General features: G+C 40.4%; 4 protein-coding genes across 16 annotated transcripts; all 4 read right to left on the bottom strand.

The window, feature by feature from the left end:
- Positions 1-18338: 18338 nt before the first annotated feature.
- LOC121862308 (transcription factor kayak-like) lies at positions 18339-39833 on the bottom strand. Of its 2 annotated transcripts, none has more exons than XM_042360462.1 (4): positions 39301-39833; positions 23709-23883; positions 22146-22381; positions 18339-20631 (listed from the first exon to the last, which is right to left on the bottom strand). In XM_042360462.1, the coding sequence occupies exons 1-4, from the start codon at positions 39622-39624 to the stop codon at positions 19945-19947; spliced, it is 1422 nt and encodes a 473-aa protein (XP_042216396.1). In that variant the 5' UTR covers positions 39625-39833; the 3' UTR covers positions 18339-19944. The 2 variants fall into 2 exon arrangements, with proteins under 2 accessions (XP_042216396.1, XP_042216398.1); XM_042360464.1 differs by lacking the exon at positions 39301-39833 and adding an exon at positions 30494-31989.
- An 8299-nt stretch (positions 39834-48132) lies between these two features.
- On the bottom strand, positions 48133-82926 carry LOC121862307 (probable serine racemase). 9 transcript variants are annotated; one of them, XM_042360459.1, is made up of 9 exons: positions 82903-82926; positions 78655-78870; positions 77909-77999; positions 70996-71113; positions 69229-69343; positions 61987-62083; positions 56794-56912; positions 54438-54548; positions 48133-49141 (listed from the first exon to the last, which is right to left on the bottom strand). In XM_042360459.1, exons 2-9 carry the CDS (start codon positions 78835-78837, stop codon positions 48986-48988), a joined length of 990 nt encoding a protein of 329 aa, XP_042216393.1. In that variant the 5' UTR covers positions 78838-78870; positions 82903-82926; the 3' UTR covers positions 48133-48985. The 9 variants fall into 9 exon arrangements, with proteins under 9 accessions (XP_042216393.1, XP_042216391.1, XP_042216388.1 ...); XM_042360457.1 differs by lacking the exon at positions 82903-82926 and adding an exon at positions 82661-82749; XM_042360454.1 differs by lacking the exon at positions 82903-82926 and adding an exon at positions 82633-82736.
- Positions 82927-89496: 6570 nt separating this feature from the next.
- Positions 89497-105474, bottom strand: LOC121862306 (osteoclast-stimulating factor 1-like). Of its 4 annotated transcripts, XM_042360449.1 has the most exons (8): positions 105320-105407; positions 103422-103502; positions 97988-98064; positions 97091-97137; positions 96552-96670; positions 93480-93681; positions 91375-91478; positions 89497-90142 (listed from the first exon to the last, which is right to left on the bottom strand). In XM_042360449.1, the coding sequence occupies exons 3-8, from the start codon at positions 98034-98036 to the stop codon at positions 89989-89991; spliced, it is 675 nt and encodes a 224-aa protein (XP_042216383.1). In that variant the 5' UTR covers positions 98037-98064; positions 103422-103502; positions 105320-105407; the 3' UTR covers positions 89497-89988. The 4 variants fall into 4 exon arrangements, with proteins under 4 accessions (XP_042216383.1, XP_042216385.1, XP_042216382.1 ...); XM_042360451.1 differs by lacking the exons at positions 103422-103502; positions 105320-105407 and adding an exon at positions 105430-105474 and having other exon boundaries at positions 97988-98070; XM_042360448.1 differs by lacking the exon at positions 103422-103502 and having other exon boundaries at positions 97988-98070; positions 105322-105421.
- Positions 105475-110341: 4867 nt separating this feature from the next.
- On the bottom strand, positions 110342-120257 carry LOC121862305 (60S ribosomal protein L28-like). Its single transcript, XM_042360447.1, has 5 exons — positions 120158-120257; positions 118625-118724; positions 117735-117863; positions 112820-112933; positions 110342-110473 (listed from the first exon to the last, which is right to left on the bottom strand). Exons 2-5 carry the CDS (start codon positions 118709-118711, stop codon positions 110369-110371), a joined length of 435 nt encoding a protein of 144 aa, XP_042216381.1. The 5' UTR covers positions 118712-118724; positions 120158-120257; the 3' UTR covers positions 110342-110368.
- Between the last annotated feature and the right edge of the window lie 7553 nt (positions 120258-127810).

The raw sequence follows: 127810 nt of genomic DNA, 5'->3' as shown, positions 1-127810 counted from the left end.
CCTGACACAGCTTGTACTGGATACATACATACTACTGCTTGTGTCTGCTAAGCAAGTTCACATCGCACACCTCACTGGATCAACACACAACATTAGACGCTCACAGAATAAGTCTTTTCTCCAGCTGTACACTTTGGCCACGGTAAAACCACAGTAGCCGAGGAGTAGAGGCGCGTGGCGGATGTGAAGATGGTGGTGAGGGGAGTGTGGCGAAGGGTGGATATGATGATAGTGAAGGTGGTGGTGAGGGGAGTGTGGCGAAGGGTGGATATGATGATAGTGAAGGTGGTGGTGAGGGGAGTGTGGCGAAGGGTGGATATGATGATAGTGAAGGTGGTGGTGAGGGGAGTGTGGCGAAGGGTGGATTGATGATGATGGTGAAGGTGGTGGTGGGGGTGGCAGAAGGGTGGATATGATGATAGTGAAGGTGGTGGTGGGGAGTGTGGCGAAGGGGTGGATAGATGGGAGGGTGGTGTGGCGAAGGTGGTGGATGTGAGGGTGGATATGATGAGTGAAGGTGGTGGTGAGGTGGTATGGCTGGGTGGATATGATGATAGTGAAGGTGGTGGTGAGGGGACTGTGAGGGTGGTGAGTGAAGGTGGTGGTGGGGGTGTGGCGATAGGGTGATATGAGTGATAGTGAAGTGTGGTGAGTGGGGTGTGGCGAAGGGTGGATATGATGATCGTGAAGGTGGTGGTGAGGAGTGTGGGCGAAGGGTGGATATGATGATAGTGAAGGTGGTGGTGGGGAGTGTGGCGAAGGGGTGGATATGATGATAGTGAAGGTGGTGAAGGTGTGGTGGATGTGATAGGTGAAGGTGGTGGTGGGGGAGGTGCGAAGGGTGGATATGATGATAGTGAAGTGGAAGGTGGTGAAGGTGGTGAGGGGAGGTGGCGAAGGGTGGATATGATGATAGTGAAGGTGGTGGTGAGGAGTGGCGAAGGGTATATGATGATAGTGAAGGTGGTGGTGAGGATGAAGGGTGGATATGATGATAGTGGTGGTGAGGGAGTGTGGCGAAGGGTGGATATGATGATCGTGAAGATGGTGGTGAGGGAGTGTGGCGAAGGGGTGGATATGATGATAGTGAAGGTGGTGGTGAGGAGAGTGTGGCGAAGGGTGGATATGATGATCGTGAAGATGGTGGTGAGGAGTGTGGCGAAGGGTGATGATGATGATAGTGAAGGTGGTGGTGAGGAGAGTGTGGGAAGGGTGGATATGATGATAGTGTGAAGGTGGTGGTGAGGGGAGGGGCGAAGGGTGGATATGATGATCGTGAAGGTGGTGGTGAGGGGAGTGTGGCGAAGGGTGGATATGATGATAGTGAAGGTGGTGGTGAGGGGAGTGTGGCGAAGGGTGGATATGATGATCGTGAAGATGGTGGTGAGGGGAGTGTGGCGAAGGGTGGATATGATGATAGTAATGGTGCGGGTCAGTGGGTAATTATAGGGGAGATTATGTTATTTAGATTATCAGCTTTTAAATAAAATATTAAAGATATCATAGAGTAAGACATAGATACGAATTTTACAACATAGTTTACTACTGTTTTGTTAGATGTAATGGTCTATATCTTTGTTAGTTGTTACTCTCTTGTGGCCAGGCGCCCCCCCTCCCTCCCTCCCTCCCTTCTCCTTCCTTCGCTGTAATGATCACTCACTCCCTCTTCCTCTTCACTATCTCCCTTTTTAGTCCCTTACTCAGTCTATCAACTCGTAAAAAATATCTTATTATTCCAAAGTGATAAGTAATGGTGGTGGTGGTAGTTTTTGTGGGTGATGGTGGTAAAGGGGGTTGATAGTGGTAGTGGTGGAGATGGTACATGGTGGTAGTGGTGGTGGTGGATGGGGTAAGTGGTGGTAGTGATGGTGGTGGTGACAGGGGGTGTGGTAGGTGATGATTGTGTTGGTTTTGATGGGTGGTGGTAGTAATGGTGGATGTGGTAGGTGGTGGTAGTGGGTGGGTGGGTGGTAGTGGGCGGTGGATGGGATAGATGACAGGGGTATTGGTGGTGATGGTGGATGGGGGAGGTGAGTGGGGTATGTGGTGGAGGTGGGAAGGTGTTAGTAGTGGTGGTGGTGGTGGGTGGTTGTAGTAGCCTCCTGAACAAGCAGTATAATGTTAGCACAATGATAGTGAGGCAGGGCTCCGGCACACACTCATCTGCTGTACACCGTCAAACGCCCGCCTGGATCACCCCATAATTCTTTCTCTTATCTCTCACACAAACTTACTGAAGAGTCTCCTTTGTGGCGTTGGACACGTGCCGTAGGCGAGCTTCCTGGCGCGCGCGCGCACACACACACACACACACTAGCGGTGATTGCAGTATTGTACATCTACAGTGACAGAGTCGCTAGTACGATCTTTACCCTGCCAAGGTGAAGGTGTGCACCTTTACGATGGTGTTTAATTACCAGATATAATGTGACCCAGAATGGTAAAACTCTTCACAAAGTTAAGTGAGCGGCTGACAAGCCTGACAGGCTTTATGTAAATAGTCTTGAAGTTGTATGGCGAGGTAATGAGTTATTCTATATTGAGGGGCATCGTGCACAGCTGCAGGTGCTTCACATAATAACAAGTCACTACTTCAGGCGCGAGCTGAGAGAGACATCAGCCCCAAGTCATTAGCAGAACTTAATTCCTCAACACAGATGGTGGCCATCTACTTAAAATCGATGATGAGGTCGAGACCATTAAGTCCAAGACTTTGACCTTTAGTTGTAGATAGCGACTACCGAGACCATTCGCCGCTTTAGCATTCATGGATCACCTGAAGATTATCTCCTCCAGGTAGTGTCGGGGCGTTAAATTTCAAATAGGCTAATCTTCAGGTGATCCACACACACACACACACACACACACACACACACATATATATATATATATATATATATATATATATATATATATATATATATATATATATATATATATATATATATATATATATATATATATATATATATATATATATATATATGGTTGATTACGATATTTATCATGTCAATTAAAAATAAATATTATAGTCTATGCTGCTAAGAATGATTTACCTTATACAGTATTTTCTCTTTTCGTGTTTTAGTACAGCATGTTTCCTGTCTTAGACCTGACTCCACCACCACCCACCCAACACACTCCACCACCACCCACCCAACACACTCCACCACCACCCACCCAACACACTCCACCACCACCATCCACCACACCCACAACACTCCACCACCACCCACCCAACGCACTCCACCACCCCACTACAACACACTCCACCACCATCCACCCAACACACTCCACCACCACCCACCCACACCACCCACCACCACCCATAACACTCACTACCATCCACCCAACACACTCCACCACCACCCACCCAACACACTCCACTACCATCCACCCAACACACTCCACTACCACCCACCCAACACACTCCACCACCATCCACCCAACACACTCCACTACCACCCACCCAACACACTCACTACCATCCACCCAACACACTCCACCACTATCCACCCACACTCCACCACCACCCACCCAACACACTCCACCACCACCCACCCAACACACTCCACTACCATCCACCCAACACACTCCACTACCACCCACCCAACAGACTCCACCATCATCCACCCAACACACTCCACTACCATCCACCCAACACACTCCACCACCACCCACCCAACACACTCCACTACCATCCACCCAACACACTCCACCACCATCCACCCAACACACCCACCACCACCCACCCAACACACTCCACCACCACCCACCCAACACACTCCACCACCATCCACCCAACACACTCCACTACCACCCACCCAACACACCCACACCATCCACCCAACACACCCACCACCACCCACCCAACACACTCCACCACCACCCACCCAACACACTCCACCACCACCCACCAACACACTCCACCACACCACCCAACACACCACCACCCACCCACCCAACACACCCACTACCATCCACCCAACACACTCCACTACCACCCACCCCACACACTCCACCACCATCCACCCAACACACCCACTACACCCACCCAACACACTCCACTACCATCCACCCAACACACTCCACCACCACCCACCCAACACACTCCACTACCATCCGTCCAACACTCCACCACCATCCACCCAACACACTCCACTACCACCCACCCAACACACTCCACTACCATCCACCCAACACACTCCACCACCACCCACCCAACACACTCCACCACCACCCACCCAACACACTCCACTACCACCCACCCAACACACTCCACCACCATCCACCCAACACACTCCACCCCCACCCACCCAACACACTCCACTACCACCCACCCAACACACTCCACCACCATCCACCCAACACACTCCACCACCATCCACCAACACACTCCACTACCACCCACCCAACACACTCCACCACCATCCACCCAACACACTCCACTACCACCCACCCAACACACTCCACCACCACCAACACACTCCACCACCATCCACCCAACACACTCCACCACCATCCACCCAACACACTCCACTACCACCCACCCAACACACTCCACCACCACCCACCCAACACACCACCATCCACCCAACACACTCCACTACCACCCACCCAACACACTCCACTACCACCCACCCAACACACTCCACCACCACCCACCCAACACCTCCCCACCCAACACACTCCACCACCACCCACCCAACACACTCCACCACCATCCACCCAACACATTCCAATACCCCCCACATACCACACTCCACCACCCATCCACCCCATATTACCACCACCTACTTACAACAATCCACCACTACCCATCCACCGCTCTCCAACACCACCACTAAGGCGTGTGTAGCGTTAGAGAAACATGAACTATCTAACTGACAATATTCACATTATTTTGTTAGGATGAATCATTGTTACGTGAACATGTACAGTAGCCCTGGTGACCCCCTCTCTGGCCTTCATATCTTATTTTTCCTCCAGCTGCTGCACCTCTCTGTGTTGACGCTCTGATAGTGCTCCACCCACCCCACTTCCGCCAACCACCTGCTGCACCCACCCTAATCTCCAGTTGTCTAACCAGCTGTGTCAAGATGTACAGCTGGTTACCCCCAACCTCCAACTATCTCACCAGCTGTGTCATGACGTGCAGTTGGTGATCTCCAGCTTCAGCGGTTGTTATTTGTTTACAGAACCGATGGAGTCAGATTACAAAAGACCAACGTGTATGACGTATGGAATTGTAAAGAATTGTAAGAAGGAATAATTATATTTGTTCCCGAGAAAACATTTATATTGATTAGGCAAACTGTTTTATTAGGCTCAGACTTTGTGAACGACAGTCACCTGCTGATGTTGATAACTTATGTATATTAACTATTTATCTGTATGTAGTAGTAGTAGTACACTGAATGCTGCATAGATCTGCTGTATAACTAACTCCGCTAGGGTAGCTACCATTGTGTTAGGATATTTAATATTAAGGTAATAAAATGGTGGCGAAAGTGTGGCTGTTGGGGTAGGCTGGAGGCCACGTTGAATAAAAAAAACAGTAGTAGTAGAAGCAAGGTAATAACATGGTGATGATAAGGGAAGGTTAGAGGTAGTAGCAGCAGTACTATAGTAATATGGTTAATTAAATAACGTTATATTGCCACACGTCATCAAGAACAAACCCCAAGTGTGCAGGCCTCATTTGCAAAAGATGTTTGTTCCCTTGTAACCGTGATTCAGGTGCATGGTAATGCCTTTGAAGAAATGATTATGGACTTGCTTGTCCTTTATACTAAGGAGATTGCACACCCTTACAGCCGTTGAAACTGTTAAGAACATGCACCACATTGCCCAAAACCAATTCAAGGCTTTCACAAAAGTCTGTCTCATAGAAAGAACAAGGCTAATCTAAGATAATATTCGTCGTAACTAGCTCAAGCTGCCCAATGGCCCCACAAGGTAAGCAGCAACTGACCTCAGTGAAGAAAGAACTCTACTTGCGGCTGTACATTAGTTGTCAGACGAAAAGTGGAAACATGAGATCTCACTTGGATTACGAGGTTCAGTTCTGGTTACCATACTACATAATGAATATAGAATCCCTAGAAGGAGTTCAGAGGAGAATGAGAAGACTAATCCTGGGAATAAGGAACCTTGAGTACAGAAACAGGTTAAAGCAACTTAATTTGAACTCCCTCGACAAACGTAAAGTGAAGGGGCGATGTGATCGAGGTGTATAAACGGAAGTCATTTCTAAACAAATGTGATATAACGAGGGTACTCAAGCTATCTAACCAGGAGCGAACTCGTAGCAATGGTTTTAAATTAGACAAATTTAGATTTAGGTGTGAGATAGGTAAAATTTGTTTTGAAATAGAGTAGTGGATGAGTGGATCAAGTTACCAAAATCATCATTAACTCGAATACGCTGGATAGCTTCAAACATAGGTTGGATGGATATATGAGCGATAGGGGTTGGGTGTAAACGGGACTGCCCAGTATGGGCCAATAGGCTCGCTGTAGTTTCCTCCATTCTTATGTTCTTCTTTGATAAATTCTTTAGGCATGTGAATCACGCATGCCCACCAGCACTCTCTGACAGAGGAAAACTCCGTCTAGGTCCAAAGAATGACCTCCTAACATGCATGGAAGGCCTTTCTGCGGCCAGATATTACGCTATTTCTACAACCAGTGTCGTTATTGATGGGGCGGCCATCATCCAAATGCTGAAGCGTGTTACAGATAAGAATTTTGATGATTATGCCCACCAAGTCTCCATCCCATACTTGTCTTCACAGCTTAAAATATCATCACGCCTGGACCTATTGTGGGACAGGTGTACGTCACCGATTCTCTGAAAGGAACAGCAAGAGCAATAAGTCGGAAAGGGGTGAGCATACGTCTAGTGGCAACAGTAAGAATACAGTACTAGGAAATTGGCTGGAATTCCTTAGCGTGGAGAGTAAAAAGACCGAGTTGTCCAGTTGTCCCGAGTTTTCCTCCAGCCATTTGATCAAGAGGGCAACCAGCTGGTTATTATTGATGGATAGGTGGCTCTCAGCAAACCACCTCTACAGGAGGGGTGGCCTCACTTGCTCCATGCAGCCACGAAGAGGCTGTTGACATGAACGTTGTGGTGTTGGCTGTGTTTGTGGCACAGGGAATGCCACTAGATGATGAACTCTGGTTAGCATTTGAAACTGGCAAGAGTCTTCGGTACTTCGCAGCTCATGAGCTAGCTCGTGGGCTCTGGCCAGAGAAGGTACAGACCCTTTCAGTGTTCCATGCTCAAACTCTAACTGGTTGCTACACTTGAATAAAGACGAAAGCTAAGGTGCTCCATTGTTTCCCTTTTCCCTGTGTGATTTTATCAATACGGGTATATATATATATATATATATATATATATATATATATATATATATATATATATATATATATATATATATATATATATATATATATATATATATATATATATATATATATATATACAGAGAGGGAGAGAGAGTTGTTTGGGGGGTTGGGTGTTTTTGGAAAATTATTTGAGTGTGTTTCCTCGGGGAAGTTCTGGAGAGACGGTGTGTGGTATATGAGGCTGCACAAGTGACAGTGAACATCATAACTTGTTGCACTGGTTTATCAGGGTAGGGGAGGGAGGGGTGGAGCACCCATGTTCTGTAAAGATTTTTTTTAAGTTAATTACATGGGGATCACTGACAAGGTTCTAGCTTAATTACATGATAACTGGTTTAAAGGACTGTTTTGGTATAAACTATCCTATCTGAAACCTCATAATCCCTATTTTTTTCAGGGATTAGCCCACCCGGGCACAGGTCACTGACCCACATCAGGGCCTGGGGGGCGAAAATGTAATAATAGTAATAGTATTAATCTTAATAATAGTAATAATTCATAGTAAGTAAAATTTTTAATAAAAATAAAACAAAATAAAAATTTAATAAAATAATAATGATAATAATAACAATAACACAGTTATAATAATAGTAATAATAACAACAAAAATAATAATAATAATAAAGAACCATAAAGATATGAAAAATGAAAAAAAAATCAATGGTGAGAAACAATATATGTATGTTGTGTTGTCAAATTAAGAGAAACAATTGAGACCCTGCAATTGTGTGTAAATGAGGCAGAAAGTCAGATCAGCAACCTGGGACTTGGTCACAATTTTCGTGATGCCATATGGCAGCAGAGTCTACCATTAGACAATATCTTCCCAGGCAGTAGTACCTCCCTGTTTGACTGCCTACGACCTACTACCTATGGAGCCTTCACCACGGTAATTACATTGGTTAACGGAGGCACTACTGTGATATGTGTTAACAATATTGGTAATTTCTCTTCTGATCTGTTGTCATGCAAATGATTAAGATGGGACCAAATGGGAGATGGCTGGCTTGCGGTGAGCGGGAAGAGTGGTAGAGGAGGTAAGAAGGGGAGAGAAGGAAAGGAATAATAACTGAAGAGTGGCAAGAACACCCGAGACTCCATAAACCGAAAAGAAGGCACATTGGAATTCAAGGTTCTTAGTATTATTTTACCTTCAGAAATATATCATGTTTTACCCAAGACAAGCCACATGCTGCACCAAACATGCATACGTGAGAGGGTTATTAATACGATTTGGAGAAAAAATAAATCTTGCAAGGAAAAAGCTTCTTACTAAAACACGCACCTGCCTCGCAAAACTTTCCCAGTGCTGATACGGATGTTGTGAATATGAGGCAGGTGATAAATACCTCAATGCCACCTGTGGGATTTAGTTTGGTTTAGATTGGCTTAGAATAGATTAGCTTATGTTACCGGTTTGTTAAGTTAGGACATTTAACCATCATATGAAATAAACTGGGATGCCTAATGCTTACGTGACCCCATAATATCACTTAGGTCTTGCTACTACACTCTTGCCACCGCGAGCCTCGCTCTTGGCCATAGGAACACTCCAACCACATTAACATCTCACACATTGCCATAAGACTGACGTTCATACCCTTTTCATTTTGTCGTAACCGGTGTTTAATCCAATTACAGAGCTTCTCAATTGCGACTACAGTATTGGCCTACTCCATAACTGGATCATCGTGTTATGGGCGTGGTTAGTATATACGGTGGGCGTGATGTACAGTAGAGTTGGCTCTTGTTCACCAGGACAAGGTTCCCAGGGTCCGTTATTCTAGACTATTGAACTGTACACACGGAAATAGTTAACGACTGGTGATCAAGGGCTTTACCCTGGCCTGTGTGTACTGTACAGTGTAGTAGGTATGCGTGGAGGTGAATGTGCCATGTATTTTATGTATAATTGCGACACGACGATAGTATCTATACATTTATGATTATTTGTTTTTGAAAATCCACATTAAACATCACTATAACGTATCCATAGGAGCAGCAGTACATAATATAAGCTAAAAATCATATCCTCAGTCCCTAGCTCACTCACCTAACGAAAGTTGATGTAACCAACGTAACCTATCCTAATCTATCCCAGTCTAACTTCACCAAGCCTAACAACCCAACCTAATCAACTCAACCTTACTTAATCCAATTTAGGTAGTGTAGTTATATGAAGATAGAGATGAATGTTTTAAACTAATTTGCATGGCGGGAGTTACAATACTCATAAGCAAATATTATCACTACCGAATGTTTCTTAAGAGACTAAATAGCACGTAACGTTAAGGACAAGAGAACTGGATGGAGGAGGGGAAGAAACAGTGTGAAAGGACCTTGGACTCAACGGATAAGTGCAGGAGCCAGCCCAGCAGTAAGGCTGGGTAGCTGCTGTGAAGATAAGAAGCACCGGCACCCCAACACGGCTTTGACTCGCCTTTGAGGGAGCAGATAATATTGCTTGTGCGTTAGTGTGCACATATACGTGGTTATGTACAGTACACGTTGTGAATAAACATATGTTTTTGTGTAAGTTTCAATACAAAATAACGAAAGCGAAGTATATACACAAAGTGTGTGTGTGTGTGTGTGTGTGTGTGTGTGTGTGAGCGTGTGTGTGTACGGACTGTGGAACAATCTTTTTGCAGGTGAACGACGCACTGTGTTCAGTAGGATCTGCAGGACACTGGGAGTACGACCCAACACTACTGTAGTAAGAGTGTACGGTGATGTGTGTAATACATGTCTGTATAAAAAAATATATATTTAGTTATTAGCTCACAAAACCACAACTCTGATTTAAGGTGTAAATTACGTGTCCGTCGTGTATAGTATTGGCAAGTGTCTGAAAACCCTGGAAGTCAAAGTAAACTTTGTAAGTATATTGACATATATCCTTCATCCACTGAACTCTATTACTCCCGATGACGTCACCGAGTCTTTACGGAAGCTTACCTTACTCGTCATTATTGTCAACAGCATTGGGTTTAATATGTGGTGTTGTAGTGCACTATTCTTTTATACTTATTAAGTTAACAAGGGTTAAGTCATGTATAAAGTGTAATTTTCACTTGATCAGATAGATGCACTCGCTAGACCTGCCTGTGTGCATGGGACCAGCTGGCCTGCGTCATTAACAATTTCTAACTTAAAATTCAAAAGATATGAAATATATGTGGGGGGGGGGGGTTCAAGTGAAGTACTGTATAACTTCCAAGACTGCCTTCCTTCACATAGAATACACCTAAGTAACATAAGAAAATGACTCACGGCAACCCACTGAGTCATCACTGGTCGACCTTGAAACCTAAGTAGCTGCCGGGGTACGATGATGCCTCTCTGCTCCCTTGCTTCATGCCAGCTTTCACAAATTCATATAAGAAATATACTGTATCATCGGAGTGTTTAATGGTAATTTAAATAATGTAAAACAATTTAACATTTGTTTGGTTGGAGTGGAATAAGTGAAAGATGTGTCACAACTTATAAGAAGACTGTTGGTATAAGAAAAAAGACGGCGTAGCCTGAACAAGTGGCTACTAGTGATGCCAACGTTGTGTTATAGTTTCATCTGTACACGTCAGGGGTCGAAAAAAAAAAGAGCCAGAGAATGACTCATCGCCTTAACAAGTTATCATATGATGGGCTGGGAAGATGAGTGTTCTAGCAAGTAATTAACCAGGGCAAGCTCCCAGAATGACCGTACTCAGGCTTACCTAATAAAATGTGTATATTTTTTAGTATTATTGTGGTTTTTACATACATTAAGTATAATGTTTACACAGACAAATGCGAACTCGAGACAATGTTTATATAAACAAACAGCCAAGATACATTGTTTATAAAGACAAATGTGCACTTGAGACATTGTAGACACACCTAAGACATATTGTTTATATAGACAAATCAAGGCGCTACTATAGAGTGCGCTATTGTAAAAACCAAAATCAATATATTTTGTTTATATAGATAAACACACCCAGGTTACATAATTGATATAGACAAACATACATCTGAGATACATTGTCTATATAAACAAACAATATATTTTGTTAATATAGACAAACACGCATATCAAATATTGCTTATGTAAACAAATACACACCTAAGTTATATTGTTTATAGACAAACGAGCACATTGTTACTATTGACAAAGGTGCACCAAGATGTGTTACAGTATCTACAGTATGTAGACAAACGCGAATCTAGAGATATTATTTATACAGACAAATACACAATATATAGTTTTTAAATAGACAATCGCACCAAGATTGTTTACACAGATAAATGCGCAAATTAAGTTCTCGCGTTTACTTACATTTTTCGCCATACTGTACGATACCTCGGATGATAATGATGTGCGTACAAGCTGCTCAACACTCACCGCGACAATGACTCACCATTGTGTTTCAAGAATCTGACTATGACTAAACTCACTTATGGACTCAGTGTTGGGTGTCAACCATTATTTCCGGTGAATAGTGTAGTGTGTTCCTAGTACATTACTCACCGCTTGTTTACTCACCACCACCACCTCCCACTCTTACCACCCTCATCCCCACCACCACTATTACTACCACCACCACTCTCACCCCCACCACCACCACCACTCTAAACCCCATCACCACTATTACTACCACCACCACCACAATCACCCCCACCACCATCACACTCACCCCACAGCAACCATTATTACCCCTATGGCTACCACCCCCACCACTGCTACCATTACAGCCCCCACCCGAACCATCACTACCACTATCACCATTACCACCGCCACTACCCCAACCAGCGGTGTAGTCCTAGCAACAAAGACCACGAAGGGACCTACGAATTGCATAAGCGGAAGGAGCTTATATAATACAGTAGGTGCTACTATAGTATGCTGGCTACCGAGCTGAAGTTGGTTTACCGGGATATTTACACTACATCCAGGTTAGGTTAGGTTAAGTTTGGTCAATAGATGCTACAGTGTAAATATCCCGGTAGACCAACTTCAGCTCGGTAGCCAGCATACTATAGTCGTACCTTTATACAGTATATCTATAAGCTAAAACAAACAAACAAAAACAGGACTTACATAAAATATTTCATGAAGAATAGACCTTGTAGAAAATCCTTCCCTTTGCTCTGTTTAGTTGTTCCACATTACGGTTACATAAAGTTAATAGCCAAATTCTGTATTTCAGAAATACAAATATTACCTCTATTAATTATTTAGTTAAACATTTGCATACTATAATAAAAATCAATACTGCAATGAAACTTAAACTATAAACACTGATACTATTGATACCTACAGTGTAAATGAATTACAAATTACAAAATCTGTATATTGTTATATAGGTTACATAGCTAAGCTGCAAGTAAAAAAATACATGTGTATACATGCGGTACGTATGAACGTATAATAAAAAATGTTCAACGGTGTCAGATAATTCAGAGGCGAAGCCTTACTACAGTAAAAGAACATTATCGGAACGCCGTTCCCTCTAAGAAAACAGGTGCAGGAACACTGTTCCACCCTATTCTATCCTTACTACATCACTGCTCTTAACACTACCACCATTGCAACTACCACTAACCCCCAGAGGACTCGATCAGTACCAAGACCCAGCAGTATTCGAACAGAATGAGATTATAAGGATGAAGCGACTCACTTGGTTGGAATGCAGCTATTGTTGATTGGATTGGATCTGGGGACCCACCCAACACTATTACTCTCTCTGATTTGAATTGAATTGAAATAGTTTATTTAGCCAGAAAAACACAGATACGGAGTGGATAATAATAAAAATATAAACATGGAAGTTCACATCTACCAGCCTCCCAACCTTATGTTACAAATGTCAACTCTGGGGCCATGTGGCCCGTGTACTGTATGTCCTTCCATGAAACCGTGGTGTGACTTCTTATGACCACACACAACACTGATTTGCAGTGTCGTACAGCTCTGTCACACAGGCAGGTGTAAGGAAACTAGGGGAACCACCTAGGAACAACCCCTGGTTCACCCGCCCCAACACATCTCAACCAACACTACCAGTTGTTAACACCAGGCCCATATGGAACGCGCGCGCGCATACACACATATACACACAAAGATAAACTTTTGACAGAAAAGTAAACGATAAAAAAGTTTGCAAAATAATGAAGCTGAACATCAAAACTAAACAGCGATGTAAGAATTGAAATGAAAGAGATTACCTTGAAATGACAGGTGGAAACTTAACATTCATCAGGAACTCACGTCCAAACAGTAATACTTGGAGCAGTGTTAAAAAGGCTCCTGCATACATAGATAGTGAAGATGGACAATTATACACAGAATATGGTGATGAAGTAGATGCTGACATAAGTGGATTTATACCTTTCGAAGAAATATGGCAAATGTTGGTTAAAACACTCCCCGAAAATGTTTCTGGAAAACTGCGTCTGCTAGATTGCCAGTTTTAATATTTTATTTGACTAACGCCAGACAATTTTATTCAGCTCAGAGGGGACCCCGTACACAAGGGGTTAATGATCATTTTAAAGGGCAAACCAGAGGAAGGCAGAGACTGGGATGGATGAATTAGATTAAAAGCTGGGTTTCGAGAAAGATACAAAGTTTGGTAGAAGTGGTAGACAGCTCTAAATTGCTTGCTGAGGATAGTAGGGGATCGGCTGTACTGCTCTGAATCTCACTTACTACACTTCCCTAAGAAAATGACATAAATCAGAAATATTTACTCAACATATAGCTGGACACCCTGACTTTGTCTCGAAAATAATTCCCAGGTTCTGAAACTCGGTCTGGATATTCGTATATTTGTGTATAATAATGAACCTACATTATACACAATGTACACGATAACTATGATAGAAATTACAACCCTGTAGTGACACGGCGGCGTCACATGGGCAGGATGTTTGTGGCGAGAAATAAAACTGTGATGTTTGGTTACTTGACGACAGCACGTACTGTCTAATACGTCGACTTAACTAAGCAAATGACTCGCCGTTCCAAAAAAACAACAACAACAAAATAAAGAAAATTAAATACAATAAAATCGACATAAGTATCACTTTTACCACTCAACAATCACAAAATGTTCACAATCACACTCTTTAACTACCACGACACCACACTTTTACTACCACACTACCACCACGTCACTTATTACCACACTCCCACCACCACCATTACCCTTTTACTACTAGAATCCAAATCACTATCGCCACCCAATTACAATCACGCCTTTATTATCACACCCTTGCTACCACACAACCACCACCGCCACCCTTTTCCCATTACCTCATTTCCATTTTTTTCCAACTACCTTACACTACCACTACCACACCTTAATTAACTACATCACGACCATTACTCTTTTACTGTAACTTTACAACCACAACTGTCTTGCTACCACACCATCATCACCCCTTTACTCCTCCTACTACTACTACATCACCACCATCACCGTTATCTCTATTATTTTAGTACCACACCGCCGCCACTACCCCTCATTCTCTTGTTACCACACTTTCAGATATATCCACCTTTACAATTCTTTCGTTGCTCTGCCACTGCGCGTACCAATAGGCTACATAAGGTCTCTGGCATATTGCAACGCGCCAGTCCAGGTCCTTCGTGACAACAAAGGCATTGGCAAACTTGAAAACTGCAAAAACAAAGCCCTCAGCATTATGTTAAGCTATTCTCTGAACATTAACTATGCAACATGAGAAAAGAACTCGGAATACCCAGTGTCAAAAACAGAATAATTAAAGTTAACGTTCATGATAGCCCTGAAGCTCTTGTGTGGTGGTCCATATAACATTGTGTACATGGAATCGTTTGCGTATATGAGTCATAAAACTGGCAAATCTTAAGTAGATTCAAACTACCGTACGCCATATACAGTATATGATGTTTGGACGAGACGTGAGACACAATAGCAGTCAGTTCCTTCCACCTTGGCGCACTCTTCCTAAACTTCGACATCTCTACACACACAGTTACCATAAACAGCTGACTTTGTACAGACCTTGCCTTTAAGAGTGCCACAATATATAACCTTCCACCCTAAGAACATCACACACTTTTTGTACTGACGGTTCTCTCAACACTGTCTGTAGGAAGGCTGGAAATGCCGCTGCCAGTGTGAATCAGCCAAAGGGTAACAGACGAGGGAAGGAAATGAAAATCAATGTTTGGGCAGCCAATCTACTAACTAAACTACTTGCCACACTTACTGCTTTAAAATTGTAGAAATCACTACCACATACCACACCACAGACAACCTTATAATCACTGACTCCCTTCCTTCACTATTTCTTTCGACATATACAGTAGTTCACAAAGAGCGCGGCAGTTAATGTCATAACTAAACATACATCTAATAACAATACTGTTTAATGTGATCTTGGGTTGTCTAACAGGATAACAGAACTCTGGAAACCGCCATCAAAAGAGAACTAGCAGAGGAATTCAAAGCAATTATAGTGCAAACAGTCACAAGTTGATCCATTGTCCACCATGATGATATGTTAGGCAAAATTTGTGTATGGAGCAAGTAACCCTAAAACTTCATACCTTGGACTGAATACCAATGCCTTTTAGGGCCAATTCCTGCCTACAGTGTCACACCATTAATGATGGCAAGATACCTGATATCTTAATAGTGTATTCACATTTGCATCCAAACAGATATTTTGACCACTATGTAACGAATTTGACAAATTGTGAATTGAAAATACTCTGCACTATTCAGTGTCACAACATCTTGACCATTGAGGTTTAATGAAGCCTATTGTGACCTATAGGGGCCTTGTGTAGTTTAGACGTATGGCGCTCTTGAGCCTCACTCAGGTACTTTTTTATATTTATATAATTACACTTATAACTCACCTCCTTTACATGTAATGAAAAAAATTGAGGGGAGCGTGGGACGTGCGTCACGTGGCAGTCGGACTTCCAAACATATAAGTGCTTCCTTCTGTTGACTGATACTTTTGCTGACACTCCTTTCGAAATTATCGACAGCGTCACAAGGGTGGAGGTGGAGCACCGTAACCCTCGTGCACGGCGCCAGATTCGAATTTATTAGATTTTTTTTGCCGAATTTTCAAAAAACATTTTTTTTTTTATTCTGGGGACTGTTATAATTACCCTAAAACATAAAAAAGAGGCCTTATAAAAACATCAATTAGCCTAGACCTACAATACGATAAATTTATTTTTACCGTTAAACCTCTGAATAAACAACGGTGTACCCGAAGTCATACACAACCCCCCGCAAGGTTGCTAACTACATAAAATAGCGGAAAAGCTAACTAGCCAGTGACAACAAAAAATAAACCTAAAGAAGCTAACTTTTCATATTTTATTTTCAATATCTAAATCCGTTGTCGTGTGATAAACCTTCCGGGGTAAATGCTTAAGTAGGTTAAGATTTTGTAATGTTAGGTTAGGGCAGGTTAGGTCAGGAATCCTTGGGTTTGATTGGTTAATATTTTGTGTTCTTACCCCACAATTTCCATCGACTTCAAAGCACTGCCCACTTTGTGCTTTCATTGCCTTTGGTAGTTAGTATGTTTCATATCATCCTTATATTGTAGTCAGTTTGCCAAAGATATACGAATGGGAAATTCATTCAAAACCTTCCGTTACCGTATTTATTAATATTTTCAGCTCTCACAAATCAATCATACGTCTTAGATGTCGATAATGAACATCAGTAATTGCTGAGCCCGGAAGGTTTATCGCACCGGAAGATTTGTCGCATGACACTGGCACCGACTACCACACCACCACACATTCACTACCACACCACCACCGACATTCATAACTCCAAGTTGTTAAAACCACATCCACCGTGTAATATGAAGATGTGATTGTGAAATGTAAGGGTGAGTGTGTAGTGTTATGGTGAAGTGTAAGGGTGAGTGTAGTGTTATAGTGAAATGTAAGGGTGTGTATAGTGTTATGGCGAAGTGTAAGGGTGAGTGTGTAGTGTTATAGTGAAGTGTAAGGGTGAGTGTGTAGTGTTATAGTGAAGTGTAAGGGCGAGTGTAGTGTTATAGTGAAGTGTAAGGGTGTGTATAGTGTTATGGCGAAGTGTAAGGGTGAGTGTGTTATAGTGAAGTGTAAGGGTGAGTGTGTAGTGTTATAGTGAAGTGTAAGGGTGAGTGTGTAGTGTTATGGTGAAGTGTTGAGTGTGTGAAAGTGTAAGGGTGAGTGTAGTGTTAGTGTGTAGTGACGAGTGTGTAGTGTTATGGTGAAGTGTAAGGGTGAGTGTATAGTGTTATGGTGAAGTGTAAGAGTGCGTGTATAGTGTTATGGTGAGTGTGTAGTGTTATGGTGAAGTGTAAGAGTGCGTGTATAGTGTTATGGTGAGTGTGTAGTGTTATGGTGAAGTGAAAGGGTGTGTTGTGTCATAGTGAAGAGTAAGGGTGTGTGTGCGTAGACGTGGCGTAGGTCACCCTTTAGGGGCCAGTGTGTATGAAACCGGAAATAAGCATCTGATGGTTTTATTGAAAATCCATGATCGAATTGTCTTAATGTTTTCAATTTTTATATACCCATATTGTATGCCTACATAGTCATGTACAGTATACTGTATCATGTATATGAGGAGCTGTATACTGTACCTGTATTTGTATATGAGGAGCTGTATACTGTACCTGTATTATGTATATGAGGAGCTGTATACTGTACCTGTATTATGTATATGAGGAGCTGTATACTGTACCTGTATTATGTATATGAGGAGCTGTATACTGTACCTGTATTATGTATATGAGGAGCTTTATACTGTACCTGTATTGTCTCTATATACTGTAAACGTGTATGATAATTTTACTAAATAAATATCAATATATCATTCCATTACAGAACCTGTTGCTGGGGGTCACAATTCAAAGAAACACGACGATGCAAAATTTCTTCTTTATTTGTAAAATATTATCTAAATACTCTGGTATAAATAGATTTGACTGTAATCTTACCATATGAATGTATGAAAGCTAGACTAGGTATAATATAAATATTATTGTATTTCCACTGGTAAATTAATATGGCAAAAACCAGCCAGCGTTTTATCACACACTTCGCTGGACCGTTTACTGGTTATCTGAAAACATGGTCAATAATAACATTGGAATATTGTTTATTGGTAAGATCTTCCTCAGCTGGAGGTAAACCAAGGCAGATGAGCATAGTGCTGTATTGGCCTTCAACAACTACTAGCATTATTGGTCGTCAACAACTACTAGCATTACTGATCGTCAACAAGTACTAGTATTACTGGTCGTTAAAAACTACTATCATTATTGGCCATAAAAAACTACTATCATTATTGGAGGTCAGCAACTACTAACATTGTAGGCCGTCAACAACTACTAGTATTAATGACTGCTAATAACTAATAGCATTATTGGCTGCCAACAACTACTAGTATTATTGGTCAACAACTTCAATACCAGTGTTATTGGACGTCAACAACCACTAGCATTACTGGCTGCCAAATCTGCAAGTTACTCAAATACCTCTCTACAACTTTTAAATTTTGAGGAGTTAATTCACGTGTGAAGCTCTCTCAGGCTCTCTCTACTAGGGAAAATATCACAAAATTGATTCTAGACCCCCCAAATGAAATACATCAATATATTGTTTGTCTTTGGTGAAGCTTTGCTATCTATAATATAGAGGTATATCAATATTTCACAAAATTATTCTTCACATGAAGGCGAAGTAAGTGCTTAACCTTATTAACACTGTCGTAGTAACAGACTTAAATTACACACCATAAAGTTATATAAGTTGTATGGAACTGCTTTTGCATCAACTCATTGCATAGAACACAAATTTATCAAAGTATTGCCCATGTGTTAATTGCTCTTACACGTAGGGGCAGAAGCGCTAGCGTGTATACACATGAATTATCACAAAGATTTCTAAAGTATTTCATGCTCAGTGTTTTCGGTAATCATTCAGAATGTGTCAACACCTGCAGCCACATTTTACAGTGACCGACATGGGGATATAATTTTTCTAAGAGGCTCGTTCGTTACCTGTGTTAATTGTTGGAACAGGTAAAGCTAAACAAACACTGTCACTAGCTCTTTACCTTACTTTTCTCAAAGAGTCGAGTGGCCTCTCATTAACCTGTACGGTCGGCAGCTAAAACTGCTCAAATAGTGACGGCAGTTTGAAGGCATCATAAAGTTAAATCTAAGGCAAAGTTAGAACGTAAAGGCTATCTTATCTCAGTGTTATATTTCAACATTAATGACATTACGTTTCCAGGAATTGGTATTAGAGGTGTGAATTTCAAGGACAATAACTTGTCTGGTTGAGTGAGAAGTGCAAGTGATTTTGGGTTGTGGTGTAGCTTGCGTGAAGTGCGTGGGTTGTAAGTGTGGGCGCGGGCGTGCATGTTGGGGACTAGCATCCATCAAAGGTCAGCTGAGGGGCGGAGCCTCAATTATTCCACCTTGCCCGCCGCTGGTAACTACGTGGGCGCGCATGGGCGTTGTCATTCAGAGGGACACTAGTTTGGGCGGTACAGAGTCTGGCGAGGAGAGGTCAGAGGAGGAGGATCGCTGCTGTGTCCCACAATTGGAGGATGTGGCCGAGCCTGTAGGAGCTGACACAACAGGCGTGGTGAGTGGCGTGAGACCCGTGTGTAGTGGAGTGAGCCCAGTGCCGCTCGTTACTGGCGTCAGCCCTGTCCCGCCCTCCATCATGGACTCAAAGTTGAGGCCACGAAGGCCAGCCGACGGTGTCTCAATGGGGACCCCCAGGTCAGCGACGCTTGGGGTACGAAGAGCCACTGGTGCCACGTTGAGGCTAGTTGGTCGCCTCGGGCGAGGCACGCTCGAGTCGCACTTTTTCACGGGTACAAAGTCTTCCTCCATAGGTTCGTCCTTGACAACCTTTTTTAAGATGCGGAGATGCACGTTGGAGTTGGCGGTGGTGGTGGCAGGAGCGATGTGCTGGCGACGGCGGCAGACAGCCTTGTGCGTGGCCAGCAGGAACTCCAGTTCATCTCGCTGTTGCTGCAGAAGTTGGATCTCTTGCTGTAATTCCGACTTCTTATCTTCCAGATCGTCCGTCTCATCTTGCAACATGTTAGTCTGGTCAAGACGCCTCTTGCGGCATCGCGCGGCCGCCAATTTGTTCCTCTCACGACGCATTGAGCGACGCTCCTCCTCCTCATATGACAGCTGTACCAAAGATAAAAAATTAAGTTACTGTAACTCGTAAACATGGAAGAAAAAATAATATTTATTCTTATGAAATATTATAAGTAAGGGAAGTGGAAAGAACACTGTACAGTGACGTAATAACACCTTGTAAACATCACGACCCGTCACTGCTCTTTCATAACGTAATGGTGACTCAAATATACACACACCTGAGTGGAGCATCACCAGCAACAGAACCTGACACAAGGCATGAGTGTCCCTGCAGTGCAATTCACTAGAGCAGTGTTTACATTGTCAGTGCTAGCTGAATAATACTGATGACGTCGTACATCCAACACAGGTGACTCACCACTACCACAACCAGGTGACTCACCAAGGCGTGTCTCCACAACCGAGTGACTCACCTTGGTGTCTCCACAACCGAGTGACTCACCATGGCGTGACTCCACAACCGAGTGACTCACCATGGCGTGACTCCACAACCGAGTGACTCACCATGGCGTGTCTCCACAACCGAGTGACTCACCATGGCATGTCTCCACAACCGAGTGACTCACCATGGCGTGACTCCACAACCAGTGACTCACCATGGCATCTCCACAACCGAGTGACTCACCATGGCGTGTCTCCACAACCGAGTGACTCACCAAGGTGACTCCACAACCAGGTGACTCACCATGGTGTCTCCACAACCGAGTGACTCACCATGGCGTGTCTCCACAACCCGAGTGACTCACCATGGTGTGTCTCCACAACCGAGTGACTCACCATGGCGTGTCTCCACAACCGAATGACTCATCAAGACGTGTCTCCACAACCGAGTGACCCACCACGACGCGTCTCCACAACCGAGTGACTCACCAAGACGCGTCTCCACAACCGACTGACTCACCAAGACGCGTCTCCACAACCGACTGACTCACCAAGAGAAGTCACTACTACCACCAATAGGCGAGTCACACGAACAATAGCAAGTGATATACTGTATACGTATGATTATGGCAGCAAGTGTACAAGGACCAGCCTCGTCCACTGGTGTGAGGCCAACCTAATCCACCAGACTCCACCTCCACATGGCCCACCTACCTACCCCCTCTATGTCTACCAATAGCCCATGCGACCTCAGCAAAGAGCGAGTGTGATGGGCAAGTGTTGACAGCGTGAAGCGCGCACAGCTCGCTATCAGCAGCTGGAGGCCGTCCTAGAACACTAAAGAAAACATCCGGCCTAATTCCGGACAGCGACGTCCAGCCCTGAAAAAAGCTGACCTCAGATAACAATCAAATGCTTTAGTTAACTCTCTTACATACATACATACATACATACATACATACATATACACACACACACACACACACACATATATATATATATATATATATATATATATATATATATATATATATATATATATATATATATATATATATATATATATATATATATATATATATATATATATATATAAGGCTTCACTAAACGGGCACCACACACACACACGTCCAGGTAGATGGAGGGTGAAGTTAACTCACTTTCTCGTCTTTAATGGGTCGTCGACCGCCCATCCTGCGGGGTGGCTGCTGGACCTGGGAGGGCATGTTGAGGCTCACCCCGGATGACGTGCTGGTGTGGACCAGTGGTGCACGCACCTGAACTCCGCCACCAGACGACGACGTCGACGATGACGACGACGACGAAGACGTGTGGGGAATCTGTGTGAGGGTTCCGCCCCCCCAACACTTGCTGTCCACTGAGATAAACGTGTTGCCTGCAACAATACAAATACACCACCTGTCATGATATACTGTAGATATCCACCTTATTCACACAAGCTTCTTCACCCATAGAAAATAAGGAGACAAATTAACAACAATTTGTAAAAGTTCCCTTTTAGAGCAAACAAGACTCACTCAAAGATATACACATGAAGGCGTCAATAGTGTGTTCAACTACATATCTTTCGGACTCGTTATATGTTCAAGAGAAACATGCGTGCTGGTGAACACCGTACAAGAGTGTGGCGTCCACTGTGTGTATCGGTGTATTATATCAGTGTTTAGTCTGGGAAAGATAGAGTCCTGTACCGCTCTACAGCGAGGGATACACTGTGTTAGCGTGGTTATAAAGGGTATGGATCATGTGTACACAGTGATTGGGAATGTAGAGCATGATGTGTACAGAAAGTGTGCGTGTGTAGTGATATGTGCACACGGTTTAAGGGAGTTAATCTAAGAACAAGATGTATGATGTGTACGCGTGTAGTGAAGTGTGGGGGGCGGTGTAGTGAAGTGTGGGGGACGGTGTAATGAAGTGTAGGGGACGGTGAAGTGTGTGGGGGCGGTGTTGGGAAGTGTGTGGGGGCGGTGAAGTGTGTGGGGGGCGGTGAAGTGTGTGGGGGCGGTGAAGTGTGTGGGGGCGGTGGAGTGTGTGGGGGCGGTGAGTGTGTGAAGTGTGTGGGGGCGGTGAAGTGTGTGGGGGCGGTGAAGTGTGTGGGGGCGGTGAAGTGTGGGGGGCGGTGAAGTGTGGGGGGGAAGTGTGAGGGGCTATGTGTGAAGTGTGGGGGCGATGTAGGGAAGTGTGGGGGGCGGTGTAGGGAAGTGTGGGGGCGGTGTAGGGGAAGTGTGGGGAGGTGTAGGGAGTGTGAGGGGGTGTGGGGGAGGTGTGGGGAAGTGTGGGGGAGGTGTAGGGAAGTGTGGGGAGATGTAGTGATGTGGGGGCGATGTAGGGAAGTGGGGGCGGTGTGTGTGGGGGGGAGGTGTAGGGGAAGTGTGGGGGGAGGTGTGGTGTGGGGGAGGTGTGGGAAGTGTGGGGGAGGTGTGGGGAGGTGTGAGGGGGCGGTGAAGTGTGGGGGGCGGTGGGGGTGTGGGGGAGGCGGTGAGGTGTGGGGGGCCGGTGAAGTGCAGGGGTGAAGTGCGGGGGGGGGCCGGTGAAGTGTGGGGGGGGTGAAGTGTGAGGGGCGGTGAAGTGTTGGAGTGCGGGGGGGGCAGTGGAGTGCGGGGGCAGCGTGGAGTGGGGGGGGGGGCAGCATGTAGGTGTAGACGTACTGTACCTGTGGGGGGTTGTACTAGGGCCGGGTACAGTAGGTGTAGACGTACCTGCGGTGGGTTGAACGAGGGGAGGTACAAAGCCCGCCTGGTTGGTGTGGGTCTCCGGGGGTGGAACGCTCGACAATTCCAGAAAAGTTTGTTCGATGTTCCTGAGGGTTGTGGGCGTGAGAGTAGGTGTGGTGCGGGTGGGGACGCCGCTGTGTACGCCTTCTAGGGAGTTGAGCTGTGGGAGAAAACAGATAACAGTCAACAACATGGCTATAACATAGTAAATATTATCACCTTCACTTCCGGAAATATCTATTGCATGACTAACGCAAGACAAAGATAACACCTGTTTGGACCTTCATTATGTGGGCGTGTGACACACAGTGTGGGCGAGTGACACAGTGTGGGCGAGTGACACAGTGGGCGTGAGTGGCACAGTGTGGGCGAGTGACACTGTGGGCTTGAGTGACGCATAAAGTCACTCCTTCAACCCATAATTGGTTTCTCACTTTATCGCTTCTTTTAGTTTTATTGTATATTTTCTTTGTTTCACCAGCCGTAGTTACCAGCGGGACTATCATCAACACAAGCGGTAAGTAAATGACGTGACCAACGCTCACACCAACACCTTTATCAAGTACCAAAACCTAATCTCCTAATTACCTCGCCAACAATACACACTATCTACACCCGGGGAAGGGGGGTATTACTTCACTACCTGTCATACCTTAGTCAAATACCTGTTGCTTTACTAGAATAACATTAATAAAAGTGGAAAATTTTGTTCTACACAGTTATATTTTTATAAATTCTCAACAAGAGTACAGCACATCACACATTGACTAGATGTCGATAGAGATTTTGCAAGGGGTAACCAAGTTATATGTGTTTGCAAATCAATTATATTTCTACCCTGTTAATCATATGTTTCAAAATGCTCCGAATCCTTGGGTTAGTTTTCAGAGGACAGTGAGAGTCGCACTTATATGTTGTGGTGGTGATACAGTGTTGCAGGTTTCATTATATAATATACGATTTCATGAGAACTTAAGGTTTTGTTTATATGTAATTATGTCCTTTTTTTTTCTTTTTTGACAAATGTTTTTGAAACCCCCAAAGAGAAAGGGGGAGAAAGAGTCAAGAAAGTTATAAACAGATAAAGAGTAAAATTTTATACCGTACATAGAGTTAAGAGAGTTGTTTACAAGGTAGCTCAGAACAGTGTAATGACATGAAATGTTGGCACTGCCATGCGTCTCATGTAAACTTGTACTGTACAAATAATGCTCAGTAATATGAGAACACAGTTACCACTCTAACACTTAGGCAAGAGGTGTGTGTGTGTGTGTGTGTGTCCTACCCAGTCAGGTGGTGGGAGGTACAGAGGTGAGTGAGGATACAGGTGGTGGGAGGTACAGAGGTGAGTGAGGATACAGGTGGTGGGAGGTAAACAGGTGAGTGAAGGGTCAGAACTAGTGGCCTGGTACACGTATCTAGCACCATTATTATCAGCAGCTTATCACTGCATTATCTGGATGACTCCACCCACCCCGAAAACAATCTAACAAACATTGTTTAAATGCAAATTATCTTTACCTGGATGGGTATGTTAACAGCAGTATAATTAAGGATTTTATCTATATTATTTTTTTAAATTCTGCAATGAATTCGTGGCGGGTATGGCTGTATAATAGTGCACCATTAATACCAAGTCATAAAATACATTAATAAGGTGGTGATGTGTGATAGCACCGACTCATTCTTATCTTGGTGTTAACACCAAAGTTTCTAGAACTAATGATTCCACTCGTGACAACGTCACCGGCAGCCACTTTCCGCATGTTAAGGTTACCATTCTCTTCTCCTTAGCTCTTCCAGCAGAAATGTGTCGCAGATTTTCTCACACCTATGTAAAACACCTCGCCATTATTTCTTCACAGGAAGTATCCTACCTAAGCCATATACAGTAGGTACGGGTGCCGCAGCCGAGTGAGTACAATGTTAGCCTTCAGGGTCGCTGGTTCACGCCCAAGGCATTTCAGGTTCATCCAGCCTTAAATGTTTACCTAACTTTACAGTTGGGAAAATGAAAGCAGACAAGTGCAATGCTAGTCGCACTGCTTCACTGTGTAATGAGAAAAGGTGGTCTTCAGTGTGCTGTATCCACTCTGTCCCTAACCATTAGGCGTATATGGGAACCACTTTCAGGCCATATAAATTCTGTTTTGCTCACTGCAGACATTGGGAACTACCACCAGAATTATATATTTCACATGGAAATAGTTATAAATACTAATAATGTGGAATTGTATACAAACACCTCTCCCTTCTGTGGTAATATTTTTTTAAACAAATGTTATCCGCATATCATTATCCCAATAAACTTAGAACAGAAATTCTAACATGACTAGAGTGATACAGCAGCTAAAATACTGCAAGAGCAGTCCACAACAGTTTAAAGTAACCCAGAGTAAAGGAACAAGTACAGAAACACCTCACACCTAGTCCAGTAAGTCAACTGGGCCGTGCCCCTGGGACGCAATGGTATTTGTGCCCTTGTACACCTACCGGGACTGGGATGAATATAATTTACTTAACACTTAGATATGACCTGTAGAACGATTAAATATGGTATAAAACATCACCAGCGGCCAGAATAACAACTGGATGCCCAAAATGCAACTTAAATCTTGTCTTAGGAGTACATTTGGGGGCGCGCGTGCTGGCACCCGCGCCGTCATCGCAAGGTTTACTGAGTTATCCACCAAGTATAGTGCCTCATCCTAGGCCTTCTGTTGACTCTACCAGCAACCTTCTTTCACATACTGTACTGCACTCTGCCAGTACACCTACACTATCTCTCGGCCAGTACACCTACACTAGACATAATGTATGCGGCACACAGGTAGTGGTGGGCCAGGGTAGGAGTGGATAGGGACCACACAGGTAGTGGTGAGCCAGGATGGGAGGTGGATGGGTGGCACAGGTAGTGGTGGGCCAGGAGGGTGAGTGTGCCACTATTCTTGGCCGTCGTACCTCACAGCCCGGTCATGACATCACCAAGCAAATACCATTGTGACGTCATTAACAGGGATAAAAAAGGTCATGTGACGTCACTAATTCAAAAACAAAAGTTATTCGAATTGAACTGAATTGAAACAGTTTATTTAGCCAGAAAAACACAGATACAGAGTGGATAATAATAATATTAACATGGCTGAGCCAGTTGAGAACCTGAGCTCTCTTTTAGGCACCTGATATATACAATACATTTATCTCAAGGAAGTATTATGTAACATTTAGTATCATCTGGAATAGTACAATAGCATGGTGGTAAAAAGAACATCTCATAATGTTACCACAGTTATCATTACTACGAGGTAAAATCAAGTCCTGCTGACGTCAATACCTGGTAAAATCCAAATCAAGTGACAGTTACTTGTTATAATCCGCAAGTGATTGTCACTACTACCATAAAACAAGGTGGATGACGTCACTACTAGCAGAGTCCAGGTGCACAACGTCACTACTAGTAGAATCCTGGTGTATGATGTCACTACTAGTATAATACAGGTCACGTGACGTCGTTGTAAAGTAGAAACCAAGCATGTAACATCACTACCTCACACCTCTCTGACACGACCTACCTCACACCTCTCTAACACTGTACAACACGACCTACCTCACACCTCTCTAACACTGTACAACACGACCTACCTCACACCTGTCGAACACTGTACAACACGACCTACCTCACACCTCTCTAACACTGTACAACACGACCTACCTCACACCTCTCTAACACTGTACAACACGACCTACCTCACACCTCTCTAACACTGTACAACACGACCTACCTCACAACACTGTACAACACGACCTACCTCACACCTCTCGAACACTGTACAACACGACCTACTCACCTCTCTAACACTGTACAACACGACCTACCTCACACCTCTAACACTGTACAACACGACCTACCTCACACCTCTCTAACACTGTACAACACGACCTACCTCACACCTCTAACACTGTACAACACGACCTACCTCACACCTGTCGAACACTGTACATCACCTTGTACTTTACATTAGGTAGAGTAAAGAGTGCAGGGGTGAGGGAGGTAAGGCTTCCTTCCTGAACATGGCCAGTAAGAGGTACACCACCTTATCCTTCCTCCGCTAAACAATGCTATGCAACAAATTCGTTTCCGGTGAAGGAGAAGAGTGACATGAGAGAAGCACTTGTATACGATGTGTGTGTGTGTTACTTTAGACTCACTCATTTGCGTTGATGTTTCCCCCTTGCCTACACGAGTCTATCTTAACTTAATATTATTTAATAACCCGCCAGGGACTTTCCCCCACAGGAGGAAATAAAAATACCGGTAGTTTTTTTCCCTCAATGATGCAATAAGAAGTTCTGAGCAAACACCTCACAACTGGCGGGGACGATATACTCTACACCTGGTCGTATGACGAAAATGATTCTATTATTTTTGACTTTATGGTCAAACATATGATTAAGTCATTGTTGAGTCTCCAGCCATACACCACCCAGTATCAGCAATCCAAAAAGGCCGCCAATAGAATCTGGCATATTATAATCTGCAGCGGACAAAAACACACGTGTGTTTAGGGTGAATACTAGTGAGTGGTAGTAGATTTGGTGAACATGAGAGGGATGCCTTCCTCGACTCTTGCGGGAGACAATGTTTAGCGGTAATGGGGGAGGGGGTGGAACCAGCGTACAGTGATGTGTGGTGATAAAGTGTAGTGGTGTGTATGGACGTACGGGATACCGATAAGTAGTCTCTAGGGGGTCCAGGTGTTTGGACCAGACAAGAAGGATGTCGCTTGGAGCCTCAGATCAACATTTCCATAATCTACAATTATTGGGCTTGCATATTAGCGCCTGCAGGAATTTGTCTAAGGTATGGCTGAGCGAAACTAAAAGGGCCAAGCCATAAAAAAAATGATGGTGGTAGAAGCAGGGGAGTGTGGAGTGTGTGAAATGTAGTAGTTTCCTCTATTTTATTCTCTTACTGACACGATGCGATGGACCCGACACAAATGTGGTGGGAGAAAAGTGGTAATAAAACACACAGAGTATGTATGTATATTTTATATATATATATATATATATATATATATATATATATATATATATATATATATATATATATATATATATATATATATATATATATATATATATATATATATATATATATATATATATATATATATATATATATATATATATATATATATATATATACTTAGACAAGGAGGTAGCGTGGCCGGCACTGTACGAAACCGTCTTCCTTTCCTACCTTTAAAATTAAGTGCCTAATTACACCAAGGTGGACTGGGAGTGCCCCACTATAGTAAGACCAGCTACCCATAGAACAAGACGCGAGCGACAGGTGTATCCATAAGTCACCATGACACGCTACACATGGAAAGTTGGGAAACCGGCATAATTTATATATTTCTATATCCACGTGATCATAAAATAAGGAAAAAATCTATAACATTATCACTAACGAAACCTTACTTAAGCTGCCATATTCTACCTAACCTTAACTTACCTACTATAACATTATCGAACAAACCCATAACTTACCTAACCTACTTTAGGTAGCGTTTGGTTATGCCATGGTAGTAACCGATGATTTTGATGAGCACTGTTTGTGGTACGGGTAATGCTCATATCTCTCACTATGTCGGGTTGGAGTTCCTGCTTGGCCCAGACACACGTGGGAAGCGTGTTATCCACAGTGACCCTATACCAAACATAAAAAGTTTGCCTTGTCTCTGGTTGTTGGGTTTACACCAATATCTCGAGCATAGACCCAGTTGGGACACAAGTCCCAAATCTTTGAGAGTTGTTCCTCTGGTGTTATTGCATTACACCATTCCCAGGATGCGACCCACAACAGCCGTCTTACAACAGGTTCCTACTCACTGCTAGGTGAACAGAGGCAACGGGTGTAAAGAGACCTGCCTAATTTCTCACCCAGGTTTTATCCTGTACAGACCAACGCCACATCGGTGAATAAGCTGATGTAAAAAAAAAAAGGTCAACTGCGATCACGTTGACATATAATAAACATAAATGAATAGTTTTATACCTTACCTTACCTTACCTTACCTAACCTAACCTAACCTAACCTAACCTAACCTAACCTAACCGTCTCCATGTATATTTTTGTTATCTTGGTCAACGACAACTTAAATAAAATAGAGCGCAAAAGTTACAATACAAGGATTAATTTTCATTAAGTTGTATCAATAAAAAAAAAATGTCCCAATTAGGCAAAACCTTCTGTTACCTTTTAGTAGAAATTGTTTATTAACCCCTATGTGTATGGAGGCTCTCTGTAATGAATAAAATCGACTGGCGTTATCCATTTAAAATATTAAGTGGCGTCCCGTAGTGTAGGGGTTAAGCTTATTCAATGAATATCCCAATTTATCGTCACACACACACACACACATATATATATATACATATATATATATATATATATATAGTCCTTCATATAAATCAAGGAAACGTAGGACCCACAAGTCAAATATCATAACCTAATTTTTAACTTTACGTGGTTACACTAACTTATATTGTATAAAACGTTTGTAGCGAGCCATCATATTATGTACAGTTAATAGGAGTTGAAATACTGACACACCTAAAACAATTTTTGTTTTATATCACACAGCACCGAGTGGCACCACGGTTGTGCCGTGATTATACAGCTTCACTTACCGGAAATTTTGATGAACATCTTTATCCACACATTAGTAGACTATGGTCTGTAATAATCATTGTCACTATACCTGCTGGTGTTGCTGCTGCTGATAATTTTGAAGGTTGTGTATATTTTGCTGATAATGATAGGAATGTTGCTGGTGGAGGTAATGTTGTTGCTGGTAATGTCGCAGATCTTCAGATGAACTAAGGTAAGGTGTATGCCAAGAATTCATCTTAGGACATTATTGATGAATTAATAATCCGCGTATCATAATCAAGAACACGTTCGTCTTCTAATTACTTAAGACACGGCGAGTATTTCTTAAGTGTCCACAACAATGTTCACTGCACTATAACACTACCAAGTGTTGATGGTCAACAATATGTAGAAGTTAGGTGTAGTAGAGCTGCAAGCTACACGACTATCATGTGGTCGCCTCCTGACACACTGAGCTCCACTGCTACACTAACACTAACCTTCCCGCCACAACCAACACGCATGCGCTCACTTCCCGTTTTCTATGGTGCTATATTTTCTTAGAAGTGTTTCATAGAATTTCGGGCTTAAATCCTGTATGTTCCCAGAAGACTATTGAAGATGTCAAGAGACAGTGTCAAGAAGTGAGCGAGTCATTGTATGAGGTCATTCAGGTGATGACCACTACAGGTGATCACTAAAATAGGGCCTCATTTTTTGGCCAAATACGGTCAAGACTAAATCAAAATAGGTGGTGTTGTTGCCCACTACGTCATGCGTGTGGGTATATGGCACATGGTGTTCCACCCTTCATGGCAGCCACTACGTCATGCGTGTGGGTACATGACACATGGCGTTTCTCCCTACATGGCCGACAGAACTACCAACACCTAACACGTCCACGCATACCTGGTTCTGACCCTACCCACTCACTCACTCTCTCTCTCTCTCTCCTTGTTACCTCACTTATTCTACCCACTCATCTCTCACCTTATTCTACCCACTCTCCCCCTCATTACAACAGGGAGTTACGTAGGCACTGTTCTTTTACAAAGTTTGGGATCCAAGAGTATAGTCGATATCTTGATTTAATGGATAATCTTTATTGTTAAGTTTGCTGAACTTTTCTTTTATGTTACGTGATTTTTCTTCGTAGGTTATTTTTTTTTCGCGTCTTCATCAAATTTTGGTTGCTAACAATAAGTGAATAAATTGGAGCCAAACTTCAGTAATGAAGTTCAAATCATATAGGCCTACTCGAGCTGTGTTGTTTTTGCTTGACCATAATTATATCACTTGACATAATGGTCGAGGCTCTCATATGGTTATATCTCGTCTCGTTGTCTCGTGATGGCCGAGAACTGAATGATTCTAGAGAAGCCTAAACCAAACCTAACCTACCTCCCGGCGAAACAACGCTACCAACGCAATTTCTCGGTCATCGCGAAACAGTGACGAGATTTGTTGAGTTTGACAGCCGAGCAAGCGTCAAGCGTGACACCCGGACACCCACCTCTAGTGTGTATCCTGATGCTAGGGAAGACAGCCCAGGGACACCACACTACAAACCAATCCCTATCTACAATCAAGAAACATGATCCACTAATCGATTAACATACATGTCCCAAGTTAGCCTACAGCTGGATACAGTTAACACACGTCACGTACTCAACTCATATCATACTTAACACACAACACACACTTAACACCAGGCATGGGACAGTTAACTTTAAAATTTAACTAAAGTTAATTTTAATTTTTAATTTTTCCTATTAAGTTAATTAGTTTGTGATCAATTTGATTCGATGAATTTTCGTGTAGATTAAATTATATAATAACCTGTAAATGTGTTCACACGTCCAACGTACCAGGGTATCTCACCCAGACGACAACACAGGAAACACATGTAGGTGTGAAATACAACTATTGAAGTTTACATGTAGAGTTCTAGCAGTAGTACCTTGGCTATTTTGGATTTTCAGCTACCTTTAGGCATCTTAACTAAGGTGCTCTAATTACATTATATATTTTTTAAGAACTCAATCACAAGTGTTAAGGCATACACACACACCTTGTATAAATATACCGTCAACCTATGTTTTTTGTCAAATTGAAATTTACTTGTGTTAAACAGGCATGGGCCAATTAATCAACTCTTTAACTTTTAAAATACCTGTTAACTTATTTTCGAAATTTTATCATGATCAACTCCTTAACATAAGAACAACTATGTAATATAAAACACACCAAACCCTTGCGTCCATTCTGTCACTTTTGATGCTTCAAATTATTCAAACTATTCATTGACTATTTTTTGGAACACATTTACAGGTTATGGGATATTTTAATCTACACGAAAATTCATCGAATCAAATTGATCACAAACTAGTTAACTTAATAGGAAAAATTAAAAATTAAAATTAACTTTCGTTAAATTTTAAAGTTAACTGTCCCATGCCTGGTGTTAAGTGTGTGTTGTGTGTTAAGTATGATATGTGTTGAGTGCGTGACGTGTGTTAACTGTATGGCGCGTGTTAAATTTGTGACGTATGTTAAACGTGATGTGTGTTGAGTGTGTGACGTGTGTTGAGTGTGTGACGTGTATTAAGTGTGTGACGTGTGTTGAGTGTGTGACGTGTGTTAACTGTGTGACGTGTATTAAGTGTGTGACGTGTATTAAGTGTGTGTCGAGTGTGTGACAGCAGAGGTAGGGGGAACAGTAGAAGTACGGGGAGGAAGGGGGGCAGTAGAGGTAGGGAAGGAAGAAGGGGACAGCGGTAGGTAAACGCACCATGGTTGATACTTGTGTGAGTTACGTCATTTATAAGTTTAGCTCACAATGCCCACCACACTGGCTGCACATTTAAGGCACCTGGGATTCTGCCTGAGTTAAATATGGCGTTGTGTTCGTTTTTGTTGGTGGGTGGAGCGTAGCTGTGGCCGGGCAGGACAGTGTGTCTAATGTAGTATTAAGGCAACACATTATCTAACAGTTATCATCTATCTACTACAACCATGTGTACGCACTTTGATGTTAACAACTGAGACATTAAAGACTATAAATACAGGGACTAAGATTAATTTGAGTGCTGTGCTTGTTTTAAAGCCAAGTTGAAGGCCATCTGATTTGATCTACGCCAAGTTAAGGCATCTGTCTGTAAATTTGTCAACAAATTTATGAGACAAAAAATAGTGGCATTTGTTGGGAAGCTCAGAAAATATCTTGGACAAAAAATTAACATGGATTTTTTGTGCATTACTTTTTGGAGTATACAGTATAGTAAGACTGAGCGTCGCGCTTGTGTCACGATGAAATGCTGTTCCCAGTCCGATCATATACCCAAACGAAATTTAATTCCCCAAGTATATTAACGCTCCTACCAGTCCTTCTCTTACCTCCTCCTGTGTTCAGCTCCTAACTGCTGTTTTTCACAACTGTCATTGTTCTAGGCCTTTTAGGTAATTTAGTGTTACTGTAAATATTCTCTTTAAGTGTGGTCTGTCACCTTCCTTAACAAGAATTGTCAAACCGTTTATAGTTAATTTTCTATGTTGCATGACTATTTTTTTAAGAAGGGTAAATTATAAAACTTTTTAAGTGAACAAATCATAAGTCCTTTAAATAAATTATAGTTTATTGGAAAAATACAAAACAAAATAAATGTTTTCTTGTATTTTTAGAGATGGAAATTATACTGGTACCGAACTGGCTACTTGGAACAGAATTCAATAAAATTTTAATCTAGCTTGACTTTAAATTTACTAAAACCAATATTATAGCATTAAAACCATTAAAAAAAACAATATTTTTTTTTAATGGTTTATGCTAACCCTGCAAACTGGTGTACACTAGTTCATGGTGCACACAAACTGTTAGATGACTCACTATCACATGTTGAGAAATGGTACACTGTACATGTACATTATCGTGTTTGTAAACAATGTTATCTTTGTATAAAACTAATAACTGTAACTTAATGTTGGCCAAGAGTGTTATCTTGAACATCACATGACCAAAATAAATTAACTAAAGTGTTGTGCAAAGCTTGTAGGGACACAACCACCTGTCCTTGCATAAGTACAGTACAGTCAAAATCCAAAGTTCCTTTAACCCCTCCCCCCTCCTCCCACAGGATGATTGGAGGGAAGACGAAACCAAGGTTGAACACAGGCCAGACGATGGGACATCCACTCGTTCGGTAGTTTGGTGACGAGGCACGGTGGAGCCACACACACCCCTCAACACAGTCACTCAGGTATAACACACAAACACTGGTATAAAATATGATTTAAAACATTGACACGATATGGCATGTTGGTAGGCCTATAGTTATTTTATGAATAATATATATATAACGACAGCACAGAGCACAGTGTATGTCCGTTCGCCTGGCCTTTCTACAACCTTGGCTTCGCCTTCCCTCCGACCAAGGGGTAGGGGGTAAGGAGACTTTGGATTGTAACTACATGACAGTGGTATATCACGAAATATTTTATAGAAAAGTTCTATATTTTATTAATCTGTAATTTAAGTCACTTAGTTGTTAAAAAGTAATTTACGCAAGTTGTTCATATAGTGAATACGTAGTACAACATAAGCACAATCCTTTGTTTAAGACGTAGTACGGTAGTGGCGCGCACGTGACCTTGTCCACGAGATAGTTGTATGTGCCACTTCCCCTCCACTTTGGTCATTAATAACACTACAACATATCTCACTGCTCACTTCCCCATTTACCTCTCACCTCGCGTTCACCATCAATGTCTCCCAGTTAGTCCTCACCGCCTTAAACACACCAGTCAGTACTTCCTGCATCCAGTTACTCCTCGCTGCTTCCAAAACAATAGGTCCATCGTCATCTGACACACCAACGCAACTTCTCCAATCCTTAACTCGTGTGGACCTTACCACACACACAAAGACTGTTAACATTCCAAGGTGAGAACAATATTGCGTGACACATACAAGTATTTTTTCTTCGTGTAAACTAAATATGTGCATTTATTCTCTACTACAGAAAAACGAAAAAGGTTTAACTCAAACACTATATATATATATATATATATATATATATATATATATATATATATATATATATATATATATATATATATATATATATATATATATATATATATAGTGTTTGTGACTGCCATGCATTATTTACTACCTAATAATACAACCTACTGTATAACCTTCACTATCATAAAGAACAATAATCCTCAGAACAAGCTACATCAACAGGTGCACACACAGGTCAAGTACTTTCTCCTCCCGACACACCTTGCCTTTATGTAACTGACTGGCCATGATACACTATGATGTGACGTGTACAGTACACCATGATACGACGTGTGCAGTACACCACGATACAACGTGTGCAGTACACCATGATACAACGTGTGCAGTACACCATGATACAACGTGTGCGGTACACCATGATACAACATGTGCAGTACACCATGATACAACGTGTGCAGTACACCATGATACAACGTGTGCGGTACACCATGATACAACATGTGCAGTACACCATGATACAAAATGAGAAGTACACCATGATACAACGTGTGCGGTACACCATGATACAACATGTGCAGTACACCATGATACAACATGAGAAGTACACAATGATCCAACATGTGCAGTACACCACGTGCGGTACACCATGATACAACATGTGCAGTACACCATGATACAACATGAGAAGTACACAATGATCCAACATGTGCAGTACACCATGATACAACATGAGCAGTACACCATGATATAACTTGTGCAGTACACCATGATACATGAGCAGTACATCATGATACAACTTGTGCAGTACACCAAGATACAACATGTGCGGTACACCATGATACAACGTGTGCGGTACACCATGATACAACGTGTGCGGTACACCATGATACAACGTGTGCGGTACACCATGATACAACGTGTGCGGTACACCATGATACAACGTGTGCGGTACACCATGATACAACGTGTGCGGTACACCATGATACAACATATTGCGGTACACCATGATACAACGTGTACGGTACACCATGATACAACATATTGCAGTACCATGATACAACATGAAGTACACAATGATCCAACATGTACGGTACACCATGATACAACAGGCAGTACATATGATATAACTTGTGCAGTACCGCCAATTACATGAGCAGTACATCATGATACAACATGCAGTACCAGATTACAACAGGCAGTACACCATGATACAACATGAGCAGTACACCATGATACAACATGAGCAGTACACCATGATACAACATGTGCAGTACACCATGATACAACATGAGCAGTACACCAAGATACAACATGAGCAGTACACCATGATACAACATGAGCAGTACACCATGATACAACATGAGCAGTACACCATGATACAACATGAGCAGTACACCATGATACAACATGAGCAGTACACACCATGATACATAGGCAGTACATCATGATACAACTTGTGCAGTACACCAAAGATACAACATACAGGCAGTACACCCAAGATACAACATGAGCAGTACCATGATACAACGCAGGCAGTACACCTGATACAACATAGGCAGTACACCATGATATAACTTGTGCAGGTACAGCCATGATACAAGCGAACGATTTTCCATGATACAACGCCAAGGCGGTACACCATGATACAACATGTGCAGTACACCATGATACAACATGGAGCAGTACACCAAGATACAACATGAGCAGTACACCATGATACAACATGAGCAGTACACCATGATACAACATGAGCAGTACACCAAGATACAACATGAGCAGTACACCATGATACAACATGAGCAGTACACCATGATACAACATGAGCAGTACACCAAGATACAACATGAGCAGTACACCATGATACAACATGAGCAGTACACCATGAGCAGTACACCAAGATACAACATGAGCAGTACACCATGATACAACATGAGCAGTACACCAAGATACAACATGAGCAGTACACCATGATACAACATGAGCAGTACACCATGATACAACAGGAGCAGTACACCATGATATAACTTGTGCAGTACACCATGATACAACATGAGTGCACCATGATACAACTTGTGCAGTACACCATGGTGTAACATGTTAAGTACAACAATTACAACGCTGTTTAGATAGTATGAGTAAGAACCAAAGTTAATGTATAATTGCTTATATTAAGATAATTTTTTATTTTATAGACCACTAAAACTCTATTGCAGAAGAAATTTCTTAGTTTTGAAAGTTACTAAGTGGACAAAGACTTTCTCAATAATATTAATCACCCTGATCACTACCAACTGAAATACCTTAATAAAACTCTTGCTTATTCATTTCAGTCGAATTGAAAATAATGATAAATAAAACTAATATAATACCATGGTTACACCTGTGATGACGCTCGCTGTCTTATTATTTTTGACGGCATCTCTACCGATTTTAATGTATAATTATAGCGTAAATGTGTCAGGCAGTAAGGGAACACCAGTCGATGAACTTAAAGAAAATTGTATGTTGAAGGTGTGGGTCGCACAAGAGCCCTCAATGTTGAGGTCCAGCAAGGCGTGGTACCCAAACCTGTGTCATGAGTCAACCAAATCTAACCTAACCAAGTTAGGGTTGATGGTTTATTTATGTCAAATACATGAATGGTTATACTTGACGGAGGCGTACATCCTGGTTATAGTACTCCGTCGACAAGCCTACTACTACCCCTTAAATAGGAAACCACCTACATTTTTAGTTTAAGTTGGAGGCGCCACCCAACCTTGCGTGAGACAGCAGCGGCTGCTGCTCTAACTAAATTATTACTTACAAGCTACTTAATGACCACTTGAAACACACACACACACACACACACACACACATATATATATATATATATATATATATATATATATATATATATATATATATATATATATATATATATATAATATATATATATATATAATATAATATATATATATATATATATATATATATATATATATATATATATATATATATATATATATATATATATATATATATGTGTGTGTGTGTGTGTGTGTGTGTGTGTGTGACCTGCAGACTGGTAATATTGATTAAGGACAGACGGCAGTCACCAAAGTTAGATATAAGAGAAGGTTGAGTTAACTGTATCACTGACCGCACACACTTGGCAACCCACCACTTCCACTCCACCACACCCACACCACACAGCCCTCCTCGTCCACATTCTGAACATTCAGTTTACTAAATATTTCAGTGGCGATTGGTGTGGGTAACAATTAAAAGAACGTTCAATTATATTCACAAGTTAGTGCACTGATAGCGTTTACAATGTATGTAAATGCGCACTTAGGTATGACATGATGCAATATATAATATTCCCTTCAGATGTTATTAAGAGATGAATGTCTAGTTTTTACGTTCCATCTATCGTTTTGCGATTATTTGTATGCCATTTGGTTTTAAATACTGAAGATCCATAAGAACTCTAAAATTAATTTCTTAATACCCGACCAGACGAATCGTACGTTTGGCAACCGACTTAAGCATTAGTGGGTCCTCTTTGTTGCGAGAAAAATTTCGTACAAACAATTTACAAGTTATATTATTATTATTCCATGCCTCCTCGATCTGTATTTATAAGGTTATTAATAGTGTGTGTAACTGTACATAAAATAGTACAAATGAGTAAACTGTCTCCTGCAACATGTTGCGTAAGTGTGTGTCAGGAGAACACCAGCATCTGTTCTGTCATTCCACTCTCTTCTAACACAACGAGAGCTACATCATCATAAGTTCGATAGCTCCCCAGATAACCAACATGTGGCACTTAAATATATTAGAAATAAATATAAATGGCTATGGTGAGTGAGCTGTTACAAGTGCAGTTGTGGTAGTGTTGTACTCACCACTAGGTTGGTGATGGTAGGTGTGTCCAACACTGGAGTGGTGGCTCTGGTAGTCACGGTACCTCCGCTCTCTGGTAAACTTGTAGCCACAGCTGTTATCGTCAAGCTTACACTCGGAACTACGTCACTAATAGCGGAAGTATGTGTGGTACTACCACTGATGACGGAGGCTGTGGTATGTGGTAGAGATGTGGCAAGAAGTTTAACCGCGGACGTGCTGGTGACGGTGGCTTGAGCGCGAGTGAACATGGTTGGCGGTGGTTGCTTTGCCTCACGCAGCGAGAATTTCCTTCTAGTCACCTGGTCTGACTCGCTGACTAACATGGGGCGGTGGCGTCACTTCAAACGTTAGAATGAACTCCTCCCCCTCCTGCGATGACTCATACACTGCCTGGCTGCAGCCGGGGAACTCGCTCCTATATGCCGCAGTTTGTGTCGTCCCCGCTTCCACAACCTATGTTCACTCCTCAGACATACGTTCAATTTATTCTTAAAAGTACTTATTTGGTAGTCAATTACATATTTAATCTCTATAAATTATTAAACAATATATAATGATGTTCAACAGTATAATTTCTACACGTTCTATAAGAAATAATTTACAAACCTATGCAATATAACTGCATGCGTCACTGAAACATTATGATACAACGACAAGAAACCCCGCCCACATGGTCCCACCCTTGTGACGTCACACTTCTTAAAATAGAAACTACGTCAACTGAACTGTCATGTGACCAGTGACGTCACACACCACACTCGCTATTACTCCTTACTTTTCCTTGTACAAATAAAAGAACATCATCATTACACATAGATACATAGATATACATACATACATACATATATATATATATATATATATATATATATATATATATATATATATATATATATATATATATATATATATATATATATATATATACTGTATATGCGTGTGTGTGTGTGTGGTTAGGAGAGAGTGGTGGGGCAGTGAAGTGTGTTGGGCTTGTTGGCCGAGGCAACGCAAAACTGAGTACAGTATTGACTACTTGGCACCTCACTTCACCAAAGATAATACTTTATCCTCTTCGCTATATATTTTTAAAAATATTACATAATGACTGGGTTGGAGAAATCTAATCATCATTTAGGAAAAGTAATGCATCGTTTAGGAGAATATAAGCAACTCTCTGTAGTGTGTTCCGTGATAATATATCCTATGGCGACCTCTGGCATTCTCCCTACCAGGAATCTGCTTCAGCCCGACGAAAACTTCAGGGAAATATTTAGGAACAACTCCGAGATTCCTGGAACGGAAGTTAAAATGGTCCCCTTTCTTCCTGGTGGTGTTACCTGGAATATATTGATCGACTGAAGGCTACCATCTTTTTTCAAGGTAAAAGTTAGGCGTAGAAAGGATAAAGCTTATTGTGGACGAGAACCTAAGTGTTTGTGGCAGTTTCATTACATTGTGTAATAATGATAATACTATTGCTAAGACATATTGAGGCGTAAATATAACACTTATAGTGCTAAGCCATTCAGGAGTAACTATGCATGTGGTATGGAAATAAATCAATACAAGGAGTAAACGCGAGCTGTAATATTAAAACAGCACACTGGCTTATGCGCCGATGTATTATAATAGTTGTAAATGTTGTGGTTCCGGCCATTAAGAGAAAATAGTACCCATCCTGCATCCACCATCACCCACGTCAATGCATTATGTGAGCCACGACACACTTTGTCACTGTGTCGCACCACTTACCCTGTCATTCACAGGGAAAGGTTTACTGAAGGTAAGACTGTTGAAAAGAAGTTCATCCTACAAACACCAGACCAGCAGAAAGCAACTCAGACACATCCCAGTAACACGCAGCAGCTAACACATCCCAGTAACACGCAGCAGCTAACACACCCCAGTAACACGCAGCAGCTAACACACCCCAGTAACACGCAGCAGCTAACACACCCCAGTAACACGAGGCAGCTAACATAGTATTTATACAGACTATGAGCAGATGGTAAACCAGGAAGGCATTGCATCCGTGCAAAATTATTTGGATGATTGCAGGACTGGCAAATGCTTCAGAACACAAAAAATACCTGCATGTACTTTTACTTTTATCCTCTTCGCCCTAATCGGCTCGTTAGCCGCTTAGGCGGTCGGTCTCGTCTCTGTTACACACTGTTGGCAAGTACTGGGCATACACCGACTCCTGAATATATCTGAACCTGCTCCAGTGTTGGTCAAGTCTGGTCTTGAATGAGCTCACAACACTCTGTCAGATTATTCCAAGAGTTCACAACTCTCACTCCGAAAAAGTTTGCCCTTACAATTTTCTGGACTTGTGGCTTCTTCAATCTTGATCTGTGACCACTTGTGGGGCAGCGTCCGCCAGCTCCTGGTATGTTACATTCAACTAAGTAATGCCCTCTGAGATGTTTATACACTTCGATTAGGTTACCTCTTGCCCGTCTGTAGTATACTGTAAGCTAGGCAGTTGCAGACTTGAACAACACTGGAGCAGGTTCAGCTACATTCAAGAGCCAGTGCATCCCTAGTACTTGCCAACAGTGTGTAACAGAGACGTGACCGATCGCACCAAGCGGTTAACGACCCGATCAGTGGTGACGAGGATAAAAGTAAAAAAGGTGTTCTAATCTCTGGGTAGCTGAGGTTCCGTAGAGCAGGCGCCAGTCTGATGGCCCTCCTTTGGACATTTTCAATTAACTGACAGTCTAGCATTTCTCGGCAAGGGCGGATCCAGGGCGGTCCTGGGGTCTGAAACCCCCCTTTTCACCAGAAAATTACAATTATTTTTCTTTAATGCAGTATTTTTTCTTTTACCTTTATCCTCTTCACCACTGATCAGCTAGTTAGCCGCTTGGGCGATCGGTCACGTCTCTGTTACGCACTGTTGGCAAGTACTAGGCATGCACTAGCTCCTGCAGCTTCTTCAATCAGAATATCTCCTGATATCAAGTGTGCATGGCTTCAAAATGACCTCAAAATGTCCATGATATTGGTCAGAAATTCAAAAATCTTCTTGGAGGTGCTTTCAACCTCCCCTTCCCCCCCCCCACCCAAAAAAAACTGGGTGGGCTTGCTGCGCTCGCCATGTTCCCCTACCAACAACTTCTTGGACCCCCCTTTTGATAATCCTGAATCCGCCGCTGTCTTGGGGACCAGAAGGGGTGACAGGAGTACTCAAGACAGGGAAGGACCTCACTCTTGAAGATCATGATGAGGGACGGACCATCCAGATATCTAAACGACCTTCGTATTGCTTAAAACACAATTATGCCACAACTGTGACAACTATGCTGTGAATGACACTTTCCTGGTACCTGTAGCATCACTATAAATCCCAATCACGGCATGCCCTGTGGATCCCAATGGTATGTAATTCTATAATGGTTTAACTATTGACAACAGACTCTCCTGGATATACTTCGTACAGTATATAATTTAAAATATAAAATACATTACACAAAAAATAAATAGAAACATAATTAACATTCAATTCATAAAGTAATAGTAATGCGACCGATAAACGTGGCCGAGAGGGCTAAGGCGATGGCTTGAGACACAGTGTAGTGGATTCCTCCCCTACAACTGTCGTGTCGCTGACCAGCCGACCCTCTTTGAATTCCCCAGGGTACGCCGAGTGGTCAAGGTCGGTAACCAGCACTGCCTAACAAAGCGGAGGTTAACTATCAATCCACGCCTACCCCTGCTATATAAGACCTCACCCCGCCGTGACCTACCTCTTTCTACCTACAGCCACCAGCAAGCAACACCTCCTCCTCCGCTCCTGCCTGGTGGCCCTCGCTCCCGCCGGCGACCATGGCGACCCACAAGCCGCGTGTCCTCTGAGCACCCTCACCAACCAACTCTCTCCTACACCACGCTTGGACTCACGCTGCTACCCCCCAGCACCAAGCTGCTTTGTACATCCAATACAATATGTATACAGAGAGCACATTGTGAGTTTCCTTTCTCCATCCCATCCTGAGTGTGAACCAATATCTTATAACCCCACAAATGATGACCCTGGAGATTTGCACTCACAAAGGATGGAGGAGAAACTCATAACCCCACAAATGGTGACCCCCGGAGAATCGCACTCACACAGGATGGAGGAGAAACTGATCACTCTCCCAGTCTTCAATCAACATGGAAGACTAGCTTATCCACATGGAGGCAGCTCTCATCGGCTCTACAGTTACTGTTTCTACACCGCAGGTTAGAGACCCTACAGCAGCTCTGCTACTCTAAGCAGACAGCCGCTCCTCTTCCTGCCCCAAGCACCACGTCTTATCGACCCCTACACACCCGTCCTGCCTCAGACGCCGCCCTCGGCCCAGCAGTACCCCCTGCTACTGTCCTGGACCCTCCTCCTGACGTGGCCCCTGCTCCTCATGCAGCCCCTGCCTCTGACGCAGACCCACACACCCCTCTTTTCTCACTCAGGTACCCCCTGCTACTGCCCTGCACCCTGCTGCTGTCTTGCACCCTGCTGCTGTCTTGCACCCTGCTGCTGTCATGCATCCTGCTGCTGTCATGGACCCTATTCCTGACGTGGCTCCTGCTCCTGACGCGGACCCACACACCCCAACAGGCGCTACTGAGGACCGTGTACCTGCCGCAAGAGAAGCGCCACATTCCTCGCCTCCACAACCCTCCTTCTCCCTCTTTTCCCACAGATCTCATGTATCTAGACAACGTTGTCTTCCATAGCAGCCGGCTCATCCATGCCCTCGCCGTTATGTCTCACATGTGGGATACAACCCTGCCGACAACAAGTCTCCTGCACCGCCCGTTATGCATCACATGTGGGATGCAACCCTGCAGACAACAAGTCTCCTGCACCGCCTGTTATGCCTCACATGTGGGATGCAGCCCTGCCGACAACAAGTCTCCTACACTGCCTGGAGGGAAGGGGGAGTATTGTAGTGGATTCCTCCCCTACAACTGCCGTGTCGCTGACCAGCCGACCCTCTTCGAATTCCCCAGCGTACGCCTCGTGGTCAAGGTCGGTAACCAGCGCTGCCTAACAAAGCGGAGGTCAACTATCAATCCACGCCTACCCCTGCTATATAAGACCTCACCCCTCCGTGACCTACCTCTTTCTACGTACAGCCACCAGCAAGCAACACCTCCTCCTCCGCTCCTGCCTGGTGGCCCTCGCTCCCGCCGGCGATCATGGCGACCCACAAGCCGCGTGTCCTCTTGGACTCACGCTGCCACCCCCCAGCACCAAGCTGCATTGTACATCCAATACAATAAGTATACAGAGAGCACATTGTGAGTTTCCTTTCTCCATCCCATCCTGAGTGTGAACCAATATCTCATAACCCCACAACAGTTCTTCCAGAGTCGTTGATTCGAATCTCACCGCTGCTAGCTTTTTTTTTTTCATTTACCCAAGCACAACTTCTGTATAAAATTAATTTGGTTTATATTTATTAGTTGATGAATGAAAACCAATAAAGATATTTATATTCTGTAATGTCAAAATAAAAAAATTATACTGAGATACTGCAGAGAGACGTCAGATATGGAGGATACAGGCCTGACTAATGCAACGTTTAGGAAGTTACTAACTGCCGTAAAGCATGATGGCTGTTGCTGGTATTGCCCTGGCTGCATAGTCAAGGTGAATGAAGCGATTGCAAGCCATAAGGGAACGAGTTCTCTTGGGACGAAAATAGATGAAGCTGGAGCCCTGCTGGTTGCCAAACTGGAGCAAGTTGGGAAAGAGATCCTTGCTAAGACTGAGGAAGTAGCTGATAGAATGGAGGTGGTTGCTAAGAGGAGTTATGCTGACATATTAGCAGGGCCACGGGAGGGGGCGGAGAGTAATGTAGGATCAGAACAGGTTCTACAACAGCTTGGGACTTTGAAGAAGTGTGTCGAAGAAATGAAAATTAACTGTTAGGGATGAGGAGGAACACCAGGAACGTCTCCAGTGCAGGAACAATGTAATAGTTTTTGGAGTCCCAGAGAGCCAGGCAGGGGGAACTGTGAGTAAGGTAACACACGATAAGGTGCTGTTTCAAAATCTTTGTACAGAGGTTCTGAAGATTCCATCAACCCCTCAGGATGTGAGGAGGCTGGCACAAAAGCAGGGGGATAAGCCTCGCCCCCTAAGGATCACACTAGTGAGTGAGGAGGAGAAATGGCATGCTATTCGGCAGGCAAAAAACTTAGCAAGGATCGAAGCATTTCGGGATGTATTCATTCACCCAGCTCGCACGGTAATGCAGAGGGAACAGCAGAAGAAGCTCCTGCAGGACTTGAAGCAGAAGAGGGAGGAGTCAAGGAAGAACGGGGACGGGTGTACATGGGTTATACTCAGGGGGAGGGTAGTGGAAACAAGTGTGCCGACACAGGGCCAGGGGGCAGCAGTGCACCCTCCACCTGCTCTAACCCTCACCCGGGAGGCAGCACCAGCTCCGCCTACCGGACAGGAGAAGGCGAGCACCGTGTAAACAATGACATTTCTAACCACACCCTGCAAAATACAGTGTACTTAGCAAACGCTGCAGCTTCTGAGAATGGGGGGGGTGGGGAGCGGGGTTAATACTAAGAGCAGAGCAGAGACGTTACCGAGAACAAATTCTGGTTTGAATGCCATGTACACTAATACTGACAGGTTTCTCGATAAGAGAGAGGAGTTTGAAACACTACTAAGAGTACACCAACCAGATATTGTAGGTGTTGTAGAACTGTTGTACAAGAACAGGAGAATCGACCCAGAGGAATGTGAGTTCAGTATTGCTGGATATGACTCATTTACGAATCTTTCTCAAGACCACAGCTGACAATCAGCCGTGAGAGGGAAAATACAACACACAGCTTCTCAAAAAATCATTCATTGCCAAAATTTACGTACCTAATTCTTTTATGCATTCTTACAGTTATTAAATGCTGATTGATTTAATATCATCAAGTAGTGATAATGGGTACCTATAGATGGATTACTGGCTAGCTAATGCTGGTGAGTGGCCAGTTGATGAATGGCCTTCGTACAATACTGTTCTTGCCTGGAGTACTGTCACCCCACCTGGTCCCCGAGAAATGCTAGGGACTGTCAGTTGATTGTAAATGTCCAAAGGAGGGCCACCAGACTGGTGCCTGCACTTCGGCACCTCAGTTATCCAGAGATTAGAGTGCCTGCAACTGCCTGACTTATACTACAAGTGAGCAAGGGGCGACCTAATTGAGGTGTATAAACATCTCAGCGGGCACTAATCAGTCGAATGTCCGTACTTGGAGCTGGCTGATGCCCACCCCACAAGGGGTCACAGCTCAAGGTTGAAGAAGCTACAAGCCCAGAAAACTGTGAGGGCAAACTTTTTCAGAGTGAGAGTTATGAACACTTGGAACAATCTGCCAGAGAGTGTTGTGATGGCACCGAGTGTGAGATCTTTCAAGACCAGACTTGAGCAACACTGGAGCAGGTTCCAATACATTCAGGAGCCAATGCATGGCCAGTATTTGTTAACAGTGCGTAACAGAGACGTGACTGACCGCCCAAGCGGCTAATGAGCTGATCAGTGGTGAAGAGGATAAAAGTATTACATTTACCAAGCAATTTTTATCGACCTTAAAGTGTCTCTGTAAAAGCTAAAAATTATTTTGGGAAGCATGGCTGCACCAATAACATGAAATTATTTGAGGTCATCGGATCATGAGTGCTATTACGTGTTCAACTATGATTGAGCATTATTTGGGATGTATGAATTCTACTTATTTCCATGTAATATAGTACTGTACTGTACTTTATAACTTAATTTCTTACACATTTATTAAATATTATTGCTACATTGCTTGTTTATTTATCAAATTTATTCAATATACTGTACTGCAATGTGAACCAAATTTGTATACAGTACAGTATAAAGAAATCCATAATGATTTAGCATGACTTTTTTATTATCTGGTATGGTCCTGTATAATCAAAAAGTATATACATTATATAAAGGCCACTCATAAACAAATATTCAGAGGCCACTCATACAAAAATAATTCCGGTTATTTTTGTATACCTGTACTATTATGTAACTTAATAGGCTATAAATATACAGTGCAGTACTGCCAACTGTAATACCCACACACAGCAACTATTTCACATTGTATCTGTTTGCAACAATTAGATGGTAGTACGAGATCATCTATTTCCCCCTTCCTCCCATCCAGTCATATGGTCCTTTGGGAGGTTTCATCATTTAATTTCCTCAAATACTCTGCCACTCAGGCTAGTAAGGTTTCTTCCTTTGATTCCATCACCAATAACCAATTTCCAGGTATGCCAGTGTTTAAATTGTAAATAATAAAAAAAAAAATCATTTCCAATTGTCTCAATTATTTATACAGCACTGTACTGTACCAACATTTTGTGACGAAGGAATTATTCACACTGTTGCTAACACTGTCGTAGCATTGCCAGGAGAATTTGATGATGGTTTCCAAACTTGGGTATGTTCCATTTGACAAAACCACCACTTATCAGGTTACTAGCCATTCAGTGATTGATCTGTTCTTTGTTACATTGTTACAACCTTTGGTGTGAGCATAGAAGGAAACTGAAGCAACAAGAAACAACCTGCAATACTTGGTGAGGTCACACTGGATAACACCCTTCTCACATCTGACCCAAGGATTTAAATTTGTGGCTGCAGTGGTGATAGGCAAGTGTAATCCCACTGCTTTACCAAACCCCTTAACAGATGAGCATTCTTTGTCATAAGAACTGCACTTACTCTCTTAGATAACAACAAACCAATAAACTTATCAGATATTTTACAGTATGATAGGGAGTTAAGATAAAGGCCAAATGCATTTTCCATTTTTTTATATCTATTCAGAATCTTTGATATCAAAAGTTGTAGAAAATATTGAAGGAATATCAATTAATGGGAAAGTAATATCAAATAGTTGGCAGGAAGATTATATTACTCTTATTGCAGATAGTGAAGAGGCATTACATAAACTGGTTAACATATCGGAAAATGCAAAGAATATGAGCTTTGGCAGAAGAACAGTAATGACAATTTCCAAATTAAATATAAATCCTAAAAGTTAAATCTTACCAATTTAATGAACAGAACATTAGTTTTACTTCAAGAAAGACTGCTGAAATATTGCATACAAGCATTACTATTGTAGTGATAAGAAGCATAGACATTTTCAGCAATTACCTGAAGTAAACCTGAGGGTTTATAATTGTGATTGTACAGTAGAAAGTTAGAAATAAGTTCTACTGATAGAAAAAAACGTACTGTACCTTGTACCGTATCATGAATGGCTAGAGCAATGAAATGGAAACTTATATAAAAAGGTAAATGAGATACTCTGTACTTCTGTCATATAATTTTGGATGATGGGGCTAATGGTAAAGATTTATAGGTTAAATTTAGGGTAAAAGTGCTAAGGTATGGCAGAGACTTTGATGGATAGAGCAGAATCCCCAGAGATACAAAACATAAGGAATAGGAGAGAAAGGCACTGAAAATGTTTTGAATGGAGGGTTGTGGTCACCAACCCTTATACCTGAGAATAGCACCATGATCGATTGATTCTATAGTGGTTTACATACTCTTTCAATCCACAAAGTGTATAGATAAACTTAATATTTCTTAGACATTCTCTACAAAACTTATCACATCACACTCTAAGTACAACATTAAGTTAATAAGAAGTTTTGCGGGAGAACCATGGCAAATGATCCAAATCCACATTACCACCACAGAGAATAACTCCGACCTTCTCAGGAGCTGCGTCAACCTCCTCTATTGATTTCACTGCAGCATATATGGCAGCACCTGATGCAGCTTCCACAACCATCTGATAAATAAATATGAAATATTATTTAATATACCTGTAGTGTACAGTACTGTAAAGTTCTCTACATAATGACACTGGGTTGATGAGCACATGGGCTACTATAGTAATTTTAAAAGGAAAATTCTGGAAAGTAATAAGGAAACAATATTAATTTCCTCTTGTTGTAGCCAAGTTCATAATAATAAAAAAATTCTATCATTACAAAATTCTTCAACAATGCAAAATAAATCACCCATATTAATTGGCTTTAACACTGATCTACCTACAACTTGCCAAGCAGTGTAGTATTTTGATATCCAACAGAAAATCCTTACATTCAATGTATTTTAGTTCATTCTTTTTAAGTAATTCTGCAACAATTAAGGAAAGAATGCACTTACTTAATTCCCTTGTGGCTACATAGATATAAGAATTCTATCTAGTAATACTCTTACAGTAGGTCCTCTATACATCACGTGAGTGGGATGAAAAATCATGATACTGTATATCTTCTATGTGCAGAACAGGTGTTGACCCTTATACGATGGGTTTAGGGACCTCAAAAAGCCATCACTAAGTGGTTTAGGGACCTCAAAAAGCCATCACTAAGTGATCGATTGTATATCAATACTGTATAAAGAACTAATGGGGAAAAGTAGGTTCCGTGCCTGATACCCTGAAGGGCCAGAGTTATCACTCAGAGTGGGTTTTTTTTTAACTCATATTTTGGGTAGACATATGTAAATTTGTTTATAACGGTTACATGCACACAATCTTTCATACAGAACGTGCAAAAAAAAATAAAAGTAAAATAAATGATTATAATAAGGTCAAAACATAAAAAAAAAAAACATTTCTTACATTCACCAGAGTCAGTGTGGACCATGGAAGCAAGAGGGGGAATGTTCTTTTTGGGATCTCAGTTAACCTAACCTACCAGGCCAAGCTGTGAGATGCTTTATTGTTATTTTTCAACTCATAATTTCAGGTAGATATATACAAAATTTCTTAAATTTTCTTCAAATCTACATTTATACACTTTAAAATCAGTCTTGCAAGAATTGAAACTGAAGTACAGGCTGCACAGTCTATGGCTAGCCAACTCAAAGAGAGGTATTTTGCAGGTGCCACAGTAAAATATGCACTCAACTGGAAAGTGAAGAATTATTAAGACCCTACAGTACAGGTACCCGGTATACAGTCCAGGGGAATATATCAGCCCCAATTAATGATCAACCCCAGGAACCATTCATTATGCAAAACCAAATACTGGTACAGTATTAAGTACTGAACTGTAAGGTAAACTAAGAAAAATACTGCATAACTATAAAACCATTCACCTTAATATTCTAAATAATAAAAGTGAAAAATTGTGTGGCAAACACCTTCCTAAATAAAAATTATATGCAAAGAAATTACAACAGAATGCACAGTATAAATAAAACTTCTTGCTGATCTATGCTCATGTAAGAATAGTGACACAACACGAGCTGATAGGGAGGGAAAATGAACTTCCTTAAATGGTTAAAAAGAGTTCAAATAGCACTACTGTATGCAATGGGACTCAAAACTATGATTCTCCCCAGATGAGAAAGTGATGCTCATTCAGAGTTGTAAACTAAGTAAATAAATTTACTTGAGTACTGTATTCAAGTAACATTTTTGGATATTTACCTTTTAAAAAGTACTCAAATTTTTAAGTACTTTTACTTTAGTAAGGTTTTCTAATACTTTTACTCCAATACAATTGAAAAAACAAAAATCGTAACTCTAACCATTACATGACCCAAACAAAGAGTTTTAATGTCTGTGGCAAACTAATAATATATTATTTAATTAATTAATTAAATATTAACCATAGTAAAAGAGTTGTATGGGTGGAGGGTATGGTGTGGGGAGACACCACGCGGTTACATACTTAGAGGTCAGGTGAAGCTAGGTCAGGTCAGGTCAGGTGGCAGTGGCCATGACGGCGGACTTTTCCTTTGACCTTCTTTTGTTCATTAACACCTTGACCACCCACCTCACCTTGCCTACCCTTTTATCCCCTCCCTTCTCCCCGACCTTTCCTTCAGTTGCTCTTTGAATATATACAATACTGTAGTATACCTGTATACCTAAAACGAATTTCAAAGAGGCTGTAATTCTAAAATGCTTTACATAATTCCATCTTAGATATAAAGCGTGTATCTATACTTATGTGAGAAACTGAGTGAATATAAAATTCTGCTTAACCCTTAGGCCCCGGGTGACGTCCCAGAACGTCCGCCTATTTTCCCGCCATTTTTTATATACAGTATTTATTTATTTATTTATTTGTTATTATTTTTGGAAAAGTTGATTTTTTCCTCGATTTATCCCTGCGGGGTCGGTACTGCCAGCAACATCCTAACCCGGGGCTTAAGGGTTAAATAACTAAGTACCACTGCCCCACCAGCACCCGCCAGATTTTACGTGGTGCGAAAAATTCAGCCACTCATCAATTACAGTAGAATCGAAAAGTGCCGTCACCACAGCCACACCCAATTAGAGGGACAGTTCACAGTGATTCTTAGTCAGACTCAGTCACTATGGAGTCAACAATCATCCACAAACTCCTCAACTGAAGGAGCTTGATAGGTACTTGTCATGCCCAGGGGATGGGATGGAGATACTGAGGTCTTTCCCAACATTATGTGACTTATCTAACACCCCACTACCTGCATCTGCTGCTTGTGAGCATCTGTTAGTCATGCTGGGCTTATTATTTATTATTTAATTAATTTATTACACCCTAGGGGGCAGCAAGCCTAGTCACAAGACCATGCAGTCAGACACTATTACATTGGTACTCGTGTCTCGCAGGACACGCTATGACTTGTGGTATGGAGGCAATATTGATATGATTTAAGGACAATGGGAGTTAGCACCCACCAAAGCCTGTGTAGCGCACAAGAATTAAATCTAAATTATTACGAATAAGTAGGTGGTGACATATAGAGGTCAGTGACTCCCTGTGGTGAGAGGCCCCTGACAGTGGGACAGTCAAGACAATAGTGTTGAAGGGTATTAGCACTGGGACAGTTACAGAGTTTACAGGAAGAGAAGTGTGGGTCATCCTCCACCTCAGATACTTGCCAGATAGGTCTGTATCTTAACCTAATGTGAGCAGAGACAACATTATGTGGTCCACGTTGACGATACTTGTGTGGATAAGGAATAAAGTGATCATAGTGTTGGATGGACATACTCTCAGCCCGTTCACTATCCATGCCATGGATTGTAGGGAGAAGAGCGGCTGAACATATTCTCTTTCGGTAGGTCATGCTGGGCTTATATTTAGGTCTAAAAGATCCTGATTGGACAGTCATAGTTCTGAGAATGTTACCGGTACTGATTAATCTTAATGGAGAGATTTGCAAATAAACATGTGTAATGCTGTCTTTTAATTTTATCTTAGGTTAACTAGTTTTTTACAATTTACTGTGGATTTATTTTAATATTTGAGACAATTAATAATTTTGTTGTTACTTTTACTCTCAGTACTTAAGTATTTTATGAATGAGATACTTTTTTACTTCTACTTGAGTACACTAAACTTTGGATATTTTTACCTCTACTTGAGTAACATTTTCCTAATGTAACAATACTTTACTTACGTAACAAAGTTCGATATTTTTCACAACTCTGTGCTTATTGCAAAAACACTAACCAACGCTGACTGTCTGGATAGTGTGTCCTGCCACTGAACATGTCACATCCTTATGGCTATCAGTAAGATGGAAAGTGGAAAATAGCTATGTGCCGTCTGTAAGAAGGGTGCTTGCAGTAATTCAATAATGTGCACTGACTGTGGCCATAAAATGATGATGTCAGCAGGTGAATTTATAGAATGAAACATATAAGTTATTTGATAACATTCATGTTACAAAAATAAAGTCAAATTTATACAAGTAAATGTACAGTCACCGCAACAGAAGTTAAGACCTAGGTGTGATAGAAATAAAATAGGCAATTACTCTTTATTTATACAAAAATACACTGGAAATACATCCCTAGTACCCAGTCATCTCTCCCCTGGCCTTCACCACATTAGACAACCTTTTTAGCATGCTTTCACACAGATGAACGAAATAACTTATGTCCATCTCCCGTGTCCACACTTTTTTAATCTCCTCGTGCAGGTGAGACAGGAAATCCACAGTCCCTGATCTTACTTTTCATCTATTTCCAGACATTCTCAATAGGGTATAGATCAGGACTGTTTCCTGGCCACTCTAACACTGAAGTACCCTTCTCCCAGAGGAAATGAGTCACTTTCTTGGCGCTGTGGCAGGGGGCGCCATCATGCATAAAAATGTCAGTTTCATGAATTTCGTAAATGTCCAATAAATGATCTTTAAGAACCTCAAGATACCACATGCCATTCATAGTTGTATTTTTAGGGAGAAAGTACAGTCCTCCATGCCCCTTGTTACCACTGAAGCTCCCCCACACCAGGCTGTGGTATGAGGGCCTCCTGACGCGCACACGATGAGAAGTTACCGTATGACTTAAAAAATTGCTTTCGTCAGACCTTCTTCCGCTGCTCCACAGTCCAGTGACGGCATTTTTGACCAAAGGCGAGTCTCTTGTGGCGTATGGTGGGGGTGAGAAGCAGCTTGAGTGCCGCTATACAGCTGGGCATGTGAAGGTCTTTTTGCAGGCGGTGTTGAATCCCATGAATGGAAAGGTTTTTCAGAGAAGGCCTGGATAGTTGTGGATTCTTGAGTAAAGAATTCTTCAGAAGATGATCTGTGGCAGGAGAAGTCCTTCGGGGTTCGGGGGTGGGGGGGGGGGTGTTGTCCACGACAACCTTTGTGCGCCGGAACAGCACTGGTGGTAGGTCCTGGGCGACTGCGAGGACGCATCACAGTTGCTTTTGAACAGCAAGTATGCCGACAAATCTTGACAATAGGCAGTTTTCCTCCCTTAAAGCCAGTATCAATGGTTTGGGGCCCATCCTGGATCACTCAGATGCACGCAGGGTGGTGTGATGCAGCAGAGAAGTAAAATAAGGGCCACAGGAAGTCGAGGCATTGTCATTGCGTGCTCCCTCTTCAACAATTGGTGGGGCACTGAGGTCTCCGTGCGGCCAGAGGCTCGTGATGATGTTACCAGATGCCTGATGTTTCCAAAATTTCAACTAGATCTGAGGATTTTTTTGGTGTAATATTGCTGAGAACAAACCGAACTCATACAATATAGGGAAGGGTCTCAACTTCCGTTGCGGTGACTGTAAGTTAAACCACATCTAATTAGGTGAATATCTGTATAAAATTCAATTCTTAAGCCTCACCTTCATGCGTTCAAAGCCAAGCTTCATTCCTTCAATCATCTGGTCATCTGTGATGGTAAACACCTTTGGCTCAGCATACTCACACAGGATTGGGAATGTCAAGTTACCAACCTACCATGACAGAAGACCACATACTGAATAAATGATATAATTCTACTTATACCGTGATAAAAATCTGTTAATGAAAAAAGTCAGTAAACCCCCACCAAAGAACATAATTAGGCTCTACAAAAATGTGTTCTCAATTAAACTTCTCATGGGGTACTTGCCTGTACCTCAGAGATTCTGCACACCCCATCAATTATTTTTTCTCTAAAGAAATAAAATTTAACATTTTAAATGATTGTTCTACATTTCTACAACTTTGGGAAGCAGTACTGTATAATTCCTTCCAAAACTCCTAATAGTATCCTTCAAGTGGTTTTTGCCATCTTTCTTTAACCCGATAACTGCGGTAGAGTGATTTTCTGATCAATCCCCCAGTGTGCAAAAAACAAGTACAGTACAGTATATCGATTTTCCAAGAACATCATTTCACTCTTGTGGATTAAAAGATAATATGTAGAAGAATATGGAAACAAAATATGAGTCCATCACTTACCTTAGTTTGGCCGCCAGTCTCTCGTGGGACGGAAAAAAGATTCTAATCTCTATTGCTCACTCCAACACTTGACTATTTGACAATTTCACTTATAGTAAATATACCAGTAGTTGAAGCTTTCAACATCACTAAATGAATCTTGAATGTTTCAACTATAAGTAGGCATGTACAGTATATCTTACAGTAACACATAAGCAGTCATTAGTAATTTTAAATGTAAATACAACATCAACATGGGATTTTGTGAAATTTCTAAAATGGAGGATAGAGAAAATGTATGTCTCAGTGGGGAGACTCAAGAAACTGGCGAGTGTAAACATCCCATACCTGACCCTGCAAGATATAATGTTTTTTGGGGGGTGCTGTAATCAAAACGTTCTGAATTCCAGAATACTGCATATGTCGCACTCTCTGCTATCATTCGAGAATGTATGTTGCAGTTATCGGGTTAAGAGACTAACAAGCTCCTATGTATGGAATTACTTTGTGTAAATACAGAAAATAACCGAAAAGTTAGCACAATACACAACAGAAATTATTAACACTAGAATTGCCAAATGCAATGATGGCAAATGGCTATTGGTGCAGATGGGTGGTGAGAAGTGATAAGAAGTAAAGATGGGTTCTGGTGAGGTGGACTGGTCAAATACCTTACTATTGCCAGCAGAGAGTGTAGGCAAAGCTGACTGACCTAGACCTTACTCAGATATAAGTTCATGTTAATATGATCTTTACAAGACAAAACCTGTTCATGTTACCTGGAACACCAACCCAAGTTGTGATATTCTACTCTGTCTATTTGAAGAAAAGATGACTGATTTAATTATCTACCTTGGATTATTGTTTACCCATGATAGTGTGATGTTTTTTATGTTTGAAGACAGTTTCACTGATTTACTTTAGACTCTAGAGTGAATCTGAACCTATAGTATATGAAGGAAATAATAAAATGTATTTAGGGCTGCCTCTGTTCACCACCACCTCCCACTATTGCTGCTTTAACTACAGTACAGTAACTCTATCTCCAGGGGATTTATGCCTATGGGACCCTCTTTCTTTCTGCTAGTGCTTCACCATGTACATGTATTTACTAATTACTTCAACTTGTTCCAGAAAGGAAAGTGAACTATTTGGTAAAAATATGTGCACTCAGGTGTGTATACTCAGCAAAAAGTATCATTACACTGATGGTGTTATACAATATGACACAACGGACAAAATATTCTGAACAGGGTGTTTGATTACATCATGTTGGTAGCCCTGATTACCCCTTATATGGGAAAAAGTGGATATGCCAGTGAATCACATTTTTCCATATGCCTATTCTCATACAAGTATAATTAATAAAATTTAATTTTGACTGTCACACTTGTTATAAAACAACAAACACTGTTATGGTATTTGATCATGTTTCATATTGGTTATCCTGCCTACCCTTAATATGAGAAAATGTGTGTTTGCCAGTGACTCACAATTATATATAATTACAGTATACAACTTATACCTGTAATTATTTATTTTTATTTCAAGTATGCATACCATGGTGTTTTCTTTATTTTGTTATTCAAGAAGTAGAGCAAAAAATTTAACTTAGTTTGTGTGAGTGTGTGGAAGCATAACTTTACATAGCCAGGGAAGAAAATTTAACCTAACCCGGTGAAGACAATGTCTGGTTTTTGAGAATATCCAGTTTTCTGGCATCTGGGTTTGCGGGTCCATACCTGTGCTACACACATAAAGATGTTTTCTTCTTACCTGTTGTGTGCGTATAGCATCTGCAATGGTATCAATGAACTGTGGAGGATTAGGCCACATGCGTTGTTTGCTTTGAAGGCATCTCTGTAGTAGCTTCCCATAAGGCTCAACAGGATACACTATAGGAATAAAGAAAACACACTTGTTTCCACAGAAAATACAAAAGAATTAACACAAGTAAAAAAATAAAAAAATAAAAAACCCAATTGGAGTGACTTGTGATACAGTACCTCCAATGTAACACCCCTTGATGAGTCTGTCTTCGCAATGGGGCCTCCTAAGCTCCAGCAATAAGTTACATTATTTATCACTTCACCACTTACTAGCTCACTAGCTGTTCAAGGGGCTGATCTGTATTTTGTTCAGTGTTAGCACAGGAGGAAACCGGAATACTTGGTAAGATCATACTGGATAACACCCTTCTCACATCTGACTTGGAGATTTGACCCCGTAACCACAGTGGTGTGAGGCAAACACGTTACATTGTCCAAATGAAGCCTTTAGATAAGTTATTACTCATCCTGAACCACTATCTACAAAAATGAGTTGCAATTTAATCTCTTCACAGTTCCTGCTCACTCAGAAATTCACTTAAGAAAGTGGGTGGGAAGCTTGTCTTCACCCTTTGGCTACCAAATGAGATTTCATTCTTCAGTCTTCTATTCATAGCTTACAAGTTACTGATGATTTCCCAAAGACATATGATTTTCCAAGACAGCAGAAAGCTAGAGTGGATAAAGTCAATTACCAAATGTCAAAGCAATCTATCACAACTACCCAAAATAAGTACAGTACAGGTTGACCCTCTCTTATCCAACATTCCATCAACCAACAACTGAATAATAGCAGTGTTATAGAAAAAAAAATTCTAGCAAACCTCACAATTAAGGGTATGTTCAACTCCCAGATGTCAAGACCCAATTCTAATGGTATTTCATGATACAGTATTCAAATAATAATCACTGTATGTACAAGACTAAAGTTCAGTGGCAACTCCTCTATTTGGACTCATGCTAAAACTCTTACACTTTATTGACAAAGGTATGATCCCAATATACAGTACGTACTGTTGTTCTCTCATTTCAGTCTCAGTCATGTGAGTACAGTATAAAGAAAATTTTAACGCTCATAGGAGCGTTATTGGTTTGTTGCTGGAGAAATAAACCCTCAACGTTGACGCGTACCATATAATTCGGACAAAACCTGTTAAAGAAGAATTCACATATAACAAATGCTGTCATCTCAGGACACATAGAATGAATAATACAATCAATATACAGTACATAGCCTGTTAACATCTTAAGTATAACTCACATGTTACATCTGTTGATACATCAGGATACAAGTTGTATAATATGATCAAATTACAGTACATAAATATACTTATTAAAGTTATTTAGAGTTTATATTTACGTTTTAGGGTCTTGGGTTCGACCAGCGTGTTGTTTCTTCTGCAAGAATTGGTAGACTACTGAGCAATCGCCATCCAATCGCAGCCCTAGACGAGGGCATCTGTTTTATATTAGAAGACCAACAAACACGTTGTCAGCACTGCCCCCCCTTCTCACCCTCTCTCTCTCTCTCATGTTTATCTTACTGTGGTGGTAACATCTCAACCTCTCTCTCTCTCTCTCTCTCTCTCTCTCTCTCATGTTTATCTTACTGTGGCAGTAACAGAAAATATTATTAACACTTGCTGAGTTCAGTGCATGACAGAAAAAGAAGGTATTCAAATTCGAGTCTTATTCAAATCTTGAGGATGAAATGACTGGAGAGTTTGTAGTTTTTAAATCTTTCCAACTGAAAGATTTAATAAGCTGCCAGTGGAACACAACAATGTCATAAATGATGTATCTAATCTAGCTTTCTGTGCAGACAGCATGAGGTCAACTGCTTCAACATGCATACAAACTATATGTTGGATTTCCCATTAAAAAAATTTCAGTCTGCCAGTAGTCATCAGTTTGTGAAAAATTTATGTGAACGTTTTTTGAGAACTCCACACCATTACACCACAATTTAACTTACATAAGTACTGGTATAGCAGGACTGTATTATGATTAGTTATGTATATTGGTGGTTCTATGGCAATAAAATTTGGGCAGTTAAAGAGGATGACACTTATAGATTTGAGTGAGCTGAAATGAGAATGGTGAGGTGGATGCATAATGTAAAATTGAGAAATAGGAAATCCTGTTCAAAGCTAAAGAGAATGGTTGGATATGTTGGGTATTGAGAGTAATGTAGTACTGTACAGCTCCTCCCCGACTTACGACGGGGTTAGGGACCCAAATCCAGGTCGAAATGGTCTTAAGTCGGAAATGCTAAAATAATACAGTACATACAAAATCTAAAATGGGTGTCTCTTTTTCTTCTCAGCACCACAAAACACTCACTTTTAAGCTTGCCAGCCATTTTAAGGTGAATTACAAACGAAAATTTTGTCTGTGCACTGACTTTGGGACTCGAAAATACGTAATTTGACCAAATTTTGGTACGACTGAGGCAGGTAGTAAGTGCAGGTGGTCGTAAGTCGAGTAGGTTGTAAATCGGGGAGGAGCTGTATTGGTAAAGTTTTGCACAGAGGTAGGCTGAGATATTTTGAACATGTAGAGAGAACACAGGAGAAAAAGTGGGAAGGCCAAGATTGACATATTGAGAAGTTGTGAGAAATTACCTTAGAGATGAGCACCTAATGAGAGAGGATACAGTAAAAAAGGACATGCAGCCCAGAAAGTTGCCATCAGATAACCAAGTCTAAACCATGACATTGTGGAAAATGGCCATAAAATAATGAAAAAGATGATAATGAGACAAAAATAAAGCTCTTCAAGCTGAGGTCCCTAAGAAAGGGATCATCCTATCTCTGAATCTGCTCTTAAAGGACAAATTCATTCTGAAAATTACAATCCCTAGTGTCCTTAGCTCCACTATCAGAACTGCATAGACAAATTTTTCCACTGTTCTCTCAAACTGTCTATGAGAATTTATACTCAAGACGGGATAGATCAGATCTCAAGGAAGAGTAAGTTGTTCAGAAGTATCTAGCATACACCTGTACTTATCCTTAACTTTTGAGAGAATTCTAGAACATAATCCCCATGGTTGGCAAGTCAGTAATATTCCCATGAGCCAGAATCTTTGATCCCTGGAAATTTTCATTACCCGGAAAATTAAATTTTATCATTCCGAGAAATTCTGAGAAAAATCATTCCATTCTGTGCGTTCGAATGAATTTCTGAGTACTGTACGTAATTGTATTATGAGCTGAGCATGTGGGTGGGTAGACTTGTGTGGTACTACTGACTGCATGGGTGATTGGCTGATGTATATCACAGTCTATCTCTTCAAAATCTAGCTGCCATTGTAGTAGCTTGTTTTCTTGTTTACTGATTGTTTTCTCATATGATCTGTATTGCGAAGTACTCTACATTACTGTACAGTATACCAGGATACAATCAGCCAAGAAAACTGTACCATTTAAGTAGTGTTAAGGCATAAAAAGTGATTACAGTTACATATACTGTACTGTACATTCAGTAAGTGTGAAAGTACTGTACATACAGTACTGTACATACCAGAGTGGACAGTGTATGCCTTGCCTACTGAAGGTTTGTGTGTAAAGGGTGTATGTACAGTATACAGTGCATATACAATCCCTCCTTTTAGGAGGGAGAGGAGAGTGACAGTTAGCAACACCTGCTACAATAGATGGTACAGGAACAATATTCTAATTTTTAAACTCATTCAACAACAGATTCCAATCTTATGAGTCTGGACCCTGGAGCTTGGGAATCTAACCCCCTGCATGTGCTGGAAAGACATAATTTCTCAATCCTGGAACAACATGATTGTATATAAATTGAAAATGGACATGATAACTGCTCAAATGTATATTTCTAGCAATATTCTACTACAACTGCCTCAGTGTTGTTGCATATACAGTGGTCCCTCGGTTAACAAACACAATTCATTTCACAGTCGTTCGTTAACCGAAAATTTCGTTAAGCGAACCTATTATTTCAATGGGATATTGGGTAATTGGTTCCAACTCACAGACAAGTACATACAAAGTATAAACAAAATGCAGTACAATACACTTACTTTGAGGTGTGTATGTAGAATGTTGCTGGTTGATGATGACGATGGGAATTAGAAGTGGGGGGTGGAGGAGGAGAAGGGAGAAGAGAAGGAAGTGGGGGTGGAGGAGAAGGGAGAAGAGAAGGAAGTGGGGGTGGAGAAGGGAGAAGAGAAGCATTTTAATGCTTCTTGGAAGGCGAGTCACCTTCCATAATAATGTCAGGAACCTCTGGACTGAGATTCTCTAACATGAAAATCTTTTCTCATTTTTGGAGAAGAACACTGAGGGGAATCATCTTTCTCACCTATGCTTGATGCAGTCATTTCGCCAATAAAATTTTAAGTTCAGTAGCTGTAACTAAAGATTATTTTATTCAAATCAACACTGCACTGCGCTATACATTGTCAACATGTTAACTAAATTTCAGAATTACCAATAATTTTAATGTAAAAACGTAAAAATACTCTGTATTCAAGAGACCAACAAACACGATGTTTCCTCCACTGTAAACAAAGTTAAACAGAGACACATTGGCGGGTGAGTCAAGCGGCTGATGGGCGCACAAAAAACTAGTTCCCTGTATTGCATATATTATCAATACCGGAATGTTAACTAAATTTTTAAATTACCAATAATTTTAACATAAAAAATGCAAAAATATTAAAAAGCACAACCTTCTTGATATTTACTGCACTGGAAACGAATGTAAACATAGAACCGATTACTGTATTGGTGGACTAGCCGATCAGCTGATGCACACAACAAAACGTGTTTGTCGTAAGGATTTCGTTAATTGAAGTTTTGTTCGTTAATCGAACTGAAAATCCTTATGGGAGCTAATTCGTTAACTGAAATTTCGTTAATCGAACCGTTCGTTAACCGAGGGACCACTGTACATGTCAGCAACCACAACTGTGCTGAAAGACTCCTAAGAAAAAATATGCAATGGTGGTATTGTACTATTCATTTGAACAATAAATCATGACACTAAAATATTGTACCTCATCATTTAGGTGAGCTTTGTCACTGGGTGTTCAACATACTGGGATACCTTTGGTCATTCATCAGGAGCCACTAGCCATAAAATTAATACTGTACCTATAAAAACTTACCTTTGCAGTTAGGCTGCATGCCTTTGGTAGCAACAGCAATTCCTGATGTCATGCCCCCACCACTGATAGGCACCAAAACAGCATCCAGATCTGGCACCTAGATTGAGTGGAGTTAATACTATTAAAGAATTATACAACTTTAAGTGGATTAAATAAAATTGTTTTGTAGAATCTTAATATTTCTTCTCATAAAAAAGGTGAAGAATAATATCAAAACAATGAAGGATCTCACTTATCAATAATAATAGTACATCATATCATTAAGGTCTTATTTTCAGTCAAATATATTATGTCTAATGTGACATGAGTGTGATGGCCTCAGAATCACCCATATACCAGAGTTAAGCGTTATTTCACAGCAAAACTATATCTTGTAATAAAATAAGTCAGTAGGGGATGCACGCTAATCACTTCCATGAATATTTGTGCACTAAAGTGGAGCTCAGACAGTGAACTCATAAAGAGATTCAGAGTGCAAAATACTACTATGTTTAGATTCCAAACCCAATACTTCAAGAACTGACAATTTTCATTCAACATTTGATAAGTTTCTTCGTCTGGTGAACCAATGGATCATTTTTTGCTTTACCTTCCCATTATTAGTCACACAGGAGAATATATGTGTGGTAAGCTCTTGGACACATTGAATGAACTGTACATAGATGTTCAATATATTTGGGGACAATCGTACAATAATGCTGCCAATATATCTGGTATATATGAAGGTCTCCAAAAAAACTCAAAGATGTAAATAATCTCATTGATTATATGTACCTTGTGCTGCCCAATCATTGAACCTGGTTGGAGTACACAGTGTTAGTTGTTGTTTGGAACCAGTAAATTTTTTTGGTTTGCTGAACAAACTTTATGTTTTCTGAGCAGAATCAACACATCGTTGGGCTATCTTGACAAAGGGTTTACCGGTAACCCCAAATGAAAACTACAGGATTTTAACTTTAAAGAGCTCGTCAACTACATGATGGTCTTGCCATGCTGAGGCTACAAAAGCACTGTGTCTGAACTACAAAATCATCTATGAAATCCTCAAAGACTTTGTGGCAAATGACGATGAACCTGAATCAATGAGGTCAAAGACGAAAGGATTAATTGCTGGCCTAGAGAAGCTTGAAACAGGTTTCTTGTTAAAATGTGGAATAGAATACTTATTTGGTTCAATAAAGTGAGCCTAACTCTGCAAAAGGAATGTGTGGAACTACTGACAGCCACATCATTGCTTGAGTCTTTAGAGGAGTTCACTGAGAAAGTGCGTGAAAAATTTGACGAGATTAAAGATGATGCAAAGAACACCATGCCATGCATAAACCAACATTATCAATATGAAGAAAAACGTCAGAGAAAACGAGAGAGATATTTTGATGAAAGTAAATCACCAGATGAAGAATTCACAGAATCCCCAGGTCAGATGTTCAGAGTGCAAACTTTCACTAATCATAGATAAACTGCGGACTTGTCTTGCACAACGTAAAGAAGCTTATAGAGGACTAGCAGATGATTTTTGCATTTCTAAAATGTTTCTCAGATCAAAACAAAGAGCATTTGCCAGCTAGAGTAATCCATCTCACATCAAAATACAGAGATGATTTTGATAATGACTGTGTTCAAGCTGTTGCTGAATTTGAAAATTTTTATGATTTTATGATCAGACTGAAAGAGAGAATGGCTTCACCACTGTCAATGCTCAAGTTATAAAGCATCAGAATTTAGAAGCAACTTTTCCCAATGTCAGCATAACCTTGAGAATACTCCTGTCGCGGCATGTCACAATATGTGTGAAGCAGAACGCAGCTTCTCGAAAATGAAAAGCGTGCTACAATGAGCCAAGATAAGCTGAACCGCCTTGCCATCATACCCATTTGAAAGCGATCCAACACGTGTGATTGACTTTGAAGATGTGGTTTCCCAGTTTGCTGCTATGAAACCTCGAAAGGTCAACTTTTAGTTACCGGTAAATATTTGTCTCTAATATACTTCAGGTAAATACAGTTCATTCTTCCAATGAATATATGAATTAAAATTAGTCATTTTCATTATCATAGTTTGTTACATTATATTTTATTCAAAGATATTTTTTTTTTCTGATTAAATGACTTCTGGTAATCAATAAAACTTGAAAAGGAAAACTTAAAACTTGAACGGAAAAATAGCAAGAAATGGTTTTATAATGAACTATATTTCATTAGTTGAATTCATGACAAAAATATTTCACCAAATAAATAACCATTATTTGAAACATACCTGTACAATGTCTCTTTTTCCTGAAAAAAGGTAGAGGAAAGGGCTAATGGGGACCCCTCTCGATAAAGTGCCTGAGGCCTTAGATTGTCATGATGCTGCCCTGGAACAGTCTCAAACTTAGTATCTGAAGTAATGAGTTTGTGGGGGTGTCTTACCACTAGGGCTTTAGCTGCTGTCCATTTTACTGACATGTATTTGGATCAAGTAAAAGTGCCTAGGTACCGGAAATTAGCCATTGCCCAGTACAGTATATAGTACTGCACAAGAACGGTTGAAAAAGGTACAACAGAAAACTACAGGCCAATCAGCCTAACATCACATACTGAATGTGCAAACTCTTTGAGAAAATTCTGAGGGATGCTATTATCCAACATCTGACTGTGCACAGTCTTATCAACACGTGATTCTCACTAGGGAGGCTACATCAACTGACACAGCTTTGGCAGAAAAAGTGAAGGGAGAATTGTGAAATGATAAAGCAGGGTTTATTTAGGTGTCCAGGAAACAAATAATATTTAGTTTATTTATCTATATGTGCTAGAAATTCTTTACAGGTATTTCACTTTGATAAGTGTGTTGACACAGGTGTCAGGAAACGAGTCAGATACATGTTACATTGGCAATACTGTACTGTACATTACTGGCCGACAATTGCACAATTTGAGGACATTTTTCTACATATGATAAATGCTCTCTTACTCCATGAAAACCCCAAAACATAAAAATCAGTAAATTTTTTGTAATACAGTATTATTTGTGTAATTTTCCGTCACAAACAATTCTAGTACAACTAGATAAATTCCAATTTTGTAGAAAACCATAAAATTCTTTTGTAATAGACCACAGTAAGAGTTAAAATTATTCTGGAAATGTTTTTCACTGAATGATCATCAAATCTTCATAAAACAATGCAGGCTGTCATGCATACCACATGCAGATAGCTCTAAAAAATACTGGCGGTGTGAGATAAGAACTATAGTACTTCAGGGCACGTGATCAGACAATGACCGCTGATCAAGATATGAACATTATTTCTTCAATTGGAGTGCCAACGCTGCTAAGGTAAGGTCTCGAAAAAGTATTTAGTAAATGGGTTAAAAAAATTTATACAATACAAATTCTCACTTTTGTCAAAAAATAAAATGTTTTACAGCTTTAGCATTCTTACCAGTTGATGATGCAAATGACACATTTGAAGAGTTGGCCTTCCTCAGGAATTTGTTTCCTATTTTGAATTAACATGCACAGCTGCTGAAAGAGGTCAAGGATGCAGCGGATGCAGATTGGTATCAGTGTTTCCTATTCATGTATGGAATGTGCATATGAGAACTCAGAAGGATATAACAAGGACTTATACTCTTGAAGGTTTTCATAATGCAATGCAGCATTCTGTCTCCTGCCATCATTCCAATATACAGTACGGAAGTTTATTGAAGTTTTGAAGAAAGAGGCCTCTGGCTCAAAAGAAGAAAAACAGAATTTGATCGAGGTGGCAATACACAACCGAGACAAAGATAGAAACTTCACTCACGCTTGCAAAGGCTTCTTGAGAGATATGATCCTCTTGAAAAAATTACATTCTTAAAAACCATTTCTCACAATCTACATCAATTTTAGATAAGTGATTTCATATTCTTAGATTATTTTGCGATTGACTTAATACCTCATATAATTAAATTTTTACCGATTTTAACTACTGTACTGTACAGTATTTCTAAATATAGATGCCCAATAACAACGCCATTGATGGTTGGGACTTTGATGCAGTAATGGAGCTTAAGCCTTTATGGTAACGAACACCAACCACAAACTTAAATTGTATATAATACTGGTGACAAAATGTCTGGGTGATGAAATTGCCTGGTAACAAGTTGTCCAGAGACGAGTTGTCTGGTGATAAATCGCTTGATGATAAAATGTTCAGTGACGAAATATCTAGAACCGTTCTGTCCCTATCTCGCAAAAAAATGGAGGTTACTGTAGTACTGTATCATATATTGAGGAAGACATGTATTGTACTGGTAAAATTAATTACTTAACAATACACAAGTCCCAATGGGAAAGAGAAACAGCATTAACAGAGACTGAATGTGAAAAGTACCTCGGTGTATATGTTGACAACGAACTGAAGTTCTTGAACCACTGTGAGAAGGGGCATCAAGCAACTAAGATTCTAAGTCTTATAAGAAGGTCATTCACATACCTAGATGATACGACCATTGTAACACTCTTCAAGAATTGGGTGCTTGCCCATTTGCAGTACTGTACTGTACAGTAGGATCTCATGTTTCACGACAAATTGGTACTGGTTTTAGCGTCGCAAAAGTTAAAAATCGTGAAACGAGTGACATTGAAATACATGCAAATAAGCCAAATCGGTTTCGCGGTGCCACCCAAACCCCCCTATAATGACCTACAACCCACCCAAAAAATGACATTACTGTAATGTATTCATACATATTTACATAGTACATAATGTTGATAACAGTATTTATATACACTCACACTGTAGAATAACTAACCTTGATGGAGTCAGTAAAATGCTTGACGGGTCTGGTTGATGGGTTCCGAGGCAGGGAGGGCTGGTTACTGCTCCCTCCCTGCTCCCTCCTCTACACTTCCTCTAACCTCAGCATCAAATCCCTCAAAGTCTTGAGGCAGCTCTTCCACCAGTAAGTCACCCAACACTTCAATATCATCATCAGTGGTGCCATCAACATCTAAAGTGATGTTTGCCAAGGCATTAATAACAGGCTGGGCCTTGCGCAGGTACCCAGTAATAAGGGCCTACTGACGAGCATTAACACAGGACATGTACAGGGCCTTATATTCCTCCATACCCTTATCAAGGGCAGAGCACATAAGGTTCTGAGGAAGAGGCCTGGTATCATATTCTTGTAGCTGCTCACCGAGACGTGTGATGCTTGTGAGCACATCAGTCAGCTGGCTTGTTGTAGTTTAACCAGGCTTAACGTCATCCTCTTGTGTTGGTTGCTGTTCTTCTTGTTCATCATCCTCCTCCAACACTTCTTCAATTGTTGGTTGCTGCTGATGTTGACCAACGATTTCTTGCAAATCTTCAACCTGAACATCTGAAAATCACGGTGTTGGGACCGATCGTGCTGCCTCGACCGTGTCCATTGTGTTGCCATTGCAGACTGCCTCTCCCCACTTGCCTCAGTCTGTTCTGCCCCACTTACCTCAGAGCTAACGAACAAAGGCTTCCATGCATGTAGCACTGTTGCAAGATTAATCTTACGCCATGCCTCAATAATTCTGTCCACTGCATTTTTAATATTATATTTCTTCCCAAATTCACAAACTGATAACACTTCACGGATGTGGGGTGGTGAGGTGCTAGGGGTCGGGTTGTTTATCATCTCCTTTGCGCCTCCTCCTGGTTAGCTGGTGCTGGTAAAGCCTGGTCATTGTTAGAGAGTTCTGCCTCGATTTGTTGTAACTCAACTAATGAGTCTGTCTGCTGACGAAAGTCTTTATAGTGATTGATAGTAGAACAGTTTAACATTACTGATGAATTCGTGGTCAAGTGGCTGCAGAGGCGATGTGATGTTAGGAGGAAGGAAGATAACTTGTACATTAGGGTGGTGTCCAATTAGAAACTTAAAGAGTGTCCAGGAGCATTATCCATCACCAGGATCACTTTGAAGTCAATGTTCCTCCTCTGGCAGTACTGTTGGGCGTCAGGAAAAAATTGCTTGTCAAACCAATCGGTGCATAAAGACGTTGTAACCCAAGCTTTCTTATTAGATGTCCAATAAACATTGAGCTGTGACATATTGGCATGGCGGTAGGCTCTAGGACGGGCAGCACGGTTAACAACCAGGGGTTTCATCAAGAAATCTCCACTTGCATTAGCTGTGAATAAAACTGTAATCCTGGCTTTTGAAGTCTTTACACCCCCTTGCCTGTTTTTCATCCTCGGCAATGAAAGTGGTCTTGGGTGAGCGCTTCCAGAAAATGCCAGTTTCATCACAATTGAAGATCTGGTGTCGGCAATAACCACCCTCTTTTACAAGAGCTTGAAAGACAGGTAGATATATTTCTGCTCGCTCATTCAAACTAACTGCCGTTACGCCGTAAACAAAAAACACTCGGCGGGTCGACGGATAACAAAAGACCATGACAATGCGCGCTGTCCACTCAACAATGACTCGCAAAACTGGGAATGAAAATCGCTATTCTTGAGAAGCTGGAAATTTTAAGTGAAGCGAAACATATGAATCGCGAATCTAAAACTCGCTAAACTTGAGATCCTACTGTACTGTCACCCCGTCTGGTCCCCGAGATGTGCTAGAGACTATCAGTCAATTCGAAATTTTCAATGGAGTGCCATTAGACTGGTGCCTGCACTACGGCACCTCATGTACCCAGAGAGATTAGAATACTTTTTATTATTTTTTTTTTTTATGGAGAATAGCCCAACCGGGCACAGGTCATCGACCCACAATGGGGCCTGGGGGCTTATACTATAGGTGGGCAAGGGATGACTTAATTGAAGTTTTTAAACATCTCAGAGGGCAGCACTGTACTCAGTTGAGCATTCATACCTGAAGCAGGCCGATGCCCACCCTACTAGGGGTCACAGATTAAGGTTGAAGAAGCCACAAATTCAGAAAATTGCCAGATCAAACTTTTTGGAGTGAGGATTATAAACTCTTGGAACAATCTGTCAGAGAACAACGCGACAAAACTGATTGTGAGCTCTTTCAAGACCGGACTTGAGCAACACTGGTGCAGATACAGATACATTCAGGGGCCAGTACATGCTGGGTACTGTGTGTAACAGAGACAAATTCGACTGCCCAATCAGCTGATGAGCCGATCAGTGACAAAGAGGATAAAAGTAAAAGAAAATAAAGTATACAATGTATTTACACTCCTGCAAACCATATAAAATGACAACAGTAATACAGTATTGACTTGTTGCTCATCCTCTTAATAATTTTCTTATTACCATAATCATACCTCTTCAAGAAGTTCTAATGCAATGGTTCCTTGACCAGCCATAACATCAAAATTATCAAAGGGATGGATGACAGCTCTGCCTGTCTTTGATGAAATCTCTGCACAAGTTTCATTTCTGTAAAAAAGGAGCTTCATAAGCCCAAATACAGTATATAGGTATTCAAGGTTTGCAGTAAAAAGGCAGTTTATATCTCAATGTAATCTTTATTTAGGTATTTAGCAGCCGTCTTAGATATAAGGAAAATCAAAAGAGTGTGGCATGAAATTCCTTTTAATGACTGAGGAGATAAGCTGCGAGATACACCACACCGAAATGCCATTAAGGAGCCTGCACATCCCTAAAGGTGTGCATTGCTTTACAGCAGAATCATATAATCACTTTGCATAATATGTTACACATTTGATAATAATACTAATAATAATGTCATCTTTTTTACCATTAACCGCACTGTTTGGCGTACAACTGAATAATCCCTTCACTACAATGTCTTCGTATCTATTTTATTCAGGCTACCGTCAGACAATTTTAGTCAGCTGGGGAAGTTCCTTCTCGTAGTCAAGGGGTTAAACAAAACTTAGCTGCTTCTACAAGATATAGATTCAAACATATCCATAATCCATTTGCTCATAAATGTCCCTTTTTGCCAAGGAACATCTTACTTCATTCCTCTCTCTTCCTATTATAATTTTATTATTTTCATTTGGCTAGCACTAGATGATTACACTCAGCTGAGGAAACACCTTTGGTATTGTCAAAGTGCGATTCTGCATTTTTATCTCTCCCAACTGATATACTGTTATAGTGTATACATTCCCTCCACACCCCCAGTACATGTACCTCGTCTCCTCCCAACAGAAAGACACCTACACCGACACAACCCTCCAGTCTCTCTCCCGCTCACTAGCAAATGCTTCAAATTCACACTTCAGAGTTCACACCTCAGGCAGAGAGATTGTAAATGCAGGAGTAAAGCCAACAGTACATAGCAGAGTGGACAGTCAATGCAAGTGTGTAGAGAGTGTAGGTTCTGTCGGGGTCAGGAATTCGTGAGCAAACAGTTTCACCCTTACACGATGGCGAGTTGCTGTACCAAACCTCCCCACTAACAACAGTGTGGAACTGGTAACGAAGCAGAATGATTCTGGTCGGGAGTTGACAAACGAAATAGGAAGGAATTCATTAATATGAGCCGACAACCCTACTGATGAATGATGAGGAGTGATGCTAATATAATGTTTACTAAATAAAGCAAACCATATACAGGTAATATATAATGTGTGTGCGTGTATGTATATGTGTGTGTGTGTGTGTGTGTGTGTGTGTGTGTGTGTGTGTGTGTCCCTATACATCTCAGAATATAAAGGAGAAGTCAGATTTATAACAACATTAGCCAGTGGTCACACAACATCAAGCTATAGTAAGTAAAGCAGCCTGCAGACATGACAATAACAACATAGCTCTAAACAAAATTCATATTGAATACACATTCAAAAACTGATCCATCATTGATATGAAGATAAGAAATATTCCTTATAATATACTTCATGCTAGGATTTTATCATAAATATTGCAACAATATAGAGTAGAATCCCAGTCATTCAGCACATACGGGGATTGAGAGGTGACAAAGGAACCACTCTGCACCAATTATTCCAGCTAATGGGGCTATCAATGTATTCTAAATAACGTCCAATCCCAAACTTTTTGGATAATTGATATTCTACTGTACAGTATAATAATTAAAAAGCAAATAATTTCACTCTAACCTTGATGCTGGTGAAGCTTCACAAAAAACAAGTTCAGCACCATAGTCTCTGATAGCATCACACTTAACTTGTGGAGTTCCCTTTGGCACAACTACACTGCAAGGGAGGCCAGCACATCCTGACAGAAAGAAGAAAACTATTAATCCTGTGAAGTCCCCTTTTGTGTGTGTAGTCTTTATCCATCACAAATTCACATATCACAGCTTCAATTTATTGAACAATAATTTTTTTTTACTAAAATACTTTATTACTGCAACATGTTTATTTATATCACAATGCTATTACAGGTATATGAAAAAAATTCAAGTCAATGCACAAATTTTTTCCAGTTGAGAAGTAATCAACAAGATCCTTCTTGCTATGCTGTGTGACAAGGAAAATGATAGTAGCCTATTAACTTGCAATTAGCCAGGGCCAGCTCTAGGTTTGTCGACACCCCAGGCAACCTGAAATTTTGGGTGCCCTTAACCCTCTCTTTACCAAAATCTTGTTTTGTGGTACATGTGTACAGCATGAGCAAACATTTAAATAATACCACGGCAACTATCTGTGAGCATGTGGACTGTACCACGTTAAGCAGTGGATGTTTTCAGATAGAAGGTAAGCATGGTGTGGGCCTTATTTGTACACCATGTGGTGCCAACACAGAAATATTATGCATGCAGAAGATGGCCCCCTAACTTAAACTTAAAAGATTTGGTCTTCAATACAACCCTGACACAAGTGCAGGAGGTCCTCGTTATCCAAGCTTAATAGGGACTAGAAAAAAGCCTTGGATAGTGATTCATCAGATAAAAGAGAATTAATTCCCATAAAAATTAATAGGAATATGGTCTAATCATGACCATCCCATAGTAAATCACAGTCAAAAAGTTTAACACCTACGCCCCGGTCGACGTTCCGGAACGCTCGCCTTTTGGCAGCATTGTTTGAACGCCCAGCATGGGATATCAGGTTCCAGCGTGACTATATGCCTGTCACGCCACAAGCTCGGCCACAGGGAAGCTTCCTGAACATAATTACCTACCTTTGTTTGTTTCATATTCATTGTTTGTCCATTTTATCATGTTGTATCAAAGTAATATTGCTAAAAGTAGTGTACAGTGGTCCCTCGGTTAACGAGCACAATCCGTTCCAGCAGGTTGCTCGTTAACCGAAAAACTCGTTAACCGAAACCATTGTTTCAATGGGATTTTGGGTAATTGGTTCCAGCTCACCAAAAATTGCCTAAATTCAACAAAAAAGGTAGAAAAGTACACTTACTTTGAGGTGTGTATGTAGAAGGCTCCTGGATGATGATGATGATGGGAATTAGAATGGGGGTGGAGGAGAAGGAAGAAGAGAAGGCATTGGGGTGGAAGAGAAGTCACCCCATGGTGCCATTTCACCCATAAAATTTTAGTTCTCTTGGTGTAATTCAAGATTATTTTCTTTAAATCAACACTGCACTGCATTATATATTGTCAATATGTAAAATATATTTCAAAATGACCAATAATTTGCTTGGAAACACAGAAAAAAAGCGTTTAGTTGAAGAGAGTCTCAAGCAAGATGTTACCTCCACTGAAAACAGAGAGAGACTAACGCCTGTCTGGTGTGTTAACAGGCTGGATGGCATGCCAGAAACTAGTTTCTTTACCTTCAATTATGCTCAATAATTGTTAAAATGACTAAAAAAGTTAATATTAAACTTTTAAAATTATTGAATAGTATAAACTTCTTGATATTTACTAAAATAGTAAGGAATTTAAGCCCTAAAACCGATTACTGTATTGGCGGACTAATACTACAGCTGGTGGACCGCCAAATGCAAGCGAAAACATGTTGAAGTCGGCTAGTAAAAAACTCGTTAATCGAGGGATTGCTCGTTAACCGAAGTTAAGAATCTCATGGAAGGTAAATCGTTAACCGAAATCTCGTTAACCGAGGCGCTCGTTAACCGAGGGACCACTGTAGTTGCATTGTAGTGTAGTATTACTGGAAAATAATGCTATGATTATGGTATATATGTATTTATTTGTGGAATTATTATTATTTATATGCATTACTTACTCTACCAAACACAAAGACAGCAAGACAGCCTGGCGACAGACTGTGTGTGTGTGTGTGTCGCCGAGCACTTTTTATGAAAAATAATGCAAATAAAATAAATTATAAATTAATTATTTATAGGAAATAAGTATTATGATCAGTAAATATATGAATTACTGGCCATCCAAGACACAAAGACAAGCAGAAAATGGCTGCTAAGTGTGTAGTGACCACGAGCGTCAGCTATCAAAACAACACTGTCCCCTTATTGCCCTCGCTCCGCGCTACCATTTTCCCGCCACTGAGGTCCCAGGGAAGTTTTTAGAGGGTCAATAAATAGTTTTCTTATTTCTTTATGATTGTTTCATCATTTCAAAAGGTTAAAAAATATTTTTGGAGAAGTTGATTTTTCTCGTTTTACCCTGCATGGGGTACGGCCAGCAGCACCCTAGCCCGGGGCGTAGGGGTTAAATTGGTATCTTTTAACAGTTATATACCTTAGAAATATTTGTTAAACATTTGATTACTGTCCACATTATTTTAAAATATTATTTAACTTTATAACTTATTTAAGGTACAGTACTGTACAGTGATATCTCTGTTAGCCGGAACAACTGGTGCAGAGCACTGCCGGGATTGAGAGATTTCCGGGTAACGAGATGACTCTCTCATAGCTGGAAAAAATCCCTCATTCCCGGAATTTTCCAGGTAACGGAAAAATTTTCTCGTTAGTTTCAGAATGATGCATTATTTTATCTCTTAAAGGCGGAAAAAAATCCCTCATCCCCGGAAGTTTCTGGGTAATGGAAAAATATTCTCACATGTTCCAGAATGTGCGCATTACAGTACATGATCTCTCAAACCCGGAAAAATGTCCCCTATCCCCGGAATTTTCCAGGTACTGGGAAATTTTCCAGAAAATAAGCCCCTCGGAAAAATTTAATTCCGGCTATCAGAGAGTTCCGGCTTTGAGGGATTCCGGCTAATGGATATACAGTATTATTATAGTACTTAAATTCATTTGGGGTCGGTGAGTTGACGCAACACAGGCTACCTACCCACATGGTTGGGTAACTGCACACATACACACGCGCACACTCATTTCACTGAAAGTGGTTCATTGAGACACGTTATTAAAACGTTTTAAAAATTAGTAATTTTAACATATCAATGGATGTAGGTGGATGTTGGGAGAGGATGAATAGTCGGAGAATGAGAGAGAGGCAGGACTAGGTGGATTGTCTACTTGTAACAGTACCTTTGCTTTATATAAATATTCACCCAAATGAATAACACCAACTTATTCACCGAGTTATTCAACAATGACTCAGTTGTTGACGATTATTCACGGCTGACTTTGTAACTATCACAGAGGTTGAGCGTAGGTCAGCTGATGAATCAAAACAGCTAGCTCGCTCTCACGCCTCGTCCTCTCCTCTTTCACGCTCAGAGGAGGGAACAGATCTATACCACTTGATCAGGGAAGAGCACGTAACTCAAGTGTTCTCTCAAAGTGCATTCACAGCACTTCCCTGGAGAGAATTCAGAATTTATTCTCTCAGATTACAACTGTGTATATATTTGCTTTGTCAATACTGTAAAAGAAAACAGCAAGAAGTGTTTACATCAAGCCCTGCCACTTAAAAGAGTTCCAGAACTTATTTAAAACAATTAATGTGATACCAAAACAGCTATCACATATTGGTGGCAGCCAGTGAGACAAATACTAAAAACCAGTGCAGTATGCAGAAACAATAATTATTAATGAACCCAGTGACCTAAGTGACACAAATGGCACTTTAAGTGAATCATCAACAAACAAGCATTTTCAAGTAATATAAGTGGACAGTGGTTATAAACATTTGCAAAACGTATACACAGAAACATATTGGTAACAAAGACAATATAAAGACTTGCAGACCCAGCAGTTAACCCCCCCAGTACCAGCATACAACTCATGGTCACCCATCTGGAGCCGAGATCAACCAAGCCCAACCGAATGTTGTCTTAGTGTAGCCATCCAGCAGCCAGCACTACAACATAGGAGTACTTGGAAGGTTGTCATCGTGGTTCCAGACAAGCAAGTAGCCTCTTGCTTAAACAATCAAGCCTCTCCAGTGTGCAAGACAGGTCAGCCCCCAGGTTGATCGCCGCAAGACAGGTCAGCCCTTAGGTTGATTGTCGCAAGACAGGTCAGTCCCAGGTTGATCGCCGCAAGACAGGTCAGCTCCAGGTGGATCGCTGCAAGATGGGTCAGCCCCCCAGGTTGATCGCCGCAAGACAGGTCAGCCCCAGGTTGATTGCCGCAAGACACGTCAGCCCCCAGGTTGATCGCCGCAAAACACGTCAGCCCCCCAGGTTGATCGCCGCAAACGTGTGTGACATCATCCTTACCTGCCACAAGACGTGTTACATCATCCTTCCCAGAGTAGGACGTCATCAACTTCTCACGTCATAACCCAGCGTTAAAACTCTATGGACTCTTCGGTCAGGTAGATCACGAACAATCATTATTTTATAGACTACACAAACACAAGTGAACTTCAAGAAGTCTTCACATGTAGTCAATATAAAATATAAGCTATTTGCACAAGGGTTTAAAAGCAAAACTAAATAAACACATTTAGAAAGTAAGAGAGGACTTACAAAAAGTATATATATTTTCTATAATTTTACATACTTTTCATACTTTTTAATAATATTTATATTTTTCTCATTTCCAGAACTCAATATAAATATTTTTGCATTACTCCTTGAGTGAGTAACGTAGTGACTGTTATGCTGCAAGTGAAGTGATAAATATTCCTATTTATGGGCCCTTTTTAAAAAAATTTGGGTTGCAAACAGGAAATTAGTGACTCAGACTCAGATGGTCAGTTATCTACAAATTCACAGGAGCTAGTGGCAACTGATACCGGAAGTGAAGAATTATTACAATTTAGCAAAATACAGTAGCGTTAACACCTACTGACTCCTTAGCTAGCTGTGAAAATTTCATAGATTCTCAGTACGAGGACTTACACAGTAGACTCCTTAGGTCAGGTAACATTTACCCACTGCCTTTACCTGTTAATAATGCTAGTGCTTTAACTAACATAACAAAAATGGCAACAGGTGGCTCTACTAACCCACAGACTTCATTAGTCTGTCAAACTGTAAAAGTACTTCAAAATAACAATAAGGTACAAAAATTTACTGCAGAAGATGCAGATTATAATACCTTAACATTTTTGCGTAAGTGCGAAGATGTAATGAGAAACAATAATGTTGCTAACGATGAGGATAAAATCTCATACGTTCAAAGCAACATGAAAACCGGTAGTGGGGCAGATAGTATGATGTATGCGTCTGCCATTGATGAGGCAACAGATGACTATCCAACGTTTAGGAAACAATCCATATCCTTTTTCGGGTCAGGTACCAAAGGAGGTGCGCTTACTTAGATTTTCAGGATGGCAGAGCGTACAAGTAACTGTATTTGCAAATGACGCAAAAAAGCACAGGCTTTAGCCGGACACACTAAGATAGATCTCAAAACTTACATGGCATCCTCAAATTGGTTTGAGGACGAAGAAAAATTACCTAAAGAAAATTTCTACAATATCATTGAGTTCCTACAGTTTATTATGGCGCTACATGAACCTACATGCAAGTCAGCCATAAAGAAAGAATATAAAGTAGGGACTAAGCTTGTAGACTACGTGGAGGAAATTTCTGAACCGGTGGAAAATACTCCTAAGGTTTTGTCTGTAGCACCCGTAACCAGTTCTAAGGAACATCTACAAATTGTCACCGGAACCAAACCCAAAAAGGCACCTTTTTGCAAAATCTGCAAATGTAGGGGACATGCCACAGAAAATTTTTGGTTTGGGGAACAAAAGTACAAAAAACCAGCTAGCCCGCGGCAAGATCAAGGGAAAGGATCCTCCCTGGACTTTAAAAATCCAGAGAGTCCTACTAAACCAAAAAGTCTAAAAGGACACTACACAGCTAATAAAATACCAATAAACACTAAAGGCACTCATGGAAAGCGTTGTTCTTCAAGAAAGTCACCCAAGGTGAGATATTTAACCAAGTTGTTACTCCCTGGGAGAGGAGTTGGGCTTTTGAGACTTGGTGTGGATCAATTACAAATTGATGGTCATGTGACATCACACGCTAACTCAAGTGTCATCATGCTTGCCTTCATGATGTGCAAATTAGTGTCACAAATAATTTCACATATAAGGGCAGGTTCACACTGTGCACACATTTGACAAGGAACAACTATAGATGTTCTGGAAGTGGTGCAGAATATGATTTTGCATGTTCACCTGCATAAAACTGAAATTTGCGAGTGTATAAAGATGTTTACTTTTTCCTTACAAAGCACCCCCTAAATTCATCCTACATCATAGTCACCAAAGATACAATGTTAAGGATGGTAGGTTGGCTGTATGAGCCCATATACTGAAGGTTATCTCGGTCATGCCACCAGAAACAAGTCAAGCCTTTTAAGCCTTAGTCTATTACAGAAGAATTTTATGGTTACCTACAAAATTCAATTCAATCAAGTTGTTAATAATTGTCTTTATAATATACAGTAAAATACAAGTAATTAAATTTCAAAGGATAAAGCTTAGCTCATAGATAACCTCTTACCCACTAGAAGGCAATGTGATGGAGAGGGAGAGGAGGCTGGTGTCCCCAAACAGGTTCATAAATCACCTTTGCTATGCAAATGAGGAACGATAGGAAACTAATTACGTATAGTTCTTTTGTGAGAAAACTGTATATAGAAAACTACCTAACTTTAAAAGTATATTGTATTTTAGAAAATATGTTCCATTCACAGGATATGCCTAAGAAATTTTCAATAGCTGTATTAAATCTTCAGACTTACTGGCAGCATATGCTACAGCCTGGCCATGGTTACCACTGCTGTGTGTCACCACTCCAGGACTGTTAGGTCTTTTCTCCTTCTCTAAAAGCACCTGTAAATATAGAGCGATTATGTTAAAATATTACTGTACTATGAAACTAAATTAGACTTATAATGGGCTATGCCTAAACAGCTCATTAAAGAAATAAAAATTTGAAGGGTCTCATGTAAAAGTGGAAAAATTATTTTTGATGATGAAATAAAGAAATTGGCAATGAACTAAATGGGTAACTAAGGTGTGTGCATGGGAAGAGGAAAGTGTAAAATCTGGAATCAAAAGTGAAAAGTTAAGAAATTGGGGACTGAATTCTGAGGATTTAGGATTTTTAGGATACTAAACTGTATTGAATCTTGCAAGGTCCAACATGCACCAACTGACCATGTTGTCAAAGTAGCAGTCAATGTTCCCATTTGGAATATCTGGAACAGTATGGCCAATTCCATTACCTGTACTAAGAAGGTTTATTGTAATTGGCTTTTTGATAATGTGACCTAATACAAGGTTCTATGGGAATCAGATAACAAGTCTCCCATGTTAAATAAAAATTCTTCCCTAGTCAAAAAAAGAAATAAAGATACTGGTCAATGCCATAAGGTAAGAATGGTTTATGTAAAGAAGCATGAAATAGTAAAACTTTCTCTATAACAGTCTACTGATTATTTAATCTTCCCACAATATTATCAATGAAATTGGAAGTGACACTAACCGCATTGCAAGCACCTCTGGCTTTGAAAGATCCTGTCTTCTGAAGATTTTCAGCTTTAAAGTACAGCTGCCTGCCAGCAAGGCTGTCAAGGTTCTGACTCTTGAGCACAGGTGTTCTATGTACACATCCACTGATTCTCATATAAGCTTCACGAACTTCCTTAAGGCCAAAAGGAGCAGGCATATTGTTTGATTGTAGACTGAACACATTTATGAACTAAAATATATAGAACAACTGCATCAGATTATATATATATATATATATATATATATATATATATATATATATATATATATATATATATATATATATATATATATATATATATATATATATATATATATATATATATATATATATATATATATATAGTATAGTCTTCATTTACGCGGTCAATTGAACCCGTGGAGGTCCGAGTAAAACGAGAAACGCGTAAACGAAATAACAGAACATATGGGATTAATTGAAGTAGAGACTGGGCCGACTCCCAAACTCCACTTTTTCCGACACAATACGTACGTTGTAGTAAAAATAACATCTTAATTTTATGCTGGTATGCACACACAATTAATATTTAAGAAAAATATCAATAATATTAGGTTTTTTAACACTTACGTTAGTAGAAAAGATGGCTGGGCACACGGGGATGGGGGATTGGTTCCGAGGCAGAGGGCAGATTATTGGCCCTCACCTGTAGCACTTGTATCAATTGTATCACTATCCACCACAGAGGCTTGTAGGGCCTCTTTGTCAAACCCCTCAAAGTCCATATCCTCACTATCACTGACTTGGGCTGGCTGTAGTGGGTGGCGGGTGAAGAACTCGGTAATGTTTTGATGACTGGGTGACTGGTGAAGAGGATAAAAGTAAGTAAAAAGTGCCACCATTGAGAGCTTAGGGTCTAAATATCTACTGAACTCAGCAATGAAAATACAGTAAGAAAAGATCTATCAAAACAAATTAGGCTGTGACGGGTATTTCATCAATATTAACCAAAATCGGCATTGCAGACCCATCTTAAAATATTATTCATAACTTTACTGAAATAAAACTGATATTCCTGAACCGGTAATGTCTGAGAACAGCACTACCACCAGAAGGAATTGTTCAGATAAATATGTGTTTAATGGCTGTGGCTTCTTTTTCATGAGAATAGGTTCTTCTTGGTGTATTTGTTTGTTTTACTCAAATCTGATCTAAACACACCATAAAAACCTATTCTCATAACAATTTAACTTCCAAATCACTGTTGAAACCAAACCTAACCTAAACTAACCTCCACATGGATCAGCACTGTTGAAAACTAACCTAAATTATAACAGCTTACCTGTTACTGTGAAGGAGGAAAAGGGATAATATTTTAATTTCGGCAATCCCCATGTTTTTCCGACAGTTTTTGACATGTTTTGAATGACCTTGATCTGATCTGACTTAAACTAACCTAACCTAATCTAACCACAGAACCCAGGAACAATATCCAACCTAACCTAAATTCCTAAGATTCCCTGGATGACAAACTAAAATAACACTGGATAAAACTTAGCGATCTGCAGAAAAAATTGGTGGAGTACAGTGTTCTGGTCCATAAAATCAGCTTGAAATGAGTAACGGGCAAAGAATTTAATGTATTGTTCTCTTCTTATACCTGAACGTAGTGGATATTTTGCCGTGACCGGTTAAGTTCCTACTAACGCTGTTTACCATGAATGCACTCTCATTGGCTAAGTACTTTCTTTTTAACATTGTGGGGTTTCGAGATGTAGTCTCACACTCAGGATGGGTTGGAGAAAGGAAACTCAAAATGCATTCTCTGCACATATATTGTATTGGATGTACAGTGCAGCTTGGTACTGGGAAGCTGCTGCGTGGTTAGGAGCTTGCTGGTTCGGAAGTGTGGAGTAGAGAGAGCTGGTTGGTGAGGAGCTTGCTCAGAGGAGTTGTTGCTTGCTGCGTGGCTGTAGGTAGAAGAAGAGCGTTCATGGCGAGGTGAGGTCTTATATAGCGGAGGTAGGCGTGGCTTGATAGCTGACCTCGCTTTGTTAGGCGTCGATAGTAGCCCAAAAAGGAATCGGCTAGTCAGCGACAAACGGCAGTTGTAGTTGTAAGGGAAATTTCCACTACAACATAACAGGGGTTTGCCCCCCCGGACTAGGAAGTTAGGTAGGTTTCTTTGGTTGGTGAAGTTAGGTTCTAGTTAATGTTGCTTCTTTTCTTGACCAATACTGGAGCAGGTTCAGGTACATTCAGGAGTCGGTGCATGCCCAGTACTTGCCAACAGTGCGTAACAGGGACATGACCGACTGCCCAAGCAGCTAATGAGCCAATCAGTGGTGAAGAGGATATAAGTAAAAGTAAAAAGTATAATGATAAGTTTCCATGCTCAACAGAAATATGGTTAGGTATGTTTTTGCTACACAACGATCGACTCACAGCTAAATAGATGCCCAATGCTTTTTACTGCTGTCAGAGTTACGGTTAAATATAGTTCTCGCGTTGTTTGCCGATAATGGACAATTAGCCAATCAGAACTCACTCACGATAAAATAGCATTAGTAAAAACGGTAAATTTTTACAAGTGGATAACCATGAATTTTAACATCGGAAAAACACATTGCTCAACAACCAAAAAACACAAAAACAAATAAAATACAGTAGAAACTTTGCTGGTCATGGCAAGATTTTCACTGCCAAAACTGAAGTAACACATCCAACAAACGAATATTAACCGAATAGAACCTTACCTAACCAACCAAGGAAACCTACCAAACCTTACCTAACCAACCAAAGAAACCTACCAAACCTGACCTAACCAACCAAAGAAACCTACCAAACCTGACCTAACCAACCAAAGAAACCTACCAAACCTGACCTAACCAACCAAGGAAACCTACCAAACCTGACCTAACCAACCAAAGAAACCTACCAAACCTTACCTAACCAACCAAGGAAACCTACCAAACCTGACCTAACCAACCAAAGAAACCTACCAAACCTTACCTAACCAACCAAGGAAACCTACCAAACCTGACCTAACCAACCAAAGAAACCTACCAAACCTTACCTAACCAACCAAGGAAACCTACCAAACCTGACCTAACCAACCAAAGAAACCTACCAAACCTTACCTAACCAACCAAGGAAACCTACCAAACCTGACCTAACCAACCAAAGAAACCTACCAAACCTTACCTAACCAACCAAGGAAACCTACCAAACCTGACCTAACTTCCAAACGGGGGACTCTGCTTCCCGAACCCCCAGCTATATTACATAGGAAGTACTTATTTTGATATTTGTTACCAATGAAAGCAAGTTTGTTGAAGCGTCATGGTATAATTTAACGATTTTAGTGGACGTGAGAGTAAGCTAGGACCAAACAGACGACACGCAGTGACTTGAGAAGAACTATTGACGGTAAACAATTATTTCATGTACAACACACGCAGTGACTCATTTTAGTGTCATATCAGTTTTTAACCGTATTTTACCCCGCAATTTCCCTCATCCTTCATGCCCTACCCACTACAGGTGATTTATCATCGATAGAGAAAAACTAATATATATATATAATTAAAATAAAAAGTTGTTGGGTCTTTTAAAATACTATAATGATAAGAATATGTGGAAAACAAACCGAAATCGAACAGCTCTTTCTGTGGTAGTGCTGTTCTCAGAACTTACCCCTGAATCTGCATATTCCATACACAATTAAGAAATATTCAAAATATGAATAAGCACAGCTAATGTATCTAACTTTGCCAGTACGTTGAGCATGTTTTAGCATTTCAAAAAGGCTTGCTATCGTTTGATAATAAAATGTGAATTATCAAGAAATTAGTAACAATAATGTGGCGGCTACATATTAACACTTATTCCTACCACTTCCATATTAATATGGAAATTGCGTAAGACACTGAGACCTATAGACTGTAACGGTACAAATTCAACATATTACACTTAATACTTAATAACAGGCACCCTGTATTGTGTGGCACAAACAAGTCACCTTAGTGCCATATGCACTATCACGACTTTATGAGGAGCCGTCCGCAGATGACGGTCACATCACAAGGTCATCTTAATATTACTCAATTGTCTGTTAGCTTTTATCTTCTTAGCCACTTGTCAGCTCCTCTAGCCTGTATATTTATATACAGGATATAGTTACAACTAAAGTAATTGCGTCATACGAACAAAAACAGGATAAGTAGATATTATACTACTAATATTTGTTATGTTTTTTACCACCTTCTTCGCCACTGATCGGTTTGCCAGCCACTCGGTCAGGTCTCTGTTACTGTAATGACCACGGTCGTACACGTCAGTTCACGTAAATTCAGACGATTCATATTACGCTCAATAGTCCACAAAACATGCAGCTGTGCTTTCCTTATTTGAGTCCCCCGTCGAAGGAGTCCGTTTTCTCATCGCTTCAGGACGCCTGAGTCCTTAGTTTTCTCTCAATCTTAGAGTGCACCCGGAACTTCGTTATTCCTGAATATAATGACAGAATTTGAAATTGCAATTGTGTTTGCAATTGTTGAGGCATATTAGATATGTCTGATTACAATTGGAACATTCAAGATCCATTGTGAGTGATGTTGAAAGCTTCAACTGTCTTTATTGTTAGTAAAACTTGTCAAGTAAGTGAGTGTCAATTCTGTCACTATGAGTGGCATATCCTTATATCGTCCTTGGGGATAGCCATGAGTTCAAAGTGCTATTGAAGTTAGATTATTTTGATGACCAAACATCAGAGAATCGGATATTTGTAATTTAGTTAGTGTCAGTTGTCTATTTCAGAAAGTCATTAATCTCCTGAAAAGATTCTGTCAAACTCAAAATCTCAAAGACCTAACGGCTCTTCTCAGGAAGAATTCCTTGGCTGTGGTTTGTGGCTTCCGGTAAGTAGAGTTGTTAGTGCGTGTTTAACGTCCATTTCACTTTTTCCTGACAGACTCAATCTCCCCGAGATATGCTAGGGACTGTCAGTTGGTTGAAAATGTTCAAAGGAGGGCCACCAGACTGATGCCTGCACTTCGGCACCTCAACTACCCTGAGAGATTGCAGCGCCTGAACTTGCCTAGCTTATACTACAGACGGGCAAGGGGTGACCTAGTTGAGGTGTATAAGCATCTCAGGGACTTGGTGAAGAGGATAAAAGTGATTGATTTTCATAGCTGAGTGTACAGCGACCGGGGTGAATAGAATTTCTGTTGTTGGTGAAATTAGCCTTTCTGGTATGTATGCATGGGCCGGAACTGCCCCAGGCTCATGTATATACGGATGCACAAGGAAGACTCACACGTTCGTGACTTCCTCAACGCATCTCCAGGTATGTGAACGATTGTTTCCCACCGCCATGTTAAGTCAGTTTAACTTAGTTGATTTTGTGAATATCAGTGTTCATGTTTTAACATAGTGAAGTAATCATGTGCCAAGTAATTCGAGTAAAGTAAGTGTCGTCTGTATGGCTGCCAGACGTATAGTATGAGTATTTGAGTTAGACATTTTCACGTTCGTGACTCTTCCTCAACGCATCTCCAGGCACTGTCTGTGTTGGCACCACTACTGAGGTTCGGTAGCCGCGTATGGGCAAGATGGTTCTTGAAGGATGTCTTTAATATGGCGAGATTAGAATCCGAGGACAAGATCACCCTGAGAACTAGGCCCGAACTCCTTCGCCGTGTCGGACTATATAACCGACCTTAACAGCGTTCTTTGTTTGTTTTTACACCCTGGGGCACTTCTTACAGTTATATGGGCCAAAGTATTATTGTTGTATATGATTGGTGATAATTAGGAGACATATGGTTATCCCAGGTTAAGTATTGAACCCATGAATGTTGGTGTTACCAGCGGTACTGTTGTTATAGGAGTTGAATCCACCAACCAGGTGTACTACTGTGGGGATGAGATGTTTGGTGTTCACTCAGGATGGGTTGGAGAAAGGAAACTCACAATGTGCTCTCTATATACATGTTGTATTGGATGTACAATGCAGCTTGGTGCTGGGAAGGCAGCATGGTTACAAGCGTGATGTAGAGAGAGCTGGTTGGTGAGGGTGCTCAGAGGAGGACAGCTTGTGGGTCGCCATGCTCGCCGGCGGGAGCGAGGACCGCCAGACAGGCGGAGGAGGAGGAGGAGGTGTTGCTGGCTGGTTGGTGTAGGTAGAAAGAGACAGGTCACCATGAGGTCAGGTCTTAAATAGCGGGGGGTAGGCGTGGCTTAGCAGTTGACCCCCGCTCCGTGATGTAAGGCAGCGCTGGTTGACCTAGACCACGAGGCACACACTGTGGAATTTGTGGGGTCAGCTACGCAACGACAAACAGCGTTTGTAGGGGAGAAATCCACTACACTACCACTGAATGCTAGTTAAAGTGCCATGTTCATTTCGAACTAACAGGATGTGTTTGATAATATGTTAATTTTGGATCTTGTCGAGTGTGTTATGTAATCATCTGTATTGACAATGAAGTAATATAATGAGTGTGTAATGTTGTAATCAAGAAATTAATATCTATTTTGCTATGTGTAAAGTAAGACCTGAGTGGTCCAGTCTGGTCTGAGTGTAATTAATTAACATCTCATTCACTCCATATGTTAATAAATATTAAATTAGTAAACTACATGTACTGTATTTCATTTTAGAATTTCTATGTATTATTTTTGCTTTTTCGACTTACGACCTGGTCGTCGGGACGGAACCCCGTCATAAGTCGAGGAAAGACTGTAATTTGTATGTACGTATACTTTTTCTGTGAGTTGGAACCAATTACCCAATATCCCATTAAAATAATAGATTCAGTTAACAAAATTTTTGGTTAACAACCGACTGTGGAACCAATTGCAATCGTTAATCGAGGGACCACTGTACTTACAGAACAATGTTTAAAATCCCACTATATCATAGCGTAAGTCCTTATGTACATCTAAATCACTTAATTTAAGTGAAAAGAAGAAATAGAATGATAAAATACAGTAAATGAAAGTAAAAAATAAGTCATCTGGTAAATACAATACTGTAAATTTAAAGTTTAACCTCGTTCGTAAGTTGTGGACCCCCTGTACAGTACTAAATTTTAACACAAGCAGTTCATTTAATGAACAGTGTAGCACTTTTCTTTTTTTCCTAAATGAAGATAATGTACACCAAGTGCAGCACCAATTCAGTGACCACTGTACAAACACACATTGTAGGTGAGAAGAATTTTGAAAATATATCTACTGTACATTCAACATGGTCAATTAACATTATAAAAGGAAACTAAATATCTTCCCTATTACATATAACCAATTTGTCAAGACTTAATTCAATTGCATATGATAATCTATAATCTATTTAATATTAAAATGGGTAAAAGTTGTAGGGTTGGGCCTTGCAAATATCAATTAAAAGGTAACATTAATATCACAATATAGACAGGATTAACATGGTAATTATAAATGAGCAATATTACGTAAGAAATCTGGTACTGTTAAGGTAGTGTGCTGAATTCATGACTTTCAATTTTCTGAATAAAGCCAGTCACCCTATATGCACTCCTCCCATCTTAAGACCATGTTCAGTGCAGACACAATACTGTACTGTAGTAGCATTTCTCTACAAAAAATATAACAGAATATTTATTACTGTACTTACGAAAAATTCACCTTTTCAGAACAATATGGAACTTACAATATGTGAAAAAAAAAAGGATTGCTACAGTCCTATAAACAAAAGCAACTAAAACCATTAATTACAACAAATAAGACAAACCAACCAATAAACCCAACCTATCTTATTAATCTGACAATATTTCATTCTAAATCAAATCAGAATTAGTTTGATTGAACCCTATCGTCTGTACCTTTCACAGAGTTGTAATAAAACTGTATTGATTATGCCTGTGTTTTTTGGACAGAAATCCTATTTACGTATCTGTACACAATTGAACTGAAGGTTTACAATTACAAAACAAATTGGACTACATCGCAAAGCATCCAAAAATGTGATGTTTCAGGTCAACTTCTTAGTTAACTATAACATTGCTTCTTTAATTTACCTAGTTCTTTCATGATTTATTCAATAAAAAACAAACAGAACTTTAATTCACTTTAATGCTTGTGGTGTCCAATAGCAAATTAACATATTATGTGGATGGCTTACAGCTGTGGAGAGTTGGCTCATACAGCTGTCTTTAACTAAAAACAGCTTTGTATACAACTAATTTGTAAATAAAACAAGGATTCATTAGTAAAGTGAGATGAGAGATACATGTGAATAGTGTGGGGGGGGGAAATCAAATACATGTACAGTACTCAAATGAGAACCATGGCTCTTACAATGTTTATGGTCAAGTATAAAGTCCACTAACAAAATCCAGAACTGTTTGTTGTTGTGATAGCAGAATCATATTAGAAATGACCATTATCATCCACTTACAAAATATTTGTCTAAAATTCAATGGAAATTGGGAGTTACTGTTTTGCTGTTATAATTCTGATAATTTAGCATTACGTATACAGTAATTCCTGGAGGAATTAGGACACTACCATCCCCCAAGTTCAAGTAAAATTTTGTGCAAGAAAAAATGTGGATAATACTCACAAATAATACAAATATCATAAAGAATGATAACAAATATTTTAATTTCTCAGAATCGTGGCTCCATTACTGTAATACCTTGAAGGATTTAGGGGTCCAGTAGTGGGTTTCACACCTGACTGCTATCAATACATATATAACATGACAGCCACACGATTTCATTTGCTTGTCTGTTGCTCCATTTGGCAAAGTTCTATACATTGATTATGAATTTACTGATCAACACCTTTCTCTAAAATAGTTATCCTTGCCTGGACTATTCTTATTCTATTTTTTGGGGGGTATTGATCTAGTTGCACTATTTTTTTTTTTAAATAATCTTTATACCATCATTATTTTTCAAATATACCAGTTTTTTTATAACTGGATTTTTGAGGTTCTAATACTGTACAGTACAGTGTATGACAATAGTCAGGTTAAGGCCTCATCAGGTTAAGGCCTCTTGCTAAAACAGAACATCCCATAGAGTGACTAAAAGTATCATCATATTAACTTAAGCTTTTGTATTAAAACTTTAGTACAAGTCAAGGATCCTTTATCCACAATTCCAAAAACCAAAAGGATCCAAAGACTCAAAACTGTTTTGGATGGACCCTACTGTATATGAGTAAGAAGGCACGTCACACCAGCACTCTGAACCAAATTCAGTGCAGTACATTAAACAACTACAGTGAGTTCTGCTATAACGCGTGTTTTGACAACGCGAATTGGCTCTAACGCGATTTATTAATAGAGGAACGATATTTGTATAACGCGAACGCTTGTTTGCTGTAACGCGATTATTGCTTACTATTTCTCCAATTTTGTGGTATTAACTGTGAATATGGTAAAGAAGAATATCTCCAAGAAGCGTTCTGTTGATCGCATTCCCGGTGGTGATCGTAAAACAAAGGCTATAACACTTGAAGAGAGGATCGATGTTATCAACCTCAAAATCACCCTTCTCCCCCATCAAGTTATATTCATATTTCTTCAAGGTAAAGTGTTACATTTACTGTATGATTTCATTATTAGATATGAATGTAACATTTATTTAGACTGTGCTAACCTTTGTGTTAGGCTAACTACTAAAATTTTTTCGATATCGAGTAGTAATCTGCACCTAACCCTATTTTCTCCATAAGCCCTGTTATTTCTATTACGCGAATTTCTATAACACGATGTTTTACAAGAACACAACTATCGCGTTATAGCAGAACTGACTGTATAAGAAACACTGCACTGAAACCTATAACAGTTACAATAAGTTACATCAGCAAAGATAAATGCTGTCACTGTCTCCATATAGCGTAACCTGTAACCCACAAACTTCTGTGTTCACACTAATCATAGATAAATTTTTAATTACACTGTAATATCAAAGATTACCAAGGCAAAATCATGTTTACTTTAAAAATATTCTAGAGCTGTGATGCTGTGATGTTAGTATATCAAACCAAACATTAACCCCTATGCCCCGGACTGGGTTGCCGCTGGCCGTCCCCCCGGTCAAGAAAAATTAACTTTTCCATTTTTTAAATCTTTTCAAATGGTAAAACAATAAAAATAAATAAGAAAAACTATGCAGAGTATATTGACCCTCTAGAAACTTCCCTGGCCACGCAGAGGGAGGTGGGAGGGAGATAAGGGGACAGTGTTGTTTTGATAGCTGACGCTCGTGGTCGCTACACACTTAACGGCCATTTTCTGCTTGTCTTTGTGTCTGGGATGGCCAGTAATTCATATATTTACTGATCATGATACTTATTTCCTATAAATAATTCATTTATAATTTATTTTATTTGCATTATTTTTCATAAAAAGTGCTCGGTGACAGACACACACACACACACACACACACACACACACACAGTCTGTCGCCAGGCTGTCTTTGTGTTTGGTAGAGCAAGTAATGCATATAAATAATAATAATTCCAAAAATAAATAAATTTATGACATAATCACAGCATTATTTTCCAGTAATACTACACTACAATATAACTACACTACTTTTAGCAATATTACTTTGATACAACTTGATAAAATGGACAAACAATGAAATTGAAACAAACAAAAGTAGGTAATTATGTTCAGGAAGCTTCCCTGTGGCCGAGCGTGTGGCGTGACAGGCAAAAAGTCACACTGGAACCTGATAACCCGCACTGGGCATTCAAACACTGGCGGGAATCGGTGGACGTTCTGGAACGTCACCGGGGGGTAAGGGTTAACAGTACCTAAAATATTGAAGGATACCTAAGCCGAATTATGTTCACTGGAAAAAAAAAATGGAAAAAGAGAACATAGCAGTGGTACAAGCAGAAAAAGCACATCAGTCAAATAAGAGGTCATAACCTAAAATGCAACTGGTCCCAAGGTTTTAGGATAAAGGATGCTTGATCTATAGTTTATATATTCATCTATCTCTATACATCTAAACATGGTACTGTACAGGGTATGCACATATTTCAGAACAAAAACTACAACCTTTGGTAAAAATGGAATGATATATTTCTTAACAAGATGTATTATATACATGATCCTAAAACTGTCACATAGGGATATGAAATAAGTTTTAAAAAATTTCACTTTGTAACAATTTACCTTATAAGCTAACTGGATATTAATTAAAAAATATTACTGATAAAAAATAAAAAGCCTGGTCATTTTGACTACATATGGCATTTCATGAAACAATATCTTATGATATCATTTCACTCATTAGTACACTATTTGACACAATGATAGATATTCACCAAGACACAACTACATTAATTTATCTGCTCATCAGAATCTTCAGAATCATTAGCACCATAGTCTTTGTCATCAAAGCCAGAGGATTTCCTGCCACTTGTTTGGGAGCTTTCATCCAAAAGACTAACAACCGTTCCCTTCTTGGCGAGGTTCCTTGGTGTATAATTATCCCTGTATAAAAGAAACCATCATTAATAAATGTTCAACACTTTTAATTATAATAATAATGGTTGTCCACATGTTCGAGGATGACCAGTCCTAGGACCACCAAGACGTGAATTTGTTTAAGGTGTACAAGCTCTCGCCAATACAACTACTACACCCTAAATTAACGAGCTGTATGAACCAGTTTCAAAGAATAATACAAAAGGACCAGACAACTTCAAAAACTGATTAACATCCAGGTCCCTAGTTACTGATGGGTAGACAGAGGCAAATGCTATAAGAAGCTTCCCCACAGTTTAACCCAGCTTGGGAATCAAACCCAGGACCATTCACTTGTGAGGCAAGAAACCTTACATTACACCACAGGTTGGCACAATGTTCACATTAAATACCAAAGAACATTGATAAGTAGAAACTTTTAAGAAATTAAACTGAATTTTAATATCAAGAACAGAGAAGAATGAGTGATGCTTACAAATATAAAATTAATCTACAGTATACATATAAACTTCTTTATAAATACAAGTACAATACAGTATACAGTACCATATATCAATTATGTGCAACTTTGTTTGTTAACGCTTAAATGACAAAGAACATTTTACATTGACTGCTCCGATAGAGAAAAATAAGTGTTTAAAAAAATAAGAAACATTATAGTAACTTCTTATGAAAATGACAAGTTTTACTCAATGAATATAGTAGTGTCATAAAATTCCTTGTACTGTATATCTAATAAGAGACACAAATAATGGGAAGAAAGATAATAATGGGTAGCTATGTGACCAGGTGAGAGGTCGCATAATCGTAACCAATAAGGTTTATCCAAGGTGTTATTGCGTAAACCTCGACTATTCACTGATATTACAGAGTAATGGGAAAAGTTTATCTGGCAATCAACCCTACCCTTATTCTTAGGAGGTAGGGTAGCCTATCCCCCACCTTCTCGTGGTGTACTGTACACCTATAGTACACTTTCAGCTGTTTTCTTAGTCGTTTGGGTGCTACCCCTCAGGGCAATCAGATCACTTACTCCCCTGTGACAATCATCACTCAAAATGAGAGATTAGAAGTCATAATTTACCCTAATTCATGGGAGTGTTACAAGTCATGATGCAGGAAAGGATCTCATATCCAATGATGATTATTTCTGCATACATTCCACAAGATAGGTTAAGTGAAGAAATGAAGGCCGAGTTCTTAATATCTGATTTTTTTTTTTAATTTATGTGACTCACCTATTAACAATGCTTGTATTAGCTCCATGTTTTAGAAGTAATTGCACTACCTCACTATGACCTCTGTATGCAGCACAATGCAGAGGTGTGTCACCAAGCTTGTTCTGTGAAGAAAAATAAGTACAGTATATAAAAATTACTATTTACATCTGAAGAATTCTAATATATGCACACAGGGTGTTTAATGGGTAAATGTAAAAATAACCAAACCAATATCCTCCTGTGTGGCTTGTGATTGGTTTGACCAAGCACCCAATGAATCCCGTGGCTTCAAATCTGTTTAGCCATAAGATGTCAAGCAGCAAAATGGCCAAAAGGGTGGGACAGGCACAAAAGCAGAAAGATTAAATTAAGTCCACAAATACTTAAGAACAAACACTATAAGCTCAAGATGCATTCTAGAATACGAGACATTTTCCTCTGATACTTTACTTCCAGAGATGAAAAGTGGGATGTATATCCACATTCCTGTAAATCTTATTCTGGCATTCATGAAAATAAACCACTTTGCTAGAATCTATCTTGGGACAGCGTCATAAACCTGGGCAACCTGCTTCATCATTATAATTATCCAACTTTGAAAAATTTTTCAAAGGAATAATAGGAAATTTGTTTGACAAGAACATCCACCAGTAAAGTCATGATAGTCATCAATCCACTTGTGCTTTGCACAATTGACGTTAAGCTGATTGGATTATAGTTTCAGTTTAGTGATCTGTCCTTTAGTTAATCTCTTTTAGACACTCAATATGCAGCTCCTTTTAGAATACTTTATCTTCTATTTCAATCTTCTATCCAATAATACAGCCTAAAAAACCTAAATCTTCTCCATTGACATGCCTTCCTATATACCGTACTTAAAAATTTCCTTCCGGTTAATTAAACCATGTGCAGTATAGTAATGTATTCACTATTAACAATCCTCTCTCACTGCACATTGCTGTCAGTCTCTCCCAATTTCTACTCATTCCTGGCACATTCCCAAGTTTAAAACCACGTCCCTTTCACCCACTCTCACATTTAAACCTTTTATAAATCGCACAGTGAAGTCTTCAATGTATCTAAAATCTCACTTTTCCCCTTTCTCATATCTTACTCCCTAGAGTACTATAGTGTATGTATTCACAATAAACAATCTCATACCCCACTTACAGTAAAATGCATAACATTCTGAGACTTCCACATGTATTCCACTATGCAACTACAAATTTTATCATCTGTCAACACTGCTCTACCTTTTCAAATACAGGAATGGGATCATTTATCTGGCATGCTTGGGACCTGGGGTTGCTGGATAGGGTTTATTTTTCATGAATTTGGAGCGCCAGGCCTAAAATTTACAAAATGTACAGTAAACCCTGTATGGCTGTGAAAACTCTGTTTAGATCACTATATTCACCCCTAAAAGTAGTTTTAACTGTACACTGTAACATTAAAACTTAAAATTGTAGGCAAAGAAAATCATTAACAAAAGCATAAAGCGAGCTAAATTGATAGAAATTAGTGTACAAACTGTGTCACAGTCGCCCCTGGTGGTCACCTTAACAACGGTGCTCTGCCACGGACTCTCTGACCTCTCCACACACTCACTACAGTTTCAAGGTGGAAACCTGTTGATTTTTTTTTCTCTTTTTGTAAGCAGGATTGATTGTGTAACTAAATGAAAAAAATCATGTATATCTACCCGATATTAAGAATTAAAAAAATAACCACAACATAACAGAGCTCACAGGTGTGGAATGGTTGAAAATATCCCCGTTTGGCCCGAGAATTACTTAAAGCTCATTTTAAATTTGTTCCAGAAAATAGCCGATTTTTGGAGCTTTCTGGATACCGGAATGCTGGATAAATGATCCCATACCTCTACGGTACTTCTGGCTATACAGTATATGCCCTTTATTATTCCCTAGAATATTTCTTCTTTGCCTTTCAATTTTGTTGTCCTTTTCACTCATCAGTGCTACATTCATTCTTTTCATCTATTCTTCCATTACAACTGCACACACACTCAAACACATTGTCTGAAAACTCAAGGGAATGAAATGATGCTGATGATATGGTAAATGAATGTTAAGGTCCTCTAAAACCCACAAAATAAGATGTACCTGTAAGTCAATCTCAAGCTTAGGTTCTTTTAGGAGTCTCAGGATGCAGTGAAGATGTCCTCCTTGAGAAGCTGCATGTAAAGATGAGGAACCAGACTTGTCAAGGGCGTTTACTGACACACCGGCTGCTAGACATTCCTCCAATAAATCCAAATTGCCACGTCTTGCAGCATCAATAATAGGAAACTTTGCATTTTTATTGCTAACTGCAAAGAGAATTAAGGAAATATTTACACTGTACAATTAATTCAATAATTACTGTAGTATCCAACAAAATTTGATTGTAAGAATATACATTACTAGATATTAAAAGCATGGATGTAATGATTTTTTTATGAAATAAATTCAAATAAATTATAAGAGAAGGTCCTAAAAACTCAAATATATTGCAGACACTTTGAACATATGTACAGTACTGTACTCCTATACTGCTGACTGAAGATGCTAGGTTGTATAAATTATTCTCACTTTTGTTGATGCTTATATCACAGTAAAGCCTTTAGTTACGATGCCGATGTGTCCACTAATTTACCATCGTAAATTGAATCAACCTATCTTGGATATTTAATGTTATACTGTATATTGAAGATGCATTTCTGGTACCAAAAAAATTAAAAGTTTTCCTCAAAAAAGTAACGTTAATGTACTGTACATGTTCAACAGTGGTGGCTCCAGAATTTCTATATAGCAGGGACTTAGGGGTGGCAATCTGGCTGGAAGGGGGGAGGGGGGTTTGTCTTGAAGCAGTGTTTGCAGAGCAAGCACATAATTTTTACTATGATTGTATGTTACATACCAATAAAAATGGCAATGTTTTCTAAAGATACTTTCATTAACACTACACAAAACTGAGAAAATACTGTAATAGTTCATAACAAAGAATAGGAATAATCATAATGTCAAATTACATCTGCATGTAGGACATTAAAAAGCAATGTTGTTCAACTTGGCCAATAAAATGTAATGATATTGTGACCCATAACAAGAACATAATACTTTATATTCTACTGTCAAAGGAAAGGCTCAGGGTAACTGGAATGTTATAGCAGTGTTGTGGTTGGTAGCAAAAGCATCAATGATATCTTCAACATTCAAACTCTTGGCTCTTTTCAAATTTATAGATATAACTGCAATATCACTTGTTCTGCCATCACTACTGCTGTTCCTAAAGTACATTTTTGTCTGTCACAGGCAGGAAAAAATGCATTGACATGCTGCAGAATTAACTGGAAAGTCACACTGATGCACACATCAGCTTATGCAAATCTATGTAAGCATCACAGTATGGCTTGAGCATAGTAGCAAATGCAAGTGGAGAAGTGATACTATGATCCCTGTTGTTTTTTCTCTCAAGAAGATGTTGCCCTTGATGGAGCTCAACACTTAAATTTTCCTCATTGATACCATAATGTAATACCATCTCCTGAATACAAGATTTCTCTAGAAATGAAACATCTCGAGGATTCAGTGCTGATCTACTTAGGATTTTTTATAAACGGTCAGTCATTCTAACTGCAGATTACTCTAGCATTTACTTACTTACTTAGCTCCTTCTACAAATTAAGTTATGACACCATCAGACTGGGGATTTCAAACAGCTACTTTGGTCAAAAAAATATGGGGGCTGAGAGAATTAATGGACATCCCTTCTCCCTTACTTGTCCATTAAATTAAGGTTTTACTTCTATACAGTGTGTACATATAATTGAATATAGTATATAAATAAAGCCACCCTTGGCACTGCCATTGATGTACACTCACACGCCATAGTTTCGATGCACCCTCTACCGCTACTCTTGGCTCGATGGAAGTCGTAGTCAGGGATGCAAAGTGAACGGTCCCTCTTGTATAATGATGTTAAGTATAGTGATGGTAAATAGAGTGTTGTGAAGACACTAAAAAACCTGTATCGTGCATATATTCTCTCAAATATTACATCATGAACTGCTATTCGTACAATCCAGCAAAGCTTCGAGCTACCACATTGCACCACTGAACAATGAGTGGGAGAAGTGAGAGTGGGGGGGTGGGGGAAGTGAGTGGGGGGGTGGGGGATGTTCGGTAGGAAGCCAAGGCTACAACTTCCATCGAGTCAGGAGTAGGGGTAGAGGGTGCATCGAAACTATAGCGCGTGAGTGTACAATGATAAACAATACGCACAACAGTTGTCTTGTCAATGCATATGACATCAATGTCCAGAGTCTCGTATATTAATCATTATAAAGAGATCTATGTTTGTAGTGATATAACAAAAGAATTTCGAGTAGTAAACTAGAGTATTTTATGTGGTGCTTCTATAATATTTATTGACTTTTAAACATCAAAATATGGAATGCAACATACTAAACATGGCACAGAGTTTAAATTGATAAAAAAATTACCTTAATGTAATAGTGGGCCCTCATTGTTCATATGGGTTTTGTTCTTAAATGGCCACAAGTATAACGATTATAAGAATAATGAAGCAAACTTCCCCATATAAATAAATGTAGTAAGGGGGAGTTCAGTTCCTTTCCAGTTAAGTTAGGTTACATCTGCACCTAACCCTACCCTGTTAATTTTATTGCACAAATTTCTATAGAGCGAGGTTTCACAAGAATGCAACTATCGCATTGTAGCAGAAATGACTGTACTGTTATAATAAATCATATTTTGTTAATTATGATTTTTTTCATGTTTTAAAGATAATATTTTTGCCCCTAAGATGCATGGATTGCAATCCCTTGAAATCCACAAATACTAAAGGTCAGGTATTGCAAATATGGAGTTGATGATGTATACATTTCCTAAATCACGAATAAGCAAAATTTGTGAATCCCAAATCTGTGAACATCAAGGGTCTACTTTACTGGGTATAAATTATATAACATGTTGCTTCAAAAAGATTTTATATTATACAGGTATAAGCATAATATAACACACCAGTAACTGGCAATTTTTGGGAAAACTTTTGCTCATGCCTTGGCAAAAAACCTCCATTAGACAGGTGGATTATGGATGGAAGAATGGATAAATGAAATAAGCAGATGGCTAATGCCCCCTACCATAGGTGGTGAAAATAACTAAAAATACTTAACATGATTGCTAGGGATATAACCCTTTCTGTCCTCCAGGGTTGCCAGCCACCAGGTTGGGTCACTGCGGTCAACTATGAAGAGAAGGTCACCCTCATCAAAGGATAACTCACAGTCCTGGAACAGATTTTGATAATTTAATACTAAGTCTTGAACTCCAGTACGTGTTTATCTATACTGTATTAAGAAATACTAAATCTCTAAATTCTAAAATTTATCTTTGCTAAAAGGTAAGGGTAGGCTAAATTATGACATTCTCTTTTAAGGCCACTGGCAAAGGCAAGTGATCTTAACACACTGAACATCCAATGGCAAAACCTGTGAAAAATGACAGATGTTATGGGTTATGATCATTCAATAACAGGTAATATTTAAGTGAATGACACAACTGCTATCATAGTGGCTTTACAATCTCCCCCGTACCCCCTCCCAGTAGGTGGGATCCATAAGAATTTAATAACAAAAAATAATTCCTTTAACTGTTCATTATGTAGAAATGTTAATAACAGAGCAGAAATTATTAACTACAGTACTCACCCGCTGAGCTTTATAGTTAGCGATTGCCTCAAATGCTTGCACCTGCCCTGTGTGATAAAAATATTTATCATTATTTTCTTTAAAAAAAAAGTTACAGTACACAGAAACACACTGTACAGTATAGCAACTATCTAACAACTGGAAAAGCCAGTCCACTTTTCAACTATCCACTACCCAGCAGGATAGTACAGTACAGAAATAACATCAGAATTAAGAACCCAATACCAAAGCCTGCAAAAGACCATGCAGCGCTGAAAGCCGCCATCAGGTTACCACAAATAACCCACATAAGTGTGGAAAATGGCCATAAGATGTTATTGATGATGAAAAACTAGGTTCAAGGATCAACTTGGGTTTTGAACCCACAGGCTTGATTGGGTAATACATCATTACTTTATCCTCTTCACCCCCGGTTGACATTTTAGTCAGTCAATCAGGCAGTCTGTCTTGTCTCTGTTACATGCTGTTGGCCCATACTGGTCATGCACTAGCTCTAGAATGTACCTGAATCTGTGCTAGAGTTGGTCAAGTCCACTCTTAAATGAGTTCACACTCAAGAGTCACTCACACCAGATACTGTATTTGGTTATGTAAAAAGTACAGCAAGAAAGCAAGTGACATCTGTCTTCACATTTCTCTAAGCTCAAGCTGAGTTAAGTGATAACTTTCAAATAGTATAAGGAGACAACATGCATATCCCAATACCTATCGTCCGTGGTATCATACAGCTTCACACAATGAATGCACAGATACTTTTTTTAGCCACTATACATCAACAGTGTATATGAACACAAAATTTTTTATATCTCTTGATCAGGAATAACCATAAAAATTATTAAACCAAGAATATTAATGCTTCATATATAACATAAAACTCCTATAGTAATTATGCCTTACCTTTCCGGACAGGTGGGGGAGGTGGAGCAGCTCTAACAGGTCTTGACATTTTCTATTTTCTAGCACAGTACAAAATACTGTACCTGAAATAAAAGAGTAACAATTCAGTACAGTACATACAATGTTGGTGCAAAAGATGAATGTTAACATAACTTGTCATGAAAACCAAAATAACTTATGCATTGTACTCACAAGACCCCCTGCGGGCAAATTTTGGAGAGGAAAAAAAAAAATTAAAATCAACAGTCGAAAACTGGTATTTTGGCTGTAAAATTAGTGCAATCACTCCAAATATACTGTTGTGGCTGGCACGCATATGGTTCCCTATGCCCACAGCCTCACTGAAGGGGTAAGGAGTGAGCACCATTGTCTGTATCAGTGTCCTCACCGCTGGCCACGTCAACAAATTCAACATCATCTGGGTCTCTTCCCTCCCCATTACTGTCTTTGTCCCCCAATACAGTACTGTACTACAGTATATCAGTGCCGCTCAAGTCAAGCAACTATTGATGAATATCATTACTGTCTAGGGAGTGGAGGGGTGAGGCGGGTCACAAGTCGTCAAAGGACATGCATCCATCATGATAGTTGGTGGGTAACTGGACACTAGACTTGAGACTATGCCATGAAAATTAAGAATGTAATGGAACGTCACATGGGGTCGTTTTGGTTAAACTAGGAAATTATACTCACATAAGAAAACTATATACTGTAGTTGGGGCAACATTTTGATATCAAGAAAACTTTGCTTGCAGTAACTGTCTATGAGTTGTCGCCTCTAAAACTATTTTTCCAAATTGTGTTTGGTACTATAATTTCATCACCCACATCCCTCATATCATCAGAAAAGCAGAAAAGCATCAGTTGTCAATATAAATACAGTACTAATACAGTAGTATTAATTATTTTAATACAATATTTACATACATGAGAAAATACTACAGCACTTAGCATTGACTACACTATTGATTGCAACCATAAAATTATCTTTTTACTTTTATCCTCTCCGTCAATGATTGGCTCGTTAGCTGCTTGGGCAGCCGGTCACATTCTGTTACACACTGTTGGCACGTACTGGGCATGAACGGGCTCCTGAATGTATCTGAACCTGCTCCAGTGATGGTCAAGTCTGGTCTTGAAAGAGCTCACACTCGGTGCCGTCACAACACTCTGGCAGATTGTTCCAAGAGTTCACAACTCTCACTCCGAAAAAGTTTGCCCTCACAGTTTTCTGGACTTGTGGTTTTTTCAACCTTGATCTGTGACCACCTATGGGGTGGGCATCTGCAATCCGAGATGTTTTATACACTTCAATTGGGTCATCCTTTGCCTGTCTGTAGTATAAGCTAAGCAGTTGCAGGCATTCTAATCTCTATGGGTAGCTGCGGTGCCGTAGAGCAGGCACCAGTCTGGTGGCCCTCCTTTGGATATTCTCAACCAATTGACAGCCCCTAGCATATCTCGCGGTGGCAACAAGTGAAATAATACCAATGCAGTACTGTACTACTGTTTGGTGCTGTACAGTATATTACACCTGTTCACTTGATCAGTTTGTTTGCTGTTACAGTAATAAGAAGTGATTATTTGTCTCACCGTGGACCTATATTTACTTTCACTATCTGTCCAGCATTCATTCGGATTGATCCAACAGATACCAAGCCAACCTAAATCCTAACCTAACCATATTTGCAAGTGACTGAATTTAGTAACCTTGGTAATCAGTTCATCAGCCTACACCAATCAGATTGAACAAGATTTTTACCATCTTATTTAAATGATCAGGTTAGGTCACGTAACGTTAAATCGCATAGAACAAATAACAGTCCAAATAAGAATCGTCCAAGTGGGATGTATCGTTTCCCTTGCAAACGACTAATATATGCCAGGGAATCCAGGTAATTTTTAGGTCATACTCACAAATGCAGTAAGTCCTCGCTTAACGCAATGCAGAGGGAACAGCACAAGAAGCTCCTACAGGGCTTGAAACAGAGGAGGGAGGAGTCAGGGAGGAATGAGGATGGGTGTACATAGGTTATATTCAAGCACAGAGCCAGGGGGCAGCAGTACACCCTCCACCCACTCTACCTCCCACCAAGGAGGAGGCACCAGCTCTACCTCCCAGCCAGGAGGAGGCGAGCACGGTGTAAACAATAACATTTCTAACCACACCCTGCAAACTAGTGTACTTAGCAAATGCTGCAGCTGCTAATAATGGAGGGGTGCCGGAGTTACTACCAAGAGCAGAGACGTTACCGAGAACAAATTCCGGCTTGAAAGTCATATACAGTACAGTATACTAATACCGACACATTCCTTAATAAGAGAGAGGAGTTTGAAACATTACTGAAGGCACATCAACCCGATACAGTAGGAGTTGTAGAACTGTTATACAAGAACAGGAGAATCAACCCAGAGGAATGCGAATTCATTATTGACGGATATGACTTAATTACGAACCTTTCTCAAGCAACTTGCAAAAGGGGTGTGGTTATCTATGCAAGGCAAGACCTTAGAGCCAGCCAGGTGCGGGTACAGGGGAAGGATGTTTTTGAGGAATCAAAGTGGTGTAAAATTAATTTAAAGGGGAGAGACTTACTTGTTGTCGGGTGAATCTACAGATAGCCAAACTGTAGCCTACCAAACCAAAGGAACTTATGAACACAATGGTGCTCAACCCCAGTCCACCCCCTTGTCACAGGGGATTTTAACTGTGGCAACATCAACTGGAGAAATGAGTTCACGCCAAATGACTTAATAACCCAGCCACTCTTTTTGTAGAAACTCTGAGAGATAATTTTCTGTTCCAAAATGTTCAAGACCCGACACATTACAGTGGGGAGCAAACACCCAAGCCACTGGAACACATCATAACAAATTAGGAGGGTATGGTGGTCAAACTGGAACACCTTACCCCAGTTGGCACCAGCCACCATGTAATGTTGTCCTTCAGATTTACTGTTACTTGGTTCATGACAAACCAGACCAAGGTTCAAATATTTCAATGAAAATTACTACGGGATGAGGGGTATCGACTGGCCTGACTCACTAAGGCATAAGAACGCAGACACGATGCTGAATATCATAGCTAGTAAAGTGAACCATTTGATTGAGAAATATATACCCAAGACCAAACCCAGTGCCTCTAGAAATACAAGGAGACCACAACACATGAACCATGTGGCGGTCAACAAAGTTAAGAAGAAAACCCAGAAATTCAAGACATGGGTTGGGTCAAATGATGAGCAGTAAAGGAGGATGTATGCAGGAGCTAGGAACCAAGCAAAGTCAGAGTGTAGAAGGGATGAAAAGGAGTTCAGAGGCTGGTTGCAAGCGAGGTCAAGTCAAACCCACAGGCGTTTTACTGCTATGCAAAGTAGAAATTAAAAATGTGAGTAGGAGTATCGGACCTGAGGCTTGAAGATGGTATTTATGCAGATTCTGACCAGGACAAAGCTGAGGCATTGAACAGCTTCTTTTTCTCAGTGTTCATAAGAGAGGATGCAATTAATCTTCCTACTTTTGAGGACAGACAGTTTGACACAGCATTGACCCACATTGTGTTCACAGAAGAGGTTATAAGAAATAAACTGTCAAAGCTAAAGGTTCATCAGAATCCCGGCCCTGACATGGTGCATCCCAGAGTGCTAAGAGAGTTGTACAATGAGCTTGCTGAGCCCCTGAAGATCTTGTTCTGTAAATGCCTGGATGAGCAAAAGGTCCCCAGTGATTGGAAAATGGCTTATTTGAGTCCTTTCCTCAAGAAAGGTGATCGACACTCCACGAATAATTATTGACCAGTGAGCCTGACCAGCATAGGATGTAAAGTGCTTGAGAACATTATAAGAGATGCCATTATGGAACATCTACTACGAAACAACCTTGTAAAGGATTGCCAACACGGTTTTATGCCGGGGCGCTCCTGCTTAACACAATTACCCAAGGTACTGGATGCTTCGACCCAAATTCTGGAACAGGGAGGTAATATCGTCAATACATACCGGTACCTAGATTTTGCCAAAGCTTTCGACAGTGTACCCCGTGAAAGGCAAAAAATTAAACTGGAAGGGTACGGGGTTCGGGGAAATGTCCGAGTGTGAATCGAACACTTTCTACATGACCGCAAGCAGTGTGTGGTGATTAATGGCACGAAATCATCATGTGTACCCGTCACAAGCGGGGTACCACAGGGCAGTGTATTGGGCCTGCTGTTGTTTGTTTGCTTGCTTCATAAATAACATGCCTGATGCTGTACATTCCCCCATACAAATGTCTGTGGATGATGCCAAGTTATTTTGGGAAATTAAGAACCAAACAGACTGTGAGCTTCAAGAATGGTCGAAGAAATGGCTGCTAAGATTCAATGTCACGAAGTGTAAGAGGATGCACCTGGGACGTATCAACAGTAAGGAGGTGTATCACATGTCCTAACAGGATGAAGAAACTGCACTAGTTGAGACAATGTGAAAAGGACCTGGGTGTGTATGTTGACAATGAGCTGAAGTTCTTGGACCATTGTGAGAAGAAGGTGAATCAAGCAATTAAATTATTATGTCTTATAAGAAGGTCATTCAGAAATCTAGAAAGTCCATCCTTTGTAACAACCTTCAAGAGTGAAATGCTTCCCCGCCTGGAGTACTATCACCCCGTCCGGTCCCCGAGACATGCTCGGGACTGTCAGTTGATTTAAAATGTTCAAAGGAGGGCCACCAGTCTGGTGCCTGCACTTCGACACCTCAGCTACCCTGACAGATTAGAGAGCTTGAAATTGCAGAGCTTATATTACAGACGGGCAAGGGGGGGGGGACCTAATTGAAGTGTATAACATCTCAAGGGGCACTACTCAGTCGAGTGTCCATACCTGGTGCTGGCGGACGCTTGCCCTACAAGGGGTCGCAGCTCAAGGCTAAAGAAGCCGCTGGTCCACAAAACTGTGAGGGGGTAACTTTTTTGGAGTGAGAGTTGTGAACTCTTGGAACAATCTGTCAGAGTGTGTTGTGACGGCACCAAGTGTGAGCTCTTTCAAGACCAGACTTGACCAAAACTGGAGCAGGTTCAGCTACTAATGCTAATTACTTTCTGTTTAATATAACGGAGGTCTGCCCCCAGGCAAGTGGGTTAGGTAAGGTTAAATAGGTTTTTTGGTTGGTTAGGTCAGGTTCTATTAGGTTCTAGTAAATGTCACCTCTTTAATGATGATAAGTTTCCATGCACAACATTAATATGGTTAGGTATGTTTACAGCTACATAACGATCGACTCACGGCTAAATAAATGCCAAATGCCGCCAGAGTCACGGCAAAATATAGCTCACGCGTTGTTCGCCGGTAATGGATGATTAGCCAATCAGAGTACACTCACGGTAACTTAGCGTTAGTAAGAACTTAGCTGGTCACAGCAAAATGTCCACTGTCTACATATTATGCTGGTGAGACTAACCGGCCTGTAGTTCCTTGCGATCACTTCTACCTCCTTTCTTAAATATTGCAGTAATGTTTGCTCTCTTCCAGTCTGCTGGATGATGGTTAAAAGAGAGGATTTTCTTTGTTATATTATAGTGGACACTGTTGTAGTTTGTGGAAATATGTTAAAAAATTGATATTTTTAAAATAAACGTTACTTAACATTTGTGGGTATGAACAGACCTAACCAACCAAATCAAACAAACCTACCTAACCTTACCTAACTTCCCCGGTATATTAAACAAAAAGAACTTACTATGATATGGTGAAATTTGAGTCATTTTCTGGACGTGAGATGATACGCTATGCAGCCCTGGCAGGTTAGTTCTATATATTAAGCGAAAACTCAAATATGATCTGCAGAGGTTCAAGTACTTCCTCCATAATGTCTTTAATCACTCTGGGATAAATGCAATGGAAACGACATAGAAAATGTTTAAGAATTGTTTAAACGATCAATTAAGGATAGTAGCCAGGTTTCGGTTAGGTTTAGCACCAAAAAAGGAAGGTCGGATTCATTCAAATCACAAGAACCATATAAAAAAAAAAAAAAAATTTTATGGAAAAATCGAAACCTGGCTACTATCATAAATTGACCATCTAAACTATTGATTGTAAAGAAAAAATGTCTAAGATTCCCTTGTTACGCGAACGTAAAATTTTACCAAGAATACTTAACACTTGGGATATTATTTTACTTTCGTACATAGCGTGTCTCAAAGTTATAAACTACTGAAACATTTTGATCTCGCTATTCTGAGCATTTTGAATCCCATATATACCTGCCGAAAATGGATAACAACAAAATTTAATTCAATTGATTTTACGTACTTTTCAGTCTTTGTCTATGTAAGGAGATGTTATTGCCGTGAAAGCAAGCTAATTATGAGCGTGTTTACAACACGCATGTGTGACGTCTAGCAGTCGTGACCAACGATGTATTGTTCTCATCACGTGAATTTTTTTCGCCCAATCAAAATTTAATTTTTTCAAAAGGAGCCAAGGTATGGATTTGAAGGATTTAAATTTCAATGGCCAGTGTGGCAATGGCCATGGTAGGGGTTGGGTGTGAATTGTGCTCCGACGATTATCTTAAGTTTATTGTGGAATTTTATGAGAAAGAAGATAATGCTATCCAATTCCTACATAATCATGGTGTTCTCCCTACATCTGTTGAGTGCCCGCACTGTAAATTGCCTTGTAAATTTAGAAAGAACAAGCATCAGAAGTTGACCCTGAACCTATCCCTGGTCCTTCCACTTCTAAGGTATTGTACTTTCAGACATGGCACACCCCTAAGTTTAAAACTACTGAAACAATTAGATCTCATTATTTTGAGTCTTTTGAACCCCATTTACTGTATATTAGTTGGAAATGAATAGGATGGGTTAGGTTAGTTTAAACTAAGCCTACCAGGGGTTCGGGGGCAGAGCCCCCGGCTAGGGGTTAGGTTAGGTTAGACGACTCGTTTCCGTGTTTTCCCTCACCCAAAACCCCGATTTCCCTGGCTCTCCCCCATTATCGATGGGGCGAAAAGCGAGCAATTTCCTCCCAAAATGAAGGTCAGATTCGTTTAACACACCAAAATACACTGGAAAAACATTTTGGTCCGAAAGTACAGATTTACCAACACTTGACTACCTTTGAACATGTACCGTAATAATCATAAGTGATACATTCTTACCCTAGTGGTGTGTTCAGGTGCATGGAGACGTAAACAACAATATTTTAACAATTTGTATACTTCCACTTAAAAACAGGACTACTATAAAATTTAAAACGTATTAACATCCCAACATATCATACGGTTCATTATTCATGAGCAAACTAGTATATTAAGTAAAATATATTGTTCAACTGGAGACGAGTCACTCACAGTTACCCAAGCTTGGTGGAGGAGTGGTGTAACGCCAACCAACACAGTCACTCGCCCACTACACCAACCTATACACACTGACTCCGCCCAACACCAATCTCTTTTTACCTTTCTTTTATCCTCTTCACCACTGATCGGCTCGTTAGCCGCTTGGGCGATCGGTCACGTCTCTGATTCAACAGTACCCGCTGCTTCCCGCAACTCTTTTTTAATAATTTAATTCAATTTGTCATTTGTCACCGATTTTATAACCAAAGAATTTCTAATAATAGTTCTCTTTTGGAACTATTGACGTTATTTTTTATTATGTTGTCAACTTAATAACCCTTCGGGAGTTTTCGTTACCTTTATTACACTGGTCTACAAAAAAATATTTTTTTTTTCTGGCATGAAACCTTTTAACTGTTTTTTACTAACTTTAAGGTGCTGAATCCAAATCTGATCTCAGATTTGCTCCATCACGTAACGTGCCAGAATTTACTGAGCTACCAGAGATTGAGGATATAGACCGGAATTCACCTGTTTCTACTGATGAAGATGAAGAGACTGATCTTTTCAAGCCATCTGGTGAAGATTGTGAAAAGCCAACGTTGTTTACTCAGTCAGAATTGAATGATCTGGTCAGAGATCCAAATTTGCCAAAACAGTCTGCTGAATTGTTAGCTTCCAGGCTTCAAAAGAAACGACTCTTAAAACCTGGCACGAGTGTCTCCTTTTATCGCAACAGAGAAGAGCAACTGCGGAAGTACTTTCATTCATATGACCAGCTTGTTTTTTGTAATGATGTAGAAGGACTTCTTCTCTCCATGGGACTACCAGCATATGATAGTAAGGATTGGAGACTTTTTATTGACAGTTCTAAAAGGAGCTTGAAATGTGTTCTTCATAACGGAAACAAGTATGGTTCAATTCCAATCGGACATTCTGTACAAATTAAAGAAGAGTATGAAAACATTAAGACTGTTCTAGAGAGGTTGCAATACCATGCTCATGAATGGTTAATTTGTGTGGACTTGAAAATGGTAAACTTTCTATTGGGCCAGCAAGGAGGGTACACAAAATACCCCCGTTTTCTGTGCTACTGGGACAGCAGGGCTACAGCAGACCATTGGGTGAAAAAGAATTGGTCACCAAGACATAGTTTGACGCCTGGTGACAAGAATATCATTAACGATCCTCTGGTTGACAAGAAAAACATTGTCCTTCCTCCTCTGCACATAAAACTTGGTATCATGAAGCAATTCGTCAAGGCTCTTGATCATAGTGGAGAGTGTTTCAGATATATATGCTCAACCTTTCCAAGTCTTAGCGACGAGAAGAAAAAGGCAGGGATTTTTGATGGACCTCAAATAAGAACACTACTCAGAGATCCACACTTCCTTGCAACAATGACTGAGGCACAGGCAAGAACTTGGAATGCTTTCTCTAATGTGGTGCGGAACTTCTTAGGGAACAAGAAAGCGGACAACTATCAAGAAATTGTGGAAGAGCTGCTCTTGAGTTTACAAGCACTTGGATGCAGAATGAGTATCAAGGTTCACTACTTACACAGTCACTTGGACGAGTTTCCAGAAAATCTAGGAGAAGTGAGCGAGGAGCAAGGGGAGTGCTTTCATCAAGACATTAAAGTAATGGAAGAACATTACCAAGGTCGATGGGACTCGAACATGATGGCGGACTACTGCTGGAGTTTGATGAGAGACATTCCAGAAGCTGTACATAAGAGATCGGCCAAAAAGAGGAAGTTTATGTAACTGTAACTTGATCTTAATACTTGCACTATTTCTACCGTACATTAATTGTTTTTTTTTCACCCTTCAATGTTACATTTAAATATTATATGTGCATTAACTTTCCAATTTGATATTAACAATTTTTGGTTATAGAAAAATACAAAATATAATGCTGAAAAAATTTATGTATACATGTTTAAACCGTCAATTTTGATCCAAAAGTTTACGTTTACCAGCAAAAGTGCAATATGGTATATCTCAAAAACCTGATGTGATAGACAAAAACCAGTCATATTTAGATTCTGCACCCCAAATTTACTTAAAATCCGTTTAAAAACCTTGTGCCAGAAAAATTGTGTTGACTGGTGTTATCAATTCAATTTCAATATTTTATTCCTTGATAGAGAAACCGGGACCCTCGTGCTGTTGTAGTGGATTCCTGCCCTACAAACGCTGTTTGTCCTGAGTAGCCGACCCCGTGAATTCCCCAGTGTATGCCTCGTAGTCTAGGTCAACCAGCGCCGCCTTACATGACGGAGGTCAACTATTAAGCCACGCCTACCTCCGCTATATAAGACCTGACCTCGTGGTGACCTATCTCTCTTTCTACTGTGGGGTATGGGATGTTTGGTTCACACTCAGGATGGGATGGAGTAAGGAAACTCACAATGTGCTCTCATGTATACATGTTGTATTGGATGTACAGTGCAGCTTGGTGCTGGGAAGGCAGCATGGTTCTAGTGACTAGAAGGGCATGTAGTATGACACCTGGTAAAATCTGGTGATATCCCCATTACCAAACGTGGGGAAGGAAAATAAATGGCCGATAGGAAGGAAATAACCCCCATCTGGTCACCGAGATATGCTAGGGACTGTCAATTGGTTGAAAATGTTCAAAGGAGGGCCACCAGACTGGTACCTGTGTCGTGGATTTCTCCCCTACAAACGCTGTTTGTCGCTGAGTAGCCGACCCCGCAAATTCCCCAGTGTATGCCTCGTGGTCTGGATCAACCAGCGCCGCCATACATCACGGAGGTCAACTACTAAGCCACGCCTGCCCCCGCTATTTAAGACCTGACCTCGCGGTGACCTCTCTCTTCTTCGCCGCTGCCTGGCGGCCCTTGCTCCCGCCGGCGACCCACAAGCTGTCCTCCTCTGAGCACCCTCACCAACCAGCTCTCTCTACATCACGCTTGTAACCACGCTGCCACTTCCCAGCACCAAGCTGCATTGTACATCCAATACAACATGTATACAGAGAGCACATTGTGAGTTTCCTTTCTCCATCCCATCCTGAGTGTGAACCAAACTACCCGTACCCCACAAATGGTGACCCCCGGCGATTCGCACTCACACAGGATGGAGGAGAAACCGATCACTCTCCCAGTCTTCAAGCAACATGGAAGACTGGCTTATCCACACAGAGGCAGCTCTCATCGGCTCTACAGCTACTGTCTCTACACCGCAGGTTAGACACCCTAGAGCAGCACTGCTTCTCTAGCAGACACCAGCTCCTCTTCCTGCCCCAAGCACCACGTCCTACTGACCCCAGCACACCCGTCCTGCCTCAGACGCCGCCCCCGGCCCAGCAGTACCCCCCTGCCGCTCCTGATGCAGCCCCTGCGCCTGAGTGCGGACCAGCACTCCTCTTTTCTCCCTGAGGTACTCCCTGCTACTGTCCTGCATCCTGCTGCTGTCGTGGACCCAGCTGCTGCCACGAGCCCTCATCCGCTTCTGCTGACGCAGCCCCTGCTAATGACCCAGGCCCACACACCCCAGCAGGCGCATCTGACGACTCTGTACCTGCCGTGAGAGAAGCACAACATTCATCACCTCCACACACCCTTTTTCTCCCTCTCTACTCCCACAGATATTGTGTATCTAGACAGTTGTCTCCTCTAGCAGCCGGCTCATCCACGCCATCGCAGTTATGGCTCACATGTGGCATGCACCGCCCGTTCTGCCTCACATGTGCCATGCAACCCTGCAGACAACAAGTCTCCTACACCGCCTGGAGGGAAGGAGGGAGTATTGTAGTGGATTTCTCCCCTACAAACACTGTTTGTCGCTGAGTAGCCGACCCCGCGAATTCCCGTGTATGCCTCGTAGTCTGGGTTAACCAGCGCCGCCATACATCACGGAGGTCAACTGCTAAGCCACGCCTACCCCCGCTATTTAAGTCCTGACCTCGCGGTGACCCCTCTCTTCTTCTAGCTACAGCCGCAGCAAGCAACACCACCTCCTCTGCCGCTGCCTGGCGGCCCTCACTCCCGCCGGCGAGCATGGCGACCCACAAGCTTGTCCTCCTCTGAGCACCCTCACCAACCAGCTCTCTCTACTCAACGCTTGTAACCATGCTGCCTTCCCAGCACCAAGCTGCATTGTACATCCAATACAGCATGTATACAGAGAGCACATTGTGAGTTTCTTTTCTCCATCCCATCCTGAGTCTCGAACCAAACATCTCGTATCCACACCTGCAGTTCAGCACCTCAACTACCCTGAGATTTTGGAGCACCGGAACTTGCCTATCTTATACAACAGACGGGCAAGGGGTGACCTAATTGAGGTATACAGTATAAGCTTCTTAAGGGGCACTACCTAGTTGAGTGTCCTTACTTGGAGCTGGCGTATGCTCGCCCCACAAGGGGGCACAGCTCAAGATTGAAGAGTCCACAAGTCCAGAAAACTGTAAGGGCAAACTTTTTCGGAGTGAGAGTTGTGAACTCTTGGAACAATCTACCAGAGTGTTGTGATGGCACCGAGAGTGAGTTCTTTCAAGACCAGACTTGACCAACACTGGAGCAGGTTCAGCTACATCCAGGAGCCGGTGCATGCCCAGTACCTGTCAACAGTGCATAACAGACCCAGTACATGCCTAGTATTTGCCAACAGTGCATGGCAGAGACGTGACCGATTGCCCAAGCGGCTAACAAGCCGATCAGTGGTGAAGAGGATAAAAGTAAAGCCAAGTATAAACACCTTGGTATGTTCTTATGTGGTGTACTTTCACAGCACAGCTTGGATTTCTGTGGAGACGTGATCGGTTCAAGTTTTAACCGTTTCATTATTTACACTACTGATATGCTGAAGTGGTTGGTATCAAATACCCATATAATTTGCATACAACTCTGCTGTTAATACCATGGAACACAACCTGCCTAATTGACCAGCATTATAAACAGTGCCCATAAATGCTGATGTTACCATGGAACTTCATAAATTTGCTTAATATATATAAATTTCAATGAATATGTACAAGCCAATAATAGGATAGAAACAAAAAATAAATGTTCTTTCTTTATTTGCAAAGTTTACTCTGTGGTCTTCTTGGCAACCTTGTGAGTCCTACGACGAGCTTTCTTAAAGGGCTGAGCACGCTGAGAGCGAAGGATAGCTGAGGCACGTCGAAGGGCAGCCTGTTGGAAAAGGTTCATATTTACATCCCTAAATTATTAAATATGATCTCAATTCATATCACATCCACATTAATGTATATACAGTTCTCTAAACCATTTAGGTTTGGATTCTAACCAAAGATTATAGAATCTTCGTGGTACTGCAGTTGGATTTAGCATATCAATTTACCATATAACCATCGCAAACCATGACAATTAATTCCAAGTTCAGCAATTGTTGTTGGGTCATTTGCCTGGCACCTTTGTTTTCAGAAGTGCAGTACTACATAAAATAGCGGGACAATGATGATGTCATCATTATGTCACAGCAAATCTCAATTGTACTGCTTCAACAAATACTTTTACCTGTAGTTCATTTCAAATTATCAAAATTAAAAATTGTTTTAAAATAATTTTGTGATTAAGCTCACAAAGAGACCATTAAGTCCAATAAGTCTTGTGAACTCCCAGCTTTCATGCAACAGTGCGTTTACATCTTTTAAAGGCTAAAGGTATTGTGGGAGATATTAACCTCAGCCAACATTGGTTGTGCTTCCCTGGGTTCCTAATTGCTTTAGTTTTCAATTGGGCATAAACAAGTCATTGAGGTTAGGTAACATTTATACAGTAATCATATTACCAAACATTCCCCCTCCAAACTTTACAATGTGTGTTCAAAGAAATTGTTTAGTGGAAGCAGAAAGTTCAAAATTTTCCAAGGGTCTCCTCCAAACTATTTTGGTTGACCATAATCCAATTCAGGTAAGAGAATCATTCCTTCAGTCTCTATAAACCTAACCCCTCTTGAACCAAAACTGACTTAAGATTTCAGTGAAACCCTCTTCTTCAAAAACCTCTCTATCCTTTCAGAGCCTTACATCAACAGGCCACAGGCAAATAAGATCTCATAGCTGATCTCCGCCCTTTGAATACTATACCCTCGGTAAGGAGAAAGGTTCCCATCTCTTGTATCTATCTACCGCAAAAAAATTAAGTCAGTCAGCAAATCCATCTTATAAATCTTGTCAGGGCAGAGAAAACTGAAATTTTATCAAGTTTCATTTTAAGCAATTGTCTTCATACAAGACATCCAAAAGAAAGAGCTTGACAACTAACTGTACTCTCAGGATACCAAGTTCAAAAACCTTGATATCTCAGGTTACCTTCTGTCAAACATGAATGAACACTGCAAACAACCCACTGAGATACTTTGTTATGAAGTCATACATGATGACATCCTCAATGCTAGGTTTTAAAAAATCAGCTAAGAGTAATTCTGCACCTTCTAAAAGTTGGCTAAGCATCCTTACCATTTTCTCAGTTTAGGAATGTAAGCCAAAACAGAATTCATTATAAATTGGACACTGTAAATGATTACATTGAATTTGGACCCTAAACCTTAAATCTTGACAGGGTTGGCCTAACCTAATAAGAAACCTGCATAATTTACTATATCATATTTTAATGGAACTACACTTGGAATAGGGAGCAGGTCATGCACGAGGTCTCAGCATATCTCCCCTCTCGAGTCTGAATGAGTGGAGTCATTAATCACATTTTCTTGTCCTCTGTGTTCTAAAGGTGTACACAGCAGAAAATAAGCCTCAAGCATATAAATGTTTTTGTAAATGTATTTAAAATCATCATAAGAAAAATGAAAACTCGGATGATTGAGACCTGGAAATGTTCAGCAAAAGCGAGTGATTTTTTTTTTTACGGGGATTAGCCCACCTGGGCACAGGTCACTGACCCATATCAGGGCATGGGGACAAAAATATAATAATAATAATAACTATTATTATTATTATTATTATTCATAAAAAATAAAAATAGCATTCTAAAAAATAACAAAAAATAAATACCAAAACAAAAAATAAATCAAGAATGAGACATGATATACATTATGTTGTCAAAGTAAGAGAAACAATGGAGACCTGGCAATTGTGTGTAAATGAGGCAGAAAGTCAGATCAGCAACCTGGGACTTGGTCACAATTTTTGTGATGCCATATGGCAGCAGGGTCTACCATTAGACAACACATTATGCTTCCAGTACCTTCCCAGGCGGTAGTACCCCCGTTTGGAAGCTATAGGATGTTCAGCATCAAAATATCTTATTCCCGAAGACTGGTTTTTTTTAACCATTTTTAACCCCCAAATTTATGTACAGTATCTTTTCTAATTCATCTCATGATCATGGTCCCAGATATAGGGGATGTATTAGCTACTGCACTAAAAATTTACCGAACATATAAAACAATTTGGCAGAGCATTAACCTTCCTGGCCCAGTGCAAACTCTGGTCTCTGTTCTGCAATGCTATTATTTCCCGATTATTATTCAGCTTATTTTCCTATTAAAGAATTTACCTTTTTCAGATCCTTTCTGTAGTGGTTGAATTTGATGAATCTACGAATAGAGTTCAAAGCCCGACGAGGCCCTGCTTTGATGGTAGTCTTCACAAGATTCTTTCCTGGTTTGTTCTGTCAGTGAAGGGAGAATAATTATATTATGAAATGAAGAACAAACAATAAATCATCGCTAAGCCATGAAAAAATCTGTCAAACTACCTATACCCAGTTTGCCTGGTAAACTGAAATGGATCCCACAGGCAGGACTGGTAGTTAATGGCAGAAGACCTACAGTACTTATCAAACAAGTCATCTTTACAAGTTTTTGTTTAAACTATTGTTTCATTTCACACTATAATACATAAAATCTGTCACGACTACAGTTGAGTAACACAAATATGCCCTCTCTTAATAGTGTCATTATTACCATACCATTATTTCAAGTTACAAACACAGTAACTAGTCTTGTTACAATAAAAAAAAAACAATTCGAAATCACCCCTAATTCGTAATGTTTTCAGTTACAAAATACAGTGACCCCTCGGTTAACGAACTCAATCCGTTCCAGAAGGTCGTTCGTTAACCGAAACCATTGTTTCAATGGGTTTTTGGGTAATTGGTTCCAGCTCACCGAAAATTTCCTACATTCAACAAAAATGGTAGAAAAGTTCACTTACTTTGATGTGTGTATGTAGAAGGCTCCTGGATGATGATGATGATGGGAATTACAATGGGGGTGGAGGAGAAGGAAGAAGAGAAGGCATTGGGGTGGAAGAGAAGTCACCCCATGGCACCATTTCACCCATAAAATTTTAGTTCTCTTGGTGTATTTCAAGATTATTTTCTTTAAATCAACACTGTACTGCATTATATATTGTCAATATGTAAAATATATTTCAAAATGACCAATAATTTGCTTGGAAACACAGAAAAAAGCGTTTAGTTGAAGAGTCTCAAGCAAGATGTTACCTCCAGTGAAAACAGAGAGACTAACGCCTGTTTGCTGTGTTAAGAGGCTGGATGCTGCGCTTTAAACTAGTCACTTTACCTTCAATTATGTTCAATAATTGTTAAAATGACTAAAAAATTGAATATTAAACTTTTAAAATTATTGAATAGTATAAACTTCTTGATATTTACTAAAATAGTTAGGAATTTAAGCCCTAGAACCGATTAATGTATTGGCGGACTGATACTAAAGCTGGTTGCCCGGCCAGTGCAAGCGAAAACATGTTGAGGTCGGTTCGTAAGAAATTCGTTAACCGAATTGAAGATCCTTATGGAAGGCAGTTCGTTAACCGAAATTTCGTTAAACGAGGGGTCACTGTATATATTAAATTTAGTTATTTCATGAAATTTCTAATTATGACACATTTAAGAATACAGTATATCGGACACATTTTTTATCCTTATAAGTATGGCACGTAGCGGTAGATGATTTATGATTGGTATTCAAGATATCAAACCTGCTGTGTAGATATATTTATTTATACTGTAATTTCCTTGTACAGTAGTTATACTGTAAGTGCAGGCAGACAGTGTTGCCGCCATTCAGCAGTTAAAAAATCATTACATGTATTCCCCAAAAAACGTATCATTAGCCATGGGAATGATATGATTCGAGGCTTTCTGAGCACGTAGTTTAGGTTTAAAGTTTTTATCTTATAAAATGATCACAGACTAGACTTAGCAGAATATAACTTGCATTGCTGGAATCCTTGTATGATAGTGATTAAAAAGAGTATAAACATCACATAGTTTACATGATATTTTTTTTTGCCTTTTAGTGTAGTACATTTGAGTACAAAGTGTGTACAATAATGTTGCTAAAAATTATGGCCTTTTCACATTTAATGTTTGTTTAATTTAAGATTCTAGTAGTCCATGGTGCTTTAGAGAGGAGGTATATAATTAGTGGGTCAGAAATGCATTGTTGAATTATTATTACCTGACCTTGGTTAGTCCGGCAAATTGGATAATCCAGCAAGGCTTTGGAACCAAGGGTGCCGGAAATTCAGTGGTGCGCCTGTATTTCTATTTTTAATTCCCTGCCTCCTAAACCCATTTGCACCAAATCCTGCACTTAGCATTTTATTCAACTTAGGAAAACCTTCAGGAGCCAAAGGGTCAAGAATGTCATTGGTCAGTTCAAAATTTCTCTTGCATCAGAGCCTATGCTTCACATACAGTGGTCCCTCGGTTAACGAACGCCTCGGTTTACGAATTACCTTCCATAAGAATCTTCATTTCGGTTAACGAACAAAAATTTGGTTAACGAAATTCTTACGAAATTGTTTCGACATGCTTTGGTTTGCTCATCAGCTGGAAGATTAGTCCGCCAATACAAAAATCGGTTCTAGGGCTTACATTCGTTAAAACTTGAGTAAATATCAAGAAGGTTGTACTATTCAATAATTGTCCAAGTTTCATATTAAAATTTTTAGTCATTATAACACTTATTTAACATAATTGCAGTACAGGGAACTAGTTTTTGGTGTGCCCATCAACCACTTCACTCACCCACCAAGGCCTCAGTTTGTATCTCTGTTCAGTGGAGGAAACATCTTGCTTCTGGGTCTCTTGAACAGAGTATTTTTACGTTTTTACAGTACAATTATTGGTCATTCTGAAATTTATTTAACATATTGACAATATATAGTGCAGTGTTGATTTAAAGAAAATAATCTTGAATTACACCTAGTCAACTTAAAATTTTATGGGTGAAATGACGGCATGAAGCATGGGGTGATTTCTCTTCCACCCCCACTTCCTTCTCTTCTCCTCCACCCTCACTTCTAGTTCCCATCATCATCAACCAGGAGCCTTCTACATACACACCTCAAAGTGTACATTACTGCAATTTTTTTTACTTTGCATGTAATTTTCGGTGAGCTGGAACCAATTATCCAAAATCCCATTGAAACAATGGTTTCGGTTAACGAACGACCTTCTGGAACGAATTGTGTTCATTAACCGAGGGATCACTGTATATATATATATATCAGAAAAATAAAGAGTCCCAATAACCCTAGTAAGAGACCCCCACATAGCCATCACTTGTTTTAAGTTGGAGTTGATAAAGTGTATTGAGGCTGGTGAAAACATGTCCACAACCAGTAAAATTTTAGTACTATCCCATTCATCGAGACATTTTTTTCTCAAACTGTTGACTAACTACGGTATAGTACAGTGCATTTTAATTTTTTATGCATATATACAGTAAATATTTAGGCCGAGTTGCAGTATCACTTTATTACATATTGAAGATTCTTTTTGTCGAGGAACATATCATCTAATTTATACTGGTAATTGATGGATAAAGACAATTCAGCTTATGATTATTCGGTTTATGATACAGTCTTCAAGAACACAACCCTATTGTAAATCAACGTAAAGTAGACCTGTATTCTTATCACTTTTGATCATATTTGCTGCTAATTTCCTTTAGCACAAACTCTCCCAAATTTGTAAACGTTCTTTCAGGATCTGTAAACAAGAGTTGTCGCTCCCCCTTCTTTGCACCATCTACCATTACTCTTGCTTTCACCTTCTCAATCTATAAAAATACTCAAGCACCATAGTGACATTACACATTATTGTCAGACTTGTATTCACTGGCACACATATTGAATACAATAATGTGTTTTGCATGAAAAAAACAATAACTGTGGTCCTGTGGAGAAACATCATTGAGAATCTTTTGAAATGTCCTAAGACTGGGGTGTGTGAATTCAGGAACCTGATGCACATTACCATACTTGCTCACAATAAGATTAAGTATACCTACCAAAATAGTCCTGTCAATCCTCTCTCCCATCCATGAACCCTGTGAATTTAAGACATTACACAGTGCACCATCTATGGATTCAACAATGTGTGATGTCTCAGGCCGTGTACACACTGAGATACATTGTTGCGCAACATAGCCTCTGGGCTGTTTCGCAGCTGCCTCAGAAAAATCCAAGTTTATTGCGCGACTGTCTCACAACAGTCCAGAAACATGATTTCAGACGTTTCTTGTTTCCCATCCCATATGGGAAACACGATACAAAGTTGTTCAACATGGAGACAAATTTAAAGAAAAACAATGAATATTGTTATAGGTAGGTGAAGTAATTTATATGTGCATGACACAAAGGATTTTCGCATTTTTTTTATTTTTTAAGCAATTTCATTAGGTATTTTTCCCCCCTTTACAATGTCAAATAATTAAATAAATTTGCTTTTACAAATTCCTTCAGGGCATCAATGAGAGCTTCACACACTTCCAGAACAATGGCAGATGAGTCCCCACTGGCAAGATACCTTAATGTTACTGCCAGGCATATTTTAGCAGGGATTGAGGCTCAATAGTTTGTATTTTTGGGACCAACTATTTTCAGTAATATTTCAAAATCTGAAGCTGTTCTTAAAAAGTTTCTAAATCCAGCTGCATCTTCTAGTTTCAGGTCTGTCATTAGTTTTTCTCCATCTGTTGATTCTTCATCAAAAAATTTCTTCATCCACCATCGTCAAGGTTTTTTCCTTGCTCTCCGCCTTCTTTCTTCTAAGGAAATAACAACACAGGCACCCGCCACAGCGGCCTCTTTTGCATCCACTGACATGACGATGTCGACTGCTCTAACCGCCAATTCATCACTAGCTTGGTCTGGACATGCAATAATGTTTCTGGACTGTCTTGCGACTGTTGCGAAACAATCGCGATAGTCCAGCAACAGTCACTAGACAGTCCAGAAACAATGTTGTCGTGTCTTCCAAGTGTTTCTGGATTGTCTCGCAACAGTCCAGATACATTGTTGAGCGACTGTTTCTAGACAATGTATCTTGGTGTGTACGAGGCTTTAGAATCACAGGTTCACGAGTCTCAGGGTTCATGGAGGACTAACAGAACCTTTTTTTTGGTGGGTATACATTAAGATTATGCATATATTACCTGGTATTTTGAAGTCTTGTGGGACAATATGATGCCCTTGCCACCAGCAGCAGGTTCAATGCCAATAACCTTCTTCTTACAGATGCCATTATAACGAGGACTGTTTACATTCTTCAAGTTGTTAGCTTCCTGCATGGGATATACGTACAATAAAAGATGAAAATATCCTTAAGGCTTATCTTCAACTTATTGCTATATTCTTAAGCAAAAAAAATCTACAATACCCTATTCCTTCAGGGAGCTCCTCTCTATGGAGGCAGCCAACATATGAGCCTCCAGGTAATACTATCTCTACACAATTCTTGCCCTCTCTTTACCTCTTATCTCCCTCATCCTTTGTTCTCATATTTCCGTTTTGTTCCGTCATTCCCTTACATGTAGGCGACTTTCCTCTTACTCACCTACTACACTGCCCCTATACACACTAACTATTCTCTTCTGCATTCTTGATGATCATTCCATCTCAGCAAACCTCTCATCATTCCATCACACCATAATTTACAACCTCTGCTAATCCAAACAACCCCCACACTTCAGTTTCTAATCCTTTCCATTTGGTGACACCAAATTCAACCTTCAGGTCACTTACCTATGAAGTTTGAATTGATGCTTCATTTTAACTAAAGGTTGGACGCAACACTATTTCTGAATTTTTTTTTTACATCCAATCCCTTTGTAATATTTCCAAATATCCAATAACCTACCTTCCTCCCTCCTCTAAACCATACAGTATTTGTCTTCCTTTATACCATTCCTAAACTTTAACGCTCCTTCAATATCTCATTCTTAATCATAATTCTAATCTTTTATTTCCTACAAATTCCTTCCTATCACACACCACATAAAAAAATTAGTCACCACCTACAAAGTTAAAAAATAAATAAACTTACAGTGGAAAATGGTTTCTTAACATTCCTCTTCTTGAGGAGGTGTGCATGATTATCACGTATAATTTGCCAACACAAGTCTGCAGACATCTTGGCTTCTTACCTGTAATAAAGAATAAAAAATAAATACAGGAATTCAATAACTTATTCAATTACATTCAAGGCTGGACCACAGCATAGGTATCTATGACAGTACAACAAGCACAAATATGGCATAGAATGGATATTTAAATACTTTGTTTAATATGGTAGGGAGTCCAGGGGGCAATACAATTGCAGATTACAGCAACTAAAGAATCTGATAAAAAAAGTTTTACCCAACCTAAAATATTTTTATCGAATGAGTGTAGTGAATTTCCGGAATTTTGTTTACTGCAATATTACCCAGGGGGGCTGACTTGGAAGTTAGGTAGGTTTCTTCGGTGCTGGAAAACTCGTACTCAAGCAAATCGTACCCATCAGAACATGTCAAGTTGTACCCAATTACAAGATAACTCGTACCCAAGAACAGAGACAGGTTAAAGCATCTCAATTTGCATTCCCTCGAGAGACGTAGAGCGAGGGGCAATATGATAGTGGTGTATAAATGAAAGTCAGGGCTGAACAAAGAGGACATTACAAAGGTACTCAAACTATCCAACCAGGAGCGAACTCGTAACAATGGTTTTAAATTAGACAAATTTAGATTTAGGCGCGAAATAGGTAAATATTGGTTTGAAAATAGAGTAGTGGACGAGTGGAACAAGTTACCAAATATCATCATCAACTCGAATACGCTGGATAGCTTCAAACATAGGTTGGATGGATATATGAGCAATAGGGGTTGGGTGTAAATGGGACTGCCCATTATGGGCCAATAGGCCCTCTGCAGTTTCCTCCATTCTTATGTTCTTAAATGTTATGTAACGTTTTTTTTTAATATCCATTTTCTAAAATATTTCCACAAACTACAACAGTGTCCACTATAATATAACAATGAAAATCCGGGGGGTTTTTCATTTTTTTTCAATCAATCGCGGGTTAGTCCTATATATTTAACCCCCTAAAACGTATCCCAGTGATAATGGTAAAAAAAAAATCCGAAACGGCTATTGGGATAAAAGCGAATATTAACCGCTTTTTTATTTACGACAGCTGAGTCACACTAACTTTTGTGTGACACGCAAAATCTCTTTATTAAACATATGAACACAGAACTTATGGTGGGAAAGGAAAAAGACGATTACTTTTCTTTTGTACACCACATCTGAAACAGCTTTTGAAGCAGGGTTAATTAATATCCAAGACAATGCTGTGAGTGCCTTGGTCATATGCTGTAGGCGCAACACGAAACACTCTTCACGTCTAAGAGCTGCTGTACATCACATGTGTCAAGAGTTATTTATGTTTACAAAATAAAGATAATTACAAATCTTGGCGTATCGGAGTACTTATAAGTGAATATAAACTGTCTTCCACATCCCATTAGTGTAAAATAAATACGGGTAACATTAAATTAATACATGAAATAACATTTTACTCTATGAGTTGCCTCACCGCGACCAACGTGTTGTACCACACACACGAGAAGGAAGATGGCGGTGTTGTTGTGAGGGTGACGGCACAGCGCAACACATCCACATCTTTACTTTATCAACATAAATCTTAAATATAATTTACATATGGTGCAGTCATTAACTCATAAATATTTTGAAATTTAATTTTTTAACTATTTCTTAAGATCTTTTGTTACTTATTTATATTTTTCCGTGTGTGTGTGTGTGTGTGTGTGTGTGTCTTTTTAGTTTTACCTTTATCCTCTTCACCACTGATCGGCTCGTTAGTCGCTTGGGCGAACGGTCATGTCTCTGTTACGCACTGTTGGCAAGTACTGGGCATGCACCGGCTCCTGAATGTACCTCTACCTTTATACATTTTGAAGACGAATATCTTGTTTTGAAGGACAATAGGAATCGTGTATCGTCCTTGGGGATCATTTGTTCACACTTCTGCGGAACAAGGTTTTAAGAGGTTGTGATAGCTCGTTACACAACTCTTTTAACATTGAAATTACAGATAATTATGTAAAGAATTTAAAAGTTGAAGAGTAGTAATTACATTTTAACATCAACTCTGGAATGTACTCTATCAAGGCCAGGGCTTTTATAAACCTTGAGATTAAATAATTAAGTTTTAATACATGCTTCTGAGATCTGTGATCTCTGTGTACTCCAGTGTTTTTTTTTTTTTTTTACTTTTATCCTCTTCACCACTGATCGGCTCGTTAGCCGCTTGGGCGATCGGTCACGTCTCTGTTACGCAGTGTTGGCAAGTACTGGGCATGCACCGGCTCCTGGATGTACCTGAACCTGCTTCAGTGGTGGTCAAGTCTGGTCTTGAAAGAGCTTACACTCGGTGCCGTCACAACATTCTCTGGCAGATTGTTCCAAGAGTTCAAAACTCTCACTCCGAAAAAGTTTGCCCTCACAGTTTTCTGGAACTGCGGCTTCTTCAATCTTGAGCTGTGACCCTTTGTGGGGCGAGCGTCCGCCAGTTCCAAGTAAGGACACTCGACTGAGTAGTGCCCCTTGAGATGCTTATACACCTCATTTACTTCACCCCTTGCCCGTCTGTAGTATAAGCTAGGCAAGTTCAGGCGCTCCAATCTCTCAGGGTAGTTGAGGTGCCGAAGCGCAGGCACTGGTCTGGTGGCCCTCCTTTGAACATTATCAACCAACTGACAGTCCTTAGCATATCTCGGGGACCAGACGGGGTGATAGTACTCCAGATGGGGAAGCACTTCACTCTTGAAGATCGTTACGAGGGAAGGACCGTCTAAGTATCTGAACGACCTTCTTATAAGACCTTCTTCTTGCAATGGCCCGGGAACTTCAGCTAATGGTCAACATTATGTTGACACCATACACACCTAGGTCCTTCTCACATTCAGTCTCAAATCGTGCTTTTTTGTATAGTTTATATAACTGCTTTTCCTCAAAAGTATCAGGGTTATTTACATCCTCTCCTGTTGATACCGAGAAAAATAATTAATTTTCACGTCTCAAATCTTATACACCCACACATGTTCTCAATAATTTTGATTTTGTTAAACAATAGGAAGTTTGGTTTCCTTGTTCTTTAACTAACGGGCTAAGTTTTGGACATATATTTTTCCATCAAATATTTAACTCTTCCCTTTACGATTTTCCAGGATGAATCCATATCCGTAATGTGCAAGAAGTTAGGACAGTCAGTGCTCCTTGCTTCCTCCGTCATCCTGTTAAAGTCGCGATTTTAATATTTGAACCTTGGCCTGGTTATGATGAGATTCGGTTTGTTCATCTCTGTGTTGAATCAGATCTTTAACATGTTGGAATAGAAAATTGTCTCTCACAGTTTCTATAAAAAGAGTTGCCGTGTTAATAATGTCGTTTAGTGTATTTTCATTGCTCCAGTCGATATCACCTTTTTTGAGATCTCCCATTACTAAGAGGTGGTTTGAGTAGAGCACAGTTGTTTTAGTTATCAATACCATAACAATGTTTGCTTTATATAACACAAGTGATAGTCAAAATGCGTTTATAGTAATTATGCTTATATAAAAGTAGGCATAGAGAAATATGAATCACTGGCGTGTCCACATTTTCCCATGTCAGTTGTTTCATATTTTATAACACTGTAATTGTAAAGATACTTTTTGCTGTGCACAAAACAGTATGGATAAACGCAACATATCATAAAGTACATACACTAGAACTCTGAGGATAACACAAAAAGTCAAAGACTTATTGGTGCTACGATCGCCCAAGCGGCTAACAAGCCGATCAGTGGCGAAGAGGATAAAAGTATAGTACGTGGTCTACCGGGCCGGAGTTGGTCTACTGGTATATTTACACTGTAGCGTCTATTAATGCAGCCTAACCTAACTTAACCTAACCTATCTTAACTTAACCTAATGTAGGTTAGTTTAGATAAATGGATACTAGTGTAAATATCCAGGTAAACACAACTCCAACCTAGCTTATAATACAGACGGGTAAGGGACGACCTAATTGAGGTATATAAGCATTTCAAGGGGCACTACCTGGGCGGGCTCACTAACTCCACCGCAAAAAAAAAAAATGTGACTACCTTCCCAGCTACACAAGGACCTGGGCGGGCTCACTAACTCCACCGCAAAAAAAAAAAATGTGACTACCTTCCCAGCTACACAAGGACCTGGGCGGGCTCACTAACTCCACCGCAAAAAAAAAATGTGACTACCTTCCCAGCTACACAAGGACCTGGGCGGGCTCACTAACTCCATCGCAGTATAAAAAAAAAATAATAATAAGCAGCACTATATAAATAAACCAATATTAATACAAAGGTCTGATGACCCAAGGGAGCAGATTAAAGATAAAACACCAAAGGGAAAGATGAAGCGATCTGATTGAGCCCAGATTCTTTCTACGCCTACTGTATTTCAGTTTCACCACATTTTCTTCAACCCCTAATAATCTTCTTTCACCTCATAACTAATGACTCCGCCACTCAGTCGAGTGTCTTTACCTAGAACTGGCGGACGCTCGCACCACAAAGGGTCACAGCTCAAGATTGAAGAAGCCGCTGGTCCAGAAAACTGTGAGGGGTAACTTTTTCGGAGTGAGAGTTGTGAACTCTTGGAACAATCTGCCAGAGAGTGTTGTGACGGCACCGAGTGTGAGCTCTTTCAAGACCAGACTTGACCAACACTGGAGCAGGTTCAGGTACATTCAGGAGCCGGTGCATGCCCAGTATTTGCCAACAGTGCGTGACAGAGACATGACCGATCGCCCAAGCGGCTAACTAGCCGATCAGTGGTGAAGAGGATAAAAGTAAAAGTAAAAGTAAAATACAGTATATCTACTTTTCGATTTTGTTCGTTGCCTTATCTATAATTTTATCCTCTTTGCCACTGATTGGCCTGTCTCTGTTACGCAATGTAGGCAAGTGCTGGACATGTACTAACTCTAGAAACCTTGATTTACCTTCTCACTTTGGTCCGAGAATTTCCGTTCGTTGTCAACATACACACCCAGGGACAAGCGTCCTCAGAACAGTTGATATCAGTAGACTGACCTTTTCTTCCTTTCACTCCCCAAAGCGTGGTTACATCAAGTATATCTTATTCGACAAGTTTAAATCGGGAGGTCCGGAGCTGGGTGGTTCGGTTTCAGTTCATGTCCAGTTACATTACAGTTGCAGCATATACTTGCCCCCAGTGACCATGACTTCCCTTTTCTTTCAAGTGGCCGTGCTGGTGTGTTTCACCTGTTACAGCACTGCAACAAGTGTTTCCTACTACCTTAAAAAATTTAGATATTTCTAAGTAATATACTCCACGTGACTCTGGACTTCTAGACAAATGTGACACGGGTTCAATTCCTTTGCAAATAAGGGTAAGGTAGTATTAACATGTAATTTAGTGTTAACATGTGAAGTTTGAAGGTTTTCCATTAAATGTTGCATCTCCTTTGTGTGTCATGACAGTTCAGTAACATGATAATATTAATAATATTTAACTTTCAGAGTCAGACGGACGGCTGTCACCTTCTGTTGTTACATTTCTCTTATGGATTTTAATGATAAAATTGTCTTATGTATATCGAATAAGTCATTTCGTGTAAGGTTTCAATTATTTGTCAACTAAATGTCATAGAGAGCTTTAAAAAGATATATGCGTAACTTAAAAACAAACACAAAATAAGGAATTCCTCGTTTTCTGTGATACACAGCACATTCCAGGTGCAATAATTTAACCCTAAAAAGAGAATGATACCAATAGCCGAAAGTTCCTTCCTATTATCTTACAATTAATCATCAGGTTAACATTCATGAGTTTTTATACTCAAATATGTCCACAGTTACTATGTTATGCACACATTCAATGGGCTTTTCAATAAGATTTATCTCTACACAAAATAAGAAGAAACAAGTAAAAGGTAACTCGGCCCGGAAGTCTGTGAACTCCCACACACCGCAGGGCACGAGAAGCAAGAGCTTGGAGGCTGGAGCTAACTCAGTCAGTCGAGGTCAGACCACGTAAGGAAACAGACGTGTGCTCATAGGTGCTCCTCTCCTCCCAATCGTCACAGAAAGGCCACTTCAGTCTCTACTACCTACCCCTTCGCCGGCAAGTGTTGCCAGCGATGGGGGTGGGGGAGGGGGGGTCAACGTAAACGCCCCAGAAGGGGCGTCCCCTCTCTCATGGAAACAGACATTTCTGATACGGATAGTCATAGTGCATCCCACACCCTGCAAGAGTCAGACCTCAGTGATAGTGACAGTAACAGTAATGTTTCGGTTAGCGCTGTCGAACTATTTGTCCCCAAACTCCTACTCACATTTTTAATTTCGACTATGCGTGGCAGTATAATGCCTTTGGGTTTTACTTGACTTCGCTTATAATCTGCCTCTGGAACTTATTTTCAGCCCTTCTACACTTTGACTTTGCTTGGTTCCTGGATATGGCATACATCCTCCTGCACTGTTCATCGTTCGTCCAAACCCACGTCTCGAATTTCTGAGTTTTCATCTTAACTCTGTCAACCGCCACAGGGTTCATGTGTAGTGGTCTTCTTGTATTCCTGGAGGCACTGGGTATTGTCTTGGGTATATATTTATCAATCAAATGGTTCACTTTACTGGCTATGATATTCAGCATAGTGTCTGCATTCTTATATCTTAGTGAGTCAGGCCAATGAATACCCCCCACCCCCATCTCCTCCCTCGTTCCGTCGTAATTTCCATTGTAATATTTGAACCTTGGCCTGGTTTTGTTGTGAACCAAGTAATAGTTAATCTGAAGGACAACGTTACGTAGTGACTGGTGCAGACTGGGGCTAGGTGTTCTAGTTTGGCCACCATATCACTCTCGTTAGTTATGACAAGTGATCGTGGGCCCTTCGTGCCCGGTTCGCCATCCGGCTGACAGCATACAGCGACATCGTTTTCCAGCGTAAATAAAATGGTTAATTAATGCCTTCCTAAAGAAACCATCGACCTGGGACCAGGTTTGTTCCACTCTACGAATTTTTTTGCGATTTTTCCACCAAGTTTGATGAAAAACGATTGTGCCGTTTCGGCTGCCCAGAACAGACACACAGCTATTCCTATAGTATATTAGATGAGGTCCAGCGGCTTGGGTGTTTGCTCTCCACTGTAATATGTCGGGTCTCTAACATGTTGGAACAGAAAATTATCTCTCGGAGTTTCTACAAAAAAGAGTAGTGGGGTTATTTAAGTCATTTGGAGTAGTTTCATTTCTCCAGTCGATGTCGCCATAGTTAAAGTCCCCCATGATAAGGAGGTGGCCAGGGTTGAGCATCGCCGCGTTGTCTATTAAGGCTCTTAAGTTCCTTTGGTTTAATGTGCTACAGTTTGGGGGATCTGTAGATACACCCGACAATAAGTAAGTCTCCCCCCTTCAATTTAATTTTACACCACTTTTGTTCTTCAAAAACATCCTCCCCATGTACCCTCACCCGGTTGGCTCTAAGACCTTGCCTCGCATAGATAACCACACCTCTCTTTCAAGTTGCTTGAGAAAGGTTCGTAAATAAGTCATCTGCCTATACCGAACTCATATCCCTCCGGGTCGATTCTCCTGTTCTTGAAGAGGATAAAAGAAAGAGAAAAGTAACGGAGACGTGACCGATCGCCCAAACGGCTAACGAGCCGATCAGTGGTGAAGAGCATAGAAGTAAGTAAAAAGTTTTACTTTATTTTTATCCTCTTCACCACTGATCGGCTCGTTAGCCACTTGGGCGATCGGTCACGTCTCTGTTACGCACTGTTGGTAAGTACTGGGCATGCACCGGCGCTCACACTCGGTGCCGTCACAACACTTTCTGGTAGATTGTTCCAAGAGTTCACAACTCTCACCCCGAAAAAGTTTGCCCTCACAGTTTTCTGGACTTGAGGCTTCTTCATCTTGAGCTGTGACCCTTTGTGGGGCGAGCGTCCGCCAGCTCCAAGTAAGGACACTCGTCTGAGTAATGCCCCTTAAGATGCTTATACAACTCTATTAGGCCACCCCTTGCCCGTCTGTAGTATAAGTTAGGCAAGTTCAGGCGCTCCAATCTCTCGGGGTAGCTGAGGTGCCGAAGGGCAGGCACCAGTCTGGTGGCCCTCCTTTGAACATTTTCAACCAACTGACAGTCCTTAGCATATCTAGGGGACCAGACGGGGTGACAGTACTCCAGATGGGGAAGCACTTCACTCTTGAAGATCGTTACGAGGGACAGACCGTCTAGATATCTGAACGACCTTCTTATAGGACCCAACAATTTATTTGCCTGATTTACCTTCTTCTTGCAATGGCCCGAGAACTTCAGCTAATTGTCAACATACACACCTAGGTCTTTCTCACATTCAGTCTCAAATAGTGCAGTTTCTTCATCCCGTTGGGACATATGATACGCCTCCTTACTGTTGGTACGTCCCAGGTGCATCCTCTTACACTTCGTGACATTGAATCTCAGCAGCCATTTCTTCTACCATTCTTGGAGCCCACAGAGATCCTTCTGCAGCTCTTCACAGTCCGCTTGGTTCTTGATTTCCCGAAATAACTTGGCTTCGGCGGCAAACATTTGTATGGAGAAGTGTACAACGTCAGGCATGTCATTTATGAAACAAACAAACAACAGCGTGCCCAATACACTGCCCTGTGGTACCCCGCTTGTGACAGGTACGGATGATGATTTTGTGCCATTAATCACCACACACTGCTTGCGGTTATGTAGAAAGTCTTCTATCCACGCTAGGACATTTCCCCGTTCCGTACCCTTCCAGTTTGATTTTCAGCTTTTCATGGGGTACACTGTCGAAACCCTTGGCGAAATCTACGTAAATATATTCGATATTACCACCCCGTTCCAGAATACGGGTCCAAATATCCAATACCTTGAGCAATTGTGTTAATCAGGAGCGCCCCGGCATTAAACCGTGTTGGCAATCCTTTACAAGGTTGTTTCGTAGTAGATGTTCCATCGCGGCATCTCTGATAATACTCTCAAGTACTTCACATATTATGCTGGTCAGGCTCACCGGTCTATAGTTGTTTAAGGAGTGACGATCGCCCTTCTTGAAGATGGGACTCACATAAGCCATTTTCCATTCACTGGGGACCTTTCGTTCATCCAGGCATTTACAAAACAGGATCTTGAGGGGCTCGGCAAGTTCGTTGCT

Source organism: Homarus americanus, unplaced genomic scaffold, assembly GCF_018991925.1.
Source record: "Homarus americanus isolate GMGI-L3 unplaced genomic scaffold, GMGI_Hamer_2.0 scaffold31037, whole genome shotgun sequence".
Classification (NCBI taxonomy): domain Eukaryota; kingdom Metazoa; phylum Arthropoda; class Malacostraca; order Decapoda; family Nephropidae; genus Homarus; species Homarus americanus.
The sequence above is the reverse complement of the archived record's forward strand: the minus strand, read 5'-3'. Positions and strand labels throughout refer to the sequence as shown.

What these genes read in the sequence shown, in the direction of transcription:
- LOC121862306 (XM_042360451.1), bottom strand. Translation starts at nt 98,036, where the DNA reads ATGTCAAGACCTGTTAGAGCTGCTCCACCTCCCCCACCTGTCCGGAAA. An exon ending in ATCCCTAGCAATCATGTTAA is followed by an intron (nt 93,682 to 96,551) that starts GTATTTTTAGTT and finishes CTTTGCAGTTAG; the next exon opens with CAATAAAAATGCAAAGTTTC. An exon ending in AGCTTGAGATTGACTTACAG is followed by an intron (nt 91,479 to 93,479) that starts GTACATCTTATT and finishes TTTTCTTCACAG; the next exon opens with AACAAGCTTGGTGACACACC.
- LOC121862307 (XM_042360452.1), bottom strand. Translation starts at nt 82,356, where the DNA reads ATGGAATATGCAGATTCAGGG. An exon ending in GAAGCTTCACCAGCATCAAG is followed by an intron (nt 69,344 to 70,995) that starts GTTAGAGTGAAA and finishes CCTTTTTTACAG; the next exon opens with AAATGAAACTTGTGCAGAGA. An exon ending in ATGCTATACGCACACAACAG is followed by an intron (nt 54,549 to 56,793) that starts GTAAGAAGAAAA and finishes CTGTCATGGTAG; the next exon opens with GTTGGTAACTTGACATTCCC.
- LOC121862308 (XM_042360462.1), bottom strand. Translation starts at nt 39,624, where the DNA reads ATGTTAGTCAGCGAGTCAGACCAGGTGACTAGAAGGAAATTCTCGCTG. An exon ending in CTACCATCACCAACCTAGTG is followed by an intron (nt 23,884 to 39,300) that starts GTGAGTACAACA and finishes TTTCTCCCACAG; the next exon opens with CTCAACTCCCTAGAAGGCGT. An exon ending in GACCCATTAAAGACGAGAAA is followed by an intron (nt 20,632 to 22,145) that starts GTGAGTTAACTT and finishes TCTTTGGTACAG; the next exon opens with CTGTCATATGAGGAGGAGGA.
- LOC121862305 (XM_042360447.1), bottom strand. Translation starts at nt 118,711, where the DNA reads ATGTCTGCAGACTTGTGTTGGCAAATTATACGTGATAATCATGCACAC. An exon ending in ACAAGACTTCAAAATACCAG is followed by an intron (nt 112,934 to 117,734) that starts GTAATATATGCA and finishes CTTCACTGACAG; the next exon opens with AACAAACCAGGAAAGAATCT. An exon ending in ACAGAAAGGATCTGAAAAAG is followed by an intron (nt 110,474 to 112,819) that starts GTAAATTCTTTA and finishes CTTTTCCAACAG; the next exon opens with GCTGCCCTTCGACGTGCCTC.